The sequence below is a fragment of the Vanellus vanellus genome, assembly GCF_965231255.1.
Source record: "Vanellus vanellus genome assembly, chromosome: 23".
Taxonomy (NCBI): domain Eukaryota; kingdom Metazoa; phylum Chordata; class Aves; order Charadriiformes; family Charadriidae; genus Vanellus; species Vanellus vanellus.
The window spans coordinates 7526663-7670841 of record NC_138928.1 but is presented as its reverse complement, the minus strand read 5'-3'; the positions used below and the strand labels follow the sequence as shown (position 1 = coordinate 7670841).

The 144179-nt window shown below is 40.0% G+C and overlaps 5 protein-coding genes and 1 long non-coding RNA gene across 9 annotated transcripts; 3 read left to right on the top strand and 3 right to left on the bottom strand.

Moving 5' to 3' along the window:
• Positions 1-14946: 14946 nt before the first annotated feature.
• On the top strand, positions 14947-15706 carry NGF (nerve growth factor; the record flags this gene model as incomplete). Its single annotated transcript, XM_082494677.1, has 1 exon — positions 14947-15706. One exon carries the CDS (start codon positions 14947-14949, stop codon positions 15664-15666), a length of 720 nt encoding a protein of 239 aa, XP_082350803.1. The 3' UTR covers positions 15667-15706.
• Positions 15707-55050: 39344 nt separating this feature from the next.
• Positions 55051-77215, top strand: TSPAN2 (tetraspanin 2). 2 transcript variants are annotated; one of them, XM_082494686.1, is made up of 8 exons: positions 55051-55142; positions 57573-57675; positions 71010-71107; positions 71551-71625; positions 72169-72270; positions 73478-73546; positions 74867-74950; positions 76928-77215. In XM_082494686.1, the coding sequence occupies exons 1-8, from the start codon at positions 55074-55076 to the stop codon at positions 76991-76993; spliced, it is 666 nt and encodes a 221-aa protein (XP_082350812.1). In that variant the 5' UTR covers positions 55051-55073; the 3' UTR covers positions 76994-77215. The 2 variants fall into 2 exon arrangements, with proteins under 2 accessions (XP_082350812.1, XP_082350813.1); XM_082494687.1 differs by lacking the exon at positions 76928-77215 and adding an exon at positions 75640-75762.
• An 11057-nt stretch (positions 77216-88272) lies between these two features.
• TSHB (thyroid stimulating hormone subunit beta) lies at positions 88273-89395 on the bottom strand (the record flags this gene model as incomplete). The annotated part of the gene is made up of 2 exons (XM_082494633.1): positions 88273-88515; positions 89234-89395. The coding sequence occupies 2 exons, from the start codon at positions 89393-89395 to the stop codon at positions 88273-88275; spliced, it is 405 nt and encodes a 134-aa protein (XP_082350759.1).
• Positions 89396-95169: 5774 nt separating this feature from the next.
• Positions 95170-101568, top strand: LOC309680795. 3 transcript variants are annotated; one of them, XR_014269998.1, is made up of 4 exons: positions 95170-95305; positions 97252-98022; positions 98736-99003; positions 101002-101568. It is a non-coding gene; the product is annotated as an uncharacterized lncRNA (long non-coding RNA). The 3 variants fall into 3 exon arrangements; XR_014269999.1 differs by lacking the exon at positions 95170-95305 and adding an exon at positions 96246-96475; XR_014270000.1 differs by lacking the exon at positions 95170-95305 and having other exon boundaries at positions 97027-98022.
• On the bottom strand, positions 98984-127739 carry SYCP1 (synaptonemal complex protein 1; the record flags this gene model as incomplete). Its single annotated transcript, XM_082494523.1, has 31 exons — positions 98984-101092; positions 101178-101264; positions 101621-101764; positions 102748-102927; positions 103070-103129; positions 105543-105617; positions 106493-106585; positions 107572-107682; positions 108309-108425; positions 109757-109819; positions 110487-110549; positions 110895-110957; positions 111606-111687; positions 112348-112418; positions 112661-112778; positions 113280-113383; positions 114376-114480; positions 115622-115683; positions 116866-116933; positions 117850-118034; positions 118172-118266; positions 119449-119557; positions 120539-120612; positions 121213-121282; positions 122340-122398; positions 123615-123688; positions 123876-123943; positions 124793-124957; positions 126304-126350; positions 126516-126600; positions 127632-127739. 31 exons carry the CDS (start codon positions 127737-127739, stop codon positions 100949-100951), a joined length of 2949 nt encoding a protein of 982 aa, XP_082350649.1. The 3' UTR covers positions 98984-100948.
• Positions 127740-127930: 191 nt separating this feature from the next.
• Positions 127931-134271, bottom strand: LOC309680783 (bile acid receptor-like; the record flags this gene model as incomplete). The annotated part of the gene is made up of 10 exons (XM_082494506.1): positions 127931-128169; positions 128320-128433; positions 128855-128974; positions 129491-129619; positions 130723-130822; positions 130920-131024; positions 131112-131248; positions 131878-132018; positions 132632-132997; positions 134181-134271. The coding sequence occupies 10 exons, from the start codon at positions 134269-134271 to the stop codon at positions 127931-127933; spliced, it is 1542 nt and encodes a 513-aa protein (XP_082350632.1).
• Between the last annotated feature and the right edge of the window lie 9908 nt (positions 134272-144179).

Below are 144179 nucleotides of genomic sequence, written 5' to 3'. Positions count from 1 at the left end.
ATTGTTTTGAACGCAAATTAAACAGGAAAGGCACGGTGGAGTACAAAAGTCTGACCATCACTACTACACCATTACAATCTTCAGAACAAGCTCAGGCTTTGCAATGAGAAGATACACAAATATCTGCCCAAACCTTTGCATGTCACCTCATGTATGGCAGGACACAGCTCACTGCTCTCCATTGCTTATGTCCAGTAGTCATCTAGAAATGACATACTTCCCAAATTTACAGTATATGTCAAAGAATACAGAAGTCAAACTGCTAATCAGCAACAACCCAATTACTAGTTCTTTATACATTTAATTCAACTTGGGGCATGTTGATTTAAAGAAAAATATTAATATTTGAAGATAATTAAAAGTATTATTCCCATATCTTCTGAGGACTTTTAACCAAATTAGTTAAATGAGTTACAATAAGGTAGGCACAGAATGAATGGGATTGCCATTTTCAACTGCAACGAAAATAACAAAGTCAATTTCTAAAGCTCTCATTTGAGTTTTCTTGTCACTACTTCCATACTGTTATATAAAGTAAATCACTAAGAAGGTAATTGTATTCTGTAGGTCTTATGACGGTATAACAGATTTAGAAATAAGAAAGAATATCCTAGAAGTTTAAAAAAAAAAAAAAGAAAGGGGTGAGCAAGGGAGAAAAGGAACATTGCTACTGTTTGGTAAGAATCCTATGTTATTCTTCAGGTTCTTCACTTGCTAAAGAAGTAACATCTACTGACAGATCATTAGCTAGTGACGAGGCCCATTTGATTAAGTGCTTGTAAAATGACTTGACATTTTTGGATGGAAAATCCTACATATGCAGAGTAATATTCTGTTTCAGTATTGACTATTTCACCACTATCTCAGAAACCTCTGAATGAACACAAAAGCATCTCAATTTCATAAGGTGGGAGTTTCATTTTGCAATCCTTTGTCTACATCCTTAAGGGTTTTTTTAATGGAAAAAAATCCAACACATCATTTTGAAGTGCTGCAGCTATAAATTTTTTTATCAAGTGCAGCCAGATCCTCAGCTTCAGTAGACATACTTTTTAAAGCTGTCTCAACTTTAGCCTTCTTTGCTGCATCCTTCCTGTATCTTGACTTGCCAAATACAGACACACTTCAACTTCCCTTTTGTACTTTCAGAATTCCTGTCCCATTAAAATATTGTTGAGGCTTTTAAAATAGTTATAAAAGCACTGGAAGATTTGTAGAAGATAAAATTCCTTTTTGATGTAAAGAATGAATAGAACGGGAAAGCCTGAAACACATGGGCATCGAGTATTAAAAGTCACGAGGATCTTGGCCGTAATTTCTGGATGTGCATAATGTTCTTTTCCAAATTCAAGATCTAGAGACACATTACAGATGACGGAATCTATCTTTGGGAATATGATCATGACATACCAGCTCATTTTCATTTTCTACCTCGTGGAGTCACCACATTTTATGTATTACACTACAATACATATCCAATCGCTGAAAATCTCATTTGTTTCAAATTTCTTTGTATAGTGGTAGAAAAGTGAAAAACGAGAACAAAAATGAAAATTATGAGCTTTAATAAAAATAAAATACTAGAATTGCTGTTAGGATTCAGCTGGTTCTTATTAATCAGGGTTTGGACAAGCATCAGGATTTATATTCCCTTCTGAATAGCTGGAATAAGATCACTAGTTGGAAAAGTTTACTGGCCCTTAAATATATTGTATTTTTCTGCCTTAACTACTTTTGGCTGTAAGATGGGATAGTAACATTGTAGTCTGATTGCCCTCATACTTTCTTTTCACAGATGAATTACAGTTTGATTTTGGTAGTTTCATAAAGTCTGAAACTCCAGTTCTTTCATTTCCGATCATCTTGTATTGGAAACTTGGGAAAGGTGCAGAGGGAGAGAAGGGCAGGCTGTACACCCACCCTCACACAGCTCTTTTGGACCCACTGTTTTAAGCAGCAACTGGGGAACGACTCCTCTTCTTGTGTTTGGACAGGAACTGCAGGTGAGCAGTAATATTTCATGCTGCTGGTCGTTGGGTAGGATGGAGGCATCTGTTTCCACAGACCTCAAAAGCATCCAACTTTATATGGGTGGAATGGATTTATTCCATTTATGCTGCAGTAGTTTTCCTTTCAGTTAGTGCCTGAGATATTTACTCACTCCTTTGTGCCAATGAATTAAGATTTATGAAACCCTGGAGTCCTATAAAGTATATATACAGTTTGAAGTCGACATTGGAAGTTCCAAAGTAATCATCACATGTCAATCATTAATTTTAGGATTTGCTTTATAGATAATAATATAGGGATGATATACAACTGTAGTATGCTCCGATAACTTATTTCTAGCCAGCATTTTTATTTCTAGCTCACTTAATTTTAGCAGTTTTATGCCACTGAGGCCATTGACTTCAGGAGAATCAGATTCACATGCTCCTTCTAAGGCTGTTTTCTGTTATTTATTTCCAGAGAGATTTCTCACTAGCTTTGATAAATGACCATTAACTCATTTTTCCTTCACTGTATTTAAAGGGATTTTTATCCTGATGGAGACAATTTCTGTATCTTTTATTTAATGACTGTCAGTTTGCCTTTGTTATTTTAAATAGGATAAAATTTTCTCTTCTGTCAGGGTGGCTCTGTGCATGTGTAACACTGTACTAACAGCCAATCAGTGACAATAAGAGCTGCATCCCATTGTAAGTTTTTACTGGTCTGGCCATCATGACCTGAATATCATGCATTGTTTTCCAAAGGAAGCCATATTTTAGAGGACTGTTGATGACTCTAGATTCCCATGACCATATGCTACATGTGAGAGTATCATGATGCCAAAGATTACATCCTTAGAAACAGAAGTCTCGATTACGTTTACAACTCAGTAGTTACAAAGTGAGCCTTTTAAGTTGAGCTCTGTCTGCCAATGTCATGAGTCTCCATCACCTCCTGCAAGAAACCACCACCTGCTGCTGCAGGCTGGATCTCTCCCATCAGGTAGCTTCGCTTGGCACCCTCTGTTCTGAGGGAAATGAGCGTCAAGGAAGGTGATGGGCCATAGACTTGTTTTCCTCTTTTTGGGCTTATCTGCAGGGGCACGAGTAACTGAAGTATTTATATACTGGTTCAGGAGGACAGAGGTGATAAAATGAGGCTCTTGCAAATAAGTCATTCCCATTACGTATGCCCCAATAAGCATAAAATAAACTCTAAGAAATGTTTTCCAAAGCCTTATTGGTTTCTGATTTGGTGAATCCCCACCCTGCAGGTCAAGACTATTGTCCCTTAAGTACCCAACAGGGACAGGTGCATGGTGGGCTACCAAGCATTCTTGTTACTACCCTTGCCTAAACTAAACTTGAGTCAGAAACCCAGAGGTAGATATTTGTTGCACATCCTGTGATGACGATGATCACAGTGACATAATACAAGCTCACTGCTGCAGGGCAGCATTTTTCTCAGTCTACTCGTCTCCCTAGAAATACTCAAAGGAATATTTCAGCACTGGAGGCATTTGGAACAAAAGGAAGTGTATGAGACACAGATAGTTTCCAACTGGCTCTTCAGCATGCACAAAGCTCAGGATGAGTCACTGTAGATGTAACAGAGGAACGAAATCTTGAGTCCATTAGAAATTCCCATCTTCTTGCTCACCAGCAAAGATCAAGGGAAATCTCAAATGCAGTGCTTCTGACACTCCTCTTAGTCATAATGGCTTAAGGATTCCCTTCAAGGTCCCTCAAGTCTCAGAAATTTTTTCCCTGAACTGCTACTGCTGAATTTTAATTCATATACCTGTTCAAATGTTTCAGTGAGGAAGATGTGCCAGTAGACACCTTCTTTTTAACAGCAACTTCAGCAGCAACGCCCTCCCTCATTTCTCACTTACTACCAGAAGCAGCAAGACAAAACTAATACACTACTTACTGCTTATTTTGGTGACCTCTATGATCCCATTTGCTGCATAGACAGCCAAGCGTATTGTCCATCATCGCAGATACCACCAGAAAACAAGTGGCAGTTTACTGGCTGCAAACCATCTGCTACCAGTAGTGCTAGCACAGCAAAGATGGTCCATATGGCGTCACCAGAAAGAGCTGCACAAACTTCACTGCTGGGTCAAACCCTACAGAGTATGAACAACTTCTGTTGTCACCACTGAATAAAGCAGACACTTCTCGTCTCTGAAATGGGCAAGTCGAATCAAATACTTTGGGGACTCTGCTGGCTTATTCAATACTCTGAAAACTATTATTTCCTGCTATTATGATGTTTCCTGTGATCTGAATTACAAAATTGGTCAATCAGATGTGTGTTCTCACAAGCCTAACACCTTGTTCTTCCATACCTTCTGCATGAACTGCATGAGACTTGAGTGTAATTAGGTTATTTGCACCAGGGAGCCCACTTCTGAATCACATGTGATTTCATAAATTCAAGATATATCAGCATTTCTGTAGTTATGAGGACAAAAAGATTCAAATATTCTATTTTTTGCGTATCCCTAAAATACACCAACGACTTCAGAATAACAGAAAACAACATTCCAAAGTGTTTCATGCTTTAGATTACAACATTCTTAGCCTATGTTTATTGACTATGTTTCTTTTTATTTAGAAAATAATTTACTTGCTGTATTTGGATGAGCTAAACTGAGCATTATTTTATCTTGTCTCTTACTAGCATAGGAGCTACTTTAATGGAATATGGTGAATGTGCAACCAGAAGGCTGCACTGTCTTCTCTATTAAAATACGGCACTAAAATACTCTGTATTACAGACAAACATGCTTCATTTTTACTAAGATCTACAGATAGTAATACCACATTGATAGCCCGATCCAATTCTAGTGCTTCACTTTACCTAGTCAGGCATTACTGGAAGCAGCAGGACACCCAAGAACCTCAAGACCTACCAGACAGACAGGTCTCATACATTATCATTGGTTTCTGTGCTCCAACAGCCTAATCAGTACTCTGTGTCCAGCAAATGGTAAGTACCTAGGATAAAAACTGAGACATAATTAAAGCTTTACTAGTGCATTACAGGTGACAAACAACAAAAAGGCTTACCAAAGTATTTTGGAAAATTTTGCTCCTTCAATTCAAGCAGCAGCACACTTCATGCAAGCTGAGGATGCTTCCACTTGTTTAGCACTACGACAGTAATTATGTGAGGTGTCAGAGGTGTGCTGGTATGAAACCAAAGCTGCTTGTCTTAGTTTCCCCTTCAGGCTGATAGAACTGTAACACAGCCACATGTCTTTAATTACTGATTGCTCCACCAGGTTTTTGTTTATTTTCCTGGTCTTTCAAGTCTCACAGTGTGAGATTTCACAAAGCAAAACAATCAGCATATTTACAGAACTGTATAATGCTAAGACAAAAACCTCAACGGAAAAAAAATCCAGCACTCTTCAAGGAAAGCAAGAATACATTCCAACCAGACATGATGGAATTACATGTTTTTAATACACAGAGTGTATATTAATCTCTAACAAACTAATAATGAGGAACCTTGTCCTGCCCGCCTCATCCTCACTCGCATTTAGCAAAAGCACATAGCAATAAACACTCAGATCACACTGTCAGCAAAAGCTAACTGGAAAATTACTCGGGCTAAAAACTGAAAAGTTTTCAGCACTGAATGCACATGCTCAGCCCTTAGAGTTCACTGTAGAAAACTCTTCTGTGTTTCTGAGTGGAAAGTAAGTCATCACTCTGTAAAAAAACACATTTTTTTTAACCTGTAAATTTTGGTGGCTGGATCTAAATCACATGCAACTTTAAAAAAATGTAAAAGTTTTACCTGTTTAAGTGAGGTGTGATCGAAAATGATCATTCCCATTTGTCTCAAGAGAATGTGTATTAAATTCTGCCATAGTGCACTCAGACTACTAATTACTGAATCCCTTTTTTTAACTTACAGCATTTGGGGGACTCAGGCAATATAACAACACCAGGAAGGGACAAATCTTCTTTGCAGAACTGTAAAAGACACTGTAAGGTAGGGATTTGCCCTAAAGGAGAAGACTGTGATTTGATAGATAGTAGGAGTCCTTGACCGTATTAGTGCAGTATTTGTAAACTAAGCCTTAGTGCTGGCTGGCTGTGAGCTGGCCTAGCCGAGAAGCTTGATATACACTTGTGCCTAAAACTTCTATTGTTCTTGGTCACAACAAAAACCTTTTGCTTACCCTCACAACGATTGTTCTACAGGTACCACGCTGTAGAAAAGAACAGCATCTTTGATCTTGAAAAAACCCTGGATGACGGGTTTCTGAGTACTGCTTCTAGTTGAAACAAGGCAGTACAGGGAGACTACAATTTCTGCTGGAAACTGAATTACTAGAATTCATGTTCCTTTGAAGACTTAACTATATCTTAACTGCAATACACTGGCAGCAAAGGAGAAAGCAGCTGTTTCTCTTTGTTCTATAGGTATGAGAAAAAAGAAAACGGTTCTTAACCTCAAGGATGATTCTTCTCAGAGTGATCGGAATACGTTGGGACAGATGGATACTGGGAAGTTCTTATCAGCCCCAGAGCAAATTTCCCTACTGGAAAGCTGTCCATTGTTCATGATCTCATGGTCAAATGTAATCAGAAAAAAGAAACATTAGAAGACCATGAACTTTCTGAAATGTAATTATATGTTTTTCAAGTTAATTTCAAGTAGCAGGTTTTCATCAGTCTCCCCTAGCCTTTCCTACTGAGTCAATGAAAGAGCAAAATCAATCCACTTTAAATACAAATGTAAAAATAGCCCTGAAATGTAGCAAAATGTGGTGTTGATGTTTTGCCAGTTACCATCAAGTATATATAATATTATTCTGTGAAAACAGCTGATTTTAGAATAACACAACTGGAAGGGACCTTCCTGGGCTGGTTTGGTCCAATCACTTCTGTTTAAAATATACTCCCCAGAAAAGCGAGGATTGTGACAGATGTGTAAAAGAAGTATTTCTGATTTGTTCTGACAGAGCTGAATACCTGAAGGAGAAGGTTATGTTGGTTAAACACCACCACTACTGATCTGCTGGAGTTGTGCTAAATCAAGCTTCCATTTTCTCTCCTTCAGAAAGCTTAAAATAAAACATTAACATTCTTGAAAGGAGAGGCTGCACTGTTCAGTGTCCTGGGGAGAAAGAGCGAGTGATGTCCTGGAGTCCAGTCTTCCGTGCTGTTACCCATCCAGTTACACAAGTGGTAGTCATGAAATCAAACTACTTGAACACAGTACACCAATTTTTGTCCCCACTGTAATGATACTTTATCACAATTCTTCCAAGTTTAAGAGTATATACAGAGTTCTGTATTCTAGCAAAAGAAGAGCTGCCAAAATTCAATGGCAGTTTTGACAGAGAAGTATCAAACATAGAAATTGTTCCTGGAATTCCAAAACTCTCACATATATCTTTACATGCTTTATAACCCAGTTGCTAATTGTCCAAGTACTGCAGTCTGAATTGAAATCGATCTGCACTGGAATAAAGAGTTAAAAAGTTGGGGCTTTGACATGGAATAGAGATCTATACAGAGATATGGGAACAATTTTGCATCCAGCTCTGGAGTCCCCAACAGAAGGAGGACATGGACCTGCTGGAGCACCTCCCCTATGAGGAAAGGCTGAAAGAGTTGGGACTGTTCAGCCTGGAGAAGAGAAGGCTCCAGGGAGATCTTATTGCGGCCTTCCAGTACCTAAAGGGGGCCTACAGGAGAGCTGGGGAAGGACTTTTTACTCAGGCATGTAGCGATAGGACGAGGGGGGAATGGCTTTAAACTGGAAGAGGGCAGGTTTAGATTAAACATTAGGAAGAAGTTTTTCACTTTAAGGGTGGTAAGGCACTGGAACAGGTTGCCCAGAGAGGTTGTTGAGGCCCCATCCCTGGAGGTGTTCAAGGCCAGGCTGGACATGGCCTTGGGCAACCTGGTCTAGTGGGAGGTGTCCCTGTCTATGGCAGGGGGCTTGGAACTTGATGATCTTCAAGGTCCCTTCCAATCTAAACCATTTTATGATTCTATGATTTTAAGCACTGCTGTTCTTAGTGGAAGCAATTAATTTAGTAAATTTACTAAATTTTCAGTTCTAAATAAGCTTCCAGGGAATACAGCCTCTTCAACCGTTCTTCCTCAGATTCTGTGGGTTAACTGTTTAAAAAAATGGGAATTCCCTATATATACTTGTTTTGTTTGGCACTTGTTTCACTTACAGGTGCCTGCAAACAAAGAGTTTTTCAAGACAAAACCACGTGCTTTTTGATGTGATCCACTTCTCCACTCTTACATTAAGCCCCTTGTAACATCGCTTTTAGACCATTCAGGTTTTACTACTGGTGTCTTTATCACGTGACTGACAAATAAGCAAAGAAATAGGGAGACTGATCATTTATATTTCAATTATTACCTTTTTCAGACAGCCCTTAGATCAGTTGGTAAAAACTGTATTTGTTTTACTGTAAATCCCCATGAAACATTCATGTGCAAATAGTATTTTATATATTTATAATGTGGCATTACTCCTACCATATGTGCTGAGACTAAACAATAAGAACGAAGCAAGGTTTTTTTAGCCCCCAGACCTGTAATTCTGAATGCATTAAATTCTGAAGAAATACTTACTTCAGTAGGATATTTTATTAATCTCTGGGAATGGTAGGTAGAAAGGAATAGTATACAGATGCAGTCTTCAGCATCATTTGAATAACACTGCATCATTTACTGGATTCCGCCACAACCAGGAATCCGGGAAGAAGACAGTAAAAGAACTTAAAAAAAATAAATAAAAGCCCTGCAGAAAATAAACGCTTTTGTGGTCAAAAACCAGCCAGAAGCAGTGTTTTCTTAGGGTGGCAGAACAGTCGGAAAAGTTGTTGGATTATTTTTGGCAGTGGCCAGCATATTATAGCTCTATCATTACTGTTACTAAACTGTCAAGAGTCCACTGAAAGGGTTATTACTTTACTAGTACATTCTTGCAAAAATATAGCATACTCAGTATGGCAGCATGAAACTTTGGATTTTAGAACTCTGTTTGACCTTTCTGATACATTCCTATCACTGTAACTATCTCGACTCCTAAATATTTCAATCATGCAGGTACAGTGAAACACGAGCCCTGATCCACAGACAGCAGCAAATCCAAAGCATGGCCAAATCATTGCAGAAGTGTTACACAACGCGACACAATGAGCGCATAACAGATTGACTCTGGTCCCTGCACTGCTTGAAAAAGGGCTTGGAAGATTTCAGTTAGACTTTTAAAAATTAACTAGCTTGTATTTGGATGGTGGTAAGAGCCAAACCCAGTGGCTACAGTTACAGGCAGCCGGCTCTCCTGGGGACAGAAATGGTGCTGGTGTGAAATGAATCCAGTGCACGCTCCGGCGTTAGCAGCATGTTCTCCTTAGCAAATGCACTTGAATCTCCACACTGAATCAAGCAGGATCTTTTGCAGTACAGGATTACTTTATACGACTCGTATTTACCTTATTAAATGGAACAAATAAGCTATATGGCCATTTACAGTGCAGTAATTAAGACTGGAGTTGTTTCTGCTGTCACAGTAGCCAGGGGACAAGCATTTAAGTATGTGTCTGCAAGTTTTGTATCTTCAGTTCTTCTCAAATACCAGCCACGATCAGATACCAAATGGCAATCTGTGATTCTCCTTCTGATTATCTACTGAATTGACCAAGATATTTCCCTGCTGTTCTGGCTGTTGCTTTCAGCCCATTGGTTTCCTCTTCTTTGCTGAGCTTCAGCAGCTACCCTGATCTTATGGACAATTTCTACTAAATCTGGGAGCAGGTCTACAGTTTATGTTGCCTCAATGAAAAGAGTATCCCAGCCAAATAGCTCATTTGGACCCAGTTTGAATCACATACCAAAAAACCCCTAAAGTTTAAGGCCTTTGTCCTGTGAAAGGTCCTCAGATTGTCTCCTAAGCCAAGAAGTCTCTGGCCCTCACCCGGTTCCTGCCTGAATACTAGTGAAAAAAGGAAGCCTGCCTAGAACGGAAAGAGGGTAACTCATTGTCTTTTCACCTCACCAGTGCTAGTTTGCCTAAGGTCTTGATTAATAGATTCCATCAGGTAAGGACACACTTGGTTCACCCCCTAAAATGTCCCGCCAAGCTTGTCTCCAGGTTTCATTTTGTACAGCATACTGATTTTCTGTTTTGTTTTTTTTTCCTAAAATTGCAGACATCCAGAGCTGAGGCTGACCAATTTGCTAGCTTTTAGCACACAGTGTCTTTTTTGTTCTGGCAGTATAAGAGCCTTAGAATTTATTTTTTTCTTTTTCCATGTGTGAATGAAAGATCTGAAGCATCATCTCTTCCCTGAAACAGACCCTCAGCAGTCTCTTATGAAATTGCTCAAGTGGAACTCCTTGTTTCAAACAATCAGCAGAGTCCGGTCACTATCACTGGACAACCTGTGAGATGTTTCATGGCTCAGTCTGCTGAGCTGCAAACTCCTTCCATCCACTAACTTTCACTGACTGTGACACTGCTACAAAGCAGCCCAGCCAACTGCCCCACTGCATTTCTTCACACTTTGCTCACACAGCAATGGGGGATGAGGGAGGCTAGAACTACCCTGCAGGTAGCTGGTATTTCATGTGGAGTATTACAGTCACAGACAATGTTGCCATACATGCTGACAAAAACTCAAAGGAGAAACAAAAGCTGCTTTCCACTGGCTGTGCGGAAGGTACAGCGGTATGCATGTTGGCAGCCCTCCTTCAGGGTCTCTAAAGGACTTCCAGCATTCGGGGCATCACAGGAAGAGAAAGCATGGAGCACAAACGGTGTAAGATGTGTGCAGAGCAGATTTGTGGATAGGGCACAGATAGGTTCATGTCTTGCAGGCACTACAAGTGTCTCCGGTTTTGAGTGTTTGAGTACTGACAGCAGGAGTGCACCTTTTAGAAGGACTGTGACAGCGAAAGGACACGGCGCTGGTGACAGTGCTGTTTAGACCCATCTGGACGACCAAGCACAGCAGCCACTGAGTTTTCCATTGGCTGCATCTGCTGGCAAACAACTTGCAGTGCCTTTACTCATAACCAGACTAGCTTCCCAAAGACGATGGAGGGTCTGAGCCCTCATTTGTACATCGCTACTGCGCATACTGAGCTCAGACAGTGACATCAGGAGGCAGTGCTTCCCTGTGCTGCATCACTCCTGGTTTTGGTGAACCCGGAAGACGCCCGAGAGGGATCAGGAGCAGTGGATTGTCAACCAGTCTGGTAAAGGTGCTGAATAAAGGTAGCTCTGTCTTACAAACATGCTGCTCTTGAAAGTTGAGACTGCACTTTAGATGGCCACTACACTTTAACAGTGAAAAAGGCACAGTTCAGAGAGCCAAGCAAGTGGATTTGTCCCTGTACTCCTGCTATCAAGTGGGGAATGGTACTGAAAACACTTATCTGCTGGCTAATTGAAACAAATACTTCTACTTCTAGTGGAACGCAGAATAAGCAACTCCCAGACTCAGCTACGCAGTCAAACTGGCCTGATGGCATGCTGCAGCCAACCCCAGCTCAGCGTCTGGATGAAATAAAGACCTTGCTGGGTGAGCAGTTTTTTGTGCAGTGTACTCAGAGGTAAGCACAACACACACTCACAGCAGACTAAAATCATCTGTTACCAGTATCACACAGAAGCTTGAACCGCTATACCAGAAGAAGTGCTTAAATGACACTTGACCAACATAAAAGCAGGGAAGAGAGCTGTCGTCTTGAACTTAAAAAATCATTGGTCTGTCTTCTAAAGAATTAAGACGAGGGCAGTTTGTACTTCATACTTGTATTTTTGGAAAAGCTTAGTTCTTTGAGTTATTGAACAAGTTGCACTGATACCCACTAGCTCGCTAGCGGGCTAGATGGGAGTTTCTGGCTAAAATGGGAGTTTCCACTTATTCTGTCTTCTTGTATTCTGTCTCCAGACATCGTATGCTTTGTGCAGAATGTTTACCTATAATGAGATGGTCCACTTAAAAGTCACAGTTCTCATTAACGTCTTCTGGTTTAGTACAGCTTTTGTATATTTTGGCATTTAAATGCCTGTGAGAACCTTTGTGTCCAATATTGCAAACAGATACCCACGTACTACAAGCACTAGAATTGGCAGCTGTGCACCTCCCTGGCAGTTCAGGTGGCTGCACTTGGCATCCACTGTGAACACCTCTAGAAAGCACCATGAAAGGGTCTAGGAACTAAGTATGTGACAAAGTTTAGGAATAACCCCCCAAAATAGCCTGTAAAATATCTGTACACATCAGCAAAAAAGTCCACAATCCTCACAGTCTAAGGTATACCTATTCTTTACATGTCAACTTCTTTTTGCTTGTGTTGTCATCAAGCCTAGTCCACTTTTTTAATGTCAGTTTCTATTCCCCACTAATTTAATAATAGATTAAAAGATTCAATTTTGAATCTTCAGGAAAACTACCAGGTATCCCAAATACATTTTGTCTGTGTTTGGGCCACACTTTCCACAGAACGCATTACCACAAGAAGAAGAAATGAAAGCCAAGTTAAAAAAAAAAATTAAAAAAATAAAAAAGGCAAGCAGGTGAGATCTTTCTGATTTGGTGTTAATGGCCTTAAAGTAATAATCTTAGCAAACGCAACATAAGAAACTCAGAGAAGGGAGATAAATGTAGCTGGTTGTAGAGCAGCAAATCTTGTACCACACAAAACCAGAAACAGCTCTTTGCTGACATTGCAATGTCTCTTTCTTATACAAGGAAATAATAAAAAAAGGGTTTATGTATAAACACAATAGGTTGAGGCTGATATTGGCACGTCTAAATTGTGCCTGGATTTTGTTCTGCAAACCTTTTCCATTAACATTTCTGTCAGGAAAGCTAACTCTTTAGAGATGTAATGAACCATCTGACTTTAATTTGGTTGCAGAACAAGGGGTTACTCTCTGAATTGTGCGCAGCCAAGCTATTGAGCTACACCCAGCTCTGTTTCCTTATACAGATGATTATGACTGCTCAAGCATGAGCAGCATGTGGGAAAGCAGCAACCCTCAGCCTTGTTTTAAGCAAATTAAAGTAGCTTTGGAACAGTAAAGATTTTCTCCGAGACACACATTTGACACTCTTCATCATCATTTTGTCCCCATCTCTTCCAGCCCAACTGTTGCACAAACAACTGCTAATGTGGCTTGTGGCCGTCCTCGTCTTTTCTCCTCTTGATGCAGGAACTGTAGCACCTTCACCCTCTGCAGTCACGATCTTCACTTGGCATGTCCTGATGATTTCTTAAATGCTTGCACAGGCCTGCACAAAGACTGCTGTTTATTTCATGTCTGAAATAAGACTATCTACACAAGATCCTATGGGACATCTTAGGATTCTGCACTTTCTACAAGATTGTGCTCTAGCAAAGCTAAAGGCCTGGTTGAGTGCTTTAGTGCTCCTTGGGATTCTAGTCTGAGAAAGCTGAACGGAAAGAAAGAGGGGGAACTTCAGCAGTAGTTGACCCACACCCAGAAAAAACATCAAGACATGCTGGGAAATCACAGTGGAACTGCAGAGTCCGATTCCTCTTTTACAAAACCCTGTTTGTCCAGTCTATGTGCAGCTGCCTGCCTGCTGGCTGGACACAGTGCGATCCAGGACCAGCTGAGACATGTCAGGCAAAAGAAGGCAAAGAGACAGGGGAGGAGTCTCGCTTGGTAGTTTTTTTCTGTTTATACCCCATCTCTGCTTATTAAGTCTTCACAGAGGAAATACGATGTCTGCCCTTAACTGCAATTTCAGATCATTTTTAATGTCTCTTATTCCCAGGATGCCTGCTGCTGCTTTGTTAACCCAGCGTGTGACTGAATTAAGTCAACACACGGTAGTTGCTTAACAAGGTATTACTGCTGCTGGTCTCCTAGCATAAAATTGTTCTTTAGTGAAGTTTTAGACTTTTGTCTTATGCTTTTCCACACCCAAACAGATGTGCATATTCTCCAGATCGAAGGAAGACTAGCACTGGCACTGGATCTGCTATGCAGTGACATTGTGGAACTTCTTGATCATGGAACTCTGAAAAAAGGAAGGTGTTGCCCTGTACATAATTCCCAGTACTACGTCCACAATGGCGTTCGCTATGCTATACCTAAGATGCCAATCCAGAAGTAGCCTGTCACTCACAGCACTCCTATGTAATACCCGTATTTGTCCTAATAGGCAGCTTGAACATGGAAAAATCACATCTGCCCTTGTGAGGTGGGATGCCTGAGCTCTTCTGGGAAGCAGCCTGGGCTTTATCTGCCCAAAATCAGCAATGTGGTGCGCCCCAAAAGGGCAGATGGGATAGATGGAGGCTGCTGGAGGCTGTTGAGCCAGGCAGAGTGGTGGGACCTGTCCACACGGCAGGTAAGCGTGGATGGTGAGCGTGAGAGAATGGCACGATTCACTGGGGCTCCCCCCCTTCCACCAGTACTACCTCAGTAGTCCCCATCATAGCCCCAAGGACACCTCTGCAGATACATTAAGTGAATAGACAGCTATTTTAGCCAAGGGACTGCTTCTACTCTCACTACTCTGCAGGGTAGTTGCAGCCAAGAGACAAGCCCTGGCCAAAAAAGTTGCTGCAAAAATCACTACAGATTTTACTCCTGGGAACATGCTGTCGCCATATGGTCTCCACATTAATAAGGCCAAACAAGCGCTTCATAAACAGTGTTCTAATAACAAATACCAGAGGAATTAATAATAATCTAGCTATTATTTTCTAATGTTCTCACTTTATTAAGAACATTTATGCTGTCTGAATGAACTCTCCCGGAAGAACAACATCTGGCACCCACATGAATACCTGATGAAATCTGTACGATCCTGGGTATCTTCTAAATTTATTGTCAGCAATGGCATCCACTTGTGCCAGCATGGCTTACAGTAACATTACGTTTTTTCTTTTGTTCTAGGTGCATAGCGTAATGTCCATGCTGTACTACACTCTGATTATAGCTTTTTTGATCGGCACACAGGCAGCTCCAAAGTCAGAGGACAATGCTCCACTGGAGTATCCCGCAGAACACTCCCTGCTCAATACCCACCAGAGTAACAGACACCACACTCCTGAGGCAGCTCCACAGACATCCCACAGCCACTCTACTTGGACGACAGGCAGAAGAGAAGCTATAAATATCACCATGGACCCCAAATTTTTTAAGAAGAGGCGTTTCCGGTCTCCTCGGGTGCTGTTCAGCACACAACCCCCCCCAGTGTCGGGGCACGGACAGAACACGGGATTTCTCAGCAATGCGGGTTTTCTCAACAGGACTGCCAGGACCAAGAGGACTGCGCATCCCGTGTTACACCGGGGAGAATTCTCAGTGTGTGACAGCGTCAGCATGTGGGTTGGGGACAAAACCACAGCCACAGACATTAAGGGCAAAGAGGTGACAGTGTTGGGAGAGGTCAACATTAACAACAACGTTTTTAAGCAGTACTTTTTTGAGACCAAGTGCAGGGACCCTAAGCCAGTGTCCAGCGGGTGCCGAGGGATCGATGCAAAGCACTGGAACTCCTACTGCACCACAACACACACCTTTGTCAAAGCGCTGACGATGGAGGGCAAGCAGGCAGCCTGGAGATTCATTCGGATCGACACGGCCTGTGTGTGTGTGCTCAGCAGGAAGTCAGGGAGGCCCTGAGACGGTTCAAAACCCCATGACAACGCCCTCCTACCCCCCTACCTCAGTCTGTAAATTATTTTAAGTTATAAAGGACTGCATGGTGTATTTATAGTTTATACAGTACAGAAAGAACCTCATTATTTATTAAACTCTTTTGGAAACCTTTTGTGTTTTGCTATTTATTTACTGGCAGAACCCCTCAAAAGATGTTCGCCTTACTCTCATTCAGCCCTACAACTCTGAAATATTCGCAAGGCCACTGAACAATCTTTGCTTGCCATTCTACCAAAAGAAAACCTTTTCCACACAGTTTTCAGACATATTCCTCTCTTCCACAACAAAAGACTTTTCCTCACAAAACCTGCCAGTTTACTGTAAAAACTTTGTAAGTTTATTTTAAAATGAAATTTTCAGTCCAACTACCAAGACACTGAAAAAGACCTTTCAAAACTTGCTTCCAGTTTACTAATTACCCATAAAGATATTAATCTTATATAACTAATCACCTTAGTGAACTCCTGGTAGAAATACCAGTTCTTCATGTTGCTAGATAAATTTCCAAGATAGACCTTTAGTGGATTATTTTAAATTGACAAACTATTTTCACCGCAAAAATAATCCATTATGAATTATTTTGGAACATTTGTGTGCACAAGAGTAGAATCTAGATGTAGGTATTTCTGCATTAAAATTATATTTTACAGCTCATTATTTATGAGCTATATTAGAGCGATGGGGCTGCAAATGTCAATATACATACATAGATAAAAAAGTTCATGTGGCTTATAATTAAAATTTGAAAATTCTCTCAGGCTAGTACTTTGGCAATGGGGACTTGACACAGGAGCAAGTCTTTTCATGCATGATAGAAGACAATTTAAAAAAACAAAAACAAAAACAAAACAAAAAATCACTGAGGCTGTGTTTTAGCAAGGAGCCTCAAAATAACCCTATGCTCATAATTTCTGTGCTTTGGGGAATGTTGGTCTCTAGAAGTACATGGTGGAGCCTGAGGCCTGTGATGGGTGTTTCAGTCATTGCACACTGAATAAAACTTCTGTTTTTTTCATTGTTTCCTTTGGAAAAGCAGCTGTTATCCATTGCAGAAACCGTTTCAAAACAAATACCAGTAAGGTTTCTCAACTTGGTTTCTTCCAAATCCTAGAGGGCACACTTTCACACTTGCCTTCCCTCACGCACAGTTATTTCTTTAATGTAAAAAGCAGACCTGACATATGCTTCCTCCATGTAAACACCAAATAAGGGCAGGAGATCTCCAGAGAAGATGTGTTGTGGTAAAAGAGCACCAGTTGAAATAACCAAATCTAGGCAAGATATGCTTTCTGGTGTGACAGTGCCAGTCTGCGTGAAGTGGAAGGCACTAAGACAGAGACCATTCCTGACAATCACTGGTATGCCACTTTTCAGACCCCTCTAGTAGGTGGTTATGGTGTGGGACAGCAATATTCCAGGGAGAATGCTTTCCTCTCTCCAGAACAACATATTAGCAATATTTGCATGAATAGTCAGTTATCTGAAAGGCCACGCAGAGGGCAGGCTCCTGACTGTCCTGTGTCCTCCAAATAATGATGACTTGTTCTGGCGCAGGGGGAGGCAGTGAAGACTGAGGAATACTCACAGCGCAACCCTGTAGGCACCAGACGCTCCGACTCAGTGGCAGAACGCAACAGCAGTGGCAGCCACCTGCCAGACATCACAGGAGAGATGGGGGGAGCTCAGTGAAATGCACAGTATTCTGAAGCAAAGAAAACAGCATTGGGGCAGAGTCCTGTCTGTGCTCTTTGGTGGCCTTAAGCAACAGACAAAAGCAACGAATCTGCTTCAGAAGTGCTCTTTACTATACATGACACAATGCAACTAAGAAAAAATGAAGCTGTCATTATTTTACCACTGACATAACAAAACTGCAATTGAAAGCGTCTCATGAATGCATTTGGTAACTCCAAACGTGTAAGACTTGGCAGTTCTTCAGCCAGCCCTGAAACTGATGGCTTTCTTCGTAAAACAGTCTTGGGAGCTGACATTCCTTCCACACGCAGCCCTCTTAGGAGTTCCTCTGACTATACCTTAAAGCACATTCTTGCCAAGAACAAGGTACTACCACCTATAACACCCAATCTGAGGGACAAATGGCTGTCAGTAAAAGCTCTATGAACTACTGCTATAAATCTGGACCTCAACTGAAATGTCTATTAATAACCATTTAGCTATTCATTATTTAGTCTTGCAGATATTGATGTATTGATCTATTCCACCTTTATTCCTTCAGCTGATTTTTATTTTGTGCTCCCAAGAATGAAACTAGACTACTGGTTCGTGCTTCATGACACTGACCTATTATATTACTGACATTTCTTGCCTGTTCATAAAAAAGGTCTCAAAAGGGAGGGTGGAAGAGTGAAAAGGACACTTCGATGCACTCACACTTGATCTTGATCCCACTGTTAATTGCAAAATCTGGAATTCCAGACTTCGAGCTACACACCCAAGCCTGTAACCTAAATTCACAGTATCACAGTATGCTAGGGATTGGAAGGGACCTCAAAAGATCATCTAGTCCAATCCCCCTGTCGGAGCAGGAACACCTAGACGAGGTTGCACAGGAAGGTGTCCAGGCGAGTTTTGAATGTCTCCAGAGAAGGAGACTCCACAACCTCCCTGGGCAGCCTGTTCCAGTGCTCTGTCACCCTCACTGAGAAGAAGTTTCTTCTCAAATTTAAGTGGAACCTCTTGTGTTCCAGCTTGAATCCATTACCCCTTGTCCTATCACTGGTCGCCACTGAGAAGAGCCTGGCTCCATCCTCATGACATTCCCCCTTTATATATTTATAAACGCTAATAAGATCACCCCTCAGTCTCCTCTTCTCCAAACTAAAGAGACCCAGCTCCCTCAGTCTTTCCTCATAAGGGAGATGCTCCACTCCCTTAATCATCTTAGTTGCCCTACGCTGGACTCTCTCCAGCAGCTCTCTGTCCTTCTTGAACTGAGGGGCCCAGAACTGGACACAATATTCCAGATGCGGTCTCACCAGGGCAGAGTAGAGGGGAAAGAGGACCTCTCTCGATCTGCTAACCACCCCCCTTCTAATACAGCCCAGGATGCCATTGGCCTTCTTGGCCACAAGGGCACAGTGCTGGCTCATGGTCATCCTGCTGTCCACCAGGACCCCCAGGTCCCTTTCCTCTACACTGCTCTCTAATTCTAAGGGTGCGTATCATTTCTCTCCCTGCACACATGTTATTGTTATGCCTGTGCGACATGCTGATGTGATCAATGATCTACCGAGAAGTGGTGAAGTATTTCAAGAAATTAATTTAATGAGAATGTGAGGGTTTATGATTATAAAGTAAGAAAAGCCTGGAAAAGTGCATTATTAGAAAGAGAATTATTTCCATATTTAAATTTTTGTATTAACTGTGTGATTAGATGGCAAGATAAGGCTCCACCTCTGACCACTGCTACACAAACCCAATCTGTGAGAATCCCCCTGCAGCACTCAAACTTCATTCCACTTACAGATGTTTGTGCCACGTTTAAAGACTAGGACTTAAAACAACAGTAGTCCTAGCCATTCTTCCAGTAACTGGCATCATGCTCAAGCACAGTTTCATGCCATCTAAAGAGGTTAGTATCATACAATAAGGATACCCTGAATGGCCAGAAATTAAGTACAGAACTGACTGCCTGGAGGTATAAGGAATTGTCATCTCTGGACATGCCAGAGAACAGATGAGACAAATATCTGCCAGAAATGCATCTGCCTTGAGTAAGATTCAAGGTCTACACAACTTTCAGTGACATCTGCCATAATTTGTGTGCTTCCAGACTCTTTTTGTTGGAAGTTGCACTCATAGTTGTCACCCATCTACAGAAAGGCTGAGAAAGAAATTTTGAACATTTTCGGTTACGCATATGAACCCTGTTTAAATATGGCCCCATACTTTTGGAATTTTAATACATGGATGAAGGAGTACGAAACTCCTGCAGTAATTGCTGTGTAGAAACTCACAAATGCTACTGGTCTACATCCAGCAGGCTGGGTTAATAGAATCAGAAACAGAACAAAATCTGGGACAGCATTTTTGATACCATTGTTGATACTCTGGAGGCTTAGCCTTCCAAACCATAGTGCAGCCAATAACAAGACATCTTTCATAAAGACCTTCTGATGATCCTAATAAGAAGTATCTCTTAGCATCCTACATCAGAGACAGGTGAAGTGCCATGGAAAATTCCTCTACACAAATACATTGTGAGGCGATCTTAAAAGCCAGTGTTTCCCACATCACACCAGCAACTTGGTCTCAGAATGCAATGCCTCCAGGAGGTGAATCAGTGCATGCATTTGTCACTGGTTATCCTGACTGCTCTTTGCTTCCTTGGACAACAACTGGTATCTTAAAAGCAAAGGGCTACATCAAGATTTAATTAGAAAACTAACTCAATGCCAAGCTGTTGTTAATTTTTTTTTCCCCACAGATAAAATCCAGCTAGAGATGTCTGAGACAGCATCTCAGTTGCAGTGACTTGATCTTTTACATCATTAGGTTATAGTAGATTGGTGTACACAGTGCTTTCTAGGTAGAGTACAGAAAAGGCAACAAAACCCCTTGTCTTCAGGTGGTCTTGGACGGGCGTACGCTTTGCTGGGTTAAAAACTGGCTGGCTGGGCCAAAAGAGTTGTGGTGAATGGAGTTCAATCCAGTTGGTGGCCGGTCACAAGTGGTGTTCCCCAGGGCTCAGTATTGGGGCTGGCTCTCTTTAATATCTTTATCAACAACCTGGATGAGGGGATCGAATGCACCTTCAGTAAGGTAGCAGATGACACCAAGCTGGATGGGAGTGTTGATCTGCTGGAGGGTAGGAAGGCTCTACAGAGGGATCTGGACAGGCTGGACCAATGGGCCGAGGCCAATGGTGTCCAGTTCAACAAGGCCAAGTGCCAGGTCCTGCACTTGGGTCACACCAACCCCACGCAGCACTACAAGATTGGGGAAGAGTGGCTGGAAAGCTGCTCAGTGGAGAAGGCCCTGGGGGTGTTGGTCGACAGCCAGCTGAACATGAACCAGCAGTGTGCCCGGGTGGCCAAGAAGGCCCATGGCATCCCGGCCTGTATCAGGAATAGTGTGGTGAGCAGGACTGGGGCAGTGATCATCCCCCTGTACTCGGCACTGGTGAGACCCCCACCTCAACTGCTGTGTTCAGTTTTGGGCCGCTCACAACAAAAAAGACATTGAGGTGTTGGAGTGTGTCCAGAGAAGGGCAACAAAGCTGGAGAGGGGTCTGGAGAACAAGTCCTTTGAGGAGTTAGGGAACTAGGATTGTTTAGCCTGGAGAACAGGAGGCGGAGGGCAGACATTACCGCTCTACAACTACCTGAAAGGAGGCTGTAGCGAGGTGGGGTCGGTCTCTTCTCCCAAGTAGCAAGCCATAGGACAAGAGGAAACAGCTTCAAGTTGCACCAGGGAAAGTTTAGATTGGATATTAGGAAAAATTTCATCAAAAGGGTTGTCAAGCATCGGAACATGCTGCCCAGGGAAGTGGTTGAGTCACCATCCCCAGAGGTATTTAAAAGATGTGTAGATGTGGCATTTCGGGACATGGTTTAGTGGTGGACTTGGCACTGCTAGGTTAACGGTTGGAGTAAATCTTTAAGGTCTTTTCCAACCTAAATGATTCTATAAGGATGGAAAACAATTATGGCTAAGAAAAAGGAAAGCTACTTCATATAAAATAAGATCAACTAAAGGGACTGCTATAAAAATGACACATTTATTGTAACAGTGACTGTGCAATTATTCCAAGAATCTGATATTCACCTCTTCAAATTCTGAGGAAAGAAAAACAAGGTCCTTATATTTAAAAAACAAAACAGACCAGACTTGGTTTCACCTTTAGCGAAATGCCGCATGCATGACACCAACGATTTCACTACTGCTCATCTCGTCTGACTAAAGAGTGCAGGATAAATTTTGCCTGGAGGAAAACAGATCATTCTCTAGAAAGATGAAGAAGGTATGGATCATAATCAGTTTCCATCACCTAACACCAGACTCATCCTCTCGTCACTGCTGTTATTACAGTTTTGGTTTGGTGGTGTTTTTTGTTGGGGGGATGATGACACATGTCTGAAATCCTATTGGTTACACAATCATTCTGACTGCTGAACCGATGCCAAAAGCCTGGAATGACAGAAAGCCCTTTCTAATGCCCAGACCTGCCATCAGGTTATAATTCATTGGGCCTTGCCTTATTTTCACTTCAACTGCAATACAGACAGGAAATTTTGCCATTGACAGAGAAAGAGCCAGGTTACGTAACAGTCATACTTTCTCTGTGTGCTTCCTTTCACCCCTTAGATGACACTGCTGCTTCATTATCTGATGCCTTATTTAAACATGTGAACAAAGAGAAATGCTGTAGAAGCCACACCCTCGTCAGCTTTTCTTTAGCATGCAACATCTTTCATTAGAGCAATCACAACCACTGTCAGGGAACTTACTTGTAGGGCTTGCACTCACTATGTATTGTATTTTCACTTTTCTTTGGCTGTATTCTAGAGGAATTCTTTGCTCTAGGAAAGTCAGCTTCGGTATGCCTACAAAGAAGCTATTCCGATGTGTCTTCTCTAGCATTATGTAACAGTCATTGGACCTGATAGGCAGTCTTGAATTCCAGCACTTGGTCTGTATAACCTTTTAAAATTGTACATAAACACTTCAGTAGCACCCTTCAATCAAGCTGCTTTATGAAGTGAAAAGAAACTAGCAAAAACTAAGGAACACAATGTCACAGCCCAAAGCGAAACAAAATATGGAATAATCATTATACAGCAGTTTAATATTTAAAGAAAACAATCCAGCAGAACACCTGGGCACAGGGGGCAGGGTTGAAACTAAGAAAATACAAGAAAGTATTATCCAACTTCCAATCTGGCCAGGAGACAGCATACATTGGTTTTAGACAGCATAAGGGAATCATGACAGGACCAACATCTCATTAGAAGAATGGGTGTTCCTTTGGTTTGGCTGGTGTTAAAGAGCAACACAGCTCCATAATGGTTTAAGGAAATGGTGACATTAGCGGCACAACCATAGCACTAACATTCAGAGATGTGCTCTCCTCAGCCCAATCAGCTGACAGCTTTTGGTATTTCCTTGATTCAAATAAGAAAAGGTGATGTTAACATGCAGCACAGAGCAGAAGACAACATCCCAAGTATGACAACAGCAGACAAGAAAGGGCTTTGCAGGTAGGAGGCCCTGCTTGAGAATTCTTAATTTCTCCAGGACAGAGTCCTCTGACCAGAGGATAACCTCTACAGCAGATCCCAGGCATTGGCCTCAAATTATCTCATAAAATATTTTGTCCTTATCCACCCAGTGATAACTATTCCTGCAATGATCAATCTAGTAATCAATTCCTTAGTGTTCTTTGAGATTTCCTTAGAGTCCTTCCAGACTCAAACAGCAACAAATACTTCCCGATGCAATCAGAAATTCATAGCTTTTGGAGGGTTTCCGTAAACTCCCCAAGAAATTAAGAGGAATGATTAAGCTGAAAAATTTTACTGTGCATCTTTGTTCAGGAAAGCCACCATTTTGGTACTTGTCCAAGTGATGGGGACAGTACAATCTGACTATAATTAAAGTCACCAGGGTAGGGTTGGAGGTTCTTCCATTGTGCTTCTGCAAAACTTTTCCGGAGGACAAATTTTTCTTTCTTTACACCAAAAGGAAACAAAAAAAAAACTCAAAAATGCCCATGTCTAAATCAGGTAAATGGATTCCTGCTTTACATGCTTTTGAAGCATTGCTTTTGGCACACATGGTTTTTAAATAAAGTATTGCCAGCCAGTACTGAAGCACAAAATCCACCATACTTACTCTGCAAACCCGGTGCTTCACTTAATACTCAAACTGAGCCACTGTGTGATGGGTCCTTCTGCCTGGAAAAGGCAAGCCTGTACTGAATGCACTGACTCATGTATTGTGTCTTTTGTATCACTTCTATTTACATAATCCAGCATACAAAGTGGCCCCTCTTTAGGCATTTAGCAAGATCTTGCCCTTAGGTTTGTGATCCAAAGCATTATCATTTGAGAAATGAATCATAGAGTTGTAAAGCTATGCAATAACATTCAACCTAGGTAATACCTTTAACCTCTGATGAACACAGTGCAGACGCTCTCAGCATCTCTATGAAAAGCACATCTGCTGTTGCTTCTGATCATATGCATCCTCTGGGGATTTTGTTCTGTTTCCCTTTTTCCTCTTGAATAATTTGATTTGGTTAGATTCCAATTATACTGCACAGAATCCAACTCTGAGAACAAGTTAAGCTGTGGCAGGAAGGAAGAAACGTGCACAATCTGAATTCTCTTGAGAGAGACCTATTAACCAATAAATAACAAGATTTTTATTACAGGTTTGTTGTGGTTTAGGCCAAATCCACTACTGGGGACCAACAGATGCTTCAAAGAGAGAGGCAGAGGTGGGAAAAAGAGACTTATGAGTTTAGAAGGAACTAAACTACTTTAATGAAATATTAATAATAAAAAGAAATAATGAAATATATACAAAACAGTGTCAAGCTCCCAAGATGACGATCACGTCACCGGCTGGCACTGGGGCAGTCCCAGGCTGGACTCAGTGACAGACGGGAACTGGATTCTTGATCTGCATTCAGGATCGGGATCACAAGCAGAGGAACAGAGTCCTCCTCGGATGCAGTCACTGAAGAAAGAGCACTGACCCTTTGATCCCTCAGCTTTTATACTGAGCATGAGGCAGATGGGATGAAATACCCTGTTGGTCAGTTTTGGGTCCCCTGTCCTGTCTGCTCCTCCTTGCAGGTGGGACCCCACTATGCTTTTCCGCTTCCGACCCTCCAACGGGGCAAATAAAGTTGGTTGGCCGTGGGTGTTATAGCAATAAGTATAAGCAGGAGCCTCTCTGCATACCATGCCTGGGCATCAGCTGTAAACAATTGGTCTTATCACTCAGAGAGTGAACACTGTCTGCACAATATGCTGCTAATTTCAGTAGTTAGAAGAGGCCCAGCTAAGAAGCAAAGTTACTGAACAAAATTGGTCCTGTTTTACCTCAAGCCAGAACAAGGTTCTAATTAAAACAGAACTTGTCTGATTTTGGAGTTAAATTGTGTACTAATTACAAAATTCAGTTTTATATGTTGCAGTAACATTCAAGCTCTATTTATTTTCATTTTTAATTGACTTGATGCACAGTAAAAAAAGGGAGGGGGAAAAAGTGTTCATGTCACCAACTGCAAATGATTGCTTTGGTTCTAGGTTCTTCACACAGCTGGAACTCAAATTTCTAAAAACACATGCACTATGAGTCTTCAGACACCATGGGATGACATTTTAAGTGGGGTGGAGTATGCTGAACATAGCAAAGAGTTGCCGAATAGGTAAATAACGAAAGAGTGTGTACAATTCACTAGACAATGTCCACAATGTCAAACTTATTATAATTGTAAGATCCAAGTTTTTATTCTGTTTTCCCACACAAAGTTAAGAATACTTTTCAGAAAGTCATGAAAAATAATTTCCTATTAAGGTAATAAAAACTGAGCAGACACATTTTGTACAAATTTTTCAATAGCTTTTACATCAACTGACAATGATTATAAGAAACATATAAGACATGAGTTCTTGAAGTTGTCTTTCAAAGTGCACTCCCAAAGCAGATCACTGAAGACGAACACAAAAAACTCTGCAAGGGCTATTGTTATTCTGAAGCAAACATCTTTTCAGATATCTGACTGAAGCAAGTTATTAGACAAGTTAAATTCAGAACACCTAGGCACTAACACCATTTTCAGCAGCCATCTAACATGTATCTCTTGCAGAGTTATTTGCCAACCACCGTATCAGAATTACTACACACAACTGTATCACCAAACTGTAAAAACCAGGCAAAACCCAGACAACATGCAGCTACTGTTTGCCACAAGACTGCTAGCTACTAGCAGATGCAGAAAAGCCATCTAAAACAGCCAATATCATCTTCTTGCTTCGCACCTTGCCACACACTATAGTGACCTACACATAATGCAACTTACTATGTTTTGAAGGTGCTGTTACAATTAATGACTAATTGCTGACATATGAAAGAGGAAAAAAAAAAAAAAGTTTGGTTTACTTGCACTTGACAACCTTCTGTTGAAGTTTTCATGCTTCCTCCTTGTTGCTGCTGTCCCCAGAGCTGGGAGAACTGTGGTGATAAAGTTTCTAAAAAAAAAAAGTTAAAGGCTTTCTGCTGTGTCCTGAGTTGAATCAGTTACTCTGATTACAATTTCCACAGCCAGCACGGGGAGGAGAGTGGCACTATGAAAATTAAAGCCAGGAGTAGCAGACTTCTGTATAAGCTCAGCACTACTGACAAATGCACCACTTTCCATCCAATTAAGTTACACCAAGAGACTTAACTTTCTGAAATTGGAAGATGATGGTGTCCCCAGCAACTTAGGTTATAATCAACCTAGAAATTTCCTTCAAATTTGCACTTGAAATACTGAATTGCCCTCTGTTTCACCAATGTTTTAAAGACAGTACAGGTCCTAGTTTTCTGATTTGTTTAAAAATAACCAGACATTTCTTTGGAGAATTTAACATACAGGCTGTCTTATCTACAATGGATTTTGGAAAAACTAAAACAAATAATATTTATCCCATCTTCCCTAAACTCAGGTCATCTGCAGCTTTATCATACTGCTTAGACTTTGTCTAATGCAGGTGAACAGATGACTCATCCAGTGATTAATAACTTCCAATACAGCTGCCATCTGCGGCAAGGCTTAAACACTGATTTCTGAACATCCAAGCTATACCAGGGCAAATAGGCGTCATCAAATTAATAAATGAAATTTTGCAAACTGGAACTGCTCCCAGCTTCTTCAACACTAGGCTTAAAAATATGTTTATAGTAAGAGTTTATTCCTTATGTTCATAACAAACAGTCATTCTTCAGATAAAGTACACACGCGCAGCAGTCTGCCATTGATCTTACACTGCAAGACAAGTCAACAAATTCTGGTTTTCTGTTAAGTAGTTCTAACAGAATTTTACATCTGAGCATAAAAGGTGATTCGACAAACATTTAATATTGTCACTTTCTCAGCATTGCCCTGTATTTACTTAGAAACTGCTGTTTTTTTAATAATGCTGACATATTTAGGAAACAGCTGTACTACTAAGCACCCAGCTGATGCTAACAACTTAAAATCAAACAGGCTGTATTGCAGTTTGCATGTTTCCCTTTGTTTTAGTGAATTTTCTCCATCCCATTCTTATTTCTCTTATTTTCATGCACTTTTTTTTTTTTTGTGCTCAGGATCTAGCTTATTAATAATATTTTTTAAATGCTCCTCAACAACAGCATCTCTCATTCTATTTTTGCCCATTTTTCACAGTAATTATCTACTTTGCACCTAATCCTATAAATCTTCATTTCATATTTTGCTGCCTGTTTGTCTCTCAGACTGTCACCCTGATTAATAAGGCACAGAAGATGCTATAACTCAGTCCCCAGGCAGGTGACCATGCATAGCAGGGCCCAGTCAATCAACCCGGGCGTCCAAAACAGGTATCACTCCTTACCTAAAGGATATTCCCTGTCAATACCCTAAACTGAAATGGCAGGTGGAGGCATAAGCAACTAGGCCTCAGTTTTAGCTGCTTATGATGAAAGTAGTAGATGGAGGAACAAACACATTTTACCCTCCAAAGCTCATGCAGAACAGGTTGCAACAACGCCACTGCTCCTGCCAACATGCTTCACTCCGCCTGACAGAGCCTCTGTCATCCAAGTACCTTAGATCCTTCCCTCAGATACGTATTTCATGTTGCATTTTGCAATTTGAGCATCAGTTACAGTTGGAGACAAAACCACCACTCTAGAGTGTTCAGAGCCACCCATGGAAATAGTAGATCTTCTTGGTAATTTGCCCTGTTTGTATGAGCTCTGCAATCCACTCCAGTGGAAAACTGCTAAATATACCTCTTTGCAAGGCAGATCATTTTCAGATATCTTGTAGATTTAAGAACATTACTAGACAGGAAATGAACAATTATTTATGCTGACCAGAGGCAAGACTGAAATGAACTAAAACATGTTTGCTTATGGCATTTACTTTATGTTTGACAGTTTCCTACTGGCAGTCTTCATGTAGGTACCACATCTCAAGCAATCATTGTAAAACCCTAAAATATTCTTTCAAAGAAAATGTACATTTTTGAAAAAGGCTTTGCGGGGTTCTTTTGGGTTTTGTTTGTTTGTTTGTTTGAATAAATAAAGTGGCTACAAGGATAAAAAATGTTTCTGGTCTGACTCCAGTTGCTTTCCTGGCTTTTTTCCAATGATGTTCAAATCAGAGGTTGTTCAAACTAGCAAACAGTAGTTTTGTGGTTTACTCATACAAAAAATTGGGAGCTCTGTTATTTTTTTAGCACATATTACTAACAGGGTTCAAGAGTACCCTCTCCTCTGTCATGTGGTTCTGGCTGTGCATAAACATCGCGTTGACCAATAGGGGCAAATTTAGATACTTCCCAGAATGATTTGTTCAATTCTCACGACAGTTGCGATCCCAGACTGGATTAGATCCAGTGGGAAAATGTTTAGACAAAGTACTGCACCAAACAACACTCCCGAGAGATGTGCCTGTGGTTTGCCCATAGCAGAAAGTCAGGTTACAGAGTATGATTATATGTTTCAGAGTGAATGACCTATTCACAGAGTCCAAAAAGATTTCAGGCGAAAAAAACTGAGCATCCAGAAAATGTGCAGTCATGCTCATGATCTCTAACACCAACCACTTGGTTCAGCTCTGTATAACTCAAGTATCATGACAGTCCAGAAATGGAAAAACAAAGGAGGTACTGGGCAAGACTAGAAAAGGAAGCTATCACTTAACTCTCTCCTCCAAGCACTTTCCCCCCTGACCCGCTAGATTTGATGTTTCAAAAGTCTTTAGGAAATATTTAGCTAAAAAGACTACTACTCATTCAGTGATCAAACATGAGAGGTAAGCATGTGGGGACTGGGAGCTGGATAACACAAATGGAGCATGAAATCGGAAGCACGGTAATGGTCTTGCACCTCTGCTATGCTGCATGAGCCACAGTATAATTAGCAGGTTGAGAGAAGCAACGGTTCCCCTGCACAGCTTCCACAGCAAAGAAAAAAAGATGAAGAGCGAGACCATTCCAATCAAAACCACCACAGGGAAGTATCGAGAGTACACACACAGAGAGTCACTATTACTAGAGAAAAAGGGAACTCAGTGAGTGGCTGGCTTCAGACGCCAGGCACAGCCAGTCTGCCACCTAAGCAGTTTTGCCTCTTCAGACATTTCTACCTGCACTCATATTTTACTTATGGATTTGGTGATAGATTTGCTTCCCATTCACTGCAGAGTTATGCTAGAACAGCTAAAGTCCAACCACAGCTCCTTTTGTGCAGTTAGGAGCGACACAGTATATAATGGTTGGGGGCAGAGAGTTTATGTCCATCACAACTTATAATTCTGTAGTAATACTAATGGCTGCTTTAGTGTCTCAAGTAATTTAGAGACTGAGCTCTGGTACCAGCTTACAACCAACCAAGTTGTTCCACTGCGAATGGACAGAAAGCAAAATGATAAAACACTTCCACAAAAATATTTCTGGCAACAAGAAGCAATGAGATGGCGAACGCAGAAGCTCCACTTCCTTAACTACAGTTCAGCTCCTTAACAGCCTTTTCCTTCTCAATTCCCAACGCTTAAACCTAGCTTATGCCTCGACTCATTTCTTCTCACCAACTAATTTGGAATAACATTTCCAAACAGTTGCTAGGGATTTTTTTTTCTCCTTTCTATTGGTTTCCCCTTCCTTCTTGCATGAAAGTTGTTTGGATTTGTTCTATTTGCGCAGATTCCACTCAAGGCAATGAAGTTATTTGTATAGCACTTCTCACTCAAAACATTTCTCCTCTCAAAGGCACTTTTGCCTTTGCCTTCAATTTCCTTGAAAACTACTATGCAAGTTGCATAGCCTTGCATTTTAGGCCCTTCAAGTGAGTTCTATCAATTTTTGTTCCTCTTACTGCTACAGCAGATTGCTCTGAATAGCAGTTACTACATGCACACATTCATACAACACAGAAATAATGAATTATGCCTGTAAGCTTGACACATATGTTGTTAGAAGTTCATTAAAACTACGTTCTTACAGTCAACTTGTGATAGTATGCTTATTAATGTATTTTCTGACTCAGGTGACACCATTATTCAGCTTTTCTTACACTCTTTGTTTGCTGGAATGTTACCTAAATCTGTTTAGAACATAGACAACATGAGAAATTGAAATAATCTGGAGACAGCTTCTGGTCTGTCACTGATCACAGGTAACATTACAAAAACTAATTCACTGGTATTGTTAAATTACTGTCAGATGTAGAGCTAGTTACTTTCATTCACATCTTCGCTGTGAATGCACAAAAGATCCTTTGTAAACCACAGACTAATCAACAGCAAAAGATAAACAGCCAGAATACATGACTTACTAGTTCTTAAACTGTATGTCCTTCATTTTATGTTTATTCTCAGTGTTGAAATTCACTTCATTTGTAAGCCAGAGGTCAAAGTGAAATGTCTTATATTTATTTTCTTGGTGTGATGGAATACACAGAATGTCACAGTGTTACTTTGTGACAAATCATGTTAACTTACATTGCAAATAATGGCTTAGACTTTATCTGAGGTGTATTTTGAAGCAGTAACAGCATAAAGCTGAGACCACTTTTCTCAACCTGGGAATCTGATAATTGCGGTGCCTTTATGCACGCACAGTCTGGTCCAGGATGGAGGAGTTAAACTTCAATGTTCACAGGCAGAATGGTTCATTTTATCAGGGTGGGGGCAAGAAATTAGAAAAAAACAGAGACAAGAAATAGAGGACCTCTGAGCCAACAGCAGCAAAACAAAAAACCTCCTTAACCTTGTCAAAAACATTTTCTACAGCTTTTAGGACCTAAACAGGATTTTGGTATTACTGTAAAAGTATCTAGTCCTCTATTTAGCCTCTTCTTTTTGCACAAACATAAGATACTGAGGGAGCTGGGAATGAACAAGGAACCAAACATTTCAGCATCCTGTATGGGATCACACCACCCAAACTGCCAGCCCTGCAATGAGCTACACCCGGTGGGGGGAAACCAACGCTGGAGCACTCCACACCAGCTCTGACACCACAGACAGCACCTCTGTGAAGCGCACAGTGTTCTTACGTGCAAAGACGCAAGAAGTGAAAGTGAGAGGATTCTTGCAAAGAGCTCTTGAGGCTGGTTAGTATGACTCAGCAATATCGCTATGGGCTATTTTTATACCCCTAGATAAAAAGTAACATGTAAAAACAATTAAAGTTCAATGGCTACTTAAGAGAATTTAGTGGGGCACTTGGTTCCACTATGGCTCATCCAATGCATCTCATTTCTTCTACATTAGATGACAGGAACATGAATAGAGATCTATTTCCAGGGCATCAAAGAATTATTTTCCTTTTTCAAATAAAGGTATGTTCATCATTCTAAAACACTGTTTCTTACACCTTTGGAAACTAACACCTACTCAAGACACTCATCCTTACCCATCCACACAAACATATTCCAGAGTTGCACAACTGAGGCCCTATTTTATATAAACAGCACCATGACACACAAATGCACCACCTCTTCAACTCAATTACAAGATCTTTTTCCAAGATAAATAAAATTGCTTGAAGTTAGATAATATGCGTAGCAGAAAGAAAACGAATAGAAGAAAATCTGATTTAACTGAAAGAAGAGTCCTCCCTGAAAATTCCATGCTGCCTGTAGCTCCAATGAACATCTTAAAAATATGTTTAGACCATTAAAAAAAATCTGATGTATTCAAGTCAGACCAAAGGTTTGCTATTTTAGCACCCTGTTTCAAACAATGGCCGAAACTGGATGCTTATGGGAGAAGAAAGGCCAGTATGCATACTTGCTTAATAGCTGGTAAAGATCTGGATGTAATTTAAGCCCCAAACAAAAAAAAAACCATACTAAAACCCCTATGGTTATGAGATCTATGAGATCTGAAGGACCTAATCAATAGCATATATCTTACCACTCAAAAAAGAAATACTTCTTATGCTTTTACAGGAAGAGGAAAAATAGCAGAGAAATGTTATCAATAAATCTCAGAATCCATGAAAAAGAGGAGGAATACAGCCGGAGAAAGAGACTAGCTAACAGTTGCAATATTAAATTATCCTCATTAAGACAGCTTCACCGAGAGACAACTCAAATTTGTATTCATTAAGTTATATGCTAAAAACCAGAGTAAGAGATTTTATTAGCCTCCTGAACTCACAGATCATAGATGTTCAGGCAAATGTTTGACTTCTTGAATAGCCTTAGAGTGAAAGCAATCTATATACAGTATTATTCATGGCACTATGACCTAAATTCCTATGGTTTCGGAATTGAACTGGGGCTTGAGAATATGCTAATGCTACCAGGAGTCTAAGAAACACATCTCTGTGAAAGACAAATGCACTTCAGCAGTGGAAAGGGTTCAGTTCCTTCTGAATTACACAGAAGGACACAGCAATATACATTCAGTTGCATGACACAAATGTGCAGCAGGAAGCAAAATGTTACAGAAAGTAATCAGCTGAGACAAGTACAGACCACCCCTCACCATCCTTCTCTTGCCATGGTTGGCATATATATATACAGAATATATCATTATATTCATCCATTATCATGGACTGTATATATCCCATACCATTATCAGCATGTATCACAGGCCTTACATTCCATCATACCTTTGATACTTCTGCTATCGACCACCCTGAGCTGTATCATTTGATAGCTAAACAGTGCTAACGTATACTATGTTATCAACAAATTGTGGTGTTTGTTCAACTGACAGGGCAGCTTTTCCTATTTTAAACAACAGTGGGCCCATTCAAATCGCTAACAGTACAGACCATCTTACTGTGTGCTGTTATGACACAAGTAGTGGCAGAGCACCAGCTTATACAAAACTCGTAATGCTGGATATGGAGGCAGCAAAGAAACTTGCTACTGCCTACTACTGTGGCATGTAGTCCAAAAAGATACCAAATATTATCATTATATTACTCTTACATTTGAAATTTGGTTCCACTTTTGCTGTCTATTAATTTTTATTTCCCTTCCCTTAATATCTCACCGTCTTTTAATTTATATATAACATTTAAGTTTGTATTTCAAAAGTATACATGCTCTTGGCCTGTGAAAAATCATCAAGAAATCACCTTTACTTCCCACAATGTAAACCCAGAGCCTCTAAAGTGTATTTGCTTGTTATATTAATAGAATTCAGAAAATTGCTCTACAAAATTCCTAAAAGAGAATCAGCCAAAGTTAGACTTGGCATCTGCACAAGTCTCAAGTTATTTTTTGGAATACTTGGACAACATGCTTATGTTATTGTCTCCCGGTTCATTTTTCTGCTCATGTATTCCCCAAAGAAGGAAAGAATGGTACTCCTGTTCTCTGAATAAGGACACATCTTGCTAGTCAGAGTGATTTAATTATTTATTTTCCCTTCTCCTTGAATTGTTGGATCTTTGCATCATGAGGCTTCAAATCCTTCTAACTCTTGCTCTTCCACATGAGGACACAGAAGTCACTCTACTGCCTCAAAAAGAAACGAGAACAAAATTTTACCTGCAGAGGAGACACTTGCTTTTAGTTTTTGTTGTTTCAGCTGGATACTGCAAAGAGAGCCTTCACAGATCACAGAAATAATCTGTTTGTTTCCTAAATCTAATTTAATAATGCAGAAAACCTGAGCAATTCCATGCTGGCACCAGCAATGTGGCAATGCATACCCCCAGCTCTACTTTGTTTTACCTGTGTGCATCTAGAGACAAAATAAAGGTGAAATATGAACAGGGTTACTCTCCCATAAAGCTGTTTCTGAAGGAACTCTGCAGTCAATTGAGAACATTGTCATTTTCTTTCTTCCATTTGATCTTCTCTGCAACATATTTTTCATATTACTCCTCACATTTTACTTCCATCTGGCTTCAGCTTCTGATTAGACACTTGGAAGTTCAACTTTAACAGCTCAATGCAGAGACCTGAGCTGCTTCCAGCCATTTTCCTCTTTGGAGGACCTTAATTCAGTCATGTGGTTCTTTTTACTGTACCTCTGCCCAGAACTGGAGGCTACATCCTTAGTAAATCGTTTACAACTTCAGCAAAGAGCAAAAATCCCTAACCTTTGCAAAGATGGGAGGGTTTAGTTATCCTGAAAGAAACAAAGCCTACAAAACAGATTATACTGCTTTAAAAATATTTGCTATACAAAGTGTCATTAGAGGGAAGCTGCAAATTGTCAGGTTTATCAGACAGGATGCAATACACGTTTACATGTTAGTCAGCAGTTTCACCAATAATACAGGACCAAGAGTACCTCAGATATCTGAACTCAGTCCAGAATTCACTACAGAGTCACCAAAACCGAATGCCCAGGTTACTGCTCACAAAAAAAAAAATCACAATGTTATAATAAGCATGTTATAAAGTAATAAGCATTGTTTTGATTGGATAGCCATGTCCTTGCCTGTGTGGGATCAAGAGAAGCTGGTAGTCATCAATTGTGTAGTCAGGTCAGGAAAGACTGGTGGCTGGTCCCATTTTCACCACTAAAAAAAAATCACCTTTACCTTAAAAGCATTAAAACAGCATACTGAGTCAGAACAAAGGCTGATCTCTATGCACTCAATGGTTTGCAACAGGGCATGCCTGTGAAGTATACAACAAGCAGGCACATAAACACACAACATAAATATGGGTGTAAAGACAAATTGGTGATTTGGGAATAGTGACTCTGTCACGGTTTAGGTCAAATTGGCTAATGGGGACCTGGGGGACCCCAGATGGGACCAACAGATGCTCCCCTCTACCCCTCTTCAAAGAGAGAGGCAGAGGTGGGAAAAAGAGACTTATGAGTTTAGAAGGAACTAAACTACTTTAATGAAATATTAATAATAAAAGGAAATAATGAAATATATACAAAACAGTGTCAAGCTCCCAAGATGACGATCACGTCACCGGCTGGCACTGGGGCAGTCCCAGGCTGGAGTCAGTGACAGACGGGAACTGGATTCTTGATCTGCATTCAGGATCGGGATCACAAGCAGAGGAACAGACAGAGTCTTCCTCGGATGCAGTCACTGAAGAAAGAGCACTGACCCTTTGATCCCTCAGCTTTTATACTGAGCATGAGGCAGATGGGATGAAATACCCTGTTGGTCAGTTTTGGGTCCCCTGTCCTGTCCGCTCCTCCTTGCAGGTGGGACCCCACTATGCTTTTCCGCTTCTGACCCCCCAACGGGGCACCTAACAGAGTGAGCTGCCCTTGGGTGTTATAGCAACAAGTATAAGGAAGACCCCCTCCACACACCATGCCTGGGCATCAGCTATAGACATGGGTCTGATCACTCTGAGAGCCAACACTGTCTGCACAATATGCTGCTAATTTCAGTAGTTAGAAGAGGCCCAGCTAAGAAGCAAAGTTACTGAACAAAATTGGTTCTGTTTTATCTCAAACCAGGACACTCTCCCATAACATCTCAATTCCAGCAGAATAGCCAGAAGTGCTTAATTCTCAAGGACCTGTGAAAGTCATGATAGAAAACTGGATATAAGCCAACATCAGAAGCAAGAGAAATCTTGTGATTCCAAACATTTTTTCAACAGCACCACAGACAATAATCTTCAAAGGCATTCTGAATCACTACCTTCCACACGCATCCCTGAAAAGTTACCTACCTACTCTAGAAATGCAGAAGAGATCTGTAAAAAGGCATTCAACTGCTAACTGCAAGAATCCAAGGAATGGATTTAGACTTCCCACATTTCTGAGCAATTGAAACAAGACCACTAAAACCAGAAAGCAGTATTCTGACTGCAATGCTATGAAGAAGCCAGCTTCCATATTCATCCTGCTTTTGTCACTTGTGTAGTTTTTGTCTATATTCTGAGCCTGATACTACCCTCATCTGCACTGCACTTTAATATTATTCTTTGCAGTATTTGTTCATAGAGTTCACAGTTCAAGGATTAGAAACATATGTAGGACATATGCGGAAGATATCCTGGAATTATCTCATGTTTACAACTCAAAGAGGGATAAGAGAGCTGAAAGTTGGTCTGGATTGTCCCCTAGTGGTCCCCACCTTTCTTGGGGAGCAGAACCCAGAATAGGCTGTGAATGCTGATTGTTGCGTCCATCTCACAAACTGTGATCTGTCCATAATAAGCAGTACATTTGCCTCCTTCCCTGTAGCATTTTCTGCTCAGCTTGCAGTTTGCAGCATCTCCCAAAATCTTCACTACAAACGTTACCTAACCATTTACTTCCAATGGTGCATGTGTGATGCTGCTTATTCCTACACAAATCCATGATCTTTTATGTTATTATGAAGTTATAGCCACTCTTTTAGAGGTTTTCTCTACGTTGTTAGTAATTTATAATTCTAGTTCTGTCCTCCATTATGGCAGCTTTTTGCTGTTTGCTGTCATTCATGAATTGCTTACAGAGTTTCCATTACATTATCCAGGTTATGTTAAATAAAATAACGTCCAACACAAGATTCATTCCCATTTACCCCAGTAACTTCATTTGATACATCCTTATATGCACTAAGAAGCACAAGTAACTGATGTAGGTTATTTTACTGAAAACATTCAAAGAAAAAGACTGACTTTACTGTAACTTATCACAGATCTTTGCTCATATTTGTCTTATTTTCTTCAGCTATGCAGCTTAGAAAAACAATATCATACATAAAACCTGAAATGCTATTTTTTCAATAACAGGATAAAATTTTGAAACCGGATCTGCTACCAATTCTGTCTATGCACATTTTTTTGAATTACCTCTTGTCCATATTAAGCCATATGTTGTCACACGATGTTTTCAGTAGGCTTTCTTTCTGCATGTTTTTCCATGTTCAAACAATAGAACACTATTCTGTAATTCAACTGAAAGCTGACAGATCCAGGCATCCTAAGGCTCCTGCTCTACATAGTCAATCTCCTCCATGTTTGACCTCAGCAACTAGAGAGACTCCTATGTTTTTATTAAGAGCTCAGGAAAGTACTGTTTATGTCTTTTATCTTCCAAAGAAGTTTTTCCTCTAGTTCCTTCCTTTCTGTCTAAATCATCTCCCAGCTGCATGTGCAACCCAGCTGTTTTGTTCAGGCTAATACTTATTATCCATTGTTCTTTTATTCTTTCTCACTTCTCCTTTTCTTTCCATATTCTATGTCTTCTCTGGTGCCAATTTCAGCTGTTTTTCTAAGAAAGCTCATGTTCCTGACTGTAGACAGCAGCAGGCCACACATGCAGCAGCACAGGAAGACCAAAAGAAACTAATATTAAGTGGCTTAAGTATAATTTACTAAAGGATTGTCTTAGAAACAATCTAATCTAAGCTAAAGAATAAAATCATTAGCCCCTAAACTTTCATTTGTTCTCTATTCCACCCAAAAATACTAAGAAATAAGGAAATTCACCACAAACTTCATGTTATTTGCTTTAAAAATAAATAAATAAAAATAAAATATACTTGCAAAACCTCTACTCAGCAGAAGGCAGGGAATTCCTTCTTATTCCAGACATAGAAAGTTCCCCTAGAGAGGTAAACACTATTCAATCTTAAAAGATAAGCTCTCTTCTCTAAGCAGATGGAATGAGTAGTACAGTAATACAATAATGCAATAAAACAGTACAATAATGCAAGAACATCATAAGCATTAACCAGTACTTTACACATTGCTATGAGTTAAGGAACATACTTTTATCCTTGCTCACAGCAGGGGGGGTGGAACTAGATGATCTTTAAGGTCTCTTCCAACCCAAACCATTCTGTAATTCTATACCTGACACCTGTGGTTGCATATTCTGTAGTCAAGTTCCCCGTAAGATACAGCCTACATAGCTCTGATAGCTGGTTCCTAGCTGACCCTCATAATGACCCCTAGCTGACCCTTCAGTTCTAAAATTTAGAAATTAATCAGTTAAGTGTGATACAAGTGTGCTGAGAGCTGATCATAGCCTTCTGGAACAAGAAATTTTATAGCTGAAGTTTTATACAATTACAGAGCAAAACAGTTAAGGATAAATATATAATGAAGTGTCTTGTGAAGTTAAAATAATTATTGTTCTGTCTGATGGCACCCAGGGGATTATGTTAAATGTTTCAGGTTGGTAAAAATAAGTTGTTGGTTTAAAAAGAGACAAGATGGCAACAAGACTAAGTCTTCCCTCTTTGCTTACCCAATTCTCTGTCTAAAAAGTTATTAAGCTATAGGATCATCCCCATTTACAAGTCCCATTCACGTTAACTTTTTTTTTTTAGCACTGCTTTTAATAAAGTACAGGGATTCTTATGCCACAGACCAACCACACTGCAGCAGTGCGGGTCTACCCATGACCTTGCAGTAACTCCTAGCACCGAAAAGGTTAAGCATGTAGAGAGACAGGTTCTCCTGTACACACCACCATCACCATTCACAAGGTCGCTACAATTTGACACCTTTTATTACCCATGTGCTCTAAATTCTCACTACAACTAAACCACAAAAAAAAAAAAAAACACAACTAACCAACCAACCAAAAACCTGCAAGATATTTCAAAGAGGAGCTTTAGAAAAGCTAATAAGAATTGGAGGACTCAAGTGTTCAGGGTTTCCACTGGCAAGGGTATATAGGATACACACGGAAAGCAACAGGTTAAATCAACGTGCCGGTAGTAAAAAGTAAATATGTGCCCCTATCCACTCTATTCCACTCAGGTTTTTGCACTAATCTCATTAACAGTTCCCAAGCATAACCTGGTAGCACTCTAAAGAGCTAAACCAGCATCTGCCACAAGATATTCTCACTCTTCTGTCATCCATGGGAAACAGATGGAGGTACTCTCCTTTCACTCCATGCCTAGCTTGCTACTGGAGTCAGATCAAAAAAGCACACCTCGCATTTGAATGGAATGCAAAGAGATCTGAGCTGGTTCATAGATCCTGTGAGGGCTTGTCCAACAGCCTCCAGCCAGCTATTAGCAAAGGTTTATCCTCCTTTATCCTCTGCACAGTTTTCCCTTGCTACAAGAAACGTCACAAACGCATGTCAGACTGTCAAGTAACATGTCCTACCTCGAGCTACTTTGAACAGGAAAAACTCCCACCATGACTTGATATTCATGAGGAAACAAGCAAAGAAAGCCAAAGTGACAAGTCAGCAATACAACAGTTTTTTTTAAAGAAGCTTTTCAACTTCAAATTATTTAACTAAATAAGGGCAAAATGGCAGCCAACTAACTAAACACTGCCAGCCACAACAATTTATCTGGCTCCCAGTATGGCTCTTGCCACCCCTCTCTGATCAGAAAGCTCCATTTTCACATTTGTGTGATGCTGGGCTTATCTGGAACTCCTCGCAGCTGTCAACTGAAAAAATGAAGTTACAATTTGGTTGGCTCTGAGCTCCTCTCCCTGAGCAGGAAATCCTTCAGCCAACGGAACTGTGCCGAGTGCACACAGAAGAGTTTAAGGAACTCCATGCAAGAAACGACGGCAAACGCCACTGGAGACACAAACCCGGGTCAGGGGCAGAGGTTTAAATGAGAGGAAAAAAGAGTAACTAAGGGCAAGAAGACTCGGGAATTAAAATACTCCCCACAAGAAAGATTTGTAGGGGCACGATGGGAAGGAGCAGATTAGGAAGACCAAAGGGATCTAAAACCGTGCACGAGCCTTCCGGCGGGGCCGCAGGCCCAGCAGGGAGAGACAGCAGCTGCGAAGCCGCAGCGGGCCGGTGGCAGCCCCGGGACAGGCCTGGGCCCGCCAACCCCGCCGCCCCCAGCACGGCCGGGCCTTCCCGGGAGGCCGCCGGGCCCAGCCCCGCCGCCTGCCCCGTGCCTCGGGCCGCCCCAGCACCAGGCCCCGCCACCACTTACCTGCTGCCTCAGCGGCCGCCGGGCTTCCGGGCGGACCCAGCGTTGCCCCGCGCCAAGCGCCGCCGGGCCGGGCCGGGCCGGGCCCCGGGCGCGCCCCCACCCGCCCGCCTCAGGCGAGGACCCGCGGGCTGCCCTCGCGCCTCCCCTCCGCGGCGGGAAGCGCCGCCGAGGCGGGCTCGGCCCCCGCACCGCACCGCCCACGACGGGCCGAGGGGCCGAGTGGAGGCGCCGCCGACAGAAACGGCCCTTCGGACTGCCCCTGGGGCGGGCTCCACCGGCAGAACGGCTGCAGCCCCGTCCTGGGGGGAGCCCCTGCGCCGCCCGGAGAGGCCGAGCGGTGTGCGGGGCACCATGCTGAGGGCGAGGGCGAGTACTGTCAGCTCTGAAAAACAAATGAAACCACCTGGGGAGAAGTGTAAGGAAAAAAGGGGGTACGGGACTTGAGGAGACACGAGGACCGCGACAGAGGATGTGGAGGTGGCAGTGGCAGAAGGTGAACAAGCCGAGTATTGAGATGTGAAAGAGGACAGGATGATGGGGAAGGGAAGGATGAAGACGAGGGGTTGTTGGAGAGAAAGCAGACAAAGATGGAAAGATTGCTAGACTGGCCAGTGGTTCCCCTGTGACAGGCTGAGTGCGATTAGCACAAAGTAGATGTTCCACAGTAGATAAAAGGAGTCCATGTCCTGTCTCACCAGGAGGCATGCACACTGCCCAGAAACGCAATTGCAGCTTGTAGCTTCATTTCACTGACAACTGCTGGTGAAGATGCTGTGAACTGGAGTGCAGTTGTGTCTGCTGTCAGGACATGAGGAGAAGCGTTTGACACAGCCAGTCAAACATGGCCTGCTTTGGAGACAGCTGCCAATTCTCAAGCAGAGTTTGTTTTACAAATACATTACGATCCTCTGCTGGAAATGAATTTTCAGTTGTGCTGTGCAGCAACATCTGGAGTCAGCCACCCACTAACAATGGATTCTACAAACAAGCAGAGAGGGAATGCACAGGGAGCCGCCCTGCCCTGGGGCTGAGCTGGAGCACCACGCCCAGAAACGGTGGGGCCCAGATGCTAACGCTAGGGAGGCCTTCACCTCAGAGAGATGTAAATTCACTTCCTAGAGCTGTTAAGTAAATAAAACTGCAGAGAGTGAACAGGTTAACTTGGGGGGGGAGGTGTGAAATAGGGGGAACTGATACAGCATCATCATGTATATGTGCTCCTGGCAAGTTAGCAGCCATTTCCCGCAGTACCATTCAACGGTACAGCGTATCCATCCATAGGGGATCACACTGTATGCCTTTTATTCAAGCCCAATTAATGGAATTTTATGACAGCATCTTTTTTGTTTTGGTAAACAAGGGAAACATCAGGTTACAGATAAAACCTAGAAGATTTGATCTGCATAAACACTAAATATTCAAAAATACCTTTAACAGGGACATGTGTATAAATCATGATCTGACTTACTAGTTCAGAGCACTCGGGCCTGGGGTTGTTGCCTCTCAATTAGATGGACAGTAACTAAGCTCAAAGACCTTGTCTTTGTTGCATGTTGCTGGAGAACAATGAATACTTGGACCACAAAACAAACAAAAGCTCAAATCTTTACTCAAACTTCTATGCATGTTTTCTACATTGGGAGCCAGATCAATATTTTTTAATTTTTTTAACAAAATCTCTGAAATTCTGAAGTGTGTTACTAAGTATTGGGGTCTACCAGCAGGCCTGTACTACCTTTCTAGTCTTCAGGTTTTATTACGGATCCTTTATAGAAAGGCTGTCAAATGCTGTTTGTTCCATTTCCACAAAAGCTTTTTAGGGCATTACACTATACATGGGGAGGGGACAGAACTGGACAAAGAGCAATACAGTGGGATCAGACTCCAAAGAGCAGCTCAACTCTTGGGACACCAGCTCTATTTGAGACTAGATTTTCTTTTAAAGTCCCCAAATATCCCACATTTCTGTGATTGATCCATGTACAAAGACAAAGCACTTGCAATCAATCAGCAATCTTGAGATTATTTCCTTCTCATTGCTCCCATTACTCATAAGCGAAATTTAAACCTGGAAATTTACATCTACTCTCCCACAGTAGCCTGTTGGGGAAAATCACTCATTGTTCTACCAACCTGATACTGATAAATCCTACTGATTCCCATATTCAACTCTGTCCACTGCTGCTCCTGAGAAATCATCCTACTATTCTGACCTTTACCTACTCTGGAAGAAACAGCTCAAGTGCCCTCTAGTGTGGTTTCAGAATATCTAGTCCATGCTTTTTCCACTTCTGTGGGACTAAATTAGAGGCTTTGAATTTGGTTTGAAACATTTTTATAGGTCCATAGAATTTTATGACATAAGCCACTGTGAAAAATACTTTGACTGAAAAATTGATGGTGATTGTAATTTTTTTGTAAAATTGCCAAATGATAGTTATGTCTAGTTTCACAGGCATGTTACCTGTTTTATCCCCAAAATGCAAAATGGCAAAATTTACTAAACAAGTCTGAATTCTGCATGACCATTATATCTGCTTATGAAGTGATGCTGTTGTTGGGTTCTTTTTCTTGATGTAAATGTGTTTAGAGCATCACCATTCTAGAAAAAAAAAAAAAAAAACCAAACATTATGGTCCTTCTACTTACTTTTTCAGTTTCTTGTATTTCCAAACTTTTAATATGTATCTATCAAAGTAAATTTTATTTTTATTTCTACTACATTTTCAGTAGCGTTTTTGGCCACAATAAAAATTGTATGAAATGCTTGAGTGATTCGTACTTTTTAAATTACTTTCCTAGCTGATTCAACCCTAAGAAATTTGGCCCTTTTAAAGCTATTCACAGTCTAAATAATAAGCATGCTTAGATCATCTCAGAGCATATGTTTCTGGAAGCTTTCATGGCTGTGGTGCACAGTCTTTGAAATAAGCTTCCTGTTTAGCCTAATGCACTTATTTAGCTTTAGTAGTGTGCGCACCATGAAAGCTAATAGACTCAGGCACCAAATAGGTTTGTTTTTTCCAAACTGAAGGTAGTAATGGGAAAAGTACAGGCTGTGGACTAATATAATTGTTTCAGACATATTGCAGAGTAGTGAAATTCTCAGAACTGACTTAAAAGAAATGCCAGATATACAAATATATGGTCTGGTCATACCAATGGTCCATCTACTTTTACTGGTAGCTGTCAGCAAATGCTTAAGAAAACAGCTTGAGAATGTAAGTGTAAGAATAGGGGGAACTACTTTCCTCGTATTAGCCTTCTGGAATTCAGTAATGTTTTCTTAAAGAAGAAGAACAGGAAAAGAAAATTTGGAGTGAAAATAGTGGAAATAAAGGACAGCCCGAACTATCCAGCTGTGGAATGATTTCAAAGGAAGAGTCCTGTCATTTGGCTCATCTCTACACAAACAAATTTAAACATGAGAACAGGGTGTCTCAAATTCTCCTCTGTAGTCCACAGATGGTAATGAAACTCCAGTACCTTTTAGATGGTAATGAAACTCCAATACCTTTTCCCCATTTTTCCTAACCACTTCATCCCACTCAGTTCTTAGTTCTATGACTTTTAAAACCTGGGAAAATGTAAAAGTCTATTTAAAACACTGGCAACCTTCCAATCAGCTGCAGTAGCTGTGGTGAGGATCAGCAGCTCTCCCCGACAGAAATTTTCTCTTGTTGTACACATATGATATCACAGTATGATTGCATCAATGTATTTCCTTCAAATTCTGTTTCGTATCTTTTTATCCTTAGCCATATATACCTTCTTTCCCCTGAACTCCTGCATACACTCCATTTTCATATTGTATATGTGTCTGTGTGCCAATATATGGCCTTTGCAATAATATTTTCCCCTCACATCATTGTGTATCTGTTTATGCATACATTTTTGCCTACCCTGTAGTCTCTTTGATTTCAGAAATAAGTGAATCCCCAAACCATGGGAATTTTAACCATCTTTAAAAATCAGCTAGTAACTAATTCTGAAGAAGACAAGGGGTAATGGACAGGATGAGGGGTAATGGGCACAAGTTAGAACATAGGAAGTTCCGTTCAAATGCACGGAAAAACTTCTTTACGGTGAGGGTGACAGAGCACTGGCACAGGCTGCCCAGGGAGGTTGTGGAGTCCCCTTCTCTGGAGATTTTCAAGACCCGCCTGGATGCAGTCCTGAGTAATGTGCTCTGGGCAATCCTGCTTTGGCAGGGGAGTTGGACTAGATGATCTCTAGAGGTCCCTTCCAACTCTAAAAAAAAAGAAACAAACAAAGAAACAAACAATTTAGACAGGAATCCTCTTTGTAAAATGTATGTTCTGATAACTGGGAGGTTTTTGAGAAACAGTCCAGCTATCATAGAAACATACAGTTGCTGGTGGTATACCAACACTACTGCTGAATAATTTTTAAACTTTCATTAAAACAGGCTGGATTTTTTCCCTTGCTTCTTTGGCTCTTCTTGAAACATTTGCTTCATCAAAATTCCCTTTTTTAAAAATTCTGAGCAAGTCAGGGCTGAGACTAAAGCTCCCCTTTTGGTTTCTAGCTTTTTGCCTGGGAATAGGAGTTCCCACAATGTGCCTCGTTCTTGTCATTTTTGTAACTATTCAACTCTATTTTTTGTCTTGTCTTCAGTGGTAAGTCCTTGCATCAATTTGTTTATATGACTGTTATGCATAATGGCTTTCTCTTCATTCTTCTGACATGCCTGAAATTGTCATGAATTGTGACATTTTCAAGCCAGAAGCAGAAATGCAATGTTCAGGGAGGCATGTGAACAGAAGAGCAAACTGGATTCGATCATGATTGAAATAAAGATCCATATAAAACAGGACAAACCTAGTAAAGTATGTCTGAGTACTGCTGTGATTTTCCTTTACCATTCTGCAAATATTTTAACCTAACAGTCTGTGGAGAGTGTTTCTTACGGGGGTTAGTAGGAATTGGGGAAGGGGAGGAGGGTTATAAAACTCAGTGAAGTTTTGTATGCTTAAGTATATAATAGTGATTATAGACATGGGCAAATTTGACTTAACATGGGAAAGGAAATTTTTATATTAGTGGCAGGTTCTTAAGAAAAACATCAGTCACTATTAGCACCTGACTTCAGTCTTAATATCAAAAGTACTTGGCTACTCTACCCAGATACATGAACACTTGAACACCTTTATGAGTTGCCAAATATATCTGAATTTGTATAAGTAGGTTTGCTCTGGAAGGACATTTTGTACATCTCTAACATGCTAGCAGTTGTTACAGATGAAACAACTTTTATAAATAGGACAAGAATAGCTTTGGATACATCATGTTTAGGAGTTCCTCCTCTTCTTAGTTTATCTGCTTCCTAGCAAATTTCTATGGAAGATGCATGCAAAACTCAGCATCATTTCATTTTATTTGAGAAGCAAGCATTTATGAAGCTCATATTGGACCTCTCCCTTCTACTTTGTCCTTGCAAAGGAGTAAGTCAGGGTAAAATTCAGAAAACCTATTTATACTGCGTGTAAAGAAGTTGCCCAGTCAGAGGAGTGGCATCTTATCTCTGCCTATACCCCCAGGAGACCTACCAAGTAGGCATGCTCTGAAGATGCCGTATATGTGTAAAAACTATTGAAGTCAACGTGCAGCCCAGCAGAGAAATTTGCTGTGAGTGAGGAGGAGAAAAGCACTCCTGATGCCAGTCTGTGACATGGCTAACTTGAGCCACGCTACTGGAAGTGGAGCCATTACCATTATGTAGCCCATAGAACAGATTAAATAGCAGAGAAATTGTCCCAAAAAATAATAAAACCATTTACTGTAAACTTGTTGGATTGAAGATTCGTTGTAACAGAAACCGAAACTTCTCTTGGATAACTGAACTCTGTGTCCAAATATTCTTCTAATACAACACAGGTAGAGTTTTTCTGTGCCAAGAGAAAAATCACATTTCATAGTAAGGGTATAGAGCAGACAACTTGGTGGTTGCCCAGATGTAACACTAACCAAATGCTACTAATGGTGTAGCTTTTTAAATCCAAATATTGTTTGTTTGTTTTAAAAGCTGTCTTTCTTGATTGAAAGCCATCAAGCACTCAGCAAAATAGAAAAAAACCCCAGAGCTTACTAGACTTTTTCAGTTCCCTTGTTTTCTTGTATTTAACAAACAAAAAGAATAAATTTACATTAGGAGAATAAACAACACATGTTCAGATATCCACGCTGGCTTTTAGTGAGCCTTTCTCTGTGATACTGAACACCTGCTACATACAGCTCACATTATCTTCTGCTGATGTCCTTACATAGTGACCTCAAAAAATGTCTAAACCTCCATCAGTTCCTAGCTTAAAGCAGTTCTGAGGAAGCAGACACTTCTCTTCAGGGACTTTGATGTCTGCTGGGTTACCCCACCCACCATCATAATGAGATGCAAGCCCTGCAAGTGCTACTCAATCCCTGCTACTATGGTCTTAATCGTCTGTTGCTGGAATGATTATGCCAGCAGGTATAATCTGAACTGAAACCAGAATAGAAATTGGTTTCTATTCTAACAGAAACTCAGAAACCAGGTAGATCTGAATGGAAACCAGAATATCTGTTGGTGGGAGTGTACCAGGCAATACATTGCTCATTCGTTCCCCACTCGCTGGTGGAACTGTTATTTCTCATCATGTTACAAATCATCACTGTCCTTTATGTCAGTAAAATGAAACGCAGAAAATATGTGGCACGTTTCACCACTCAGTTCTCTTATTTCACATTCCAGTCTTGACGCATTTCTGAAGGACCACAGAAATGTGTAGTTTAAAACCTGTCTAGTAAACTTCCTTGATCCTGAGGCATACGCTTTGAATTTAAGTAACTTTCTTTTTTCTGTTGTCCTTTGGAACAGTTTCCTTTTCCTAATTGGCTCAAACAATTTTCAAATCAAGACAGCAGCAACAGCACGTTCCATCCTGTGATGCAGACTATGAGTAGAGCCCTTTGGGACCTCCGTGCTGACTGGATGAAATTACGTGTGCCCCCAGGGCAATTGCTGCAGGGGTGTTCCTGGAACGGCTAGCAATGCTTGCAGTGCCATACAGTACCCTGAATTTCTGCAGTTGAGACACAGCACAGGAACCCTGTTACCTTCCAGGCAAAGAGCAGAATGGCACACTCCCCCTTAGATCATGGCATACAGCACAGAAATTAGCAGAGCATTTTATAGGCTTTCTCTAATTAACGGTCCCAGACCACTATGAAATAAATCACTCAGACCCTTTTTTATGTATTAGATTTTAATTCCCTAAAGAGAAGAACAGATTTACATGAGAGTAAACCACAGGGCTGAGCTAGGACAAGTACTCAAGAACTTTCAGTTCTGGGACCACTCCAGTAGCCCAGTCTCTGCAGAAAATCTCCACTTTTATGCTGGGCCTCATGACAGTTCTGATACGTGCCTCACAGACCTGTGAAAGCATCTTGAGCCCAGAATAAATGAACATACAAAAGCCAAAAGCTCTGGAAAAACAGCCTTTTCACGTTTCACTGGGCATTAACCAGGAAGCACTGGCAGTACCTCAAGGCATTCAGTCTGTAAGAATGAGGATTATAGTGTCAATCCTTCACACTGAAAGTCTGTAAATATAGGAGAAAAGTACACGTGCAAATATGTATCCACATCTTGGTATATGCAGTCCAAGAAGAATTTGTAGAGTCCGTAAAAGACAGAGTTGTGCTACCCTGTGCTGTCCTTCCCTACTACACTCTTTCATTTGTACTTATGTCACATTCTCCACCGTGGCCAGTATAACACAGTTGAATGACAAAGTGAATTTTTAAGGCTTGATGCTGGGGCCATATTCTTTGCGTTGCCTGAATGTTACCTGACTTTGACACTATGAGAATGTATTTTAGGATATTATAGTTTTGGGGTATTAAAATCTTACTTTATAATGAGATGTATAGGTAAGGATCTATCTTTATTCTTTTTCAAGCAGTGCATACAGCAAGGTTACTACATTCTACCTTGTGGTACTTTGAGTTTCAAAGTGAAAAGCAGCACACTGATTTTGGAGGGATAGGGTTCAGGTTGAACAGGGCATTCTTATTAGTGGCGGAAGGAATGGTAAGGCACAATTATTTTTTAGCATGCCATGTATGAGTGAACATACCACAAAACAAAACAAAACATGCACTTTGATCCTCTCCTTTTGGGTCAAGGAAAAGTGTTTACTACTTCAGACCAACAAGTTCTCCACTGCAAAGCAGCACAGTGAAGATGAAGATGGCTCCTCTTGGGATAATTATCATGAAGAAATCTGCCTCAGCTCCAGAACAGTTTCAGTGATGATGTGAAAGAGCACACAGTTAAGTTTCAAAAGAGAACATGGAGAAGGAGTCTAAGGATTATATACGAAAGAGGGAGTAAAGGAGCAGGTAGGCAGTGTCAGAATATGTTGTACTTCAGGGGGAGCATCTCACCTCTTTAAATCACGGCCCATTAAAGACGCGTTCTACAGATGCCCTTTTCAAAACACTTTTTACTTTGTGTTTAAAGCTTGCATTGTAATATGATATATGTCCTGGAAATTGTCAGTTTATAAGGACAGAACGGCTATGTGAAGAAACAGTATCTCACACTCTATTATTGCTGGCATGTTTTCTAATCTGTATCGGGGTTTTGTGCCTTAAAGCATGGTAGAAAATAAAATAAATGTATCTATAATAACGTGAAATCAGGCTGTGCACAGGCAAATGCCATTCACTTCTGTGGTCTAAACACTCATATTCAGTACCTGGTCTCGCTGCAATCCACAGTGGAGGACAAGGCCAAATAAGTTTATCCCTGCACAGCTGTTCTGGACCCACTATGACTCATCATAGAAGTAGTTCCATACCTCATTTTCCATGCTGACCCAACCAGCTAGATTAGCTCAAAATGATCTTAGCCATCATACACAGCAGAATTCCTCCTAATTAAACCCTGAACTACAGTTTTGATAACCTGTTTTTCCTTAGTATTTTCACAGTTAGACAGATCATGTTATAACCCTCTAGACCAGGTTTCCTGGGAAACAAAGCATCTCCTTACTCTTCTGATCCTTCCAGGGAAACGAAGCCAAATTAAAACATTTCATGGGCGTTCATTACATTTTATCTTAGATAGTTCATGGACTTATCAATGTCAACTGCCCAGAATACGCCGCTGCTTAATGGGTAGCAGAAATGACTAAAGTTGCTTTTAGTAACAGTCACTTCTTGTCCAGGGACAACATTAACCAGGGACAAAGTTTAATTTCTGGGCAGTTTCATCCCAAGTCAAAGAAACACTTCATTTCTGAGAACTGGATGTTGCGATAGCAAAAGTGTGTGAAAGGGGCCCTTCACAAGCATGCAAGCCAACTCCAGCTTCTATTATACATGTTTGTCTCCTTTGATCTTCTAGAGGGGAGCACATTCTTTTAAGTTAAAGATGACAGCAGATAGCTCAGCTATGATATGGAACCTTAGTTCTGTTCCTCCTTTGGCTGGGGAAAATTTAGTGGAAATATTCCTTCAGAACACATGTAATTATGCTAAGAGGCGGTGCATGCTGTGACTGTTTACATGATCCTGCATCTTTCTGCAGACATGCCCCATTCACTGAACTCACACATGGGATGGTCATTTGTATCAATATTAAGGACCACTCCTCTGCACTTTGCAGAGGAATTTACCTTAGTAGGAAGAGCTGCTGAATCAAAGTGGAAGTGTGCGACTCATAATTGGAAATCTACCTGAGTAGAGAGAAATCAGGTCCAAAGAACAGAAGGAATCTGCAAAGAGAGTATATTAACTGGTAATCGGATTAATGGCTCTCATTTGTTTAGCAGAGAGCTGGGAGGGAACTCAAAAAGCCAAACTGGGACTGCAAGGTCCTTACTGGGAGAGAACAGAGGAAAAAATGAGGTATTCTTCTACCCCCATTCCTGTTTTGGCCATTAAGGGGAGATGCTAGAAATCATACTTGGATCATGCTTGCTGTAGAAATTAAATATTTTACAGGATTCTGTGATTTTGCAGACTTGTAATGCTTTTTCTGAAAAGCAGCTTTCAGAGATAGGCCAGGAAATGAAGCACAGGAAACCCTGGGCACTCCTAAAAAGAGAAAACCGTGCCAGTGCAGGTGTCATGGGATCCAACCATAGTTCCCAACAGCCTTGTGTAAGCTTTGCAGATTGATCTGTCATGCGAGTTCCCGACGCAAAGCAAGTAAATATATTTTTAAAAATTAAAAAGCATGGAAGGAAACAAAGGAGCAGACTATTTGCTCAGCCAGTTGGAGAAGCACAGTCCCTTCTGACCTCCTTTGTAGTCCAGGGAGCAATTCCTGAGCTGCATTCTGAGACAGAGGCAGCGTTGCCAGGCCTTGCATTCCAGCAATTGCTCAGTGGAAATGGAAACAGCAATACAGATGCCAATGGTGTGATGCAAGTTTCATTGTCCCTGTCAGAATGGGAGTCCATTATGGTTTCTGGGCTGTTTGCTTGGAATTTAACGTCAGTTGTAGTTCCATGTAAATCACACATCTAAGCCAGGAAATAAGACTTTTTTTAAGGGAGCTCCTCCTCATTCCTTGGCCTATGCTTCTCTGAAGGGCTATGTTGGACCTTGAACAGGAGCTTAGCATGCATAGAAAGAGCTGAGAAACAGGAAACCTGAACAATCCTCTGCAGAGACAAGAAGCACACATATGAAAGTTCTGCTCTTCATAAAGCATAAAACTGGAATCATTGTAGGTGCATGCTTGTAAAACTCTTAGGAAACAGTTGAACACCAGAAAGAAATAAGAATACTGCACCCTCCTCATCTCTCATAGGTCAATGGGTTAGCAGAGAACAATCTGGAAGACAATAAAAACAGAGGAAGAGTAGGTGAAACCTGGAAGGAGAATAGTAAAATTCAGGCCAGTAGGGACACATTTGAAATGTTTTAATTCTTAAGTCAGTTCAGGGATTATCTTTATGGGATTAAAACCTCAGGCTTTCTTCTAGTAATTGAAATTAAACAGCACGTGCTCAAGTAAGGATAGTTTCTTAACAATCTATCATTACAAACAAAAATGATACCATATGTTTAGCAGTATCTAAATATCTAGTGCTACAGTTGGATAACACTTCTTTCAAGCATTTCCCAGCATGCTCTGCAATGAGAAAATAACCAAAACCAAATGGTGTTTGCACCAGAATCTGCATAATTGTAAATCTAACTGCAAAGAGCGTTCCAGGTTAGAAAGCTGTTACAAATACTCATATGCTGTTTCATCTATGATACACTATGCAAGAACCTATGGAGGAAAGGACACTTTGATAATATAAGGCTTTTTAATACATAAAGCAATACAATGCATGGATTTTGAAGCCGGACACGTTCAAGATGGAAATAAAATGTCCATCTTCACAGCAAATGAGACTAACCAGCGCAGCTCATGAAATAATGTTGTGAATTATGTACCAAGTGAATGTTTACTTCATAATTTGGTAACCCTGTTGACAAAAATATTAGGAGCCCCTTCTTTCCTTAATTGTATTGATTTGTTCCATAATGGCCTATGAAATGAGAATGTTTATCACCTTTGTAGTTTTTCTCAAAACCCCCCTCGCGGGTATAAAACCCGGAAATCGCAAAGGTTATAGTAACAGAGGTCAGAGCCGCACCGCCACCGACCGCCACAGCCGAGGAGGCGGAGGGGCCTCCTGAGAGGTGGTACCTGGAGCGCGATGGATACACTGCGCCTGAGGGGAAACCCACGTAGGCGGTGCGGCAGCCGCCCGACTCCGCCGTGGCCGTCGCCGTCGCCAGTCGCCCCCGGGACGGGGGTGACAGACGCCCCAGGCGGGACCCCCCCACACCGCTCCCGCCGGGCCGCCCCCCACCGTCCGGCCCGGCCCGGCCCGGGCCGCGCCGCCTGCGGCGGGCGCCGCGCTCCACCAGAGGGCGCTGCCGCACGCAAGATGACGCGGGGCGCCGGGCCGGCGCGCGCCGCTGGGGGCGGTCGGGCCGCGGGGCGGTGCGGGGAGCGGGGGGTCGATCCCGGGGGAGAGAGGGGCCCGACCGAGCTGGCAGCGACAGAGGGCAGAGGGGTCCCGACTGCGCACCCCCCACGGCTCTCCTAGGGCCGGTGGAGCGCCTCCCCTGGTGTTGGTGTTGCGCCGCCCCCGGTGTTGCGCCGCCCCCGGTGTTGCGCCGCCCCCGGTGTTGCGCCGCCCCCGGTGTTGCGCCGCCCCCGGTGTTGCGCCGCCCCCGGTGTTGCGCCGCCCCCGGTGTTGCGCCGCCCCCGGTGTTGCGCCGCCCCCGGTGTTGCGCCGCCCCCGGTGTTGCGCCTCACCGTGCCGGGAGCACGGACGGGACACCGCGGGACGGCGGTGCGCAGCGCTGCCCGGAGCGGCCCAGAACGGTGTGGCGGGAGGCGGGAATTCGGGTGGGAAAACAGGGACGGCGGGGACAAAGGGCCGTGGATGGACCCGCTCGCTCCCTCCGCCGTGTCTCTCGTCTTCGTCTGCGCCTTCTGAGGGGTGGTGGAGCGGTCGGTCCATGAAATCGCTGTCCCGCGTAATTGGGGTTTCCGTGGCATTGAACCGAGCAAGGAGATGGCTCTCCCTCCAGAGCGACGGGGCGCCATCGCCCCGCAGCGCCTGCCCCGACCCTCGCTCGGGTTTTCCCGTGGCCCTCCGGAATCTGTTCCAGTATCACCAGCTCACAATGAGCTCCAGCTCCTCCCCCCCCCCCCCCCCCCCCAAAAAAAAGTACTTTTCTGAAAGAACACATTTAATTTTAATCCTCGTTAGTGCTACCCAAAATAAAGACACCAAGAACTAAGATCTTCCTCCTCTTGGCTGCAGGAACATGCGGTAACCATCCCCACCGTGCAGAACACGCCAAGTAGATGAGACAAACCGAGGTCACGGGTGACATCACCCACCCAGGACGGTGCGGGGAGACGTACAGCAGAGCTCGGGATAGACCATCCCACCGCCCAGTTCATGGGCCGCCCAGTAAAACTGTGGATACTACTTTAGGCAGAGCCGCCTGCTGCCTTCCACTGCTGCCTACTCCTCTGTCTCCTAGATTAAAAGGTTTTATCGGCAGGTACATTATAACCCAAATGTGAATTTCATTTGTTGCCCTTGGAACCTGGATTGCAATTTGCAACAATAGAAATTTGCAAATAGTCATTATTCAAACCCAGATTTTTGGTTTTAAATTTAAAAAAAAGGGGGGGAATTTTCTTCATGGCTCCCTGTTATTGAAAACTGCCTGCAACACTTAGGAACAGACTTTGCTAGATCCAGATATTGAGGAGTCTAAAAATCATGCCCAGAGCTCTGTGAGAAATTGTGAAGCTCTAAAGGGACATTTTTTTAAAGATGATCTTTTCATCTGCTTTGAAGAAGAACAGCCGTTTTGTGCTATAGGACCTCTACAAGAACTTGGGCTTAAGAGGTGTTGTGAGGGGAGTGGGACCAAGAGTTAAGTTTGCAGGTGAACATTTTGTGCATGGACTGTTTGCTGCCCCTCCTTCCATACCCCCGGGAACACACTTTAGAGAAAGAACAATGCAGCAGCATTTAGCAAATCACCAGATCTTAAATGCTTTTGAGAAAAAAAATATCACAAAAAGACTGAATCAAGTCCACATCAAGTGATCTCACCATTCCTGAATACAGTCAAAAGAGCTAGACAAGAATGTGCTCTTGTCACCATGAATGACTTTCTTCTGGAAGCAATGGAATATTAACATAAATGTACCTGCAACAACAAATGACCAGAAAAGCCTCATCCCATTGGGCAGAATATCAAACTGATGCCACTATTCACGACACCAGTCGAAACTGCTAGCTGGAAAGGGCAAAAACTTCCTGACAAATCTAGCATCAGTTCAACGGGATTTCACTCACTGCAAGAATTATGTAGCAAGGAGACCTACTACTTACAAAGGCTGAATGCTCTACTCCTAAACTTCTAGAGAAAATTAGCGTGAAAATTACTAGAGAAGTGGAGAAGCCTGATAAGACTTTTCCAAAAACTATCTATTTTGTTGTCATAAGCCAATGCAAAACTGCTCCCCCTTTTAGATTTTTTATTGCTTCAAATGTATTGGGGGATAATGAAGTCTTTTCCTACTGTTTGATACATCTCATTCTCATTGAGTTATTTTTTCTATTCAAATGGATTTATGTTTTTGTTACTTTAGATGGAATACATTGGACCTGGTAGGTCAGTACCGTTTAGCACAGCATCACTCTGAAGCAGAAAGGGGAAATATCAGGATTTTGCTTTGTGTCATAAGGTAGGTTGAACGTTTCTTTAAAACAAAAACAATAAAGTGTATTTCACTGCAAATGGAACAAGTGATTCTTAATAAAAATCTGTCGCTGCAGTTCAAATAAACTATTTGGGATGATTTTCCCAAAATGCTGCCAGGCTTTAAAGCAGCTGGAAATAAGCAGCAAAGTGAGTGAAAATAGAAACTGCCTCCAACATCCTTCAATATTACTGGATCATTGGATGAGTGTAATTGCATTTGAAATAACAAGACCCAAGCACCTTTTCCTATACCTTTTAGCATGGTTTCCATACACACCTTGGGAAAAAAATTATTCTAAACATGAAAACACTCTGGATAGGTAAAACTGTAGAGTTACGTTAATACAGCACAAAACGGGAAATAACTGTTTTATTCGTTAAACATTGAGAGGATATGTTTAACACAGAAAACATGCTTTTCAAGAGAACCTGCTTTACCTTGTACTCCCGTGTCAAAGTCCCGCGGGCAGCCCCAGACTCAGATTTTCTGAAGACTGTGAAAGAAAACAGCAGCTGAAAAAAAATGTAAGAGAGACATTTAAGATTTTGACAACGGAGTCAGCATTTTTGGTGAAGTGTTGGGAACAAAAGTGGAAGCATTAGTGATTGGAAAATGAGCTTTGTTTATGAGTGCGAGTGAAAGCGGTTTTAAGGAGGATGGCCCCTTTCCCGCTATCCGCGGACTTCACCCATCAAATTCTTGATCTTGCTTACAGTTCCGTGGGCGCGTTCTCGTGTCTGCCAAATTGAAGTGTCTGATCTAAAAGTGTTGGCACGCGGCGCGCGGCGGCCCAGGAGGGATCCACCGAGCACACGGGGAGCGCGGCGGGATCCCCTGCAGGGCCGCCCCGACCCGCCGCCTCCCGGCGCGGCTCCAGCGCGGCGGGGCTGCTCGGGCAGCACCGCCCCGGCCCCGGCCTGCCCCCGCCCGGCCGGCCCCGCACCTGCCTCCCGGCGCCGCCCCGCTCCGCGCCCCGCCCGCAGCCGCCGGCGCGTCGGGCCGAGCCGCCGCGGGAGCTGCTGCCGGAGCCGGCGCCCGCCATGGGCACGGTGCGCGGGGGGTTGCGCTGCATCAAGATCCTGCTGTTCATCTTCAACCTGACTTTCTGGGTGAGCGCCGGGGACGCGGGCGGGGGAGGGGGGACGGGCCGCCGGTGGCACCTGCCGCGGGCGCTGCCGGGCTGCGGCCCCCTCGGACCCGTGGAGGTGTCGGGTGCGGGCGGGGGGTCCCGGGAGGGGGCGGTGCAGGGGGGGCTCCCCCAGACCCCGGTGCCAGAGTGCCCTGCCTGCGCTGCCGGGTTTGCCTCGCGTCGGGGACCACAGAGCTCTTCCCGGGAAAACACGTACTCGATGTAAGAGGACATTGCTGAGAACGGACAACATCGCTCTTGGCCAGTGATTTAAAGTAGCAACCATTTCCCCAACAAGCATAACATTTCAAACAGCATGAGGCTGGGAGAGGTTCTCCCAGCATCCCATGCAGCCTGTTGCAGCGCAACACTTCTTCACAGCATCATGATGCTCTTTAATAATGTAATTTCAAACGGTGAACCGACAGCTGCTGCTTTTACAAGTGCATCCTAAGAGAAACTCCTTCCATCACGTTGCACTTCGCTGAAAGCAACCCTAACGTGGCAACGAGTAGTGTCTACTGCAGAGCCCTCCGGAGATCTGGAGAATGCTGTGCGCATTCTCCCCTCATTGCACCTTTTTAACACTCAGTTCTATAGCTCAACTGAGTCTGAGCTTTCTTTTTTCCTTCATGTTCCCTCATGCTGTGTTCTCCCCTCCAGTAGCTTTCCAGTTTTTCACACTGGAAAACAATTAGCAATGTTATCTTTCTTAAGTGTCTGTTTCTTTCTTTCTGATTCACTGCTTTTTTAAAAGAAGCCACAAAATAATCCTGTTCAGCCTCTCCGGAGCAAGCAGTTTTGGGCTTTTGTCTCCCTTATGCTTGAAACACAGTTAAACCAAATGCTTTGCCCTCTTGGTGACAGCACTGCGAGCTCCGGGTACACAGCGCTGCTGTGCTCAAGCTGTAGGAGCAGTGATGCTGCCCAGCTGCAGCTCAGAAGGACAAAGCTTTGTCTTATGTTGTTCCACAAAAGTGACAATTATCTGCCTTTTCACTGAAGTGGAAGAAACCATCTCCTCAGCTGGACTTGGGGCACTCATTTCACCAAACACGTCCCCACTACCAGAGGCACTTTAGGAGCCTGGACTGACAGGAGGGGTCTGTGGGTGTACTCCACAGTTGGAAGGCTGAGACCCTGGCTGTGAGCGGGGAGGGCCAAATGCTGTGACCAGGGTGGCAGGGGACCCTCACACTCTGCGCTGTGACACTTCTCTGAGGAGCGCTGTGGTCCCACGCTCTTCAGCAATGTCCTTGCCTGCTTGCTTTGCTTGCTGTGGCTATGTCAGATGAATCAAGGGCCAGACAACACAGCACATATTAAAAGCGCTGCACCAGGCTGCCAAGGGCATGGTGAGCAGCTGGTGGTGTGTGAACTGCGCGCAGGTTGCGTGTTGCTGTGGACCGAGGCTCTGGGCCTCCGTCAGACGGGTAGTGGAGTGTTGTGTCTGGTCCTGCAGGATGCTGAAGCTGTCTGACAGGACACGCACCATTGCCTGGTGGGCTTATAAATGGGTCTGACATGCGGTAGGTCTAAGAACACTGTCTATAGACCTTTCCCCTCAAACAACATGCCTCGACACTTCTTTTCAATCTAGTCTTGTTTGCATTAAAGGGAATTTTTCCTTGCATTTGACAGCATCCATCACTTGTTTGTTAGTCATTTCTGTGACCCAAGATATTGTACACTGTAATAATCCTTTTCTCTCCTAGTTCTGGTAGGGGGCCCCATGGCAATTTACAGAAAAATGCCCTGTCATGGTAGGTCCAAACACACTTAACTTCAGCATATCCCTAAGAACAATACAAGCCTCTCGTCCTGGTGAGCCTCTAAATAGAGCCCTTCTTACAACAGAGCAGCAGCAGCAAGTTTGGTGTGTGTGTCAAGCCAGCAGGGCTTAACTCCTGCTCACATGGCACTTCCCCATGAGGTGCTTTTCCTACAGCAACAGCATCTTGATGCCAGGCCCAGGCCCTGTGTGGCCTCCTGCAAACTGCCTGGCTGCAGTGGGGTTCGGAGGGGTAGGATGGAGGGCAGAGTGTTCCACAGAGGTTTTGCAGCCTGGCTTTGCACAGGCACTCACTTCCCCACCACAACCCCCACGCCCGGCTCTGTTCCCCACTGCAATTCAGGCTGAAGCTTTGATGATTAAATGAGGTTACTTCCAAGGTGTGAAAGTCACTAGTAAGTTCAGAAGCACCACTACATTGAAGAGTTGAAAGAAAGAAATACATTGCACTATAATAGGAATTAATTGTTTTCAAACACTGGCAAGGGCTTCCTGAATTTTCTGATGGTGCAATCCCGAGCTGTGGGACTTCAAGAAAGCATAAGGTGCCCACGACACCTCTTTGATGCTCTACAGCCAACTGTTACTAAAGGATTGACTGGTCTGTTTATCTTCCAGCTGGCAGGACTGGCTGTCATTGCGTTTGGTCTGTGGCTGCGGTTTGGTGGGGTTATGGCAGACTTTGCTTCAGACAAAAAGTCTCCAGAGTATTTCTTCATGGGTAAGTTCAAGTGCCTGTAATGACAGTAGCCTTTAGCCTTAGTTTCATCCTGGGGCATGTCACACACCTTATGCATTGAATTATATGAAGGTCAACAATTCCTGGGCTGAACTACACAAAACTGGACATTCTGGTGCTGGTGCTGTGTGTCATGTGCATGATGGCTTTCATCCTTTCTCTGCTTGGCATCAACTTCCTTAGGCCTAACCAAACTCTCCTCTCAGATTTGATCCAATCCTCATGTATCCTAACTGAATCGTGCTAATGCTGCCAGAACAGAAGTTGAGATGGGTCAGAGACTGCAGGACTGTGGGGCTCACCAATACTCTCTGCAGCTGCTAGCCAACAACACAGCAGTGTCACTTCTGAGTGTTTCTAACACCAAGGCAGCAGTAAGATTTTGCTCACCAGTTCTCCCTGTGTCTGCACGCAGAGACCCTCAGTGTGACTTTAAGTGTCAGAGCAAATCCTTCCACAGCTGAAAAGCAAAACCACACACAGTGTTCAGTGGTCTCAAGAACTGTTTGTCCCACCTAGGCAGGAATCGACTAGTTCCCCAAGCCCACTGAATTGGTATTGGTCATCTGTAATTTTAGGCATTTAAGATAATATTTTTTTTTTTTCTGGAAATGCCACCTGTGTTTTATATCTATAGACAACATCTTTACATTTTAAAACCAGCTGTCTAGGACTGCCAGCAATGGCATTTCTCTATCCACTGGCAATTGTAAAATGCCTTGACACCAGAAGAGTCAGATTTTTTTCTGTTTTTATATATCACCCCTGGAGATGGACTCACTCAATAAAATCCAATTGGTGGAAACGTTTTTGCCATCTACAAATGCCAAGTGTGAATGAATATCCAGTCCTGCCTTGTCCGTCAAGCCATTCTGACAGGGTGACCAGGCATGGAAGTTGACCCAAGATGTCCTGTAGCAGTCAGTTACCTATCACAGGAATATTGCCAGGGCTGTGCAGTTACTTTAAATGCCCCAATTCTCTTAGTGGAGACCTTGGCTCTGATACACCACAGTCCTATCCCCAAGCTTCTTTAATATGTGCAACCGGGCTAGAGGCACAGAGCTGACTGTATAGTGCTATTGTGCCCAATAGATGGGCAGAATGTTATGTCCAGCAAAGTTTTGGTGGGAGTTTATGAGGCTGAATAAAACCATTCAGATGAAAATTTGATTGGGACCTGAGGGTTACTGTAAAATACTCTGTAGCACCTCCACTGACACAGAGAGCCAGGAAGTATGATTTACTTTTTCTCTAGCATCTGAGCTGCTATGTCAGCAACATGTTAGATCACCAACTTCATTTCCAGATCCAGTTTATACCTGCTGAATTTCCTATGCTGTATCTTGGAACCCCTCCCTGTCTCATCCACTTCTGTTTGACCCAGGAGATTCAACAACACAGAAGGATGTTCTGGCCTTCAAAATCAAGTACTGCTGGTTTGTTAGAAGCCAGAAAGTAATACATCCTGTGATGTGAATAAGCGCCACAGTCGTTTCACAGCTTTGTAGTGCAGACTGTAACACTGTGTAAACGAGATCTTCTTTGGTGCATGTGTATTTAAATCTCTAAAATATTAAATCTGCTTCAGTCCTGAACAGGAATTACAAAAAGCTGTTCAGAGTTCTTAATTTTGGGAAGTCCTGGGGAATGTTCTTGTAAAAGTTCCGTCATATACTGTGACATTCAAGTATTGGGCTGTCACATGTATTTATAGAGCTGTATGCTGTAATAGCTAACTGCTAGCAGAGGAAGTGCTAAGGAACATGACATAAATATGCTGAGAATTCTTTTAAACCTACACTTCTGACTGAATTCTAAAGCAAAGTTTTGGCCCTTTTTTGTAACAGGCATTGTGCTCTGAACGGAGCATTCCTGTTAAAGAAAAACAAAAAAAAAATTATGCTGCCCTCCCTTGTTACAAATCATGTTAAATGTGACTTCTGAGAATCTGATGGGGCAGGCATTCAGAAGTTTGAGGCTGTTAACAATCTGTGACCAAGACAGTGGTAAAAGAATGGTGGTAAGTTCAGTAACTGGTGTTTTTTGCAGCAGACAAGGCTGCACTTGATGATCATGCTCAAGAGCTCTGAGTCCCCCTTGACAGTTGTGTATTGGGTGCTTCTCACAGAGACTCTGGGAGTGTTGTTTATTTGGCTTTGTGTGTTTGCTCTGTGTTTGTGCATTCTGGGTCACAGCCAGAATTTTGTACAGGAATTCTTAATATGGAACACTGTGCAGCACACAAGGAGCAGCTGCCCAGAGGGCTGAAAGAGAAAGCAGATCATTGGTATGACTTGGATATATAAATATACGGCCATATATATATATATATATATATATATATATTTTTAAAATAATTTCTTTAGCTGTGTTCCACTGACTGCTTTTGGGGCTGCCTTGTGATAACCCAAGCCCCTGTGATCAGATCAGCTTTGTGTCAGTGCTTGGAACAACACCGCAGCTGCATTCAAAGTTTGCTTTGTAGGGTGAAGCACTGTCCAGAATCACCATCTTGTAGAAAACACCTTATTTTCTTCCTCCTAAAGAGCAAGCACATTCTGCTCTTTTTGTACCTGGATTGAGCGGCCGTCTGAATCCAACCAGCTTCCCTCTTCTGCCTCCTTGTGATGTTCTTTTTCCTGGATCTGAAATGTTGTTTTAGTTTAAAATAATTGATAATTATATCCTTGCATTTTCCATTAGGCCAGAATGAGTCTCCTTAAATAGCCTTGTTCTTTACCAGCAGTCCAGCTGTCTTTTCTGCCCCCTGGAATAGTTTGGGCTATGACTTGGCAACCAGGGCTGTTCATCTTTTCCAGCCGCTGAAATGTTTTTGTTGGTTTGAGAACAGCTTACAGGCAGCAGTGCTGAGGTCAAGTGCGTATGTGTTCTTAGTTTTCTGTTGCTTGTGGTTTTGTGTTCCGTGATCCATATTCCCCACTGCAGCTTGCAGTTTTTTAAGCTACAACATAAAATGTTGGAATTGGAACTCTTTGACCGATGCAGTCTCCATCCACTTTACCAGATGTATCTTACACTGGAGCAGCCTCCTAAAATTGGACATCCTCTCTCTGCAGGTCCCCAGCTTTTGAGGTTCCCACTGCAGTGGCAGGCATGACAATATTTTTATGTTACTCCATCTCACAGTACCTCTTTTGTGCCTGTGCTTCAAGTGGTGAGGCAAAACTGTAGCTTTCCTGTTCTACTGCAGTTCAGCTCTGGTAGATTTCAAATAGTCCTCTCTTAGCTGTACTTGAGAGAAAAAAAAAGAAAGAAGATAATTTCAGCAAAGGTCAATAGCTGGTCAGTTACTGCTTTTATCTGAGTTGTCTGTGACACTGTACTGACCAAATGGGGAGAAGATCTGTAGAATAAAGGGAATTCCCTCAGATTGCTCATCCTTCTTGAGACTCCTGTACCAAGATTCGGTGAGTTTTTTACTGGGCAAGAAAGTCTGCAACAATCAGAAGGAAAAGGGAGATGCTTGTGTGAACCCAAGATGTCAACATTGCTGTCTCATAATTAATTGGCCCTTAATTAATTATTTGTAGTAGTGCTGTTCTTAAATTTAAAAATACCAAAAGAACAGAAGTGAAGACAAAGTGCCTGTTGAGTGCAAGTTGAGCATTTGTGAAGTAAAAACCAACACAAGGACTTTTTAAGGGTCAGTTCAAGATGCCTATTCTTCCCTCTTTGCTTTTGGTGGATGAAGAGGAAAGTCTGTTCTGGTTCCTTGGGCAACATGGGGGACAAACTCTCTGTATCCCTAATAAATGAAGTGCAGTGGGTCACATCACTGCCAGTAGCAATAAAAATGAAGTGTATGTACTCAACAAGCCCCATCAGGAACAGTAACAAAAACTGATGAATGTGAATGAATCAATATGGATGACTCTTTCTTGTAACTGGCAGCACTGAAGCATTGCTTCTCCTGCACAGCCAGAGCTCACAAACTTCATGCTATATTACGTCCTCTTTGCTCCAGTTCCATGGTCCAATCTGTGGTCCAGGCATTCATCAGGGCCAAACCAGTTGTAGATAGAAGGTTCAGGGTGGCTGTGCCTTTTTTTTTGGGGTCTGTGAGAGCATGAGTGATCATTCTGGCTTTGAAAGGTACAGTTAGATGGCGCATGCCTTAGGATATGAAGTCATGTCTGGAGTTGAAGGATATTAGTAGTTTTTCTCCATAGTAGTGGGTGCCCGTAAAAACAGGAGTTGGCCAGCAGTTAAATCCTTGTAAACAGCAATTCTCTGTTCTTGTGCCTCTTTTTGTTATAGTTCTATTCATGTATTTTGGAGTCAAGCACTATAGCCTTAGTCAACAGTATTTTCTCTCCAAAATCCATAGCCTCTTAAACTCTATCAGCCTTTAAAAGGAGAGCTATTGGCAAAGAAGCCTCTGTGTAGAGATGCAATACCACAAGAGGAGCATCAAACGGTCCTGCCATCATGTGTATTGTGTTGGCTTTTAGTCTGTACTTAAGACTTAAGCAATGAACTTGTCTTTCTTCCTATCATCTTGTGTGCAAGTCTCCTCCAGTTGAGCAAGAGTGGTTTAGAAAAGGCTGTTAGTGGCCCTGAGTGGAAAATGAAAGTTGCTACACTGGAAATCTGCTTAAAAAACATGGTACCACCACTACCACCCTCCAAAAAAAAACCTTACTCAAAATGAAAGTTGTTCAGAAGTCCTCAGTCTCCATGCTGGACCATAAAGCATAGCAATCAGTTCCTAAGAGTCAGTACGCTGCTCAGCAGAGTAAAGGCAAGGCCACCACAAAGTTAGAATGCCTAATGGAATAACCTGTCCGTCTCTCTCAGGTTGATTGTTTTATATTTGCAATATACTGAGATTCAGGAGGCTTTTTTTTTTTTTTTAATTTATCACTTAAGAATGATAATGCACTTTGTACTTTTGCCTGTTAAGCTGTCCTCCTGGGTAAACCCGTCTCCCACCCTACTGTCTTTGTGTGTAGCTATCTAAAAGCTAGCCAGTTCCACACAGCAGCAACAGTTGAACTGACAGTTACACCATTTCCTTCTGTGATGCACCCTTCTCTCCTTCCTCTCGGCAGCTGCAAGTCACCCTAGTGCCTGCACACTGGTGGCACTGCTCTGACAACACCACTCACCGAGTGTGTAGGGTCGCCCTCAGCCTGCCTCAGCAGGTGACCAAGCAGTGTGCATGAGTCTGGTCAGAGTGCCCATGGGCACACTAGAGCCCAGCAGCACCACGGGCTCAACACTTCCGCTTTTTCAGAAAGAGCCACCTGTAGCAAGTGACCTAGGTGACAGGGAATAAACCCCTCACTGGTCTTGCATGAAGTAACAGCGCACTGAATTCCTGGAATGCTCGGGCTTTTTCAGTTACACACTTTGTTCTTCGTACATACTCTCTTTAAATGGACTAACTCTGCTCTGGATGACAGTCTCTAATGCAGCTTCTAGATAAAGAACCAAGCCAATATAACCCATTGTATCTGAAGGGAAATGTCCTGTGTTGTGTTTCAGCCTGACAGCAGTGGAAATACAATGGGACTGTCCACCATGAAGCCATTTAAGAGGACAGCATTTTGTCTGCTGGAAACAATAAAATAGCAACAAAAAAGCCCTTAGCTCCTTTTTGGGGTGTGTCACTTCAAAAGCATCTACAGAGAGAGTTTTAATTGAGTTGGCTTGTTTTGTTCCAGCACTTACTTGATCTGCACTTGGGTGGGTTAAGAGAGCTATCTATAGAGTCCTCTAACTTCTACTGCTGTGGGGGTTGCAGATTTCTGTGAATGCATTATGGCCGTGTTCTGTTTTCTGCTTGGGGCGTCTCGAGCCCGTGCGTTTAAGCGTTAGATGTGTATAACTGTTGTTGATATCTGCATGGAAACGTGTGCATACACACAGGGTTATTGAAGGTGCCCCAATCTAGAGAGGATTGCAGAGAATTGTGAGAGGATTTCAGAATACCAAATGACCGAGTATTAAAAAGTCGGATGAAATACAGTATCATTAAAGCAAAGTGACTCAAGTGGTAACATATTCTGAACAGTATAAACACTGTCAGACTTTAAATTAGCTATAGCCACACAGGAATGTGATCTTATACTCACTGTCAATTGCTCTTGACAAAAGTGCCTTGCTCAGCTGCAGTCAAAATGGCATATAAATGTCAGGAATTATTAAGAAAGGAAATGAGAATGCAACTGAAAATTTTTAATGTCATTGTGTAAATTTCCAGTGCACTCAGTGTCTTGAATGCTGTATGTGGTTCTGGTCAAAAAGGATGTACTAAAACTAGAAAAAGTACTAAGAAGTTTGACAAGATTATTATCATACTATGCACTACGAATGACTTCCATACTAGGAAGTTTTTCACACTATTCACGTCATTAAATTGTAGAATCCATTGCCACAGGATTCGGTGTTCAACCGTGATAGTACAGATCCACCTAATACAGATGTGTAGATTACATCTGACTTCAGTGAAGTTTGGTGTAGGGCGAAGTAGATATTGACAGAGCCATGAGAGACTACTGAGGAGGCAATAGCTGACGTACTTTGGCTTATGTGAATTTGGGACATAATTATTTAGGGTTGCGAGATGCATGTGAGCAAGATGCGTAACAAGTGCTGGTATTCTGTGGGAAGGGGGAGGCAGTGGACCAGGACATTACATTACAGTGAGGTTCTTTTTAAATCAAAATTCAGGATTTGTGCATCAGCAGAAGACTACAAACTGTCCGGTATCTGCAATGCTTTTGCGGTTCCAGGAAGATTAACCACAAAATACCTGTCGAATTCACACAAGACATGTAATTATGTCTGTGCATTATGCTCAAATTAAGGGCGTGTTCCAATTCCCCAGAAATCCATCTTTCTCCAGAGGAGTTTGCCTCTCCTCTCTAGTTTTGTAAATGTGTTTTATAACTAAATATACTAAAAAATCTATTAACACAAAAATGGTAATCTCTAGTAACAAGCCTGTTTCAGAAACTGACTTAGCTGCCCTGTGCAACATCCATAACTGTCCCTGTCTGGCCTGTTGTTTCCAACTCCTGCAGTGTTTCTCATCTTTTCCAATAGTGCATTTGCACTACAGGTTAATTGGTGCTCTACTGAGGGCTTGAGAGCCTCAGTCCTGTGGAGGAGCACATCTGCCGCCCAGACTGTAATGCACATACAACCTCAGGAAAAGCACTTTAAGTCAGGTCTGAGTTCTAAGACTCCTGTCATCACTGCCTCTGGATCCCTTATACCAAGAACAGAGCTTCTTGTCTTCTCAGTGCAGTATGAACAGTTGGGCGGTTTGTTCAGTATTAGTTACTCAGCCCAAAAAAAGAAAAAGTAGAATTATTTGAAATGGAAAGTGACCATAGCAGCCAGGTAAACAAGAAACCGATGTGAAATAAAGCCAGACAGAGAGACAGAGTACGTTTGTCTGCTCCTGCTCTTTGCAGTAGGCTCTAGACAGGGATTTGTATCTCAAAGCTGTCAGTAAGATTTTTGAACAAAACAAACAAACAAACAAAAATCCCACAAAAAAACCCAAACCCAAGCCACCAACAACTCCGGGAGTGGGTTCTATTCCAGACTTTGAAATTAGATCTCTCCCAGCCTAGACAGTGGGCTGGTCAGAAATAAGAATGGTGTTAATGTTCACATTAGTAGGTTCATACCTTCCTGGTTTGTGTTGTAATGTTGCCTTTCTGTTCATAAAACATCGGTAGTATACATTTCTGCGTATCACGTGATTCTTTGCAATGGGAGCATGGAGGGACTCTGGTTCTAAGGACACAGTTGTTACTCTGTCCAAGTGCCACACAACAGACTACAGAACTGGTGACATTTCCTTTCAGATTAGTTATGCATAGATTTGTGCGTTACCTTGAGAGAGCTTTTTTAAATTGCTCTAAGGAACAAAGAACTGATGTCTTGCAGATTTCACTTGTCATTTTTTCTAAAAACAGCGCTCAACCCTCCCTCCCTTGTTCTTAAAACACATTAAGACATACTGCAGTCAGCAGCTATGAAATTCCATCCTTCTCTTCTACCTCAACTAAAATGATGAACTTCTGTGTTCACTGCTAATACAAAGGTTTTGGTCTTCCAGAAATGACACACAGAATACCCTTTATCCTTCTTGAGGTGCTTCTTCACATTTGCAGATCCACTGTGCTCATAGCCAGAGGAAACAGTATCTTATGGAAGAACTCTGTGCCATAAACATAGATGCCAATCTAGAGATCTTTACTGAGTTGTGGATTTGCCATTCTTCAGTATTGGGAGCTATAGGTTGCTCTGAGATTGCCAGGTAACTTTTGAATTCCCCTTGTAATTGCAAAGCAGAGTCTGCTAGAAAATGGGACTTCCTCCTGTTGGAATTTTCACAGGGAATACCCCCATCAGACATTTTCCTTTCAGGAAATAACGATTTTCCCCATGGGATGAATCAAAAAATTAAGTATATAGAAAAGATGCTGCTTTGCTTCTTTACTTCTTTCCAATTTTTTTCTTTGCAAAATAAAACAATGGTTGAAGAATACCCCCACCCCCTCTATTTTTTAGCCATAAGGGAAATCAATGCTATTAGGTGTTCTCTCACTTGACTTACTGCTAAAAGCAGAAGTGTTAGTTTCTGTTCACAGCTTATAAAAATCTCTGTGTTTGTGTGGGGAGGTGTTTTAGCATAGCTAAAATGAAAAAAAAAAAACAACAAACCAAACACAACCCAAAATCACCACACCAAAACCTGAATTTTTCCCCATAAAAAAAGGTCAAGAGAATAGGCTCTGTCAAAAAAAAACCAAACAACCCAGTCCTGTGACACTTTGTTTTTCATTCTCTTGTGTTTACAAAAAGCCTGTATTTCCTCCACTACCCTGCATAATCAGTGTCCTGGCTGCATGCGCTCAGATCAACCAATTTGCTGTTGCATTTTGCACATGGCTTTTAACTCTTTGGAATGTGCCTCTTCATCCCTTTGCATACAGGGGCTGAGAGTGACTGGCTTTGTGGGTCCTGCATGCAAGTGCAATAAATATTCCTGAGTTGTGGGCAGATCACACAGATGACAGGTTTCTGCCATTAGGTCCACTGAATCCCCACCTTAATGCCATAGCAGTGCGCCTGTTCTCAGTATTCTCTTTTCATCTGTTGTCTGCTCCTGTGTGGGCTGCGTGCTGCCAACGAACTAGAGTCTAGTTAGTTGTCAAACCCTCGCTCTTCTTCATTAGCAGACACAGATCAAAGTGACAAAACTAAGAATCAGGAAATGAACAGAGGCAAGAAGAGGTAAGAGGAAAAATTTCACTTCACAGGCCATGAACATTGGCTTCCTTTCTACCTTCTACTTTTTTACTTCTGCTGCACAAAAAGCTGCAGCTAGACAGTCCTTTCATGAAATGAGCTCTCTACCTTGACCCGAGTTGCACATTTCTTTTTGCCACGCAGAGCTCTGTGAAGTTTTTTGTGTTGGAGTTTCTAGCTATCAAACGTGTTAATTTTGTGACTATAAACTGTCTTTTTTGTTTCTCTGCTGTGCTGTAGATGCCAAATTGCAGGCCATGCCAAGGCTTTGTATTTTACAATGGAAGTGCTTATGAATAGAAGCTGATTAAGCCTTTGCTTTCCGTCCTGCTTTTTTTGAAAGGAAAAGGGTTTAGTGAAGCTTAGTAACTTCTGACACATGATACTACTGCATAGCAATGTATGACATTAACACCACCACATTTCTGCATTTGTCTGCTTTGCTGATCCTAACTGGGCTAACTTGATGGCTACTTAGTGCATGATGTCTCTAGGTAAGAGAAATATGCCTACGTTGCTGCGTATAGCCCACTACAAAAATAAATACTCACTCCCTGTGTTATACAGTTATACCATCTACGATGTTTCTGAATCTATTGCTTTGATACCCTTCCTGGAAATCATATTCCAGTTGAGTGTACCTGGATCTGGGTGCTAGGAAACCTCACAGTGCAAGCCAAGAAATAACCTGGTCCCTTTGAACTTTTTTCAGGCTACTCTTCAAGTGTCTCATTCCTGTGGGAAAGATTACATATGTGTATATATAGCAGATGAGTAAAAACATCTTTAGTTTTGTGGATTTTTTTTTTTAAGTGTTGTCATTATTTTCCGTCTAGAAATAGCTCTCCGAGTATCAGCAACTACTAGTCCCAGGCTGAGAAAGGACAAAGTCTGGAATGAACTCTCCTGAACAGCAGATGGAAGAAGGTGGTTCTGAACTCTTGGCTGGCTCAGCAGTGGGGCCAGACATACAGCAAGCTCAGCTTTGTTTAGTGAGCGGTGTGAGTTCTTCCTGTAACACGCCTTAAAAGGGAAGTTCTGATTGAGGTAGCGGTTTAGCTGTGAGTCATGCAAGTGAAATGTTAAGTCTGTTTCTCAGACAGAAGCAAATCCAAATTCCTGAAAGTGGTCTCACCCCTGAGCCTCAGAGAACTTTGTCTTTGCTAGCTGAAAGCAACAAAAAGAAATGGGAAGACTTCTTTCCAGCCTTCTTAATCAAAAAGTCTCTCTGCTAAGTTGACCGATAGGTAATTACAGGGACTGGAGTAGGGAGTGACATGCAGAAACGGGTCCAGGAAACATCTTTGTAATTACAGTCTGTTTGTTACCATGGAGATCTGAGAAAATGGCAGTTCTGGTGTTTGGCAGTCGAACAGCAGGTTCTGCACCTGAGAGAAGTTTTTTGTCTTTCCCAATTCATCTTCCACAAGGGGGTGACCTTTACTCCTGAGCCATATATATCTTTGTATATCCCCCTCTCAGTAAATGACTGTGTTGTGAATATGTGTACAAGTATTAGCTTGAAGAATGCTCAGTCCTAGTATGTCACAAGATGCTGAATATTAAAAACCTGGAAAATACAGAATATGAACTGCCAGCACAGTCAGCAGCAAATCCCACATATCTGGCATCACAGACCTGGCAAAGCCATATTAATAATAGAAGTTGTATTGCTGTTTAACAGAATGTGTTCCTCAGCAGCAATCCTTGGCACAAGAAAGGTACTGGGGCAAGAAGGATGGAGGGGAGAAGGATCACAATAGTTGGGATAGATATTTGGCCAACATACAATGACTGGACAGTGATGCGCCAATGAATGGGCAGCAGGCAGGAATTTCCCTTCTCCAAGCAGGCTGCATCTGTGTGGGAGAGTAGCTAGATGCTCTGCACTCATATATTGATTGATTGTTGTTTCATTTTCCTAGCAATCACTGCAAACTGTCATTTGTAGGGCTTTCTAGTCTAGGTTACACAAGGCCTGCTAAGAGTAAATTCCAACAGCTCTGTTAACCCTAAAGATTTGGGTTGGATTTTAAAATAATGTTTAAATTGGTAATCGAGAATACTAAATGTTCTCATTAAAAGTTTGCATAGTCAAAGCTGGGAGCAAGGCTCACTGTGCCCTCTAGTGTGTGCAGTCTGTAGCTCCGCTGTCCCTTCATAATGGCATGAGGGAAACAAAGCTGTTTTTTCTAGCAGTGGATTGGCATGGCTGATTTCTGCGAGTCTTCCACGTTGCCCACACAAGACAAAGACTAGAATTACAAGTCAGTGCACTGAGTCTGTTGTACTTTGGCTGACATGGTACCCAGAGACAAGGCACAAACAGTTGTTGCGGTCTGATGGGAACTGACACCTCACATGAATGGATGTATTGACTACGCACAGATCAAGCATGTAAATTTATAAGTGAGGAAAGAAAAAATCTGTGCTCTGTTTTCCTTTTGTCCTAGATAAAGCCCATAAAAGAAAAAAAAAAGCCTGTTGAATGTGAGTATTTCTATTAGTTTTACAGGTTGCAGAGCTGAATGGTATTCCCCGGACCTCTACAGGTTTTGTCCTGTCAAGTTCTGCACATAGCAAAGGTCCTAGATCTGTAACTATGTAAGGGGCTATACTGACATCTCCAATGTTCTGTATTTGTCTCAGGCCTGGTCTTTGCTGGCAGTCTCATCCCCAGATTGCTTCATTATCCTCTTAACATGTTTACTCTGATGATCCACTATTTGCTGTTCTTTCTTTATGCCATTAAATTTGTCTACACGCAAATAACTCCTTGTGCAAGTAGCCTCAAGTGCCCTAAATGATTCAGTACCTGCATAACACCTGACTGGGAATGTCCAGAACATGAAGGCAGTGCAGTGTTGCCACTGGCTGCTGCAGAGCCACTCTGATTCTGCCTATTGAAATAAAGTGGTGGGAGAGTATACTGCAGTTCAGATGAGGGCAGCATGCATCATGAGATGCTGTTTGTAGGCCATGCATGGAAGGGTCTTGGCTTCTAAGTCCTAGACACTCTACTCCTTTGACACAGAATCACCTTCTTTGAATATCTGATGTGATTTCTCTGGTTCTGTGATTCTATCCATTTTCAGGCAACTCTTCTCCAAATCTCCTGATCATAATGCACTGATAACATTAGCCTTTAAAAGCTGCTGATAGTTCATATTTTGACACTTGCATCAGTATGTTGGAGGGAAAAAAATGTAAAGTAATGATGCTGGAATATGCCTGCCCAGCAGGCAGTAAAGCAGCTACTTATTGTAGAAGGAAGATGCCATGCTCCAAATCACTGAACTGCAAACAAACTTCCATTCTCTGCAGTGATGAAGCTTAGTACTATGGCTGAGCTTATGACCTCCTCCAGGCTGTTCTTCCCACTCATTTTTTTGCCAGAGGGTGCAAATTATTTTTTCTATTCATTTCCTCCAGCAGCATTCAAGGGGTTCCCCCAGTCATGCTCTTCTTTCCAATAGCAACCAGCTCTTTCCCCAGGCAAAGCCCAGATTTCATAGGAACATCACACTGTAGTGCCTGTACCTTTCCTGAAGATCTTCAAATGTCCTTTTTATGTACTGCCAGGCAATGGATAGGGCACAGCTGTCAAGTAACTGTGTAAGTTCTACCCCTACATAGCAGTACAGCACATTTTCAGCCCCAGGTTTCACAGAAATAAGCCCTCTAGCAATGCTGGATTTTTTTTGCTGTACGTTCATCACTGAAGAATTGTAAGGAGGTTCTGGATGGTACGGTGTATGTTCTTCCAGGACTGAGCTGCCCTTGGGAGAGGAAACTTGGGAGGTGGAAGTCTTCTCATTTGTCTTCATGAGATTCTCCAAGAATTCTGAAGAAATCATTGTGACAATCCTTTTGTGACAAGAGCAACTTTTCTGTGTAATGGGTGTCCTTTGTGAGAGCCAGAGACCATTGTTACTTACAAATGTGTGGGTTTGACAAAACAGACACCAAACTTTGGGAAGAGAAACCTTAAATTGTTGTCTGATTCTGATTTTTCATAGGACTCTATGTATTGGTGGGAGCAGGAGCTCTCATGGCCACAGTTGGATTTTTTGGGTGCTGTGGAGCAGCGCGGGAGTCTCAGTGCTTAATTGGAGCAGTAAGTAAAAGGTTTCAAGGGCCTGGGCTGCACACGAAAATCATTCAAAAGCCTATGCTTTGTGTCATTAGTGGAAAGATCTTTGCTGTCCAAGACCTGAAATGTCTTATGTCCTTTTATTGGCCAATCCAGTACCTCTAGCCACTGTGCTATTGCAGAGCTTCCATACATAAAGAAGTTCCATTGCTTGTCTCATGTGATATATTTCCTGGAATTACCTTCTGTCTGTCCTGAAGCTACCATCTGAGCCACATCTTTGCCATTTCCACCTTTGTTTCCATATTACAACAAATCTGACTTGACACCCTTGTTAAGGACCCTGCTTACCAGCTTTCTTTCAGTTACTGAGTGGGCCTGGGCAAGGATGAGGGACTGACTGGCAGTCCATATAAAGCAGAATTGTGCAAGGTATATTAATATAAGATTCTCTTCTTCCTCTACAGTTCTTTGCTTGCTTGTTGGTGATATTTGCAGCTGAGGTCACTGCTGGAGTATTTGCCTTTATAGGCAAGAAAGTGGTAAGTAGCAAGCAACTTCTAATGTACTAACGGGGCAGCTATGGATTCCAGTGCCGACTGACCTACCGCCTGGCTCTTGTGTAGGAAAACTTTCCAAGAGACTTTTTCCAGGAAGACTCTCTGACATTCTTATCTGGAGTCAATGAGAGCTTTTGTTATCACAAGTCCAGAATGGGATGCAGGTTTTGCCCCTATTAAAGAAAATCTGTAGGTGTGGTTCAACCTTACACCCACAAGGAACGTCAAGTCAAACTATATGATAAGAGAGTATTGCTTGGGAAAAGGGCAAACAAATTCAAGCACTGAATTTCTCCAACTAACAGTGTTTAACCAAAGCACAGAATACAGCATGTGTACATTCTGACCATGCAGAACTCCTCTGAATGCCGTCAGGCCACAAAACCTCCTGTCTTTCCAATCATGGTACCTTAGTTTACCATGCATAAGTTTCTGCTCTGGAGGTTGATGACACAAGCTGGAAGTCTGCACTGGATTAGGGGTAAGACTTATTTGCCACTCACTTGGAAAGTCTGATTTCTTCAGGCAATACAGGAAGCCCAGAAAATCTATGAAGACGTTTATGACGACTATATGAAAAACCCAGGGGGGAAGATCAACAGCACTATCTATCGCTACCACTTGGCTGTGAGTAGTCTGCCTGAGCTTTAATATCTTGCACCACTACTCTACTGTCACATTACCCTTTAAAATCCAGAATGCCTCCCACTCAGGTATGAAAGAATAGAACTGAGCGTTCATTAAAATGGAGCCAGAAGCTCACAACCTGGTTTCCTGATGGGTTTGTCAGAGTTCTGTTTTTCAGATCCAAAGTGACTCCTAACTAACTTTGAAAGTGAAAATGGCCAGGCTTTTGAATTTCAGCTGATGCTTCTGGTCTTTGTTGAGCAGAAGATAGGACTATTATGGCCCTTTTGGATATTAAAATCCAAGAATAAATACTCACAAATGCAGTGAGAGGTGAAAAGGCCTGAATCTCTCTGCATTTGTCAGAGAAAAACTGTAACCCATGTTCCAGGACCTACAATATGGCAGGTCCTGTCACTGTCTGAACCAAGTATATAAAGAACCAAAAGCACATGTGTGACTCAGTTTGGGCCACCCAAAAAGTTAGTGTCTGAATCATAATTAGAAACTGTGACTTCCTGAATCCTATTTGTGTCCATCCTGTATCTGCACTGCCTCCCACAGAGATCAAGCCCAAGCTTTGTTGCTCCTTACAGCATTCCCACGTTCTTTAGAAGAAACATTTCACAACCTCGGACCCTTTTGTCCTTCTCCCATAGCTGTTATTTCTGACCCCAAGAGGAATTCCAAGCATTTTGTGGGAGATAGGCAAACAGGAAAAACAAACCCTCTGAAACACTCTAATTTATTACTGTCTCCAAACCCAGCACTATGTTTTATCGGAAATAAAGATTCTAGCATTCTCCATTGTAGCTTTTGTGCATTGCCCATAATTCTGTATGCACTGTTTGAACTTTCTTCTTTCTCCCTTTAACAACTCCTGTTTCCTTGTAAGCCAGGGATCTCCTTTTCCAAAATCCACTTGTTTGCTTTGCTATGAGATACTGTGATAAAAGTCCCTTCTGGATGTTGTTGTTAAAACAAATTTGTTTGCTGTGGCTTCAGACAATTGAAACTGATTTTTGAGAATTTTGGCCCACACAGTTGAAACTCTACCAGAGGTAGCAGTTAATACAGGGAATAAATTTATTACTTGATTTGTATTGTTTCTTTTTTATTCGTTATTTATTGTCTCATTTTCAGTATGAAAGTAGTCTATGGCTTCCCCTTCTTTGATTCTTCATATCTTTGTCTCTCTCTCATTTAGCTCCAATGCTGTGGTAAAGATAATATGGAACAGCGAATGGGATTACCCTGTCCAGAGAATATCCAGAAGGCAAGTGTCCTCTGTTCTGGTTTTTGTAATCACTTTTTCATGTCAATTGTTTAGTAAAATTGGAGACGTTCTAGATGTAAAAGAAAGGAAGAACTTCCTTTTTACCTTGCAAATACCAGCATGGAATTCCATATGAAATGGAGCAGAGTGGAGCCATAAATAAGTCGGACGTCATATTGAATATGCCCAGCCCTCATTTCTGAAGCCTGCTGGTAGCACACCACAGCAGCTGGGACAATATTACATCATCTGAAAAAGGGGAAGGACATAGCAGAACAGGAGTTCTAAATGAAAAGTCCCGTGGAGGCTGAATTTTGACAAGGGCCTGCCTTAATCATGAATGGGGACTCCTGACTAGAAACTTTGTTGGTGCTAAGGAGGATACTATTATTTCTGTCTTTTGTGGGATCTGCTCGTGCATACAATGTCAATCTGAAGGGCCAAACTAATTTAGCATGGCCTATCATATAAAGGGTTTTAAACTTAGGGAAAACTGATTGTAAGCAAATGCATTAAAAAGAGTGTGGCCAGCAGGTCGAGGGAGGTCATCCTCCCCCTCTACTCTGCCCAGGTGAGGGCACGTCTGGAACATTGTGTCCAGTTCTGGGCTCCCCAGTTCAAGAAAGACAAGGAACTACTGGAGAGAGTCCAGTGGAGGGCTACAGAGATGATCAAGGGAATGAAGCATCTCTCTTGTGGGGAAAGGCTGAGAGACCTGGGTCTGTTTGGCCTGGAGAAGAGAAGGCTGAGAGGGGATCTCATCAATGCTTACAAATATCTAAAGGGTGTGTGGCAAGAGGACATGGTCAGACTCTTTTCAGTGGTGCCCAGCGACAGGACAAGGGGCAACAGGCACAAACTGGAACACGGGAAATTCTGTCTCAATATGATGAGAAACTTCTTTACTGTGAGGGTGGCACAGCACTGGCACAGGCTGCCCAGAGACACTGTGGAGTCTCCCACTCTGGAGACATTCCAAACCCGCCTGGACACCATCCTGTGCAACTGCTGTAGGTGACCCTGCTCTGGCAGGGGGTTGAACTGGGTGAGCTCCAGAGGTCCCTTCCAACCCTGACCAGTCTGTGATTCTGTGACCTGTATGTGTCAGCATGTACAGGCAAGGCATACAGATATCTCACTAAAAAAGGGAATATCCTTTGAAAATTGTCCAACAAAACACAAGACATAGATGCATGAATTAGGACAGTGACTGCAATAATATTTTTCATGTTTATGTGTTGTTTAGTGAGAACAGCTGATAGAGTTGGTTGGAGTATATTTTTTTTAGGAGTAAAAATCTTTCAATTTTGTTTTTAATAGAACTGCCTGGTTGAAATCCAGAATGTAATTGATGCTAATCTGCATTTAGTTGGAATTGTTGGAATCACAATTGCTGGCATCACAGTGAGTAATTCGTGTTCTCACTCTCAAATCTATATTTGAGCCCAGTACCTTGTCCCTTACATAAGGCTTTGTGGAAGGTGTTTTGCAGCAACTGTTGCGATTCCTCAAAGGTGCAGCTATTTTTATCACTTTCAGTGTGTCTTCTTGCTGGGAATTGCCCACATTAGCTCAAACAGACTTGCGTGACTTCATTTTACCTGTTTATTTTGCATCCTTAGACAGCATCCAAAGTATCGAATGGTAATCTTATTTTGTTGTAATAGTAGGAAAGTGGCGTTCACATGAACCAAACTGAAAGCAAAAGGCTGTAGCAGCATTTAATCCATTCCAAAACAGCTGCAGACTGATGCTTTAAGCCCTTTGAGGATTCATTCCTTAGATTTCATAAAGAATAGAGAGTATGGACCCTTTGTATAGAAATGGCTTTCCAGGAAAATGCTGGCTGTAGCATTGGTTCAATGTGAAGGATAGTTTATAAACAGATTTTCTGAGTCACAGATCCAGTGATCAGTATGTATTTTGTTAAAGGAACAGGATTTAAAATGCATAGTTTTCAGAACAGTATTTCTTTCCTAAATATGTAGCGTGTAGTTACAAGTAGCTGTTTCACCGAATCATGTCATCAAAGTGTGGATAACATTTCTTACGGTCCACCTTCTCCCACAAGTGTGCATTGTTGTATTCCCAAGGTCTGCTCCTTCATGACAGAGCTGTGACCAATAGATGTCACCCTGCTGCAAGGATATGGCAGGAGTGGGCAGTGTCTATCAAACACAGGCTTTAACAGAAAGCATTTTCCAGCAAGTGTGTGCCATGACTTCCTTCAGATTCAGCAACCAGCAGCAGTCTGAAGCAGCATGAGGAGCTAGAATATTAGTAGAGAAATACACCTTTAGCTTCTCTGAAGAGCAGCAGGTTCGAGGACTTATGTGGACGCTTAAAAGCAGATGAAGGCTTTATGTATGTAACAGAAACCATGGCGCAGGTAAAGGGGATTAAACAATCCTGTGATTTGTATAAAATGTGAAGGTGTACTCAAAAATACAGCAAAGCAACATGGGTGGGACAGAGTTCCAATAACCTCTCTGCTCAACAAGAATACACTAGAAACATGAACATCTCTTCTATGGCTTCCCACCTCAGATACAGCAGAAATTATGAAATTATAACCTCTTCAGCAGCAGAAGCATGTTTGCACATTTTTCTGTGCTTGTTTCTGACACTTCATGGGGTATGACTGACCAGCTGTCTCCTTCCTTAGGGAAGTGTGTGGGGAGGGGATACGAACTCAGTGGTTTAACTGCCTGATAGTATTGCTCATCTCCCATCACTAGCAATGAAGCATCAGGAGGTAGCTGCTAACTTCTTTGGAGAATTAACCTGTGGCAAAAAAGAAATTTCTGGAGACTCCAGCAATACCCGGTGTTCTCTGCTTTTAACATTTCCTCTAGTTAATTAGTTCCCTAAGATGAACAGAGTTTTATATTTAATGCATAGTCTTGGTCCTGAGTAGTAACAGTTAAGAGCTTAGCTTTCTCTGTAAAACCGCAATGCTCAGCACCAGTTCCAGAGACCTGGTTTCTCTGGGACCATTCTCTGCTCTTACTCAAATGCGTATACAATATTCCATGTAGAAGCATTCTGAAACTCAGAACCTTTTGGTGCAATACTACATATAATACAAATAGTCACAGTTATTGATGTCAGTGAAATTTATGTTAATAATATTAACGTTTGGGGCTGTTATGCGGGCCTTAACATTTAGAACAAAGAACAATGAAACTAGTATACACAGATAAAACCTCAGCTTTGGGTATCAGCAAAATCTCTAATGTTAATTGTCTGATGTCTTGGGGTTTGTAGATGGAAGCAGCCACTTGCTACTCTGCTGTAAGAACCTTCAGATTGTTCTGTTATACAGACTATTTTATAACTGTTTTGTAAGTGGATCCCTAAATTGCATCCCTTCTCTTCTAGATCTTTGGCATGATATTCAGCATGGTTCTGTGCTGTGTGATCCGTAACACAAGAGACATGATCTAAAACTTTCACTGCACAGCTATGTCCCAGGAGTTCCAGACTAAACTTTACAAGAAGTGCTCTTCTACCCAATTTAATAACTGTAATGCATTTTAATTAGTGTTTTAACATACTGAAAGGAAAATATCCCATTAGGTGAGCAGGTGAATTGTATTAGTTAGAGTAAAACCAAAGTGAACAAAGAAGGGTTTTAAAATGTCCTTTTTAATGAAAAAAAAACAAAGGTTCATCTAAGACTAATTTGATTTTTAATGTTTGTATATGTGCAATTAAGAGTTTACACACCGTTAGACATTCTGTAAGCACATGTGTATTTCTCCTCACAAATATATATGCACATGAGCAGGTACCTGTATATGCAGTACCTTGTTTAGGTAAGTATGTGCAAACAGAATATGTTGTGTGTGCATGTTTGCATGCATATTCTTCCAGAGTCTCACTATGCAAGAGTGTACACACACCCACAGGTATACAGTGCTTGAAACCCTTTCATATCCAGCCCCTGTTTACCAAGAATTAGCAAAGGAACAAATGCCATTTTAAAAGTTAAGACCTGTGATCCATTTTGTAACAGTTCTTTCCAAAGCCTAAACACAGTAGAATTAATAAAATTGGACTTACTTTAATGCCTCAGGGCCTATGCTCCAGCAAACTTTAATTCATGTGAGTAGACCCATTGACTTCACTGTCATGCAGAGACTGGATTTTTTTTTTTTAGGACTGGACCCTTCATGAAAATGCAGAAAGCTCTGGGGGAGAAAACATGTCCAAGGAGATCCAGGCTAAAGGAAGAGGGGGAAAGAGGTGGGAAGATGGCAGTCATTTGGGAGCAATTGCAGTACAAAGCGTGCTTAAGCTTCCCAAGCTAGCCTGAGACATACACACGCACAAAAAAAAAAAAAAATCTACAAGTTAAAGGGGCCACTAAAATCTTTATTCAGAAGTCCCTTTATCCTGCAAGATTCTATATGGTATATATGCTGGCGCAGGAGTGGAACCTATATCCAGAAAAGCAGCAGCTTTGTCAGATACTCTGTAGAATTCAACTGGCCTGTGGAAGCCAACCGAAGAGTGGAAATAGTCAGGGAAAGACACGCAGCACTTTAATATCCTCTGTTTCTGCTTCTGTGACTATCACAGCTTCTATGGGGCTCTTACCTCAACCTCTCACCCTTTCTTGCAGGTGTAAGGCAGGAAATAAAGATGGGATGTTTTTACAGAGCCATAAAGTAAATTTTCTTACTGGGACGTTTAGATTGCATGTCAGGTATAAAAATTACACTGTGTGCTTGAAATACCTCAGGGCTTGCGTTTACATAGTTTGTTTCTATATTTTTATTTTTCTATTTGTCATATTTATTCATAAGAGAATGTTCTTTTTAAAACAGCCTACAAGGTAGAAAGGTTGTCCCCAGGATGGGAAAATAAATTACATCAAAGGCTCAGAATCTCTTAATTTTTTGGCTTACTTGAGATAATTCACCATTTCAGAGAACAGCTTTTTGCTAACAATAGCCACATAGCAGCTCTGTCTCTCTGATGATTACTAGTTCAGATTTCTGACACAGTTGTTCCACAATGGGGGAAAGGTCAGCTCATTGAAATGGTCCATGATGTCTAACAGGACTTGGCATTTACCAGTCTTGGGGTCTTTATTCCACTGAAACATGATGGAAAGAAAAGGGATTTCAGAAAATGTGTGAATTTTAGTGCACATTTGTGTGGAACATACATCCCTTGTGATAGTTATCTCTTATTTCCCAAAGAAACGCCAACTACCACCACTTTTCTGTTACTTCAGGATTGGAAATAGCATCACTGTTTCATCTATCTGATTTAATTGACACATCTTGCTGTCTTTTACATACATCTCTCTTTTCAAATTGTTCAACCACAAACTGACACTGAGACAGTTGTGCACTAAGTGCTGGGTATGCAGCGGGCACTGCCAACTGAGCAGTTTCTGGGCCTAGCTGTGGGTACCCAGCTGACAGGGAGACATTATACTGTATGCCAAAGAGGAGTAGGCTTGTATCACTCAGTTCACAGCTGATTAGCTATGGATGCCGTGTAGAAGTAGGGCCTGGGACCTTCAGACCAGGAAATAGGCCCTCATCTGCTGTCTGCTCCTAAGAAAGCCTCAACTGGGAGAATCACACTGGCAGCAAATCCATGAGGGTCTCAAGCTGAAACTAAGAAATTAAGTTTCTCAAAGCAAACAACTGACATAGCCAAAGCAATTTCCTGGATCCCAGGTACACCTGAGACTGTCCCTACAACTAGTTCTGCTCTAAATAGGTAATGGGGTAGTATACAACTGGGGTGTTTTCTCCCAAGGTAATACTGACAGAAAGAAGAAACCTGTGTATAGTGTCATTTTTGCCATTCAGAACAAGACAGCTTTCCAGGAAAACCAGTAAAAATAGCACAATAGGGAAGCCAGTAGTTCAGGTTCCAAGATTATCGCCCTACAGGGATAGAAACTTATTGCAAATAAAGCTATTTCTTTCTGTTGCACTCCTCCTCTTAATTACAGTATTTTACCTATTTTAAACACATCTACACCTCACATCTACAATTGGTTTTAATTCTTCAAATTTGTAGTACCAGAGTGTAGTGATAGGACCAGAGTTTACTACTTGATTTGTTTACTGCTTCTTGAGTAAGTTGGAAGATGCCCACTCCTGCATTTGAGTTGCGCTGAATAAAAAGGCAACTTGCAGAAACTTCTGTTGCTGCCCCAGTCCCCCACTCCTCCAGAAGTACAAAAACATCTAAGCACCTTCTGAAAACAGGGAAGAGTGGTACAAAGAAACCTCCTATAAATTCAGACTTGAACAACTTGTCTCCTGAAGTGTTTTGGGTTTGTGTTTGTTTTTCTGAGCATAATTACTGCTTACACTCCAGGGTCTACTGCTACTTAGGTATAGGGGATACCTGCACTGCATATCAGAAACAAAATAATACCAGTTACTAGTTTAGTTCTCTAAGTTATTGGTGTAATTTAAGCTGGAAATCAACATGTTATGCATCTACTAGTGCCTTTAACAGAATCCACAGATACAGCCTCTTTTGTTATTTCCTGCTGTTGTGAGGTGCATAATACATTTGCAGTTTTCTCTGCATCTTAGTAACTGAAAGTCTTTTGTAATTTATTAAGGGACATAAAATACAGCTGTTCTTTCCGTGTCAAAACTATAAGAATTCTTTCCTGTTGCTTTTAGATCATAGCTAGTTAATTTCCATAGACTAGCTTGAGCCACCCTTTTTAAATGCTGAAATGTCACAGGCAGGGTTATGGCTGTTGAAACTGGATATATAGTGCCCACAGTTTATTGTGCTGCTGCTCTTTCATTTCAGCTCTTGAAAGTGCAAAATCTTTGATCTTTATCAGCAGTACAAAATCATTTCCAAGCAACACCACTATATGTCTTTTCAAAGGTAACTAAATCCAAACCAGTATCTAAACTTCCTCAAATACAGTTCATGCTCCAGAGTCGCATGCCAGGATTTAATTAACAAACACCAATGGTTGTATGCACCAGATACATAGTAACTGCCATATAAGTCAGCGGAAGAACCCATTTAGTCCTGTCCCTTGTACCTGTTTCAGAAGCAAGTGACATATTATCAAATCCCTCCAGGTGATAATTCTGAAAGCACATCTCAGACATTTTCTTCTCCTGTCAAACAGTTTGTTCTGAAGCATAGAGATGTACATTGTTGATGCCCTTGTTATATCTCTAAATATCATTATTCACATTTCCCGTGTCTAATTTTTCTAAGTAACTGACTTCAGTGGGAGCTTCATTTGCTACAGGAAAACCTCAGCCAGTTTTGCAGAGATTGCCCAGGAACTAATGAAGCACAGCCCTGTAATATCCCTACAATGAGGATTCATATGTCACTTTTCTTCATACTGAAAGTGATAGTTTTATAGCAAAATATATTGCATAGAATCATAGAATACCAAGTTGGAAGGGACCTCAAGGATCATCTGGTCCAACCTTTCTTGGCTAAAGCACAGTCTAGACAAGATGGCCCAGCACCCTGTCAAGCTGAATCTTAGAAGTGTCCAATGTTGGGGAATCCACCACTCCCCTGGGGAGATTATTCCAATTACCGATTGTTCTCATTGTGAAAAGTTTTAAGTGTTCAAATGCTATATGTTACAGGAGGCTACTGATTAACAGCACGGGATGGTGTTAACAGAAAATGTACATAAAACAAACTTTTCAATCTTGCTTCTTCCTCTCGAATGGTGCTCCAGCCACGAGGTTCTCCAAAGCACAGACCACATCCAATATAACGTATTTGTTTCTATAGCAAAAATTCTGATTTTGGACAGAACTGGCATATCGGTTTATGCCACAAAGTCTGTAGCCGAATTACCTCTATGGCAGCTTTCTTTGAGAGGAAAAAAACCCAACTTTGTTGCTAAAATCAGCTTTCATTTCATTTTAGTCTAATGTGTTCTGAAGTGGCGTTTTGTTAGCTTTTCTGCCTTGAATTTGAAACAACTTTCTAATAAAAATAACCTGAAATAAGCGACTACCAGCGAGACCGTGTCTCTGTGCCCTCCCCAGCCCCCCGCGCCCCAAATTTCACGCGGGGGCGGCTCCGCGACGCGCCCGCTCCCCGCCGCGGCACCCCGGCCGGTCCGACAGACCTTCCCGACGCGGCGGGGCTGCCTTCGCCTCACCTTCGGCATCCCGGCGCTCCGGACACCCGCTGGTCGCCAGTCCGGGCGGTCACCCGGCGGCGGCGGCAGAGGCCCGCGGGGCAGCCCAGCGAGGGGCTCCTCAGGCCGGGGCGCCAGCGCGGGCTGCGAGGCGGCTCTGCCCGGAGCTCGCCCGTCACTCCCGGCGGTGCGCTCGCTCCGGCGCCGGGAAGCGGTGAAAGAGCAGGCCGCAGCCGGCGGGGCGAGCGTGGCGGGGAGCAGAGACCCAACCAGACCCAGCGGCCGCCGCTGCCCGGCCCCGGCTCCCCTCAGGGACGCGCGCGGCGGAGCGGACCCGCCCACCGGGGCGGAGCAACGGGCGGGACTCGCTCTGCATTGGCTACCGGCGCTGCGGCCGGCGCGCGGGCGGCGCCTTGCGCGGGCGGCGAGTGCGGGGAGGCAGGAGAGCGGCACCCGAGGCGGGGGCGCCGGCGGGTCCCTGGGCCCGCCGGTTGGGGCGGCAGGGCGGCCGGCCAGCCCGAGAGTGCGGCGGGACCGTGCTCCGGTTGGGCGGGGACCGGTCAGAGGTGGCTCCGTGCGCGGGGCGGGCCCCGGCTCCGCCCCCTCATGCCGCTCTCCCTGAGCGCGCGCGGGACCGCCCTGCCCGGCCGGGGGCGGTGGCGGCCGGAGGGGCCCTGCGGATGGGCCGCACGGCGGCGCCCCCTGGCGGCTGGGCGGTGCTGCCCGCTGGCGGGCGGGACGCGTTGAGGGGTCCGGGGGGCGGCGGGGCCTGCGCGATCGCCGCCTTCTGCCGGTTTCAGACACGTTAATTCGTTTGGGCTGTGCTTCCCGGAGCCGGCGGCAGCGTGGCCGCCGCTGGGTACCCGCGTCAGAGGCCGTCTGCGCCAGGCCGCTGGCAGGAGCCGTCGGGGGCGGCTACTCCGGCCTCGGGGCCCCCATAGGCCTCGGGCCGCCCGGGCGGCGGCGAGCGGGGGGCGGCAGAGGCCGCAATGAGGGGTGAGCCGGTGTTGAAGCCTCTCGCAGGGAAGAGAGGCCCAACTCGTGCCGCGGGAACACCGGGTTTGAAGAGGCCGATGGCGCTGAAAGGACAACGTCCGCTCGGCGGGCGGACGGACGGAGCGATCCCCACGCGCCTCTGCGGTCTCTGCTCCGGTGCTTTCCTGGTACCCGCTGGCCAAAGTTAAGGTGTGGAGAAGAGGTAAGGATGTTAGGGCTGTCTGGAAACCCATGGTTAGGTATGTGAAAAGGCATATTAAGGTAAAGTAAATGTAGACAAAACAGCTAACCCTGAGGAATCACCACCTCGACAGATCGCTGTCACTGGACCTGAGGGTCTTAAAGTTGAACACTGATATGGCTGAAACTGCAAAGGGACAACATGCTCCGAGGGCATATAAGTGTATATTTAAATAGAGGTCTTAACACAACCCGAGTGTCTTGATTTGGCTTTCTCTCAAGTGTAAAAGAATTTGTGTTCGTTACTTTCCTCTCAGTGATTTTGCGCAGGTGTTAACCATAAAAGTAGACTGCTGGTTTTTGCATGCGTATGTTCATACTGAAGACAAATCTTTCGGTCTCAGCCATAAGGGACCATTATAATAATTTTGCAGTGTTGCTTGTTACTGTAAGTAGGCCTAGTTCCCTTTTTTATTTTGCTAAGTGCAAGTGCTGTTTAATACTAAGGTGACTTGAGTTTTCCTGTGCTAAATATCCTTTTTAAAGGCTCAGACACCTTCAGAAGGCACCATCTGATCTTAAAACTGAAGATTTTTTTTCTTTGCCATTTACTAGGTAACATGGTTGTTGCTTTGTTGGGTAAATACCTACTTCCCAATTTTTTCCTATCATTCTCTGTGCTCTTTACAATCTAGACAGTATCAATTCATGTTGCAGCTGTTTGCTGAGAACTTGGGAGCTCTTGCCTGCTGTCACAACACGGTGTTTACAGTTGTGTTGGGGGCTGGGGAATACCCGACTTTCTCACTGCCAGTCTTTTGTAGCTTAGTCCAACACTTTTAGAATTAGCCTTGTATATATCTAGTTGTAACTGTATTGTTTAAACCATAGGTGTAAGGGATGTATCTTATGGAAGTAGGGTTCCTACTGTTCCTGCAAAATCCTCTGGATTTTCTATTAAACAGTGGTTTTGGAGGATTTAAATTTTCAAACCTTGCCTGCAAAGGCATTTCTTTATCACCAAGTTATGCATATGACAGTTACAGTTTGTGCCGTGTGTAGAATCTGTGACAAGCATGCAAATGCTGTCAGTTTATTATTGCAGTTGTCCTCAACAAAGCTTTTGCTGTTTCACAGAGTGGTTGATGACCTCTGGGGGTCATCTTGTCCAACCTCCCTGCTCAAGTAGGGCCACCTAGGAGATTCCCTTAGCCTTTCACAGAGGCTTTGCTGCAGCTGAAATAAAATGAAGGTGTTTGGAATAGAGTAGCAGATTACAGGAACGTTCATGAAAACTGCAAAATGGAAAGCAAGATTTTTCTAAGAAAATTAAATTTCATATTTGTATCCTGTCAACTCTAGTTCCTTTATTTACTATTTCAAGGATGGTGTGAGTGGAATGTCTGATTTCTTGGGAGCTACAGTCATATTTCTAAAAATGAATTTGCATAAACAAAAAATAAGTATACCTTACATCTCAGTATTATTTTTAGGTATCACAATTAATTTTACCCTGATCACTCATGAGAATGCAGTTAAGATGAGAGGAGATTACTATTTCAGACACTTATTGCCAGGGATGGGAACATTTATTTTCTAATATTCTAGATAATTCGTGTTTTGTATATGTCACAGTTTTGATTTTCAGCTAGATTAAATTGTTTTAAATACTTTGATTCACCTTAATGGCCTTTCTGAATGTACTATTTAGTTTAAAAATCGAAGTTAGAATTTTATAAAAATGAGCAGTAATGAGTTTACAACAGTATGTAGTATTAACTAGGAATCTTATAGTTTTCCACATATTGACAATTTCTTGTCAGTCATTATATGCTTTGCATTTCAGTCTGAGTAATCGGGTTAAAAACTCATCTTGTTGGTTGGAAAAGATGTTTCTCTTCTTGTAACTGATGCAATACAGTGTAGGATTAGAGCTGGGTAATGAATATATCAGTAGGCTGAAATTACCGTTTAGACTGCTCCTGTGCATGAGAATAAGGTTACATGCAACAAGCATGGCAAGCTAGATTATTTTGTCTTTATGATTCCTGCTGCAAAGGAAGAATAATATTACCATTTCATCATCTTTTTTCCCTCTATGCGAGAAAGGGATTATTCTACGTAAAGAGATGATGGTAGGACATTGGTGCTGAAACATGCCAGGTCATTATCACCTTTCCCAGGGAGAAGTTGAAAATTCAGTTACAGGATGCTAGACGAGTGGACAATTGAATATTTATTTATCATCCTCAGAGAGTATGTGTTTGGTTTGAGTATCTATTTCTAAATATTAATTATTTGATGTTTCTGCTAAAAGTTAACTTTTACACTTATATACAAAACTTTAGGGTCTAAGTGTTGTGGCAGTTGGCATTGTTTCAGGTTGTACCTTTGATTGCTTGAGGGCTATATTCAATGTAGGTCATTTTTTATACATAGCACATGGGTCCTGGAAGGGAGGCTGGGGAAGCAGAGAGAATTCTTGAGATGAGAAAGGGTGGAGAGTGGAGCATTGATGTCTTCAGTGCTAGTACCTAACCTCTGAGAGGTGCAGATTAGTAACTGCTACTTTTCATGAGAAATTGCATGAGTGAATGGAGATACTGCTATGGATGGTGGCAAGAACATCAAGTATTCCAGTGTCATCCTTAATGAGGGATGAGGAAGAGCAATAACTGGATTTTCAGGAGAAAACGTAAGGAAATAAGTTACTTTCTGCTTCATTTTAGCATCATAGCACCTTTTGAGTAAGGTCTCCTGTTCAACACCTGGTTGAAAGTTGGTAGATATCACCCCACTGCTAATTAAAGTGTGCAATGTCAAACCTACTGTGCTCAGAAGAATGGCACAGTTTGAGCAACCGGGTTCGTTCACACAGAGGCCATTAAAAGACTTCACTAGAGTGTTAGGGCCATCTTGCCAAGACAGGACATTTCTTAATTTCTCGTTAATACTTTGTGTTTGGTTTGAGTATCTATTTCTAAATATTAATTATTTGATGTTTCTGCTAAAAGTTAACTTTTACACTTATATACAAAACTTTAGGGTCTAAGTGTTGTGGCAGTTGAAAAGTTAGTACTTTTCATCTGTTAACTATAGAATGCTATGTAAACTTAACAGGCTTACCTTAGAACTGTTCCTTTTTCTGTCATCTACTTTCCCTTGTTTGCACACTGAATAGTACAGGAGACTATAAAATAAAAAAAAAAAAAAAGTCCCACCCTATTGATTTTTCTTAACTGGTTTTGTAGTTGTCTCTGGATGCCATTAACAGTCACCCCCTAAAATAAACTCTTCACAGTAGTTCCCTGCTTGACTCTGGGCTTAACTATGGAATGGCACCTTGTGCTGCTCCATCAAAAGTAATCAAGTGAAACTCTTGGGGAAGTGCATAAACAGTTTTAAGGTCTGACTGGCACTTACCAGCACCATGAGACTTTTCCCAAGAAGAAATAACTGATGTTTACAGTAACACACAAGAGAATTTTAAAAGCTCTAAGAAGGTGTAGCAGGTATATGCAACTTCTCTCCCACACAAACAAAACTGGAACTTTATGTTAACACCACCAAAAGCAGGAGTATGTTAGTAGGTGTGTAATTGTTTTTTGCCTTCTGGTTTTGCTGGAAGCAAAAATAGAGACAAATAAAAGATCTATGCCAACAGCTAGGTGTACAGTGGCTCTGAGGGTTATTGGCGGGTTAATTCTCTGTGAGCACAATGGCAATCTTCAAGTGTAGTTGGCGATTCAAACTGGGCATAACAAGTTGGTCTTCATCTTCCTGGCTCTAGGGGTTGTTTGGGTCTGTTACTTGCCAAAATAAAGCAAACCTGCTTTGGATAACTGAAAGAGGACAGATGCGGCTCTCCTGATGTGAACTTCTGGATAAATCTGTTCCACTTAATACTCGACTTTGAAAGTGAAAATTCTTTTTCATAAAGCCACATTTGCAATCACTTGAACAACTAAGAGAGCGATAGTGAAGTAACCCACTTTACAAGGTAAAATACATGGCTGGGAAGGGGTGAAAAAAGACAAAGCTTTTGTCTGTGTTTTAACATGTTAGTGGCATGTGTTACCTGTAAATTGTATTTTATTCTTTTTATAGTTACACGTTGTTAAAAACCCTTTTACTACCATTTAATTTATTTATACACTTAGTTTTTTTTTTTTTTTCCTGGATGCATTTGCAAAGACATGCAGAATGGTAGTGCTGTTCCTCAGTCAAGGAAGCAAGGAGAATTTTATTTTTTGTCAGCCCTGTTCATGCCTTCATTGTAGTCTTGCTGTCCTGTCTGCAGTACTCGGCAGAGGTCACATTTACTTGAGCGGGGACAATTTAATCACTGTGTGGCTCCTGTTGCAGGCAATAGAGGTGAGCGGCAAAGTTGCCAACTTGGTCACTGGATTCTATAAGCTCTTCTCCTTTGTTTTGGAATCACTTAAACCAGGTGGAAACTAGCTCTCATTCTCAGGGACTGGTGTAGTACAACCATAACTTGCCACAGAGTCATTTGGTCTAATGAAACAATAGCACTCATGGTGGTGGGGAGGCAGGGAGTCTCAGTGGACAGGAAACATTTGTTAGTTTACATTTATTTCTTATTCCTGGGTCTGCACTTCTCACCTGCGCATGTTCAGCACATAAGGTGCAGCCCAGCTCACTTTCCCACTCACAAAGGACCAGCTGACCTGTGTGGGGAAAAAGAGGTTTTTCTGAGTTTCACTTTAAGTTTGATTGTATTACACTCCCCTTCTGGAGAACAGAGTAGCAAGACTTGAAGTTTCACTGATTCTTCAGTGCTTACAGAGAGACAAGTTTTTCAAACAACATACTTCAATAGAAAAGAGATGCTTACTCCACTGGTGCAGACATGAAAAAGTATCCCTAACGAACATAGGTCTGGACAACAGTGGTGATGACCTATAGTGATGGTCTGTAGTGTAGATAAGCAAGCTGTGTGTGCTTGCTCCCAGCTGACTACACTCATAAAACCCGATATTACATATATGGAAAAATACTGTTGCTAATATGAAGGCTGTAAGCATATGTCAAAATCTAAATCTAATTAAAATGCTCAATACTCAGAGTATGTGGTGCCTTTTTTTAACTCTGAAATATATCAAATATTTTGTCTCTGAGCATCTCTTTACAAGATACCTGGGATTTATGAGAAAAAGTTTATACATACACATAGTAATTTCTCCTTCTTCGTCAAAGTAAATTATAAGTGGATTCTAAACACAAACCTGCAGTCCTCTGATTCTGCTCTTGTGCATGTCACAGGATATCCAGTTAATTGAAGTAACTAGTGATGCATCTTTGAATAAAACTTTGTGCACACCAATTTGCAAACCTGTTATGAAATACACTTTTATTTATGCTTAGGTGCGAGCAGAGGTACATTCTGACCACAGTTGGAAGCTTACATGTTACAGAGCTTCTGTGGTTTAGTGCAGTAGTTTGTCCTAACCTTCTCGTGAACACAGTCACTATAATCAGTGTTACATTTGCCACACTTGCAGCTCACAGCCACAGGGTAAGAATAATAAGGGGTGGTGTGATGAGGACAGCCTGGAATCAGTGCTGTTTGATACAGCATCTCTTTGTATGTGCACACATTCTGGGACAGAGCACTTTTGAGCAGCAGCTTCTTGCCATTGCTGTCCTACAAAGAAAAAAGAAATGCATTGTTTCACTGAAGCATACATGAGTGTCAGAAGACTACCTTTGGTGTTTTCCCAAATGAGCAGAAAGAAAATGTCTTTACACTAGGACTGATATTTTCTGCATACTTCTGTTCAGATCTGTAATTTTGAATCTCTGCCCCCGTAGATATGTTCACCTTGCTTTTACAGTTTTAACTAACCTGCTTGGCTCAGAGAGCTAACAGTGCTTTGTAATCTATTGGCTACATACTGACCAAGGTGGAACTTAAGATGCTGTGTTCAACAGTGAAGCTCAAGCTTAGTGTTTGGCATGCCCACATGCGAGATGTTCTCCACAGCTAGCTCATAACAGTAGTGGGAGTAGAAGTTACCCAAGTCATTTACATTAAATGAGAGTGACTAAATATAATCTGCTTCCCACCTGTTCCATCCTGACCCCACAAACTGACTACAGAAGCTCTGCTGTGACAGCAGCAGTCAGTTCTCTGCTATGCCACTGGTGTTATAAACTCTGTGGTTCCAGAGGCTTGGCATTTCTCATCCATACCTTCACAAAAAGCTAACTCGAAAACATGATGATAGTGTGAGTTTTCTGTCTGTGACAAACACGATTAGAATTGGATCATTTACACATGATTTTTCAGTGAGAATAGGTGCTTGGTTTGCAGTGATGGCCGTTATAGAAGCAATTGCCTAAAACAGAGTAATGCCTTGTACCCGAGTCATGCAGAATCCAGCGCAGATGGTGGTGTTGATGGCCAGGCAGTAGGCACATTCTCTTTTCTCCACGTGGATTATATACTCAGAAGGAGCACAAAGTGATGCTGTTTGACTGAAAGTCAGCCCAAAGAGGAGAGACATCACAAAGAAGGGCGTCATGCTAGATGGGGGAAAAACAAAGCAAACCCTAAGTAAAATTAGATGTACCTGCCAGCCCTTTTTCTTAGAATTTGACAAGAACAGTTATGATAGTCACAAACCACAAGTAACCTTAACTTTTTTAGCTATAGCCTGACAAATTCTTTCCTATCTCAGACCTTTAATTGAAATAGTACTAACCACTAAACAGAGAAGAAGTGTAAGCAGGCCATTCACAACATATAACAAGCTAACTTTTTCCCCACTAAAGCATATTACATGGAACTTTTCACTAATGAGTGATAAAATGCTGACACAGAAAAATAAAAGGAGCTAAGAGGTTTGAAAATGTGACATATTTGAGAGAACATGAGCTCTAGAATTAGCCAGAGATGCTAAAGTAATCTCACTGGTTTAAAAATAGTTTTCTAAAGAAAGCATCTTATAAAATGTTCAAGAGAGAAAAAGAAACAGCTGTGCATATCAGGCATACCGCTGTATTTTTTACAGTTGGCTTAGAGGCACGATGGAATGGGAACACTGCCAAGAATTAAATAATAGATTCAAGCAAATTGCAATAAAGAACATCAGCAAAGAGTTAAAATCAATGAATCCCCACTTTATCTGCCTGTTGTGCTGACCTCATTTCTCAGGCCTGCTGGGGGGTTCCCAAGAGCAGGGCTTTGATTAGTTCTGAGACAATTCCAGGGTCTACTCTACAGCCTCTAAACTACAAACTTTAAATGAGTGTCTACAAACATATGGACATCACCCTCCAGTATCTTCCAGCTGTCAGTTTCCCCTAGCAAAAGCCATTACTTACACTGTCTGGTTTACCCTGTAGCTGCAACAATGCAAGTCTGGAAAGACCAACCTCCTCTTTGTCAGCTGAATTCTTCCCTATTACAGGAACCCGATTCTGCTTTGAGCTGGGAGAGGCAGTGACCCAGCACAAGCTCTGTGTGTGCTTTATACTCTCCAGGCTAATTCCAGGCTGATCTTACTGTTTATATAATTGCATCTGAATTGCTGCTGTCTTATCGCATAGTCATCTATTGAAAATTCATACTGAACCACAAAGCAAATGTGATAGGAACAAATGTGTCCATAATATCCTAACCTGGAAACTGGAGCTGGAAATCTAATTATTTTAACAGTCATTCTCTTCTCAGGCTTTTAAAGTAACCACTGCTTTAAAAAAAAGTTATTATTGATTAATTTAATTGCTACATAGGACAGCAACATCATGACAGGAAGGTGAGCATGGAAGTGGAGTCATCCTGAATCACATATGACTAATTCTACACCTATGTTTTGTGGAAGTTTAATGAAGTCTGGTTCACTCAGTTTGCTCGTTACCAGACAGGCACAACCAAGAGATGCAGTGCTACACACATAAAGTAACAAATCTCGAATCAAAGCAATTGCTCTGCAGTGTGGTTAGGCACAGCCTGATTTACCTACTCCTACAAAACACTGGGAAGTTATCTGGCCTTGAACCTACTGACCAAATACTGAAGTATTCACTCCAAAATACTAATTGATGGAGGAAAAGCTTTTAAGAAGCCACTCCTTGTAGCACAATGAGAAGCAAAATACTGTGCCACCACCAGTGAAACTGAGATGTCCTCAGATGAAGTAAAACACTTGCATTTAGGGCTTTGTGGAACAACTGGGAGGAGCAAAAGTAAGAAAGAGTCGAGTCAGCATGCACATCTTGTGCTGATTCAGCACAAAGCCACTGTCCTCTACTGCTTCATCAGCCTCTGTCCAGCCTTCCCACTATGCTTATTCACTGCCGCTCTGTTAACACTGACCCTTTCTGTTAATCCCCTAACTGCCATTTGGACTTCAATCTGATGTATGTCTTATGCAGGTCAACTACATTCTTAATTTACGTAGCCGTAAGAAAAATGTTAAAGTTGAGTTTGAGCTGGTGAACATGGTCACTTTGGGCTGTTGGAGGAGTAATCCAGTCAGTCCCAATTGGGGTGTAGCTAATTCCTGAATAATACTGCCTCTTTTTCCTGTGGTTTCAGACTGCTGCACGCAGCTTTGTGTCCTGGACTAATTTTCCAGGGTTTTTTTTGGAAAACATGATAGAGTTCTTGGTCTATTAAGACCAGCCAAATACTTTCTGTTTTCATGGAGTCTTTAATTATGGGTTAATTTCTACTGTATAACTTTTCAGGAATGAAGTATAACTCTTTCTGGCTTAAGGACATGAGCAGAGCATTAATTGTACTCTCAGTAACATCCGTCCATCTACACTTACCAACAGAAGCATAACACTGTTACTTTGCTACTACTCCAATACATTATTTAACTGTATTTTTCTGACATGTCTTATATGCAGTTAAACATACAGGCTATATGAGTATGCACATACATACACCCATATGTAGATAATATGTATATATACACATACACACTCATATATACACATATACACTACATATGTATGTATGGGTTTGGTTGTTTAAAACTTTAATCATGGAAAAGAATGTTCATTCTTGGAAAAATCTTAAGAGTATTTCAAAGGAGACAATGATCGTGATAGGAAAAGGAAAAAATTCACAAAACTAAATCCTGGAGAGGACAAGAAGTGCCCAAAATAAGAATAAAAAATGGCATTCCTAAAGCAAGAATATCACATGTGACCTTTGCGTGTATAGCTGAAGTAGGTACAGCTGATTTTTTTCTCTGAAGATTTCACAGTGATTTACAAACACAGCTTTGGGCAACTGGAGCTGTATTTGTATACACTGGTCCTGACAGGAAGACCCCCACATCCAGGTTTAAAGTATCCTCAACATATCCTGTATGAATATAGGCAGAGGACATATCAGAGTATGAAGGCACATATCCTTTGCTGCTTCAAAGTGCTAATTTCTCTGATTCAAGAAAAATGGATGGAACAGGGGGTGGCGAATTCAGTTAGGGTAAAATAGGGTTAAGAATTTGCTTTAAAAGGATTTAGGGAAGTGTCTGCAAACATCAATAGCAAAGAAAAAAATGTATAACAATGCTTGATAGTCTATCATAGTGCAGATGAAAAAGAGAATATAGACAGTAAAAACTATAGCAATGAAAAAAAGGAAAACAAACAACAATCCCTTAGAAATGAGAAAATGTAGAAGACTCACATGGGAAGCTGGAGACTAGGAAATAAACTTCTGTCAGAGCAGAGGCCAGCAATAATGTCGAGGGACATTACTAGATGAAGACAAGCTGTTGATGCAGAGTAAGTGCAAAGTCTTCAAGTAAGTACACGTGCATTTGAAAATGTAGTGGCTGAACAACCAACGCACATATTTGAAACAAAAATTATTAAATAAACTGTATAAGGAATAAATATTTTTAAATCAACATCATTAGCTAGCTAATGCTATTTTCAATGAGTCTGGGAATACTGAGGAAATTTCAAAACATGAAGAAAAGTGCTAATATTATGCCAATATTTAAAGAGAGAATGTTGACCTAGGTAACTCTCAACCAGCTAGCCTGACATCTATCCCTGCTAAATCAGGTAAAATAACAGAAAGTTGATACAGGATTTGAGCAATAAAGAATTAACAGATGAGAACATAATTAATGCCTGTCAAGATGGTGTTACATAAAATAGGTCATGCCACACAAACCTGATTTCATTCTTTGAGGTGATTACAAATTGTGTTGTTAAGGCAACTACATAGATGCAATGTCCTTAGTTCCATCTGTCCAGAGCCCTACTGCCATGAGGATTTAGAGCTATTAGGCAGAGTCCAATATGGTGTATGCTGAATGTCAGGAATTATTAATTACTGGAGTAAGTAGTATAATTTTAGCAGTGCATTTATTCACTGCAGCATTTTTATCCAGCCTCTGAATGCACTGCAGTGCATTACAGAAACATCTGACCAAATATTAAGAATGAAAATTCATTTATCTGGAAGCACAGTAAATGAATCTGAGTGGACCTGGAGACTAATGTGACTACTGCTGCTCATACTGAGGTCAGCCCCACACTGATATGGACACAGAACCTCTTGACTACTGCCTTTTTTTGCTGCCATCGCATTAGCCTGCCCATCTGTCAGAGGTGAACTGAACATCACCAGTGATGTACACACTCACATCTCTTCAGTAATTTCCACAAACTATTAAGCTGGCAGAAAAACTTTCCCTTGATTTTCCTTTTGGATGTGACCATAGAGTACATTCAGTACTGACCTCTGTGAACACTTGATGGGAGCGAGATCCCATGACCTACTGGGAGCAGCAAGACAAAAGACTGTGGCAGGACAACAGGGTCCAGTGCGGCAATCTGAGTGCCCGAGGCTTGTTTCATACAGTTCCCTAAAATCCATAGTGAAATGTCTGATGCTTATGGATCCATTTCTTTGGTTGCCCCCCTGCTGACCTGCAGACTATTCCATGATAGAAATTTTTAATGTGCTTTTACAGCCATCAGCTTTGTAGCCCTGTTATGGAACAGCCAGTGACACTGTTAATTATTTATCTTTAACCTTTCTGCTAACTAAACCAATCCATTCATTGACATCAGTTATTTTACACTTTCATTAAGTGAAAGATAGTATGCTGATGTTCTACAAGAACTGTTTTAAGTGATCTCTGTAAATAGAATTTAGTAATCATAAAATTCTTGTGTTCATTACCCAGGAATCTCTGTAATGGGCTAGAGAAATTCAGTGCATACCAGAAGCTTTTACGTAAATGTAATTTAATAGGATTCTCTGTCACTGACCGATGCCTAAGATAAAAGTAGAAACAGTGAGGAGAAGTTATCACACATTATTCCTGCTTGCTCTTCCCCTGTTAGTGGTACAACACAACAAAAACTTTGTGATCTTATGAGTAGGTTAAATTATAGAGCAGAGTAACTCTTTTTTTCCACTGCATATAGTAGTGTCCATGCTTGCAAACAACCCAGAATTAGAAGCTATACCAATGAAAAACAAACAAAGCCAAGCAGATTTCTGAAAGATTAGTGTTCTGGTAGAGGAATTATTTCCAACCCCATCCTGTTACAGACTTCCACTGATCAAAGGAAACAAGATCCTAATATGCTGCCATAGAAACAAGTGTTTTTGCCAGGTTTTGCATTTAAACAGACTGTGGCTGCTGAATTTCCAAAGCTAATCCATCTATTGCAAGTTGCTCTGTAATAGCTTGAAACATAGCTCTCATCTCTTAAATTTATAGATTCACAGATGACCACTCTTCTCTCTCTTTCCTAGGATTAGCTGCAGCATTTGCAATCAACCACAGATTAAACCAGCAATTCTGTTTGTTGCATGTCATATGCCAACGATCTCCATTTATGGTCTGCAAATACTTCACAATCCTATTTGCTGTTTGGCTCATATGATAGACCACTTTGGTTTAATTTCTTTGGAAAGCACTAGATATTTCTGTTATTCTAAGATAAACAATTGCTACACCGAGGATAACATTTAAAAAAGCCCAAACAACAACAACAAAGAGAAGCCAGAAGCCTTCTACAATATCATCAAGGATGAGTGACCCTACCCACCCAATATCGTAACAACGCTAAGGGGTAAAAGCCACAGGCACTGCTCAGTTTCTAAGGGTTGTAGTGTTCTCCTGATTTGACTGGCTGTCTGGTGAGCAGTCAGGAGGTGATCGGACAAGATCATCACTGATGAAGGTCTGGTATGGAGAGTCGACACTATGCATGTGCAATTAACTTGTTTTAGATCAGAATTTAAGCTAATTACATATGCTTAGTACAAACACTGGGGTATGTTTCTGTTTTTCCTTTTAGGCTTTGGGCGTGCAGTCCCGTCAGATGCTGCTCATACCCAAGATGCATTCCTCTCTTAGGCAATCTCACATGCCCACCTGCAAAAGTGACTGACTGTGGAGCCCACCAAAGTGAATGCCTCCCAATAAGGAAGCCACTCTAAGGTTCCAACTGAAAATTAAAAGGGCTATAAGGAAGGACAAGGGAAGACTGTTTTTCCTCATGAACCCCTCCCCCAGGGTAATCCTGGTAGAAGCAAGGCAAACTAAATCAAACGCTTTGATATCTAGGCACAGAAAGGGTTGTAAGAATAACCCTGTTATTTGTACTATTTGTTTGTTGTTTTCTTATTAGAGACATTTAATTCCTGGAGAAATTTTTGGTTTTAATCCTTTTAGTTTAGAAATTTAAAGGAATATTATTATTACTAGTTTAGAAATAGTTGTTCTTTATAAAAACTATCATGCACACCTGAGGATTTTTTTTAACACATCTTTTTAATCAAGATTTTAATATCTTCCTTACATATACTTGGGGAAAACTGTTTAAAGCGACTCTTCCAGTCCTGTGTCCGATTCTGTAAAAGCTGTCTTTTAAAGCCACTGTGAAGTCAGACCAGCAACTGCCAACATGTAACATTCCCCTTCCTCTCATATTCCCAGTTAGTTTCAATCGTATGAGGTCAGCACTAGTGTGGGTATACTGGCTAATCCCTACCCTGGTGAGCTTCCCTGGTTTCCACGGAGACCTCCCTGTATTTCACCAGCCCTTCAGGAGGGTATTGGAGATCCTGAAGGAACGGCACAGTCAGGACATCGGATCTGTTACTCCAGACTACCTGACAGTCTATACACTCCTGTGTTTGTCAGCTTGGTCGAGTCCTAAAAGTGGATTTTCTTAAGATCTGTTCTTATTTTCCACATTCTATTTTGCATTCTCTGCACTTGCAGCTTTAAACAAAACAAATTTTTAAATACCATTTGGAAATCAGTAGCGTTGAGTGACAATTACAACGTACCTGGAAGCGCTTGCATATGCTAACCCTGTACTGTAGTTTTAAATTCTGGCAATGGTTACATTCTTCTTTAAGATACAAAATGTGGGTTTTCTCAAGTCCTCAAAATAACCCCCTGGTCTGATTTGAGATACTTGTAATATTGTATCAAGGTTTGCCACAATTCTAGAGCATTCCCTTTCCTGACACAGTATGTAATAAAAAAACCACTGTTGCTACAATATGCTGTGCTTTTAACAACAAAGAAAACAGACCAAAAATATACATTTTTTGACTACTTGCTGGGAGAAGGCCTTTCTTCATACAGTGCCACCACAAGGTACGAGTGTCTTGCTGAATCTCTCAGTATTATCCATTATAGAAGTTAAATATAAGAACTGGGTAATAACAGGGGTTGTGACATTAATTTAAAAAATTCAACTCTTGAGTAAACCCCAACATGCTGTACTAATGAAATAACAAGCTAATAATTTTGAAATTTCCTGTGCTTAATAAAGCCATGATGGACAAATGATACTGACTTGGCATTTGAATATTTTATGAGAGATCCAAGACAAGCGTTAGAATAGCTAAATGCTCATTATTTGTCTTCTCAGAACTGAATTTTCAATTCAGCTTTTTAGGCTTTCCCCACTTCTGCTTTTGTTTTAGGCTGTTGCAACAAACAGGTGTACTAAAAAATTATTACTTATACAAAAAAAATAATTCTCAATGAAAAGCAAGTGTCTACACCAGAAATTTAAGATCAGCTATTAACATATGGCCAGGATAAGTATTTAAATTGAATCAGCTCTTTCTTTTTAATATATGTGTATCTATATGTGTATTTTTAATATATGTGTATCTATGTGTATCTATAGACACAGGGCTACGCAGTTATCCAGTAAGTAAATTAAAGGAAATTTATTTGCTCCCAAGGCAACTCAGAAAAAGAAGAAAGAGCAGATTAGACTAAGACAAATAAACCTGCTGTTGAACAAGTAAAGTGAGACAATATAATGAATGGAATTCAACCTATGCATTTTCCAATCTTTTTTTGCTTGTTGTTACCTTATGGCAAAGTACTTCGCTCAGGCCAGATTATGTCTTTCTCAGAAAACAGACCATACAAGCAAAGACACAGAATGGATCTGGAAAAACAACAGCAACAAGTTTTATAGCATCCAGTATTTCAGCTAAAGTCAATCAAACCAAGGTGCAAAATGCAGCTATCAGCTGGAACATGAAAAGGATCAGAATGGAGAGAAGCAGTTCCTCTGCTTTAATAACCATATCACACCTGGCAAATGCTGCATGTGACACCATTCACCACACCAAGAAGCCTTCAGATATGACAAGGCTCAAGCTGGTTGTCACTCTGCCACCTGCATTTTTGTCATTTAAAAGAGCTGTGACTCAAGCAACATCAAAAACACTGCAACCAAGCAATCAGCTTTTTGCAGCCATACTGGTGAACATTCTTGAAGCTCTGACTCCAAATCATACAGCCCAGGGTTCAAGTTGGTGTCGCTATATACGACAGCAGTGTTCCCTTGAACTGCTGGGGCCAGACCTGGCGAACCGAGTTGAAGGCACAGTACAGATGAAGAGCTGTGTCGAGAAATTGATGACAGAGTTTGAAGGACTGGGACATATTGTCCTGTGAATGGGGAGGTTGAGGAGGTGAGAACAGGAAAGGGACAGCATCTACCTTAGAAAATAAAGGAAAAATATTTAAAGTACTAGAGAAAAATAAAACTGCACACCTGGTAAATGACAGGAAGAAAGAAAGCAGATGTGGTTGGCCAGAGCATTGCTCACCCTCCTAGAAGACGTATTTGACAGAAAAGCAACTGCAGAACTGTGTTCACAGTATTAGGAAGGAAGGTAATAATATATCTCAACATTTCCAAATGCTTGCTTTAAGTTATGGTAACCTGATATTGACAAACGTCCTGATATCGACATATTATATAGCTCAGACACTGAAGGCCACACCCTCCTTAAAATTGATTAGTAAAGAGCCAGAGTAAAAAGAAGTGACAGAGGAAATATTCTGTTTAACTGATAACTTAAATGATAGCTACATTTATTGGCACAGGTTAATATAAATTTTAAAACCTTGTGAAAAAGGCATTTAGAAATAAGCTTATCTTGCTAATACTTTTAAAGAAAGCATATGTATATATAACTTCACTTGTAGTAAAAGGGACTATCCAATAACAAATATCATGGCTAATGTCAGAATATAGCATTTAAAACTTTAATAAAATTCCACAGATAAAAGCATCCATACTCACTACTATGAATAGCTGCTGACTGGTAGCTTTCAATTTTTACTTTTTTGAATTGCATCCTACCTGAAGGATTCACAAGCCAAAGCACATGCATTTATTAATTTTTATTTGCTTTCCCTATGCAAACTGGATTAATGCCCAACATAAAATTGTTTATATTTTCAGTTTTATTTAATATATCTATTCCATTCACAGAAACAGGCGTAGTATGAGGCAAATATGATTTTATGACCTTCCCAGTTGGTTACATTGCCTGTAAGCTTTCTGTAATGGTACTAACAGAATTTTTTTTTAATTTTGCAGATGATTTATACAGTACAACACACGGCACACTCATGGTATCACGAGGATTATATGATGCACCATGGATTCACAACTCTGCCATGACAGTACTGGAACATAACAATGTCCTGATTACTTACCATTTGAGTCTAGATGTGGACAGTACAGACTTAAATTTTCACCCATTCAAGACACTTCTCCACCTTCAAGACATTTTAACTACCACAAGACTCACTGTGACATGCAGAAACTCTTACAATAGTTAATTAGCATTTCTAATTCTTACTGCGTAAGTTTCTTGTCATTTCTTCTCCTACAGTGTCAGATACTGTACATATACAACTATGCTGAAAATTTTTTACAGTAAGGCATTCAAATATCACATATTTTGGAATTAGCAAAGCTATGAATGTCAGTAGGCTAGGCTTGATGTGGATTTTGAATCTTAACTTCAAGATTACAAAATTATAGTTTCATGGATCTGTATGTGAGCCATAGCTGAGAAGACTAGATAGATCGTAGAAGTCTCATTATACACAGAAGCAACTGGAATTTTTATTTTTGATTGCTCAGTAACTAGCTTAGGAGTTGAATCCGCATATCTGTTGGAAGATGTCCACAACAGCAACAGTCAAAATCAGAAATATGCCATCTTGAAATGAAGTAACAAACATTGGCAGATATTTAGATCTTGTAAAAAACACCACCCCCTATTAAAATAAGTGATAAACTGCACATATATGTTGCATGTCCGGTGAATGCATCATCTTTTTCCTGCAAAGTAGCTGAAGAGATATTAGTAAGTAACATCCCAAACTAAAATGAAGAATAACTGACTTTGCATGACATTCTCTGTATCCAATCAAAAAATAAGTAATTGATCTATCTGGCTTTAAATGGATTATTTTACAGGACTTACGGTAAAATATTCTTTCTTGAAAAGGACAGACATCTGGAATTTGTGTGTTATAAGCAGCTTCTCTGTTCTTCATTTGGTCTAATTTATACTATTTAAGCACATATATTATAAAAACAATATTCTGCAAACATATGAAGTATCTTTAGAGCAAGAAAATAATTCTAACTTCTCAGAAAATTAGCTTGCGTAACAAATTCCATTTCCAAACATGGAGAAAAAAACCACTATATTCTTTCAGTTCTTCTGAGAATATTTGTCAGTTATATACAATAAAAAAATCATTATTAATATCACTGCTCAATAGATAAGTCATAAGGAACCCAAACTACTAGCCTATACATAAAATTGCTACAGAAAAAGAATGAAGTATATATGTTTTGCTACCCACTTCTGAATCCAGGATTTTGATTTTTCATAATATTTTAAGATGTACCTGTAGTTTTCTTGTTATCTCTAGGCTCTGAAGCAGGTTTTTTATTGTTGTTGTGAAACCAAGATTAATCAAGGAGTAATGCAGAAATACATGTTGTTCTAAACTATTCTTACGCTTCTGTGGCAGAAGCTGTTAGTCCTTAGGAAGGCTGCCTGGTGATTTATAGTTGTGTTCTAATATAAAAAGCAACAACATTTAGTCCCACACTTTAAGTTTCAAATAAGCAATTTAATAACATCTTAACATTGTTTTTACAATCTTAAAACATGTGTGCATATTTTATTCCTTATGAAGCTGAAATCTTTTCAAACCAAAGTAATTCTATTGAAAATTTGATTTTGAAAGTTTTGAAACTGTTTTAACATACTGAAAGAGTAGCTACTGAAAACAAAACAGTCTAAAAAGACAGTTCTGACAACATTTAAAATGAACAAAAAAGCAAGACGACTTCAGGTGAAAGTGCATGCATTTTAACAGCTTCAGTATTTCTTTCACTAAACAATATCCTTTTCTGAATTATGTATTACGAAAAAGAGAGTAAATTTAAAAGAACAAAACTGAATTTCTTTTAAACCAGTATTTCTAATTCCAGACTATTTTTCTTTTTGAAACAGCTGTCTATATGGTTATACTTATTTCTACATTTAAAAATGGGCTAATTTGTTTCCTGACTTTTTATAGCATAGGGAATGAAATAAAGAAAATGCTCTGAAGGTTGATGTAGTTATGTATCCATAAAGTTTATGTGTATAAAGGAAATGAATATAGTATTAAACATACTGAGTATGACAGAAAAATGCAAAAACATACTAACTCTGAAAGAATAGTAATACTGTGGTTATACTAATCAAATAATGCTAGGGCACTAGTCATTTTTTCAGTTTAAGTAAAGAGCTTTTCAGCCTCTTTAATTTTTCTCTTCCTGTCCATTTTAGAAACTGCAGTCCATCCAGCCTCTCGCATTTTTCTCATGGTTGTAAGTTTCAGTACAGTGCCTGGAGTTTTCACATTTGATGTAGTTGGTTTCTAAGAAGAAAAATAAAGACGTCCATTACTTTCTAGAACTAGTTTGATTAACTGTTTGTTTTGATCTGAAGAAAAGCTAAGGTACCTTTTTTGGTGTCGTGGCATGTAATTGTGAAGCTTGAGGATAATCTTTGTATAATTTTTTAAACATTTCTTCCTCTGAGACTATGCTCTTAAATTAAAAATAAAAAAGTTACTTAATCAAACTATATTAAAAATATATTTTCTTTCCCACCAGGAATGTTAGACTACAAAAAAAAAAGTTAAGATACTACTATGAAGCCTCAACAGTTTGATAAAAACAATGTAAAAATCAATATAAAAGTTAATATATATTTTTGTATAGTGGTACTCTGTTTGTCATATAGTTACTAATTATGTACATATAAATAAAATTCCAGAAACAATGAAATAAAAATATACACATAAATATTGTCTTAGATAAAGAACCCCACATGCTTTATATATATTCTTAGATATAGCAGTGTGCATAAAGAACTGTAAAGTATACTATTCTCTGATTTTTACCAGGAGGTCACTGTGTTCAGAGCTATCTGACTGAGCATCCAGCTGTAGAAGCACTTTTTGCCTTTTCCTCATGCACTGTTCTGAATGCAGATTTGTGCTTTCACTTTGCAGTTTAGGTACGGGAGGAGTCTTTATAATATATGTCTGGGAAAAAAAAGATGGCATTTAAAATTACATTTTCAGTGGTAATTATAGAATCTAAAACCAAACTCATAACCCAGCTTACAGACTGAGTATCCAGGAAGACACCAGAGAGATGCTGTGGAACAATTATCTTTCCATCCAAAATGTGGAGCAAATACTCAAACAAAGAAAAAAAAAAATATCCTTTTTTTGTTGCCAAACAAGGAGAATGAACAGGAAGCTGTGGAAGAACTAAGTTTTATGGCATGCTATATATATCTAACTTCCTCATGCTTATCGGCAGAAATTCAGGTTATTCTGAACCGTGGTCACTACATGCAGGCTAACCAACATTTAAGAAAACACAAACAAAGCAAGCTTCAGGAAAAAGCTTTCAGAAAGACCTTGATAGCAATATCAAGAAAAAGATTGGTTTTACTTAAATAGTTCTTTCACTAGAAGTTAAACTTCTCAGAAACACTGCAATGGAAAAAGCAATCCTTTTTTTAGAAAAAATAACATAAAGATGGTAGTTGTTTCTATTGTTAAGATATAAACATCACATGCGAGCTTCTGATGGGGTAGAAGCATAAGCTTTTGCAGTTAAGATGAAGCAGTCAGAAATACTTTGATAATTTTTACAGCTACACAAGCTATTTTCTGTTCCATTGAGAAAAATGTCCCTTTACAGACAACACTTTTCTTTTAAGACGAAGTAAAAGAATTCTAGAGACATTGTTAAATTCACTGTCCCTCTAGGAAAGGAATTGTTACTGATTAATGATAACAAACAAATTAAGTAACTAAGCAAGAAAAATGACACACAATGGGAGCACTTACACAAACTGCTTTCTAATATTGCTGTGGAATACTTTTTTTTTTGTGGCTATCTACTTCTTAAATCTCTGCTTATCACAACAAAAAATAAATAAGCATCTACAGAGAAGTACAAAATACAGTCAGAAAAATAAAACAAGAACAATGCACTATTATGAGTTACAAACCTTTAAAGATGGACTACCCAAGGGACTTTGTGCAGTTGCTGAAGGAGGCATTTTTTTCTTTTCCATCATGTTGACATTTACGGGAATATCATTTGGTGACTTTTTATTTTTTACATTAATAGATGCACAGTCCAGATCTAAATGAAGCTTAGGAGTCTCAGAAAAATGATTTTGTATTTTCTAAAATTAAAAGAGGTTTAAATTAAAAGCACTTCAGTGTCTTTGGCTGAGTGTACATAATGTATCATGGAACTTCAATCAGATTGCATATGTGTAAATATTACCAAATTCTAAAACTGATTAATGACAAGGTTAAAGCTACCTTGTCCTTCTTTTCATCTTCAGAAACCCTATATTGGGGGGATTCTTTTGCAAGATTCTCCTAGAAAAAGAGTTATGTGATAAGGAGTAAATATTTTATTTTAATTAGTTGTTGAAAACCTTGATATAATTACAGAACACAGTCCACAATCATGCTGCTACAAAGTTCACACAAATGTATGACCCAGATTTAGTCAAACTGCAGCATTCAAGAGACATGACTTTTCTATTCACAGTTTCATTTATTATACAACTTCTCCCATCATCTACCAAGGAACCTAGACACCATTCCTTTTTAATGGGAAAATATGATACTATTAAATACAGCTGTGATAAAAATTAAGAGCTCTATTTTTGAGTTATTTTCATGCAAGAAACTGGAAGCATTCTTGTTTATTAGAGTGTTCCTTCGCTGTCTTTTTAATTCTATTTTGCATCTCTGTTGCCAGCTAAAGAAAACTACGTAGCGATCACAAAATCACAGAATGGTTAAGGTTGGAATGGTCCTTTGGAGATCATCTAGTCTAACACCGCTGTTTACAGTAGAGTGAACTAGGGTAGGTTGATCAGGACTGCGTCCAACAGGGTTTTGAATGTCTCCAAGCATGGAGACTCCACCACCTCTTTGGGAAACCTGTTCCTGTGTTTTATCACCCTTACAAAAATAGTTTTTTTCCTGTGTTTAAATGGTATTTCTTGTACTTTGTTTTGTTCCCATTGTCTCTTGTCCTTTCACTGGATACCAATGAGAAAGTTTCACTCCATCTTCTTTACTCCCTGCCATAGGGTATTTATACACACTGATAATACGTCTGTGAGCTTTCTCGAGGCTGAACTATCCCAGCTCTCTCAGTCCTTCTTTTCTGTCAGATGCTCCAATCCCTTAATGATCTTCAAGGCCTTTTGCTGCACTTGCTCCTTTATGCCCTTGTCTGTCTTGTACTGGGCAGCCCAGAACTGGAAATAATATTCTAAATGTGGTCTCACCAGTGCTGAGTATAGAAAAAGGATCAGGTCCCTTGACCTGCTGGCAACACTCTTCTTATTGCAGCACAAGATACTGAGCACATTTCTGGCTCGTGTTCAACTTGCTGTTCACCCGAACCTCAGGGCTTTTCCTGCAATGCTGCTTTCAAGTCTGTCAGCCCCTGACCTGTACTGGTTCTAAATGTTATTGTTTCCCCAGTGCAGGACTTCACATTTCCTTCTGTCAAACCTGATGGGATTCCTGTTCACCCATGTCTCCAGCCTGTCCAGGTCCCTTTGAAGGACAGCATAACCACCTGCTGTATCAACCATTTCTTCCAATTTTGTATCATCTGCAAACTTGCTGAGGCTGCACTCTGTCCCATCATCTGTGTCATTAACGAAGATGTTAAAGAGTATTGCCCCAGAATCAACCCCAGACATACATCCCTAGTGACTGGCCTCAGTTTGGACTTTGTGCCACACTAACTGCAATCCCTTAAGACCAGCAGTTCAGCCAGTTCTCACTCAATCTGCTTTACTGTCCACTCACCTAGCCCATACTTTATCAGTTTGCCTATAAGGATATTATGAGAGAGTGTTGAAGCCTTACTAAGGCTAAGATAAACACCATCCAGTGTTCTCCCCTTGTCTGCTAAGTCAGTCATCTCATCATAGATGGCAATCAGGACGGTTAAGCACAATTTTCTCTTCATATAAACCTATGCTGACTACTCCCAATCACCTTGTCTTTCACATGTCTGAAAATGGTTTCTAAGATCATTCGTTCTATCAACTTTCCAGGGATTGAGGTGAGGCTGCCTAGCCTACATTTCACCAGATCTGCCTTCTTGCCCCTCTTGAAGGTATGACTGATATTTGCTTTCTTCAAGTCCTCAGGAACCTCCGCCAGTCACCATGACCTTTCAAAGATAATTGAGAGTGGCCTTGCAATGATACCGGCCACCTCCCTCGGCCCTTTTGAGCGTATCCCATCAAATCCCACAGACTTATGCGTGTCCAGGTTGTTTAAAGATTCCCTAACCTGATCCTTCTTCACCAAGGGTAAGTCTTTCTGTCTCCAGAATTTCCAGATACCATTGAATACCACAGCCTTTTCCTCATCCTTTGTCATCAGAACTCCTCCCACATTCAGCAGAAGGTCCTGTAGAAGCCTTTCTTGTTGGCCTTCACGTCTCTTGTCAGTTTTACCTTTATATTGGCTTTGGGTTTCCTGACATCATCCCTGCAAGCTTGGACAGTTCTTCATAGGGTTTCAATCTCTCCCTGCTTCCTTCATACTTACCAATTAAGGATTAATGCAAAACATTCACAACCACCAGAAATGAGACTTCAGAGAGCATCAAGCTCTTGAAATCAGACAGCAAGTGAGAGCAAGACCTAGAATCAAAAGTGCACTTCGCAGCTGTCATTATATTGCATAACACCAGGCCAAGCATGTCACCCATGCTGCTATGTTTAGTTAAAAAAAAAAACCAAAACCAAACCTTCTCTTCAATTTCTGCTTTAAGTTGTTCCTTAAGGGATGACACTTCGCTTTTCAAACATAACAGCTCACTTTCCTAAAAGCAATTACATAAAGGGTAGGGTTAACTATGCTTAACCTGGAAAAAAGAAGACAGTCCAAATGAGACGGTAATTAATAGGGATATTCATTATAAACAAAAGAAAATTCCATTTGCTCAATAAAGCTGACTTATCCATAAAGTTAGCATGTTGAAAAGTATCTACAATTCATTTTCAGAATAATTCAGTCACTAGAGTAACAGATGATCAGAGTAAAAAAACAAACAAACAAAAAGAAAACATGTAGCCTTGAGTCATGCCGCCTTCTATTAAAAAAATCTAACCAAAAAAGTCTTTGTGAAGAAATACTCTGTAAAGGGAAAGTGTCAGAAAAATTCTGCATTTTAGGTAGATGCTGTAGAACTACACTTTTTTGAATGTCTTGAGGGGATGAGGCAATGCAACTCTAGACTTGAAGTTTTGCTTTAGTTCATTTGAAAAACAGTTGAAGTACTATTAAGAAAAAGGTGCTTGACCAGAACCGTTCCAGGTGAGAACTTAAAACACTTGCGAGTACATGGGGGTAGGGAGTGTGGAGTGGACTCCAACTATTTAATACAAAAGCTTCTTATGCAGACAGTGAGGTTAGAACATGACGCAATATCAGGAAAAGTAAACAGAAAAGCACAGCTACTCCAATTTATTTTTAGAAGCACCTGGGTTTTTTTAATGCACATAATAAAATCTGTAAGAAAATAACAGTAAACAGAAATTAGTGGGTTGATCTTTGCTGTTCAGTCCCACTAAAGCAGACCATTAACCTCCCAAGGATTAAATAGGAAGAAGTCTAATATAATATTTATAATTACATTACACCTTAAGGACAGCAGCCTCTCCATTTAATTATTTCGTGCTGAAGAGTATGCCTTACCAATGATCTTTTTGATGATAACTGCTCTTGCTCTTTTATTTTATAAAGTTTTAACTCCGTATCTTTTTCTTCAACCATTTTATCATATTCATGCTGTGTTAAAAACAAAACAGAAAAACCCAACAAACTCAAAACATTTGACTAAATGTTACAATTATACCTCTACCTGGTTTTAAAACATTACTCATTTTTTTTAAAATAAGACTCTTGTGAAGATTTAGAAAGCACTATGAACAAACATTGATGCTTCACCAGAAACTGTAAAACAGAAAAAGCACAAGCAGTATTATTTTGTGGGCTAACAGAGAATGCTTTATCTCTAGGCAGTGGTACATGTTTTAGCACATAAAAGCTAGCCATGTTATTTTTATTAATGGTATCTGCTAAATATACTGCAAAACAGAGTAATAGGGAATGTAAATGAAAATGTTAAGTTAAACTGCTAAAGGTCACTAAGTAATCTGCTCGTAAGAAGAGGCCCAAACTGATACTGAAGAACAGTATGGTATCAAAGGAAAGCTGAATATAAAATAAAATCCTGCAAAGCACAAATCTATACAATCCTTTATTCAGTGTCCAAATACAACACTTTAAATAAACGCAGTCTGCAGGACAATTTCAAAAGGCCAACACCACCATCGTGTATTACCTAAAGTATTACTGGGCATTCCAAGGTGCTACTAGTTCACATCACGTTATGTTTCCTAGAAATTTAGATAAATGGAATTTACCTGCCAGTAGGCATGCTTTCAAAATCTGAAGATGAATTTATTTTTAGGTGATGAAAAGTCAAGCTTTTGTTCAACTTCATTTTCCTAGACTCAGGTCATTATTATCAGGTTTCACTTTCTAATTCATTGAATCACAGAATGGTTTGGGTTGCATGACCTTAAAGATCATCCTAGTTCCAACCCCCCTGCCATGGGCAGGGACACATTCCGCTAGACCACATTACTCAAAGCCCCGGCCAACCTGGCCTTGAACACTTCCAGAATATTTGTAATATTCTGGTTTTGAAAGGTTTATACTTAGCATAGTATCACGCATTACAAATCACAGAAATCAGTAAAATCTCTTACCTTGTGTTTTTCCATAAGTGCCACCATTTCAGTTATCTTGTGTTGACATCGGATATCAGTTTCTCTCTGTGTTATTGTTGCTTCATCAGCTAGCAACCTCATCTTTTCTACCTGTTAGTAACAGGTTTTGTTTAATTCACGAACAATTAACAATACATTAAAAAAAAAAACCAAACAACTTAGTTTCATTTCTTCTTACCCCTGTGGGTGCAATGTATTTACAGTCTCATCTAGTGTAGTGCTTCAGTTTCAAATCCTACATCTTTTATTCATATTGTTAAAATGGGAAAATAAACCTAGATCAAAAGTACATCCATTCTTCCATGGTGGACAAATGTCATTTTGAACTAGAAGGCCATTTCAAGCAGTCTGCCCTAACATTTTTGTATTACCATCAAAAAAGTGTGGGCAGGAATATACTAATATGGGAGAAGTTATAATCTAATTTGCTTATGCCGTATTTATACCAAGAATATAATTTCTGTGAACGACACTGACCAGACAACAATGTTGAGAAAAAGAATTTTACTGTTTTTTTTATTTTTAAAGACATATACAAATACTTCAACTTAAGAATCTAATATACTAAAGCTTTGCTCACATGCATACACAAGAAATTCCATTTATGTTGATTAGACTGCTATGTAAAAGCAAGGAATCTGGCCAATATAGCTCCATAAAACCATCTTACATCCAAAAAACAGTTAAAAGGTGCAGTAAAAATTAACAACTCTTACCTCTTCAAGAAGTTTATTTTCATTTACTTTTTGTGTTTCAATGTCTTTTTGATAGATGTCAACTGTTTCCTTATGTTGCTTGTTCATATTTTCCATCTCTAACTGTAATTTATTCACCTTTTGAGAATGCAGAATTATTGCTGTTATTTGTTCAGGAACAAATATGCCCATGATTTTTTTTTTACCCCTTATTTTCAAGCAGAACCACTCTGTTACTTTTCAGGTATATGATTGAACTATTTTCTATTTAATGTTCAACTTTTTTCATAAAGAGTTGAACCTTGGCCTGAAGTGAGTTAGAAAATAGTCATAGAAACAGTGGCAACACCACAATGCAAAAGAGACCCCATAGCAGTTTTGCTCACCACCCTGTCCTGGTTTGAGGTAAAACAGAACCAATTTTGTTCAGTAACTTCGCTTCTTAGCTGGGCCTCTTCTAACTACTCCCTCAATAAAAAAGTCCTAAAGCTAGAGGCTAGTCAATCACAAGGAATCATTCCAATATAAGGGAACCATCCACTAGAAATCTAACACTATTCTGCCTTCTGTACAAAAGACTCTTTAGTATTGCTGCCATGGAATGGAAGGTAGGAAAATGAAGCATAACTGATAGTCGCCTAATACTTTGCAGTATGAATGTATGACTGTTTTCTCTTTATAATTAAATCTTTTTTTTTTTCTTCAATTAAGAAGTGGAGAAACAGTTTATCTGGAAATAGTTTATTTTTAGAATTTTCCTTAGTTCCAAAACAGATTAATTCCTTTTAGCTGCTAATACTAATAAGAATTTGGTATGAAACAAATAGGAAGAGTATGTTCCTAAGCAGTCATCCTAAATGCTGTGAATTATTTGAAAAAAAAAAATACAGATGGAGATTTTATTCCCTCCCTTGTAAATCTATTTAAGATTTTAACTGGTTTATGATATGTTTTCCTCCCAAGTGTGCATTCTGATTATAATTTTTCCTTTTACGTTTCTCATAAGAACACCCTCAAAACAGTCTACATCTTTCTTGAAGTGTGGTACGCAAAACTGGACACAATATTCTAATCAGGGAGTTACCATTGCAGAACACAATAAAAAAAAACTGCCTAAAGCGAATAATATATGTATTTCTTTTAACTGCTTTTCTGTTTCAATGGGGTGGCATTAGTGAATAACATTCAGTACACTATCAACCAAAAAAAGAAAAGGACTGATTAGGAACATAATTCCTTGAGATGTTATGTCCATCTCTTACAAATGTCCGACAGCAGAGTCAGTGTCCAATGATTAAAAACTGAAGTATTTTACAAAAATTATGCACTCATTCCTGTAAAATCTGTATCACAGATCCATAAAACAATTAAAAATGTGCTTAACGTATTATCATCAGTTACACTGGGACTTAAAACATTCAGTCTTTGTGCTTTACCCTCATCTTCTACATGAAGTTATTTAAACCTACCTTCCCTTCAAAAATACTTGTTTTCTTGCTTTCTGCAGTAATTTTCTTTTTCAGCACCTTATTCTGTCAAAGTAAAGTAAAGTAAAACAAACACTATACTTCAATAAGTTAACAGAGCTATGCAATGATTTAACTGCATCAAGTAGGTCGGAATCTTCAAAATTCCAGCTTTCAGCAAGGAAATAGCACTCTTTTTGTTGTGCAGTTCAGGTTCCAGATTAATTCTCCAAACAAAAGAGTGCTCAACTACTTTAATAATACTATTACTTCATGACCATATGAAAGGGTCCCCATTAGTGACAACAGAGGATAACAAAAGAGGGTGCAGAATAGGAAGAAAAACTAAGATGCTGCTGACAGAAAATATGCAGATGTCATGACAAAACAAGTTATTTATTTTTCAGTAGTTATTAAAAATTTGTCCTATTGGTAACTGAGGTAAGTAATTATTTCAAGTATACCAATGATACCATGTACTAAATAAAAATAGTAAAAGTTTATTAAAGATATTATTTCTGTAATTGCATTTTTCAAAAGTAAGGATAATTTTACAATCAAGTAATTCCAAAGGTGACTCCTTAATTTGCTCAGTTAGGATAAGAAAGGAAATGTTATAAATTACATAGGTATATCTAAAGATCTCACACCAGACAAAAACTGTTGAAAAGTAACAGTTACCACCAAAAAAAACATGTTTTATGTATTTGTGACTTTTAAAAACTGTACATACCTCCTGTTGCAACTCTTCGATGCATTTGGTTTTATTTTCCACCTGTTTCTTTAAATTATTCAACTAAAAGAGATATTTCAAACATTAATTAATAAACCCCTTAAAAATTACTCACTGTGGTAGAGATTACTGTCAAGGTTCTTAAACATGCATTTGCACAAGTCTGATCAATTTCAGTGGGACTGAAACACACACTAACCTGTTATAATGACTGGAGTTTTAACCATAAGGTACTACAAGAATTTTGCTAGCCCAATATCATCAACAGTAGTGAATATCATCATAGCAGTGAATCAGTTCCTCAGTGGTTGTAGAGTTTAGAAAGAAGGAAAAAAAAGTAGCTTTGCAATTTAAAAAATGTTCTTGTATGAAGTTTTCTACAGTCCATGAAAAAATGAATTTTCATACCTTATTTTCTAGAATCTTCAACTGCTTTTCCTTTCTTGAAATTTCATTTTCAATACTTTTAGCCTGGAATTATAATTGCAAATCTAGTCACAATATTATCAGAATTTTTGTACTCTCCTAAAGAAAAAAAAGGCGTAATAGCAGAATTGCTATTAATTACTACATTACAATTACAAAACAGTTGCCTCAAAAATGAGAATTAAGTGTATTCCCTATTTTGTATTTATGGAAAAAATAACTAAGCTATCATCCCAAGCCCATAGTATCTTCTTTGACTTTTACAATAAAATTTTTAAATCCATTATGATTTTTTAAAAAAAGTGTGCTTTGAAACTACAGTATTGCAGTAAAAATATTTGACAATATTACTAAAACTCCTATTACATATCGACAGCTAATCCATACCCCATCCATCACTAAGTGGGTATAGAGAAATAAAAAGAGGGGGTTCTCTGTTTGCCTGAAATCTAACAAATCTGGACTTTTGAGCCTCTCTGTAAAGAGTAAACATCCCACTAAAGGTCCTTGTCATTTAAAATAAAAAGGCTCAGCCTGTGTACATATGTTGACTCAACTGGTAGCAGCATTGAAAGAAAGCCTCTATAAGATATTACACCCCCAGACAGAGCTTTGCAAAAAGTTTTTACATTTAGATTTTGTCCTACAGGTTATGTTATGTATTTTCATGGTAAAGCACATGCTATCGCATACATTTTCTTCTCTTTCATCCAGTTTACTTTTAATCTCTTTACGTTTCTTTGCCATCTCCTCCTTCAAAGACTCCAGTTCATTTCTAAATGCCAAATTAAGAAGCATTAGTAAATATTTACTTAATTTCTTTGCACTACTGCTAAATAAACCCATACTTTATTTTCTATAAAGAGCAGCTAATATTGATGAGAAGTTCATAAGCTGTTCAATGAAAATGTTCTTAAAATGATGCAAAATGACTGCTAAGTTAACGTCTGACCTGTACATACTTTTTGAAAGTAAAGAAAGATGTTCCCCTTACCCGAGTAAAATATATTCTAATCTGTAATATTGCATCTATGAAAGATGGAAGGCTGCCTGTCTATTGGGTTGGTGGTACAGAGACTACTTCAGAGAGTAACATTTAAATAGTTTCACCTTTTCACACTTAATCCATAAACTTTAACTTCTACTTTCATTTCCTTCACACCTAAGATAGCAAAGCAGAACAGGATAGCTCTCTGTATGTAATACAAAGCTATGGCAAAACTTGTTCCTGCAGCAATAGGTACTGCTAATTTGCAGAAACCTCTACATGGCCAACATCAATACTAAATAATTTCTGTTTAGCTATATAACCTAAAAAAGCATTAATCTAAAAATCACAGAAAGCAGTTTATGAACACAACATTTAGACTAACTCTGAAGGAATCAAGTCTACTTCCTTTAATAATATTGTAAATTAATATTTGTTTTTACTTGCCTTAATTGTCCATTTGCTACTTCCAGGTTTTCAACTAACTGTTTTGTATTTTCTTCTTTTTTTCTACTATCCTAAATAAAGACCCATGAAAGTAAAATGAATAAAATTCACAGTGACGTTAAAAAATTCAAAGACATCTTAAGCAGTATCTTGACCTGCCTTATTCACAAGGGTAACTGCGCTTCCTTTGTATTTTAAACACAAAAAATAGTTCAGATACTCTACAGAACCATGTAATGTTGCAGTTCACCATATGATTTATATTTTAAATGGAATGTTGTCCTTTAAAAATAGCTGGAAGTTTACAACTTGCCTCATGACTTTCTTGCAGTTTCTTGAGTTCTGTAGCCATACCACTTTTCTCTTGTGCTATTTGTTCTTTTTCTAATAAAAGCTTATTGATAGACGCCGTTAATTTTTCATTCTTTAGCCTAATGTGAAACGAACGGTCAAGAGAAACAAGAACATGTATTTTGAACTTCTAAGTTAAATTTATCCGTTACAAAACATTACTTCACGCTGAAAATAGTCCAGGCCTGTATCTACAAATTTAAGCTTTGCAGCAAAGTTATAGTGATGCAAAAAGAAAATGAGAAAGAAAGAAGAAAAGGTGAAAGAAAATGAGAGTCAATTTTTATAGAAATATAATGGGTGTTGAAGATGATGTAGTTCAATATCCAGCTCAAAGCACGGTTAACAATTAATTCAGAAACTTTTTCTTCATGTTAACCCAACTAAATCACAGAGCTATAGAACAATTTACACACAAATACAAAAAGTGCAATTTATAAGTACATAATGGATGTCATACTGTGTGCATAGGTTAAGAATTTTCATTAGAAAACAATCATAGATAATGTCATTGTATATTAACATAACTTCTATGTAACACAAAAAAATAACTAATACTGTATTTTCAAAAATGATCATACGCCTCTTGTTCAAGATCTGTATTCAGTGTCATAAGCTGTTTTAAATAATTTTGTTCCTTGTCAGCTGTACTAGTCAGCTGTACTTTCAAATCATGGATTTCTTTCTGCAGAAGAAAAAGAAAGTGTTTTGAGTATACACATGTAAACTACAAGTCATGAAAGCTATTAGAAATGAACTGACAACACACAGCTTTAAGATGAAACAAAACTACATACATGCCATAAATGAGCCAGACTGTATCTTACAACTCTCTGGTGTGATGTGAAAGTAGCGTGAGATATTGAACCCCGATATGCATGCTAAACGTGTCCCCTATTGTAAGTCTAACTAACCGGTGTGCAAAATTACTGACATAATTAGCTTCCCTTGGACATTATTTTAAATAAAGACATTTGCTTCAGACATCATAAGCTTTTGCATTCATAAATAAATAAATAAATAAAATTAAATAAAAATAAAAATCACAGAATCCCAGTACTATGTGGTAGAATAAGCACTTGTTTTGGAGGCATCCCAAACCACACAGCAAAACTCCTCCCTCAGAAATTTGCTGCCATTACAAGATAAGGCAAAGCTTGAAATGTAATGCACTTTAAAATACATAAATGCTTTGAATACTGTCTCCTCCTAATAACTGGTGATACACTGATACTAGAGGCACTGGGAGGCAGCTGGGGGGTGGGGAGGGAAGGAGGAGGGAGAGAGGGAGAATAGTTTTTAATCACAGCACATAATGAACTTCTGGAATTTCTTATCACAGAAGGCTATGGAGGTAAATAGTATAAGGAGTTTCAAAAACACATGAGGTAAGGGAACATGAACAAGCTCATAAACTGACAAGAAAGGCAACTGACAGGGATGTGTCCTCAAGCACCCTTAATACAGCTACTGTAGGAATGGAAGGGGTACGGACCATAGGTAACAGTCAGGCTCCTCTACTACATAGTACCTTCTGCTGTCATTGTCACAAGCAGAGCAGTGCATTGGGCAGAGCACTGGTCTGACTATGAGATATTTCTTATGTTCTTATATACAAGTGATAACGTGTAACTTAACTATTTATAAAACCACGTTACTGTCACCCTTTATTCAGACCTCTCTGATTTGGAGAACATTTTTTATTTCTTTTTCTCTCTCCTGCAGATTTTCTACAGTAGCCTCAAGATCTTCCTTCTTCACTAGAAGTCCTTCAACTTTTCCCTGTTTAAGAAGATTAGTGAAACTCAGTTTAGAAAAGTCAATGCGCAGCATATAAGGAACAAACATACATGGTAAAAATGCAGACCTGGTTTCACACTATCTTACTTTACCTGATGCAGTTTATTGTTAGATTTGTAAATATAAGATCTAACAAAAATAATACTCTATTAAAAGTGTACTTCATATTGCTTAGACTTCTGTAACAGAAAAAACGGCCTATGTCACAGTTCAGTAGGGTTCACAGAGACCAGAGCTAATTACCTCAGGAAACTTCCTTATAACTAAGAACACGCAGTACAATGGGAATACACAGAACAGGTTGTTATAACCCAAAAGACCTTCTGCAGGCTCTTAAATATTTGCTCTGAAAAGGGATATGCATCACCACAGTATACGATGCTTTCTAGTCACTAAATGCTGCAGTGTGGAGGACACCTTACCATAACTAACACCCCACAAACAGCAAAATAATCACAACAGATTTGTGATGCAACAAACCTATGAAACCTGTGAAACTGTTTATTATTTTTCTCATTTTTTCACACATAACCTTTTCACAAATTCAACTACCTTTTCTGGGTAGTGTCAGAAGCTTGGTTATCCTTTAAACACCAAAATGAGGTAAGCCTTTACAATGCTTGATTTTTAGAAGATTATTATGAAGAAAGCTAGCTACTCAAGGAATTATCTTTACTGTCAAAAACTATTTGATCCCTCAGCCTTAAATATCATATGCACGATGCTCACAAGGTTTGAGCTAATGTTCATCACAAAAAAAAAGAAAAAAAGTAATTTTTCAGAAAAGTTCAAAATGAGGAAAGAGCAAGTACTAGGCATAATTAAAACCAGGAAATCTTTATGTCCAGAAGGAGTAGCATTTGAATATGTGGGAATGAAGAAGGAAATGACCAGAAGTGACAAGGAAAACCAAAACAAAGCAGAACAAACCAAGAAAAACAGTGGGAAAAATCAATTCCTTCAAAGAAAACACTGAAATAATCTAAAAGACAGGTAAGAACATTTAGTAGCAACATTAAGGCAGATTAGACAGTGTTTATATGCGGCATTTAAGATAGTTAAAAAGCAAGAGAGACTTCATATGAAAAATAAATGCCATGAGACTAATAAAACGAACATTTACCAGTGTTTCTGACAGCTCTTCAAGTTGCATTTCTTTGTCACATTTTAGTTTAGTCATCTCTTCTACAGCACATGAAATGTAAAATTAATTGAATAGAAATAATTTTATGTATTTAAAATGCACTATAAGGCATATATCCCTTTGCAATACCAAATTTTCAAAACTTGTTGCATTAAATTCAGAAATTGTAAGGCTAAATTACAACCTAAATTATGACTTAATCTAAACATAGAGTTGAAAAAATTATTCAGAAAGACATTAGCAAATATATATCTGAAGAGAAACTAATCATTTGTCTTAAATAAAATTCAGAGCCTATTACACTTTCCACGATCATGGTTTCAAATAAACCGTGGACTGTAAGAACGTTTACAATCCCCAAGTATTGATGCATCTGCATTTTTACAGAGAAAAATAGAGACTGCTAAAGATATTCACATGGATACGCTGAAAAAGGAAACCGCTTATTAGTAACTTCAAAATGTTTTCTATGTGCGCACTCACATTACTGGTATTTTTTGCAAGTACTGGATATCAAACTCATTTCTACTCTGGAATTCTCACAGGTCACATCTCACCTTGTTTTAAACAAGCATTAGCAGTTGACTTTTGAACGTTTATCTTTAGATGCCCTCAGTACACACAAGGACATCAAACTATAGTTCTCATCTACCATATCAGGACTAGAGACATATGCTGCACACTGGGAAAAGACTGCTAAAGATCCATCTCTTACTCTAGGGGCTAAGAAGCACATATCTAGGAATCAAAGGATATCAAAGCAATATTTACAACTAACCACTGCCATCGTGAGTCTACATCCAACATGGGGAGAGTGGTCTGGAGGAAAGCTTAATGCAAGTGTTTTGTCTCTGCTACAAGCTACAGAAGCCATTCCTGGAATCTACTGTTCAGCAGCCTAACACTACCTCTCAAACAGGTCTGCAGTGCTATCAGTCTTAACTGGAAGAGTGTCGAGAAACCAAAATGAATTCCAGAAGAATCCATGCATGTATGGTCTTAATATTGGAGGTCTGCACAGCACTGCTGTTTGACTGTTGCCAGCTACAATGACTACCAAAGAAAAGGGAGTCAGATGAGTAAAAATAAATTTAAACATTCCTGACAGGTACAGGGCACTGTAAACCATTTTTCCAAGCAATAGGGACAGTCTATTTTCAGGAAACAGAAGAAAACATTTTTACTACTATTTAGCTCATTTTCTTTCTTTCTACAAATCTTACCCAGTTCAGCAGACTTATTTCTGAGCTCCAAGGTAAGTAGCTTTGACTCATCTTCACATTTCTCCAATCTAAGGAAATAATAAAAAAAAAATATTGTATAGTACAAAGCATTGCACTTGAAACTTAAAGGACAATAAAACAAAGTCTTACCACAAGCGTTTTAAGAACAATTGACGTTCAACAGGCAGGTGATATATCTGCCTGCAACATGTATCAAATTTCACTTTTACAACTTGGGAACAGCAGGCATAAAAGTAAACAAATATATAGATACATAAACCTGTATTTCTTAAAAATGGAATTATAAAAGTCAGGGGATAAGTGTGGCAAAAAAATTTCCTTTCTTATAGAGCAATGTCAACAAGCACAACTAACAAAAAATACATTAAATTCTCTGCATTTAGATCAGTGTGTCAAAAAAAAGATTTTCAGCTTTGTAACTCTCTATTCTTGGATTTGTCATAAAGTGCAACCACTTAGAAGGCACCTTAATACCATGTATCCAAAAAACCACTGTTTCTTGAAAAACTGAGCTGTGACAATGTATTAAAATACATCTTCACTGTTCTCATTTTTAGAAAGGTTGATTTTAGTTGCTATCAGGCTCTTTGACAAATACATAATTTTTAAAACTACAGAAAACCTGAAATACATTAATAACATCATTAAACAGTACTATTATCACATATGGAAGAGTATCTTCCTCACTAAATGTTCCATTAATAAGGAACTGCCAAATACTAAATGAGATTACTGCTCTTTTAGTTAAGAGCTGCATCCACACAAAATCAAACAGCATAACCGTCTTCAAGTGCTAATAATTCAAATAATGAGACAGGTGAAGGACTTTAAAAAAAATTATTAGTGATTATAAAAAAAGTAATTACACCAAATCACACCTGAAGTTTAGGTTTTATTCCCAGCAGCTCAGAAATCTAGTAGTTTACCTGCAAGATCATTCTTTGAATTTACTGTTTAATTTACCTATTTTGCTCTTTTTGCAGCAAGCTTTTCAAATCAGAAATAGAAGACTCAAACTCCTCTTTCAGGGATGCATGCAAAGCCTTAATTTTTTTACATTCTTCCACCTCTGCTTCTTTTTCTTCAGTGACCTGAACTAATGCTTTCACTACAGTCTGCAACTCTGTTTCTAAGCTCTTTTGAGTAACCTACAAAAAAATGACAGCATTTCTAACCATGTTTTGCAATAAACAGACACAACTGTTTCATATCTAAAGTAACAGTAATTATTTATGCAATTACTTGTCTAATCTATTTACACTGGAAAATTATAAGCAGGCTGTACCTCTGTTTGTTGCAATGAAACTTTGGCCTCTTCCAGTTCTGCCCTCAAATGTTCCTGATGGATCTGGGATTCCTTTAACATGTCTCCTTCATGTCCTAAGCAAAAATATATATGCTTACATTTGAGCAAAACAGGATATTTACTAAAAAATGCTTGCATTGCTCTTTTACAGATAAAATACATTCCTACACTTTAATCAAGTTACATGATGTATTCATGTCATTGTTAAGGAAACAGCCTTAGGGAAATAATAGCTGATTATTCAACTTACTAAGTAACAGTAAGCAAAATGTAAAATTACATATATTTATAAAAATTAAGAAAATGCAGCCATTTATATGTATCTGGCTTAAAATATCTATTCTAAAACCTTCCTCCCTACTACCCAGGGAAGGGGAGGCTGGAAATTGGTTCACTTCTAAAGAACAAAGGTACTTGCATCATATACTATAAATATTTTGTAATATAGATGGCTTACAAATACTGATAATCAAGTTCTGAAAAGTTTCCTCAGTGGCACCTGACTGTAAGTTTGCAAAACTCAAGCAATGTATTTTCCTCTTGCAGTCTTCAAAAGCTCTCACTGCTTGACTTACCCTTAAAAAAGAACCCTTCAAAAATATACTTCCAATCCCAGTCAATCCTATTTGCAAATAAGATTCCATTTAAAAGTGGTAAAATTTTGTGGGGTTATTTGGCAAAGATGTGAAAATATGTCCTGTTGAATACAGAACAAGGCTACTATTTATGGATTACTGAATAAATATACTTTAAAGACCCTTCACTAACTTGATTTGAAACAGATCAACCCAGTAACCAGGAAAAACACTTTTATCTATTATGGTGCCATGTTCACTATACAAGTCCAACTGAAATGGGAAAAATCTCCAGAACAGGGACAGGGCTATACAGTGTCCTGGTAAAACTTCTGTTACAGAAAAGGAATGACAGGGTATATGGCACCTTTACAGTAGTATAACATGTTCATACTAGAGTTTATTGAAGAGTAAAAGAAAAATCCCTTGCAATGAAGCTGTTATGTCAATACAAAACCAGGGTGTAGCCTAAGCCTAAAGGGAAAGCCTTTTGTTACAAAATAACGGCCTAGATTTTATACATATGCAGATCCCACATCAGCAGCTTCTGTTCCAACTGAAAATATGGCCTGCAAGGCCCAAAATTATGCTGCTGTCTAATAGCAGGGTAAAATTATAACGATCCTGTTTCCTATACGTCTATAACCAGTTACATTTTAAGATAGCAGAGAGAACTCTTACTTTTTGCTTCTACTAAGTCAGCAATCTTATTTTTTGACTCCTGCAGCTGAGTCTTGATGTCTCTTATTATACCATCTTTTTCATCGCTCTGTATGGTAAGAACTGAAATCTAACAAAATTAACATAATATCATAATGAAGTGCAGAAAAACAGGACAGGTTCTCATTTTCATTTGTGCACCATGTATGATGAGCATACATACTGCTGTCATTCAAGTTAATTAAAGTGGTCAATCTTAGCCAAATATCGATCAAGTCATATTACTCTGGATGAAAAAGCTCTTCAGTTCAAAATCAAAGCATGAATTCCAACAGACTAAAGATATGGAATATGACTAAAGTTAGCAGAATAACAGCTCCAGCTGTTATTTTTGTCCTTTTTACTGATGCCCTGAAACACTCCTTGCCCCTTTGTAATGTCACATCCATCCTCTAAAAAACCAACCACTCTTGACCTTCCCAAATACAGACAGATCCTCTGCTTCTCAGACTTCTGCTTCCAAACTAAAAACTCTTACCACAAGTAATTTATTCAAGTTAATCGGTCTTCCATCATGGCTACCTCATCACACCACTACAAAAAACTACTCTAATCTCAGATTTCTGAATTCTCTTGCCAGCTTGTGGTCTGATATGCATTATAATCCTTCTTCCCAAGTTCCTTCTTACCAGACATGAACTATACCTTTCTTAATTATGAGGAGTGATGACTCCTTTGCTAATTTTATGCTTCTGCACAAGCCACTTATAAAGGCAAGTGTATATATAGAGAATAGAAAGAGTATTCAGTGTTTACATGGTAGTTTTAAATCCTGTCACTAAGATGTCCCTTGTTACGTTACAGCAGCCTACTTCACATTTTATTCTAAATAAATGACGCAGAAGAAACATACCATCAAAAGGTCATTTGCAACATTAATTTACATCCTTCCAAAACACAAATATTTTACAAGCAAGCACTTTTACAGTAATTGTTTTCATTTGATATATCAGCAATCACAAAAGCAAAACAAGAGTTCAAATGCTAAAGAAACTGCAAGATTTGTTTAAAAAATAAAGCTGTACATATTATATTGTAAAACTGAGCAAACCTGCTTTTCCTTCATAATGACTTCCAGTTTGCATTCTTTTTCAAACTTGTCCACTTTTTCTGCTTCTTCTTTTACTTTTGAGATACAGTAATAGCCATAGTTAATACACTAGCTAAAATATACTCCAAGTTAAATACAGTTTCCAGTTTAAGATTGCTTTTAATTGTACAGCTGTACAATTTATTTCATAAAGAGTAATCAGACAAATTAATTTTTGCACCAGCTTTCCACAGAATTAGTCCATTATTCCACTTATTATTTAATAGTTTGTTATAAAAAACCTAACAGAAATGCACTAACAGGCACATAGTAGCATAAATAAAGCAAATGTAATGAAAATTTCTGCAGCTGTAGACTAGCGCATTATCATTTAAATAAACCAACTACATAAAATAAGTAGTTATCTCTAGACTGTACTTCACAGATAAAACTTAAGATTTTGAGTGACTACTTGAAGAACAAAGTTCAAAATCTGACCCAGTGTAAAAACAATAAAAGGGCCCAGGCATTTAATAGCAGGCAGCATGAATAAAAAAGGGTCCAGACTGTCGCAGTGTTAACAGTTCACCATTATAGCACTTCGTATCTTTCTGGCCTGAAACTGCATGCAATAAAACCTTTGAAGTACAAAATTGTTAAGCCTGCAGCATAAACAAAATAAACAGAATTCTCACATTTGAAACACATTTCCAATCTGGTGTTCTCCGCTTGCACACGAAGCTCTTCAAATGCCATTATCATTCTCTAAAAATGAAATTCAATATATATGTTCATATAAAACTAAGCAATGAAGAATTATGTTTATGGTTTGTTGTTGAGTTAACAATGTTATAATTATTCAAAGTTGGAAGTTTAAGAATTTCTATACTCAAGATCTAAATTTCAAGCATGAAATATTTTTACTGGTCCATGTTTGTAGATCCCTAACACAACGGAGGAGGAGTAGTGCTTTTCTTAGTTGCTACCACAGCCTATAATTAATATGTAACCATTATACCATGTACTCTCTGTATCCGCTTAACATCAAGTTCATCACTCCCAAACAATGATGCCTTGCATTTCTCTATTATAAATATATTAGGTTCTTATCTTCCACACTAGAATAATCAATAACAAAAATATAATGAATTAATTTATTTGGCAAGACTACACTTCTTTTGCAAATTAAAAAGGTAAAAACCCTCTTTAAGTCAAGGAATATTCACGCATTAAATTTCTTATTCCACGCAAAAAAAATCACCAGTTCCCATAATGAATTTTGTTGTTGTGTCCCACTCAAAATTGAAATTAATTTTCTTTGTTCATGTTTATCTTACATTGCACTTTACGTTAAATAAAATTATCTAATAGAATAACCCTAATATACCTGACCTCAAAACTTACTGAAGACAGCCCTATGCAACCTACTCTAGTTGACCCTGCTTTTAGCAGGGGAAGTTCTCCAGATGTTCTCCAGAGGATGCTTCCAACCTCAGCCATTCCATGAAATCACCAGATAGATAGGTGAAACAGAGTACAAAAAGAAGACAGAAGTTATCACAGTCACCTAACATGAAGCAGGTCATACATATCCCACAGATCATATGGATCTACGTCCCAAACACTGTTGCATTTTATCCAATGAATGTGCCCTATACAATACAAAAATAATTATTGAAAAGGGACTGAAAACCTGACTTCCTGCATCACACATGATGGTTATAATCACTTTATCAGAGAACATTCTTTGTACAAATAGTATCTCAACATATCCATATAATTCGGATCACATTTGAGCCTTTTAACAAGCTACATCACTTACCTCAACATTGTTATTAAGTTCCACGTATAGTTGTCTTGTTTCTTCTCTTTCATGTTCATCTATCAAAGTAAGAATGTACCATAAAGTTTTCCTTTTGAAAAAGAATACCAGCTGTCCAAGCCATTATGCTTAAACAGCATAATGAATTTTAAAAGGAATTATAGGCTCTTTTCTTATTTAAAAAAATCATTATGAAACAGGGTGACAAAAGTTATATCATGTGGAGAAAACGTATATTCCATTGAAACATCAATCAAGCTCAGCTTTTCAAACTTCCTTCCCAATCTCATTTTTTCTGTGAATAGTGTAATTCTGGATCAATTTATATAACTATTAATTTTTACAGTATTAATGTTGTTGAATATTAATGTATCAAGTGTTAGGGTTTTAAAAACTGTAATATAAGGTTTAGCACTGAATTTCTTCCCATCAGCAGAGACGCCCATGACCACAGAACTGTCATTATAGAATTGTAACAATATTCCATCTCCATATTTTTCTTTTTTTTTTTTCTTTCATTTTTGTAATTGGTATTATTTTTCCCTAAGAAAACAGTTACAGAAAAGAATAGTAAGAAACACAGCTATCAAAGAAGTACGGTACATCTATACACAGGTGTTGAATTTCATATAGAATAAAATCCCAAGTCAAGAACATATTTTAAAACTTCGGGAATTTAAACTTTGTTAAGTCATCCAACTGTCTTGGCTCGGTCAATTTAGTGAGAAGAATGCTAGTGTCTTGGAGTTTGGATCTTTTTTCCCTCGTGAATCTGTAACTGCTCCAAATGTCAATTCTGCATAATGTCATAATGTCAACTCAGCGTAATGTCAACTCTGGAAATTTGTTAGAGAGACCTGGGACAGGTAACTAGAGTGGATTCTACTGCATAAACATGGGAAGGAAGTGCCACCTCATATGTCTTTATATATTCAAGGTATTTGGATGGAACTGAAAAACATCAGTGGACTGACAAGACCTCAGGAGATCTGCACTCCTCTGGAGTGGCTGCTACCGTCTAAGCAGGGCTGTTTACACTGCCTTAAACCTGTATCAGTGTTTAGACACCTAAAAAGCTCCGAGGCTTGTAACCTTTTAGCAAACAATCATATTGACTTCAGAAAACCTCTGGATTTAGCATTACAAAACACATGTGGATGAGACGTATGGCTTCAACTTCTAATGGAACAGAATGATAGCTCTTTTTCCTTTATGAATTTAGAGAAAGCTAGAAGTACATTTACTTTCATAAATCAAAATTTAAATAGCATTTACATTTGGTGGTCTTCTCTGTGAAGTCAGTACAGGTTTTCTTGAACAGATTACACAGATGTCTTGAAGCGCTGTTTCTAAAAGAGGAAAAAATACTGTAATACGTTGTCACAGGAATGCATGGTAGTTTGAATACCTAAGTAGTAACAGTGTAAATGCCCTGATGACCTTCACAATTTAACAGCTGTATGTAACTTCCCAGCATTAGTTCTCAGCATGAAAACTAATTATTTTCACAAAAATATATTTGATTGTATGACTTACTCTTTTAAAAGATCTTTATTTTCACATATCTCATCTTCCAGTTTTAAACTTAGTTTTTCGTTTTCAAACTAATTTCATAGGGAACAAATATAAAAACACATTGTTATTGAAAAAATATACTAGAAATATACACTTCTCAAATCTCGCATGAAAAAGTAATTTTCTGCATCAGAAGACAGAAATCTATTTTATCTGATATTATATGCTGAGAAATCTTTTGCTAGTTTCCCTGAAAGACATAATAATAAATAATGATTTTTCCAGCAACTGAAACACTTACAAGTATATTATTCCTACATATATTCACACATTACTGCGTGCAGCCCTTCTCAGAATAACCATTTTCTCAAGGCAAAAGTCAAGCAATCAAAGATGACTCAGGTAACCAAATCCAAATCAAAACACACACAACTACAAAAAAGGACCAATATTTTGTTTAAAATATGTAATTCAGTCACAGTTGTATGCATATGTTTTTCTATCCACCACTACCAGCGAGATAAGAAACTGGGATAAAGGAGAGTGCTCTATTTCCTCTGTGTGTTGAATACAGAAATATGCATGAGCATACTTTACACATATCAGGAGGATGAAAGCTTATTCAGTCTTGAAGAGGTTTCTGCATACCCACAGTATGATGTGCACGTAAATAATACAAAAATGGAATGCACATTGTTAAAAAGAGGAAAACCATTTTTAAAAAACAAAATGTTATTTTTTCCTTTAATAGCAGTAGAGCCATAGGTCATTGGTATCTAGCCAAATGGCTTCCAAAAGTCATCACAGCAACAGTTCAAAATATCTTCAACCTGTGCAACGTTCTTTAATATTTAATTGTATGAATAATATTTTCATACTAAATCAGCAAGTACTTTCTCTTTACTTTACATATTAAATGTGTATTGTACAATACTGGCCTGCAATTCCTGAATGGCTTTACGCTGTGCTTCAATAATCTTTCTATTTTCTTGCAGTTTTCTTTCTTTCTGCTTTAGTTCAGATTCTACAGTTAGTTTCCACCGTTTGATCTTCTCAGCCTCTTTGTAGAGTTTTGAATACAATTCATTCATTGTTTCTACATTCTATTAAAACAGGTTCCACAATTTAATCTCAAATGCTATTTAATTAATAATGTTTTAGATACATATTTATCTTTTAGAAATATCACAAGAGTAAATTTTTTTCCACAGATGGTGACACAAGCTTATATATGATCAGGAACCACAGTTTAAATCTTTGTGCATCCACTGTGTATGTATCAAAAGACATTACAGAACAAGAGACACAAACACAAGTGAAAAATACCCCACTCCCTCCAGATATAGTAACATCGCTAAATAGATAACCTTAAAGATATAGATAACCGCACTCCACCAAAAGTCAATAGTTTTGCTAGAATTATCAGTACAGCCAAGATTCCTTCCGTTAAGTTCTTCACACCATTTCCCTCCTCTTATTCTGACAGATACTGCTGAGTTAAGTAAAAGCAGCTTCAGAGATCTTGCCCAAGTCTACCTGTGATATGTTTTTGCAGTTAACTCATACACAAAGCAGGAGGGAAAACCAACCAACCTCGTGCTCTTTAAAGCACAATACAAGCAGTGCTTACTCAGTGGTTTAGGCAGGTAATAGTACAGCAGGCCACAGGGCAGTTCTGCAGTTTGTTTTAGGTATGCTGTCACCTAATGCTATCCTTGTTTTGGCTGCATCGTAATACTACTACAGTCCTAACTGTACTTTAATAGCTGCTAGGGCTAAAAGAAGTTTAGTCCTCAGGGATATAAAAATCATTAGGAGCACTGCAAGAAATATGTTCCATTGCTGCAGCAAACAGCATTTCATACCTGGGAAGCACAGGAAGCTACCGGAAAAAAAAAAAAGTTAGCTTTACTGAGCTATACTAAAGCAGAAAAACATTGGTAAAGACACTATGAGAAGAATCAAATGCTTGAGGAAACCACTCCACTAAATTCATTGTTTTATAGGTAAAATAAAGCCAGACAAGGTAATTGGGATAATCTGCTTCGATTTTCCAAAGAATACTCTGACTTCAGTCCTTCAGCCTTTCAACAGGCTATTCAGAACCAGTTTCACAAAGATATTTAAGTGCCTAAATCTTACTCTCATTAAAACTCTCATACTCCCCAGGCACTTTAAATTAAAAAAAAAACATCAACCAAAAAACCCCCAACACACAGCTTGGAAATCTCCTTAGTATTTAAAGATTTATCTCCAGGCATGTTCCACTGAATCACAAATACCTCCTCCAAGTGATTCAGCTTTAAACAGGAGACAGAAAATTATTATCCCCCTTTAACTACTTCCTGTAGCCTTGAAGCATCTATTAGAATAGTGCTTTAGGCACTGTTTTGGGAACAAATTAAGAGGCCCTAAGAAATAAGATATGCAGAGTTTATACTTAGCTGACCTCTTCATCTACCTCAGAGAAAAGTTTTACTTGCTGTGAAATCGCATCTGAAATATGAAGAGATTTTGATCAGAGTATTTCTAAAAAACTAACAGTGGAACTGTATTTAAGAGTGTTATAGCTATGAAATTGTTAAACTACTAATGAAAAATGTCAACAATATTAAAAAAAATATAAAAAATGTGCAAGTTAAATGCTTATTTTACTCTTACCTGTGTCAGTGATTTCATCACGGTTCGGTGTATTCATCATTACAAATGGCAAATTAAAATCATCATCTGGGCATTTGTTAAAACCCTGCACAAATTTAAAAATTAGTTTCCTATTGGTAGGTTTATAAAGAAGGATTATAAAACCCAGGAAAAAAAAAAAGTACTGCTAATGTGAATATAAAATTTTCCATTAATAAATCAACTATCTACAATTTTTAAAGCCCAAGGTACTGGTAATGGATTTGGAATTCTCCTGCTTGCTCCTTACTTCACAGTGGCTTTTCAAACCTTTTTTTCAGACCTTTTTTTTGGTCTTTTGTAGTTTGCTTTACAGACTACACTGTGTCCAAAGCTGAAGCTTTCAATTACAAGAACTTACTAGCTACTGCATGCCTGTACACAGTTGCATAGTAAAGGACTCATTAACCAAATTTCTTTTTTTTAAGTCCAGTATTTGATACTTATGTTTTGCTTTATTCCCAGGAGTACTTGTAAAGCACATGTTATTATGTTTTAGCATGAAAATTTAATTTTACAAGGTGTCTTAAAAGTCAAAGAATTGTCTTGTAAATAGAGTAATTCATCTCCTGTCAGAATGTCACATTTGAATCTAAACATATTTCATAAGGAGCCTCAACATGAAAAACCATCTTGCTGAATTCACCTAACTCAGACTGTAGTGACAGAACATCATGGCACACTGGATCTGGTGGGACCGATAAATCAAAGCCAGGAAGGGTATTTGAATGGTGCACTTCCCACTTACTGTTCTGAATTACCCACATCAAACACGTATTTATCATTGGTGGTGTACAGTTAAACACACAGCAGATGCTCAAGAAGACAATTATCTTCGGTTTTGACAGAAAAACGTTAAAAGTCTTTGATATGTTACCCCCCCAGCACGGATCAGTCAGAGTTTGCAGAAAAGTTAGTTCAGCTGACGCGCCTTCAGGCACACATGTGCTTTCCTGGACGGAGGGTCGGTCAAGGCTTTGCCTGGAGACTGCCCAAGCCCCCCTGGAAGGGAGCCTTCTACCGCTCTCGCCCCCCGCCCGCCCGCCAGGCGTTGCCGCTGGAGCCGCAGAAGGCGAGGCAGGCGGCAGCACCGTTTACCTGACACTGCCCCGTTGCCCGAGCGCTCGCCTGGGGTTTGACGGCAGACACCTGGCCACCGCTCAGGCGCGGAGGCACGAACAACTTAAAAGGTTTTTCTTTTTCCATGGCCTCGGAGAAGAGGGCAGGTCCCAGAGCCAGCGTCTCCTGACGGGCGCACTAATGCGCCAGCTGCTGAGGGAGAGCAAAAAGGCGGGAAGCGAACGAGCGCGACGGAGGCGGGAAGGGAGGCGGCGCGTGCCGGGCCGCGCGAGGCGGAGCATGGCGCTCGGGAGCGCGCCGTTCTGCTAGGGCGCCGCCTAGTGGAGGTCCCAGACCTCGCAGAGCAGGGCGGTGAGCCGCGGGTCCCTCGTCCGCCACGTCACCAGCACCTCCGCGTGGGCGTGGTTGAGGGTGCGCAGCTCCGTGAGGCGCCCGACGAGGCGGGCGAAGCGCTGCGGATCCTCGGGGTGGTGGATCTTCGAGTGCTTGTAGAGGAGGCCCAGCAGCGGCTCCTGCAGCTCTTCGACGTGCCGCTTGTTCCTCAGGAGCGGGCGGTCTGCGGGAGCGCGGCGGGACAGCGCGGTTAGCGGGCGGCGGCGGGCCGGGCTGGTGCCCCTGAGGGCTGGGGGGGGGGCGGGCCGCGCCTGGGGAGAGGGAAGGCCTGCGACGAGAGCCGTGACAGCTAGCCCCCCCCCGCCCAATTTACCTGAAAAAAACACGGTGGTTGCTACAAGCAGCGCATACTCTGTCTCGGTCACTTTCAGTTCCCCCATGCTTCTATAGAAGTAAAACAGTGCGGTAATAAACTCCTCGGTTATACCTTAAAAATGAAATAAAATATTCAATGTTATTTCAATGGAGAAACAGGCGCTGCTGGTACAAATCATCCCTGTCCTAATCTTGTAAGGCTCTGGACTGTTCCATTGCATGGAGTTAGCAAACTTCGTGAAAACAATGTTAATTTCTGAAGCAGTAATAAAAGTTGTATTGCCGTTGTGGAGCTGTGGAGCTCTTGGTAATATAGCTGAAGGCTTTATCTTGGGATATAAGCAAACATGACCACCACCTCTTCCTCCCATGAGGATGTAATGCCTGCACACATAACAAAGCAGCTTGAGGGAGAGGGAGAGGAGAGAAGAGAATAAGCAGCAGTCACACCGATGGCGTTAGCTCACTGTGATTAAGAACAGGACTGGCAAAGCAAAAGATCCCCAGGTGTTTTGATTCTGAGACTCCGTTACCTGTGGTAGTAGTGGAAGTTGGACTCTCTTCATTGTGAGACATTTCCATGGAATAAATGTTGTTTTTATCAAGGTTTTGAACGTGACAACATGTCCCATGGTCAGAAAGTCTTACATGACCTGGAACAAGACAGTTGACAGTTCCCAGTCAAGCTTAATGTGACTCTAAATATTTGTCTGTGTCTGCTTTGCAGATACATACCTGGAAATGTGTGAATTTTTCCCAGTTCCATGCAGATAGAAAAAATGGTTCTTTTTGGCATCCAGCACCAAGTTCATTGGTGTCAATATTGTTAGTTAAAGTCTCTTGTGTTAAACTTGACACAATATATAATGTCGATAATATGACTAATATTATCCACCCCACAATTTGTGCAAACACTCAAAAATACTGCTCTTTGGAACAAATGGGAGGAAAACACATCCAATTAAATTTTTATTTATTTATTTCATTTTTTATGTTCTTTGAAAAAGAAGCCTATAGAAGGTATGTGGGCATTACCAGTACTATTCTAAGTACCACTATGCTTGAACAGGAAATTATTTGAGATTAAGCAAATTAAAATGAATGGATTTTTTTTCAAAGTGGCAGAACCTTCTACTGGTGTTAATAGAAAGCTTGTTAGTCAAACTTACTTTCACTTGTTGATGGTTGGCATTCACCAATTCTTTGGTTATATATTTGGGCTGAACGTAAAAACATTGCCTCAACTGTTGACCCTTTTAGCAGTGCGATCTGATCTTCACTAGCTAAACTTTCAAATCCTGCAGACAAAGATAAATGTTAAGAATCAAGGAAGGCTGTGGCTGTCTTTAAGCCCCTAACGTGAGTTGATAAATTTATTTTTTTAATAAATGCCTTTACTGGAAAGGAGGAGCCATAGTTAAAAGATGCAGGTACCAAAGACTATTGGGATCTTTCTTGCTAGTTTGCAAGTTAGACATGTTGTCAGTGTCCAGTGTTAGAAGTTTGACAGGAAGATACAAGTAAAAATTTTGGGACTAAGCAAGATGTAGAAAATGTCTTCCTAATATCTGATTTACATTACATGGCCTAACACCTTATAAATTTGCTACATTGCTTCATGACTGTGGATATTCTTATTCATTGATACCTGATCTTTTTTAAAAATGTGTTCATCTTTTGAAAAACTCATTATCTGAACTTGTAATTCAAGAGCGAAGGAACTTTATTGATCCTTGTCTTAATCCTGAACAGAGCAGGATATGTAACATAAGAAAACAAACAGCTCATCCATTATTTCAGATCTGTTCCACAGTAGTGCTAAATTACATCAAATATCTGCTTTAAACATGTTGATTGACTTTTGTCATTGTTTTACAACTTAAAGAGTAATGAAAAAATTACCACCCTCCCTGTCAAATGTTACTTTGTCAACTTTACATTGAAATGCAGTGAATTTAATTGCATGTTCCCTTGTTCTTTATGAAGGGAAAATATTAATAGGAGCACTTGGTTAGTCCCTTCTGTTCTGCCTTTTCCTTTGAAGCAACATCTGTTTTTTTTCTTTGATACCCGTGGTAAATTGCAAACTGAACTGGATTTCAGAGAATGTGCTGAAAGAGTAATTCACTCAAGAGGGTATTTTGTGGTCCATGTACTTTCAGAAAATGTCTCTACTCCATGTCAGAAATGGAAAAGAAATGTAATCATAGCACGCTTTTGAAGTGAATGCTTCTAACTTGTCCTCATGACACGTAAATAGTAAGTAACCTGGATCGTGAGAGTTGTAAGAAAAAATAGTCAGTTGAGTGAGAGTTTTTTCTCGAATTTGTGTTTTCTGCCTCTTAAAAAAAAAAAAAAAAGTCATACTATTCTGCAACATTTCCCATAGGAAGGAACTTACCTGGAAGTCGTTTTGTGAAATCCACTAAGACTTGAACATGAACAACTGCTGTCTCAGAGAGACGGAGAAAACTTTCCTCAGGACTTCCAGTTTCCTGTAGCTGCATGAAAGAGTGTTTAGACATCTGACATAACCAAGGTACAGTGCTTAGGATAATAATAGCTTAGCAATGCAGGCTGATTGTTCTGTATACGTACAAACTTCTTTGCTGCTTCAAGGGGAATTGTGTATTTTTGGTGTGCTGCTACAATGTGGCCAAGAAGCTGATGTTCCCCTGGAGTAAGTTCCATCTTCTCTGGGATCTGTTAAAAACATAAACCAATCGTGTGACAATGGCTTGGAGCAAAAACAAATGATAAAGAGATATTTTAGATAGAAAAATATCACACTTTTCCAGATCTTGTTGTAGATGATACGTGCTTACTATTCAGTCCCTCATCTTCCAGTTTTATGTTGCAGAGAAAACTGTTCTGTTTGAAATTCTTCCTGAGTCGCTTTGACTTGCACTGTACTTCAGTCAGCAAACCTGTGAGGCATGGAAGTGTGCATCAATAAGTATATTTTCAAATAATTACAATTTGAAATCATCACTTTTATTATTATAGATAACATGAGCCTTGCATCACAGGAGCCACCAACTATAAGGAACCGTGCTTCTAGAGAATATGGCAATGTGTTATTATTCATTACGCCAGTTACTGTTCAGTATCCACCAAAGGCCTGAGTGTTTGCAGTCTTCTTATGTTATCTTGCTTGTGGCTCTGTGACATACAAGTGTGAGAATTTTTCATTAAAAGCTATTGTTCAGGTTTTTTATTTTTCTGTTTTTTCCAAACACGAAAGCACATCTGATATGCTTACTGCTGTCCTGTCAAGGTTCAGGATATTTAGCTGTCTCTTGTTAGTACTTTCTTGTTTTTTCCTGTAATGTCTTTGAACAGCAGTCCTCTTAATTTCAGGAGGTACGTCCCAAGCATTGGTGGTTTCTGCAGATGAAGGTGCTACAGGTGTTACAGACTCCAAAGGTACATTTTCCTACAGCTAAATGAAATTTAGGCCAATACCATTTAGATCTAATGAGGCGAAGGGATTGACTTTGGAAAAGGTTTTACCCGAGTTGATTAGTAAATTAGCCAGCACGGAAGGAGCACTTACATTCTGCTAGCATTCCCACAGCTTTACACTTCTTCAGGCGACATTCCTGACACTTCCTTCGCATGTACATGTCCATTTCACAGTGACCACCATTCTTGCATCGATATACTGCATTTTTCGTTATGCTTCGTCGAAAGAAGCCTACAGACAGGGATCAGGTGTTGACTGAAGGAATCTAAGGAGCTTTCTCTCATAATGATTTAAAGAATTAAAGTGTCTTTTCGAGTTTTTTATGTGCTTTTTTTTACAAGGGAAACATTACCTTGATGTTAAATTTGCTTTTTAACAACATAGTTATGTCTTATTCTTTCTGACTAATATTAATTGCTATTTTCCATACCTGACCAAGATGGCTCCCATATAGCAAGTTAAATGTAAGTAACAAGTAATTATTACTTGTTTTTATTTAGTAAGTAAATTTAGTAACACTGAAGTAAACATATAATAAATGGTCATGAGAAAATCAACACCTGCTTAAACAGACACTATTCTAGTGAATAATCAGTGCAAAAAATCAGTTGCAGGAAGTGCTCATATTAAATACACGCTGTGAAAGCATTTCTTCAAAAATTGTTGTAAAAATTTGAATCTGGATAAGCATGTTAGAGGGTTCTTTAGACAAATTACAATCCTTTGTAGAACTGTCAAAAAATACTGAAATCTGTTTGCTTCCATCACAGCTGTGGAATGTCATGTTGGGCGCTGCGGGGCCAAGGTCTTGGCAAAGGCAGAGGTCAGCCTGTTCTCCTCTTACCTTTACAGCCTTCGCAGGTAAGGGCGTTGTAGTGATAGCCTGAAGCCTTGTCACCGCACACAACACACAGCTCCTCCTGCCCCTTCAGTCTCAGAGAAGAGTGGTTTAATCTTGGCCGTTTTAGTCCTTGGTACCCAGCGTCATCAATGTGGGGAGCCATGAAGGGGGGTTTGCTGAGTTCACAGCTGCTGATGATACACTGCCCGTCGCTGTACTGGGAGTCCAGGCCATATGTGCTGTACTGGGACTGAGGAGGTGGTGACTGTAATACTGGAGGAGGAATTTGAACTGTTGAGTATTGGCAGTAAGGCGCAGTCTGAAAATCGGTGTCTTGCAGCTGATAGTTAATGTGCTCCGGTAAAGCATCTAGATACAGAAGAGATTGAAAATGAAATAAAAACCTGAAGAGTATCTCGACGTCAGCTCCTTGAAAGTTTTAAAATGGTTTATAGATTAAATATTTAATCATAAATATTAGAGGAACACATTTTCAGAAGGACAGTCTGTCATTCTTTTTAAATGTGCTGTCTGTAATGTTTTTAAGTAAAATCTTGGATGTAGTGAAAATGGTTTGGTGACAGTTTGGGCAATGTCGTGGGTGCCACTGGATTCTTGTTAGTACGTCATTAAATATCACTTGCCAACTGATGATATAGCTACCTTTGATTTTACACTTAAGTGTAAGTTATCCACATTACAGAAGAATATTTTCCTGTAAGTAAGTGAATTTGTTAATGAGTGAAATGTTATTGGTACATGTTTCAGGCATAATTTTAAAAATGTTGCATAAGAAGAGTCTGAGAAAGATGGTCCAGAAATTAGAATGGTAAAAATTACTGTGACAGGAGTCCTAAAGTTGAAATTCAGTACAGGAAAAAGTAGAGACTTGTTTTATTTAGTGTTTTTGCATATATAATCCTTTATAGTTTAGAAATTTCATTTTAGCAAAATGTATGTACAGAATTATGAGGAGAACTTCTTCCTGCCTTTCTGTGTGTAGAGTTTTAATTTTATCCAGCCCCCCTTAAATGTACACAGCTGTGCTGAAGAAAGCTTGTGCAACATGCAACATGTTTCATTCTTCCTTCGGGATTGTTCAAATCTGTGTAAAAACAAATTCAAAAGTTTTTTTTTAAGCAGGTTGGAGGTCTCTTTCTTTATAACAAGCTTTGAGTCCTGCTTTTACTAATCCAGAATCAAATTAGTTACTGCAATTATAGTTCTATAAGATATAGAATAAACATTATCTATTTATAATGTATCTGGAATACTGTAATAAAACCTGTATCTTCTTCATACAAGTCAAAGGGAGACAGCACCAGTAATGTTTATATGAAATGATTGGTCAGCATAATCCCATTGTATACCAAAACCTGTATGAACACATGCTAGCATATTTCAATACACTTTCAGTATGGACTTGATAGTCAAATGTGTAGCTTCTAAAGCTTTTAAAGATAAACTAAAATGAAGCAAATAACTGGAATTTCTGCAGATGTTCATTTTACTAGATTGCTTTTTCATAATATAAAAATTTTGCTTTACTTACCATAATACTGTATGGGCTCGGGAAGACAATACCCATCAGGTACAGTGACAAATGTATTTGCCATATTCTGCTCCCAGCTGCACTGTTTCATTAACTTTGCTATGTGATAGAATTTTAAGACGAGAACCTAGAGAAATGGAAAAGTAAGAGAAACATCATGTGAGAAAGAATTGCTGGGTAGGTTTAGCTACAGAGCTAAAACTAGAAAATTCCAGAATGTGAAACAGTTTGCAGATCATAAGAAAATCAGAGGTATGTGCGAATTCACGTAATACTTTCAATGAGGATGCAAAACATTTGATTGTCCAATAGTACGGATTCAGGAGAGAGTCCATCCCTAAATTTCCAAGTTACAACTGTTTTGTTCCTCATTTTACATGAAACCACGTGAGGGAATCAGGCTGATAATTGGTAAATTCTCTAGTTCAGGAAGAGATTAAAAGGAGCTTCACTGGATAGAAAAAACTTGCTTTCAGAATGAGCTAGGGCATTTACTAATGTGAATGTCATGGATGTTCTGTTTCTGCACAAATATGGGCTTTTAGTGAATTTGCTTCATTCACTTTTTATGCAAATTTGAAGCAAGTGAATATATGAAAATAGCCTGGAAAGGCCAGCATAGAATATCTCTTCTTCCCCATGTAAATACTCTTTTATGCTGTAAAAGTCAGCTGTGCCCCACTTAAGCACTGCCTAATTTACATTAGGTTCCAAATTTAAGAGCCCGTATTCCTTTAAGAGTACAAAGCATCCTGTGAAGGCAAAAAAAATCAATCTTGTATAGGAGGTATTGCTGTCCAGAGAGCTGTTCTGTGTCCCCTAATTACTGAAGGAGCCCAGGCTCCTTCAGCGTTGGATGCTTTGACATTCACCATTACAAAGTGTACTCAGAGCTCACAGTGACACAGTTGGTGCAGAATAGCTGTTGTGCTTTGAGTTCAAAGCTTACCTTATTTTTCAGTAATTTCACTTTATAGAGAGTTTCTGAAAAAGTGTGTTCTAAAAATTCTTGAAAGAGTTTTAGAAAAAAATGTCTATATGGATACTAGCATCAGCTGGGTTTGAGTTTACGTATGTGTATAGGCAACCTCAGGTATTGCTTAGCAATTAAGTGGGAGTGGAATAGCTGTTAGAGAAGTAAACAGGAAAAGTTTCCCTTGCTGCTTTGTTCCTCTGTGTGTGTGGAATGTATGAGAGCATCGCTGGTTAGAAGTACGTTGTATCTGATGTCCGTTGAGTAAGGGCTCTGCAAGACAATTAGCCAGTGAACTACTCATAGGCTTTCCTTGAGCAGATGGGAAAGGGAGAAAAGATAAAAAAGTCAAGTAAGTATTTGGAAAGTATAGAAAATCAAACTGCTATGTGTGCAACAGGTTTCTCTGTATATGCCTCTTGCAGAATTTACAGCAAATTGGGTTTAAGATCTTCCTTAAAAGACTCACATGTTGGGTTTTATGCAATGCTTATAGCTAGCTACATCTGAGAAAATGAATGTATCATTTCAGGGAATCTCAATTGAAGTCATGACTTACAAGACACACATCGCATCCCCTAAAACTGGACATATCTTTGTAACTGAACACTTTCTCTTTGTGTTGTGAGCTGAAGGTGAAAAGATGCAGTGAGGCTGGAATGCTGATTTTTTTGTTATCTCTTCTAGTAAATATTTGTTTGAAAGAGAAATGACTCACTGAATCATGAGGTCCTTATCAGTTAGATCAATTTGGCCTGGGCAAAGTCTACATTTTTCCCCAAAAATGTGTATTTGCTGAAGAAATGTGTTTCTGGATTCCAGTAGTTTCTCTAAATAAAAATAATAAAAGAATAGAAGCTAAAATAAAATTACACTGATCCAGTCTGATAAAAATATTAAATTGAGAATATGAAGTACACGTTACCAAATGCAAGGTGGTCAGTTGATTAAACATTCTAAATCTTGGAAGCAGACTTTCATTTGGTAGTTTCCTCAATTTCTGTATTGTATGAGCATGGATTTGAGGATTTAGCCCTTCTTACTGATTTTTATGGCTAATAAAAGTTATCAGTTGCAATCACAGAATTCCTAGCTTAGCATGAGACTTTGTAAATTGCAACTTTTAAATTAAGAGAATGTTAGAACAGTATGAATAGTAAATCCAGTGGTTATTTGCGGAATGCTATACTGTCCTGAAATGAGACTTAATGGTGACACCTCTGCGTGAATGTCAGCTGTTTCATTTTCTGAGAATTTAGCGTAAACAAGCTTGTTCTTCTGATATAAAATAGCATTGGCCTTTTTAAAACAAAAAATATGAAGAACAGTATAAGATATGTAAGGAAGGAACTTAATTTTCTAGGACAGGAAAGATTTGATTATTTATAAGATTGACTGTCATAGTCATGTGTTACAACCTTTGCCTCACCCCTCATATATGAGTCAGTCTGCAGTAGGGAAGCCTCCTCCAGACTTTAGGAGTTGCTGAAGTTTTGTGATGCTGGTCTTTCAAAAGTTCGGTAGCCATCCCTAATCTCTCACACCTCACTGGGAGTGAACCATGACCTGAAGGACGCTTCTTCAGCCCACACATACATTCATTAACCCTTTGCCATGCAGGGAAGTAAATTCTGCACGCACACAAAGCTTAGCTACGTGCTGTGAAGCTGTGGAATCCTTGACAAAATGTAGCATACATGCCAAATTATAATTTTCAAAACATAGTAACTTGGACAGAGTTGAAATAAATTGGAGTAAGAGCTTTGGGTGTTTGGGGCAGTTATAGTCATGCTATTTCCAAACCAAAATATTTTGTGACCATTTTTCTCTTTTCTGTGTACTCAAAATATAGCCATTCTTTTTCTGCATGTGTGCTTTAAAAAGGAAGCAAAAAAAGAAGTATTCCCAGAGATTATGCGGGAAGGTCTTTAGCCTAAAAAGTGGAAATAACTGAAAACAAAAAGATTAATTTTTTAATAACTTCTTTCGTAGACTCACAAACAGTAATACAGTCAGGATTAAAGTCTTTAGTCCTTAGTCAAACATACTGACCTGAAAGAAAATGTCGTGTGCATAAAGGCACATGCTGTTCCCTGCATTTTCTTCTTCTCAATTTCTTCCACGGTGCTATTTCTGGGTATTTTCACATGTGAAATCCTGATCATTTGGAGAGGGTGGGGTGGTGGTGTTTGTTTTTAATTTTAAAAGCCTCTACAGGTGGGACAATTTAATTTTTAAATTTTTTTTTCAGAAGAAGGTGTGACCTAGACTGTAGGTTGCTTAAATGCATTTGAAAATGTTCTACTTTTACAGGCTTAGTTTTGCAGTAATCAGTCTTCTGAACTAATAATGTTCAATATAAGTTGGAATGTATGTTGATTCAAGGGGTTGTTTATCCATCTAATACAGAAATTCAGCAACATTCTAGTGTAACTAGTCCTAACTGAAAGACTTTTCAATTTATCAAAGATGGAAGCCATTAAAGAAGAAAAAAACCCGTTAATTGATAAAAGTAAAGTAGAATCACAAACCAGTCATTTAACACAATGTACACATTCTAGAATAGAATTCAGACTACAATACATACCATACATCTATTTATTGTTATTTATGAAAGATGTTGTTTTATCATTTTTATTGCTATAAAATACCATACCATAAAGTAACATATCTTCAACTTATATTATTAAATGTATTAAAATGCAAAACATACCTCTTGTAGAAGAGGCTCCAGGGAGCTCTTTCAGAAGTATGTATTGACAGTACTTTAACTGCTATCGTAAATATTTTGACAGTTGAGTCATAGCAAAATTTCTTGTTTACAGGGAATTTTAGGAACTCAAGCTGAAGGTCTTCAACGTTTATTTAACACACCTTGTGGCATGTTAATGAGCATGTAGTGCAACTAGATAGCACATTTCAATCTCATCTTAATCGCTGTATTTTTTTTTGCTTCTGGGAAGCATAGCTTAATTTTTTTCATTTGTGACATTTAAACCAAAAATTGAAAAAAATTTTAACTGAGCACAATTGGTGGCAACTATATGCGATGCCAGGTGATATATTCAGTTTCACTCACACAATTCAGTAATCACTGATTACTGTAATTAAAGAATGATTTTGCAGGGGAAGTTGTAGGATCACTTGATTGATCCTATATGCAGCTTATATGCATTATTAAGGTTTTATCTGTTTCTCCCGGTTTTAATGTGCCAAGAAGCTCCCCAAAGCTGCTGTTTCAATAAATCCCACTTATAATATGTGTTTCTTCCTTGTCATATAACAACCATAACAGGAATTGGCTTGTTTCACTAATGGATTGTGTTGCAATTATCTTGAAATTGTCCTTTGGAATGGTTACCCCATGAATAATTATTTGAAAGGTATAATTTTTATACATTGTAAAATAAGAGGTTAGAGGTTGTTTGAAACATACAGTTTGAAACATACAGTTTCCCAGGTACTTTGGGGAAGGGAAACAAATAGTTGAATTTAAAGTTGTTTTACTTCACTCTGTGTTAGAACAAATTCTTGGCAGTAGGATACCAAATTTAAAAGTGCATGTTTTCTATTTTCATTTAGTCAGCCATTTAAAAAGAAAGAAAAAAAAAAAGGAAAAAGAAGAAAAAAAGTCCAATGCCTGAAATATTTTCACATGGCAAATTGATTTATGACTAGAGCAACAATTTATAATCACAGAGCATTCAGAGAGGTAAATGAAATACTTACGGTGGTTCCAGAGAGTTTCTTGCTTCCAGAGTTGAGTCCGCTGGGCTGTAGCACTGATCCCAGCTCTGAGTCCAGCTGGAGCACACTGGGCCTTTTCCCTATTTATCAGTTTGTGTGCACACACTGGGCTCCAGACACTCCGCAGAGCAATGCTACGGCTCTGAGACACAAACTTCCCACACAGCCTTTTCTGGGGTCGAAGCAAGGGCAGCTGCAAGTCCACATAAATCAAATAAGAACTGGGTCATCAGGGACAGAGGCCATGGGGACCCTCACGTCACCGTTTCCCAGAGTTCTCCCTGTCCAATTACTAAAAATTCTGCTTTCTTGGTAGAATTTAAAATTCTCCCATTTTGATTGCTTAACATTGACACATATGAGTGTTAACAGATAATGTTCATTTGCTGGGCAGCTAAAATATTGCAATAGTATTATTTGGAGATATCTACATGCTGTAATAATTGAATTTGGAAACACTTGATTAGGCCAGTATCTCCAAACACAAATTGTTCTCCCTATTCTAATTCTGACATACCTGCGTTGATGCAGTAGACAGGGCTCATGTGTGTCCCCATAACAGAAAATGATCGTTAGCAACTTCTGTTGCCACTAATTTTGCAAAATTTCATTCTGAAAAACTGAAGTATTTACTTTATTAATGATTTCTAATAAATTAATTATTACAATTTGAGGTTTTCATCATTTCCTAGATACAAGATGCGATCTTTTTCTTTCTAACACATTTTCTTGTCGGGTATCGTGTCATTACACTAGCTGCCTAACGTGATGCACAGCAGATTGCAAAGACGGTAACTCCAGAAGGAGGTCACTTTTCTTCTAAGAACAATTCTCGATTTACCTCAGGAAAAAATGGTTCTGTTGTATACTTCATGGAATTAGACAGCAAAGGGAAAAACTAGTTTCCTGTTGGTTATCTTACTGCTAAGTCACTTAGAATAGTCTTCCGGGACAATAGGTTTTCACAGATCTGTGGCACAACTCACAGCAAACTGACATTACCCTTCAAAGGAGAGTCATATTTATATTCCATAGGCTCCAGAGAAGAGCGTGCTACTTACTTCCATCTAGTGGCACCGTTCCGGAGTCTGTCAGTCTTTGGATGTGGAATGGTTGAGTCTGGCTTTCAAGCACAAAAAGACTGACTCACAGATGTTATTTGAGCATCTTGCGGGTTTTTGAGCTTTCAAATGCTCTGCATTGACAATGTATGGTGACAGAGCCCTGAAATGCATAGATTATGTGGTAGAGACAGACAGAATGATCTTTTAAGTTTAATTATGATCAGCATTTGTCTTTCCAGTAAAGGCAGCTGGTAAAAAACAGCAGCTTACTAAGATGTCAAAAAAACTTAAGTGGTATAAATGGAGAATTTACAATTATTAGAACTAAGATTTTTTTCATAGCAGCATCTCTTTCATATATACCATTGGCTTTTTCATCCAACTTTTCAGCCTTTCTCATGAAAGCTGGAAAAACAAGCAGAGGTTTGTGAACTATTGCCTTTAGCTTTTAAACACTACTGACTTTTTGTAGTACTTTTTCTGATAGAAGATACCTTGCTGCTAAAGTGTTCAAGTGTACCACGGGACGTGGGTATTTAGAGCCTACTGACTGAGAAACTTAAGTCTGAAGCTCAGGTTTTTAGAAGGTATCTAATTCCGATTCTGTTCAGTGTTATAAAACCTAGTGCATTCAGAGTAAATTCAATTTCTAAAATAAGTATATAAGAACCTAAACCTTAGTTGTAGTAGAAATTAACTGGAATGCCACAGTAAGTATTAGCCCATGGTCATTTACTCCAACCCACACGCTATCTTCATAGCTGTGGTAATAAAACTATTTTGCCTGGTCATGCAGTGATTCAGACCAGGTGACTGGTCCATATTAAATACATATATTTACATCATTTTAACAGATCACTTCTCCTATTCAAAGCTTAGTGTGACAATAAAAATGGGAGACCTGAAAGCCCATTTGAGTCATAAAAAAGTGCTGCAAGGAAGAGGAAAATAAACTGTTTTCTGTGCTTGTAAAGAATCAAGAAACAAAAAGCTTATTTAGGAGTAAGGAAGATTTAAATTAGATACTAGAGAAAGCAATTACACTGGTAAAAACAGCAGTGGACTAAGTTGCCTCTACAGTCTTCATCACTGGATGTTTTGAACATCAGTTTGGGCTACCTGATAGAACTTACGAATTGTTCTCTCTGAGTTATTTTGATCTGTAAAAGAGGAGGAAGGACTTTTGAGATCTCTTCCAGTTCTATTTTCTGTTATTTGTCCTTACTTACGTCAGTTTTGTAAAACACTGGTAAAGTCTCTGATCAGTAACATGCCCAGTGCCATTTTAATGGGCAAAGGAAATAACCATATACTTCAAGCGTGCTTTACTAGAGGTGAATAAACAAAATGTAACTCATAGATACGGGCTGAAAATGTTAGTTCAACAAGTTCATGCCATGAGGCAAAATCTAGAAGTGCCACTGCAGTGGAGAATAAAGGACATGCATGTTTTCCCTAGAAAATAATCAGATCTGGTGACATCGGTCTGACAGAAGACCTCGCGCTGCACCGCTTTTGCAGTCTCACTTCCATCATTGGTGTAAACTGTGAGCTTCTGTGCAGCTCAGCTACGCAGAATGTCTGCCTTTGTGCAGTTAGGTCTAAGAATTTGATGAGTGCTGAAACTGTAGACCAAGAAAGAGCCTACCTCGATCAATACCTGTTGAGAGAATTAATTTTCAAGCTAAGCAGAATTCTTTGTTCATCTGAACTAGAGATTCCTGATCTCTGTAACTTGTCTGGTATCCGAATAGTTAAAGGAAATCATATCTACTCCAGCTGGATCTTCTCTACATAGCTGACCCGTTTGGCTTGATCTGGTATTGGATTGTTTACGTAACTTCAGTAATTAACCACTATCAGCCTCATTAATGAAACATAAACCACCTCTTCTGCTCATTTATAAAGCATTTGTCAAACAAAATTTAAACAAAGGGCAGAATCTCAGCAAAGTAACAGTCCTTCAAAAGCTACTGAGACTCTGACTACAAGTCATTACGGTCACTTTGTTGTTGTTTTTCAGTAAAAATGAAACAGAAGTGATGGCATTGTCTATTGCTTTTGGCTAACTTTTCACAAAAACATCTGAGATCTGTCACATAAGGGCAATGATGCCTGGACAACTATTTTGGCCATTTCAGTACAAAATACTGATGTTCCAGCTCATTACTGTAAATCATTAAATGATGAAAGCAAGAGTCAAATACTAAACAATTGGGAGCCTTTGGAAAACTAATTGCTAATTACAGTAATAACTGTTATATGTGAGTTAAAGGTTATATTGAAATACAGATTATTTCATTATAGGATTAAGACTGCTGTTAGTAAACTGTTCTGAGCAATAGTAAAGAAAGTTGAGTACTAACAATACAGCTTATGTATTAAAATGATCTAACTTAATCTTTGCCTATTTTTGTTTAAGAGAAATAAAATGTTTTAGAGGCATCAAATACACTGGCAGACAAACACATGCCAGTAATTCCATGTTCTGAGAGCTACTTGCATTTACAGTTTGTGAAGGAACTCATTAAAAAGACTGCAAGCTTTCTGTTCACCCTCTCTTCTGGATTATTTATTAATCTTCAAAAGGCGCAGTGGTTCTGGCACCGTTAGGATTTTCTGCATGGCATGGATGAACCTCAGCCCTGGGTGGGAAATGGCACAAAGCCTCATGACTGACATTTTTGCAGGTCTGTGTCATCTTGCACTCCTGACGCTCAACAGAGAGAAAGATCCAATTTGAATAGGATGCACATCTGTTGTATGTTGTGGTTTTGATTATTGGATCACGTGTTCCAGGGTCGTATCAGGTCCAGAAGCTACAGTAGTCAGAAATTGTCCTAAAAACATGAGGCCAGGCGCAGGAAGCCTGCGTGGAATGGTGCTAAGCTGTAGATAAGCATCAGTTATGAGGAGGTTGCCAAGAACAGAAAAGGCACAGGATTGTCTGTCAGAGATGACTTGGTCTTTTTTATGTTGTTATTTGCCTAAAATGTAATTAACTTAGAATTTTGGGAAACGTGTGCTTGTTTTGTTGTCGTTATTTGCCTGTCTTGCCTGCAGCAGAGAGAAAACCTTGGTCAGTTCACTTGAAACTTAAGAATGTGAGTGTAGTAGGTCAGGAACTATCTTTTTCTGCATATACATGTATAGCCTCTGTTGGATGGGGCCCCAGCCAGACTGAAGTGCTTAGGATCCAATGTAATACTTCTAATGGTGAAACAAAACATAAAAAAAGAGATGCTATTTGTACTACAAGTTCACCCAGTACTTTCCCCCTTCTGTAGGTCTTAAACATGTACTTATTTTTGTAGCTTCAAGCAACAAGGTTTCTGTGTCATTTCCTTTGAGCACTGGTTTGCAAAACTTTTGTCTTCCCTCCATGTAGCTTTTTAAAGCAGTACAGTTATTTGCAAAAATAAAATAAAAGTCTTTACAGAGCAAAACCGTGTGTTTCAGCAGAGGAATGACAGTGAGACTAGCCAGGGAAATTTCATCACGCAGCACCTTTCAACCTGAATTTTTATAGTGTTCAAATAGGAAATTATTCAGCTATTCCCCCAAAAGGGGATGTCAGGGGGATCTATACAGCAAACAGCTCCTATTTTGCATTGTAGAGCATGTGTTCCTTCAGCTGGTTTAGTGTTAGATAGTGTAAATACTCTTCTGCTTTGCATCAAATGTATTAGACAAGTCATCATAGTCAAATTAGAAGAGAAATAACTCAGGAGAATTAAAGTTGTCATTAAGTTCTTAAATGGTTTCATGGGATGAAATAATGGGAGGCCATATCAGACCAGAGAGGAAAAACAATTTTGATCTCTTTAAGACTGATTTTTTTCTTACTCATTAAGTTGTTGGTTAGTTTCACTGTGCATTTGCTTACAGACTTTGCACAAATGTTGAAGAGCAAAACACTTGACTTACATTGAATTCTAATGAAAGAGCCAAACTGCTTTAAACTTACCTGAAAATCTCAAGACAGACTACAAAATGTTCCTGTTCCTTCTGTGCATTCTCTTAAGCTTGGCATGCAGGGCAGTCCCACTACCTTAAGGTAGAACAGGTACTAATAAGCCCATCCGTTCAACACTAACAAAACGTGTGGGTATCCTTGCAGCTCCACCATTCAATACCCTGTGCCAAGTCTGTGTTTTCCCTTGGCAGGAAGACCAGGATTTGTCAATGAAATGCTCCAGTGCATTGATATTCAGC

Coding starts and splice junctions, on each gene's coding strand:
- TSPAN2 (XM_082494686.1), top strand. CDS start 55,074: ATGGGCACGGTGCGCGGGGGGTTGCGCTGCATCAAGATCCTGCTGTTC. Junction 55,143..57,572: donor TCTTCAACCTGACTTTCTGG/GTGAGCGCCGGG, acceptor TTTATCTTCCAG/CTGGCAGGACTGGCTGTCAT. Junction 71,108..71,550: donor CTCAGTGCTTAATTGGAGCA/GTAAGTAAAAGG, acceptor CTTCCTCTACAG/TTCTTTGCTTGCTTGTTGGT.